Source organism: Electrona antarctica (assembly GCF_951216825.1).
Source record: "Electrona antarctica genome assembly, chromosome: 10".
NCBI classification, from domain to species: Eukaryota; Metazoa; Chordata; class Actinopteri; order Myctophiformes; family Myctophidae; genus Electrona; species Electrona antarctica.
The window spans coordinates 50066697-50176333 of NC_136791.1; the positions used below are offsets into that span (position 1 = coordinate 50066697).

Consider the following 109637-nt stretch of genomic DNA (forward strand, 5'->3'; position numbering starts at 1 on the left):
CGGCAGTCAGCATTCAGAGCACAGTCATCGCAGAATTCCATTTCAGCAAATGCCATGACAAAACGGTTGTGTTGTGGAGGCCCTATTTGATGTGAAATGGAAACACAGTGGCAAGTAAAAGAGGGCAGAAGTTAATCTGTAGCAGTGAGGGGGGAAGTGTACAGGGACTACAGGCTACTGTTGTGTTGGTGACCTCACTTAAATGTTCTCTGCTGACCTTTTGGCCCAGTCTTGATTTCATTACAGGGGGAATTGATTACTGTACATGCTGACAGAATCACAGCACACCCCGGAGGGAAAGCAACCCACTGCAACTGAACAATTTACTTTGGTGAGATTGAAATATTGTCTGAAACAAGGGTTATAGTAGGCACTGGCAGGTAGGACAACGCAAAAATATGATTTAGAATCATACTTTAGTTTGAGAATTTGTCCTCTTGTATGCAGAATATTCTGTGTCCTGGTGTGTCTGTATGCAGAATATTCTGTGTCCTGGTGTGTCTCTATTAAGAGTCAATTAATTCTGTAAAATTGTACATGACATTAACATTTGCCTGTGGTAGTTTGACATTATGAATAGTACATGATAAAACCGTATACTAAAGCAGAAAACATATGGTCAATAGCAACATCTTCAGCTTATGGTATAGGCTAGGATGTAGTCACTTACCTAGCCTTAGATGAACATTCCATGGCATGTGCATCATTCTAGTGAATAATATTGGTAATATAAAGTATAAACCTATACGGTAGTGAGGTCAAACAAGACAAAAATGGGCTGTATACATTTATTTACTTTGTACTGTAATAGAATTTCAATGTTTGAACAAACAACATTTTTTTTGCCCATTTCACAATTACACCAAAAAATAAAATCCTCCCAATGAATATATCTGCACTACAAATACAGTTAGAATAACAGTTGCATCAACATATGACACAGTGGAAAAGAGCAATGGCCAGAAATGCAACGTTTACTCTTGAATTCTGTGGAACCTTGTGCAGAACTGTACCTTTCCCCCCTCACACAAACAGTTGCATGAGACGAAAAGTCGTATAGGCATTACATTAGTTCCTTAGTGGTTTACATTCATCGTAAATGTACCATTTGGTCTAATGCAGTACAAAGTAGACCCTTACAAATAAATCCCTTTGGGAACAACAACTGTGTGACTAACACACAACAAAATATAGACATAATTTCCATTCAATCAAGGGCATAGACTAGATAAGCGGTAAAACGCTTCTGACTACAAAACAAGTCCCTTCATTAATCTGCAATAACATGCATCAATTATTCTCTTATTATTTGTTCCGTTTTGTTTTAAACAACATTCACTTGATAAGACTAGAACCTATTATTGCCCTGTGAGCAAAAACACATCCAAACAAGGTGACACTTGGCCCGGACGAAAACAAATGTCTGCTAGGCAGGAACACGAGTCATGACACTGAGAGAAACAGTGTTCCAACATTTTCACTTGTAGTACCATGATGAGTGTGGGGTGGGGGGGCGACTAAGCGCTGGGTCTCCTCTCAAGATAAAGAACCCCTTTCTACATTAGCTACTTGCCCCTCCATCTTTCTCTAAACCGAAAAAAAGGAAAAAAAATAAAATAAAAACAAATTCCTGGTTAGCAATAGCAACCATGTCACAATATTATTTAGCATAATGTTATTTTCTTGACAACCACATTGAGAATGGCTCAAATCGGACGAGAGGTTAGCATGAGAAGTGGTTATTATGCGATGAGTGATAATAAACAAAAAGTCAATCTGAAACAGGGAATTGATGCTAGCACTGATGAGTGACCGACCGCCCTCTGCTGGTGTAACGGTTCATGGTGTTACTGCAATCGCTTAGAACCGTTACAGATTTAATTACTGTGCTCGTATACATTTCTCAGAAATGTATTCCACTTACTCAACTACACAAAATACTCTCATTTACCAAAAACGATAAGTTAATGTCTACGGTCCTAATTAGTCTTTGTTCCTACTGTACTACATTCAATTAGTTTCGTCAAAATCTAATATTCCACGATGATGCTTGGACCAGTTCACTTTAAGTGCAGTTGATCCTTTAAGAACACTCAAGATTCTTTGGGATTTGGGGGGTTAACGGTTCAGCTTCAAAGCCAAATCCTCAAGATGAATTTTACATTCTGTAATCATCCAAAGTTAATGAACCCTCAGGAAGGATGTCTCCTAACTAAAACATAAAACAAAAAGCCCAGAACAGGCACACGCTTCGACGCTACGAACACTGCTGCTGCTGCTTACTTCATCAAGCACACAGCTGATTCAGATTTCCTTCCATTGTGTTTAGATTGCACAAATGACTAGAACGTCCTAGACTTCTATTTATCATTTGAAATAGCATGGTCTGTTGGTTTTGATTAAGTGGACCAAGCAATAAATGAAACGTATTCAAGACGCTATCACATGAATCTATAACATGGCTAAGAGTATACTGTGGATGGTACCTCCAAGCTGGGAAGTAATGTCAGTCAAGTTTACAACAAAATGTTATTCTTCCTATGAAAATGAACTACTCCCTGCTGAAGTACTATAGTAATGCATGTTGGCATTTTCACTAACAAAACACGATGGCTGGACTTGATGAACACTTCTAAATGGATGTTTTCCCCCGCTCTCAGTGAGACCGTGAGAGGTAAGGAAGACAAAAGGCGTACAGTTCTAGCATAGATTGTGTTTCAAACACACAGATTCCATGCACACAGAGGGGGCCCACAGAGAGGCCAACACTGACAAAATACCATGAACAAAGACAAAAGGCCACGTACTCTCAACAAACAGAAAGGGAACAGAACCACAGAGAGATGCCTATTGACACAATCAGAGAGAGAGAGGCCTGTAGCGCTCGGACTAATTGCCTCGTCACTCTGCTGCGGTCCAATGGCGCAGCCATATAACGGCTCCACAGATTATGGGGCAGAAGAAAAAAAAAAAGGAAAAAAAAGGGCTATCAAAGTCACTAATAACAATCTAATTACAAATCATAGAAACTCATTCATAAACATATATATAAAAAAAAAGGAAACCATACAAAATATATATGTAAACTGATTACCATTAAACACTCCTCCCCTTCCCCTAAAATGATAATAAAAAATAAAAAATCGTAACACGAGTACAAAATATTAGATTTTGTTTTTGTTTTAACTGCAAGACAGCTGCAGGAGCCTGTTGCTGGACACAGAATACATCAGAGGAAGGTCCACCAATCACAAAACACTGAGGCCAGCCAAAGGTCAAAATGTCAATGATGATATCTTTTTTTTGGTGTGTGTCAAGGTTCGACGATGTCACTGCTTTGGCACGATGACCTGGTTTCCGCTTGGTTTCACAACGCCCTAATCTCACTGGTTAAGTGCTTACATTTGGCTAGGTACAAAATACATCTGTGCTTTGAGTTAATAAAACAAATGCATAGGAAATCAGGCTTTCACAGGCAAAAGTCTAGTATTGTTAAAGTGCATGTCATTGACACAACAGAATACAACTAATGTAGATTGTATCAATGTGGAAAATGATTGTACTAATCATTCTGCCTGTTCCCTTCGACCAAAAAAAAGTGGACAAAATACTGGACAGTACCCTTATTTCCAGAACAACCTTCATATAAAAAAAATCCCTTCTTCCTTAAATGGCACTTCATTCATGTTAAAACTATGGCTTTTTTCATTTGGCAACAAGTAGAACTACAGTAGACCACTACTAGCCTGGACAGGTTGAATCCTGGGCTACTGAGGTCTAGAGAAAGGCACTGGAGGCTTGGTCTCCATCACGGACAGTTCTGGGGCAGCATGGAGGGGTCTGGGGGGTTCCTACCACCGGCCGCTGATGCTGGCCATGTCTGCGTGAAACTGGCGAGAGAGACGACCGCTGGCACCTCCCTCCAGGAAAGAAGACCTGATGGGATTGGGTGGCTCAAACAGCTTCCTCCGGTTCTTGTTTAACTCTGCAGGAAACAAATAAAGAAAAGCAAACCGCAAAACGCTCAGTCACAGGATGCATGATGAAAAAGATTCCACACAAACACGGTATGTTTTCCATTGAGAGAACTCTTGACAGTTCTGATGTGACTGACTGTACTCATGTTATGTAAACTATAGTGCACCATGACGTGATTGGATTAAATACAACCGGGGGACATATTCATTTTGTTTTCCTTGTGGTATGACTCGATTGACACGGACAAGAAAATTGCCATCAAATTGCCAAACAGGATGGCTCACGTCAACCAAGAGTTTCTTTTTCGTAGCCACCTGGTTTTGCGTGTCAGATCGATCCCCGCAGGCCGGTCAAAATACCTTCATGAAAATAAGTCAACACAACAACCCCGCATCTGTGAATTATTCACATGATGGCCGTGTCTCTGTCCCTGCCAGCAAAAACCTTCAGTCTGATTATCTGACAGGTGGTACAGTAGATCATTCCAACTTCTCTTTTCATTGGCATACAATACTGGAAGTGCAAACCTGGACCAGATTGACTGGCACTCTCTCTTTTTGAAAGGAGAGATTGATTGAGTTTTTTCAGCAGTGATCAGCACTGACCTGTTCTTGGCTGTGCAGCACAGACATGGAACCAAACCGTGGCCCTGGGGCACCCTCTCTTCTTCCACAATAATCACCATATTGACCATGCATGAACATTTCTCCAGCAGTCCTTGCTGTCAAACCCTGGCTCTGATTAATTCTTTAACCTTTTTTTTCCACCCAGTGTCAATTATCTCATGTAATCCTGGGCGCTACACTCCCTCTGCCAACCTGGGGAGAACAATGGACTGACCTCATGCTTCAATGCATGAGCATCCAAGCCGCTTCTTTTCACCTGACGGGGGGGAGTTTCCAGGGACAGCGTCCCCAGCGGAAATCGAACCCATCTTTAATCATTTTTAACAGAATGTTAACAGCAGATCAATGTCTTAAAGCTCCTGATCGCAACAATAACACGATAAAACAAATATTATGCAAACTCTAAACTCACCGCACAGCAATATCCAAAATAATGACATTTGTAATGAACTGTGAAAACCATTACATGCATTTTAAATTTAAGGTCAATATAAGGTGGCAGCTGCTGCAAGGGGAGCAATATCAACATCATCTGATAAGAATTTGTCCAACTCCCATGTTATGTAATTTCTACAAGATAGATTATTCACAACAGTAATCGTAGTGAGAAAACGGTTTGATCGGCTCTACTATGGTTCGCCGATAGAAAAAAAGTGCCTCTTCTTTCAAATCCACATGGCAGAATAAATTCTCTGCTTCAGTTTTGACAAGTCTTGGACCAGATTCTGTATGTGTAACTGGGGTGCCACACGGGCATGTGGCAGATATAATAATCTACAAGTAATTAATGAAAACCATATAAGCTAATTTCACACTGCATCTCAGAGTTGGCAGGGCCTACGGTCTAGTTGGCAGCAGTGACTGACTATCAAGACAGAACAGTGCGCTCATGCCATGACATCCCACACCAAAGGGGGGAGGTTGAGCTCAGAGTGCTCTAGTGCTCTAGTGTGACAACAATAATTGTATGTGGATATGGGTGTGTGTGCAATTCTTACACATTTTTCTGAATTTCTGCTTTCATTATACATACAGTATGTAGAACAGTACAGAGATGCGGCTCTAGCTTTTATGGGACACTGGGCGAACAAAAATGGTATGTCTTTACGCACTTATTGATCAAAGAGAGAATAGAGACCAAAGTATAACAACCTCTTTAACTAATTCTAGGGACAAGACACCCCCAAAAATAATCAATATCAGCATAATATAGAACGTTAATTTTAAGGAAATTAACTTAACGGAAATACTTTTGTTGCAGGCTACGCGCATCATCATGCTGATGAAACTATGTGAAATTATATCCAATGTTGATTCCTTATTCATACATGTTGATGCTTTTATTCGTGCAATTACGGTTGGCACTCATTTTTATTCATTACAGACGACACTAACGGGAGCACCATAGAATTGAACACTAATATTGTACCTGAGATGGCAAGTAGCATTTTCCTCCGGGCTCCAAATGTGGTGATGCCCAGTTCCTTCAGGTCCTGGTCTGTCAGAGTTAGGAACGTCTGGAGGTCAATCTGGAATCCACATCCAACCACAGTCAACACTACCATCAAACTATATGTCAATACGTACTGCCAATGTTCTAGTAAAGATGAAGGTGTAGAATCCACCGCAAATATTGCAATAAGGCAGCTATCCAATACAACCCGACTGATGTGGAGTCCTAGTCCACCGATTACCAATGTTTTTTTTTTTTTTACCAATATTGTGTTTATAAAAGGAAAAGAAGAAAAGAAAAGAAAAATCTAATCAATTTGTTTTTCAAAAATAGAAAATTCAAAAATAGCTGATCAAGCTCACAAGGCATCACAATACAGTGCGAGAATGGAGGTTGGCTATTTTAAACTTTTGAAAATCTTCGCCTATAATGACAGGAACAAATTAGGGAGACGTCAGCTGCATAATTGCCAAAACCCTACAGGGTTTTTAAGCATTCTCCTTCACATTCTTATTGACTTTGTGTATCATGTTTAAATATTCTTGTAAGTGAAAACAAACAAACAAAACCGATGTCATCAAAAACTGGGTACGCCTAATAAGGCACTGAGATGGGCTCTCAGTGACGGTGATACGTACCTCTTGCTGCTGGAACACGTCGGTGTACTTCCCCAGGCCCAGCTTGCTGAAGAGCTCAGGCAGGTCAGAGCCTTTGAGAGATGAATTCAGGTTCAGGCTGCATCCATTGCTGCCGGTCACAGAAGAGATGCAGTCCATGTAGTTACTGCTGCTGAGGTAGTGCTCTGCAGCTGTAAAAACACACAACATTTGTTATTATATTATACATTACAGTATGTGATTTTTTTTTATGATTCAAATTTGTATTGCTTTTTCAGTTTAGTCACAAGGGAATAACTGAGAATGTTCAAATTGATCTCTCAACACATGCAGCTATATTATAAGTATAACATTGATAACCTTTACCACAAAACACAGAATATCTGTTAATAACATTTTGAGGAGGGCAATAACATTTGTTTCATGCCAGTAGCCTCACTGATGCGGTAGCTTATTTCTCCTTTGTGACTAAATAGGCTTGCGCGCGCGCACACACACACACACACACACACACACACACACACACACACACACACACACACACACACACACACACACACACACACACACACACACACACACACACACACACACACACACACACACACACACACACACACACACACACACACACACACACACACACACACACACACACACACACACACAGAATGATCTTCCCACTTTCATGCTCAGAATGAAACATTGGAAAGTGAGTGGGTGGTGTTTTTCTCAGAGGTAAACATAATCGATGAGAACTCTCTGCTATCAGTTTATCAACACAGACAGCAGCATTAGCAAGCTGCACTTTTAAATGCCAGCTTTCTCAAATACTGCTGAGGACAATGCAGCAAACAAATCGTCTCGATCGTGTGTTCTTTTTTTTTTTTTTTTGCCCCTCAGAATTCAAGCGATACAAAGGTTTGTTGTAATTAACAAATTTCAGCTTGGCAGCCCTATTTTGGGCACATAATTATGGGCAGAAAGAAACAATCCTCCATAATACAGTAAGTGGTTAATTTCGTTTTAACCGATTACTCCGTCACAAACAATTCTGCTATAATGTTGATGTTTCCAGGTTAATCGACGGTACTTGGAAGACTAAAATGAACTAATACACATTCATAATAGTGGTCCTCAAAGCTCTTCGGGTACTTGCCAATACTCGCAGTCGCTACAGTAGATATACAGTTACTGCAAAAAGATGCTAAGCTGACCAGATTTGTTCTGCTTCCTCTTGGGGCTGCCAACAGTGGTGGGGAATTCAGCATGGCCGACCAGGATGCCACCGTTCCTGTCTCGCCAGTTGTCTGAGTCGCTCCTGGTCCCAAGGCATTCTCGGCTGCCAGAGTTGGACATGGAAAGGGGGCAGCCCTGAGGGAGACCAGTCGGATTAGCGGGTGACTCCGTGTTAACCCATTTTGACCTGAGATCAGATTCAAAAAATGTCTTCTACATCCTGACAGTTTTCTGAAAAAGCTATGTGTCTATGTCAGTCGTTCTTCGATTTTTCTAAAATAGCAGACCTACAAGCTCGTAGCTTGTAGATCTGCTATTATTTTTCAATAGCTAAAGCATAACATAATGCTAACACCAAAATGGGTTAATTTATCCATTTGTAACTCCATGAGTGTACAAATGGACCCTTATGTAAGCAGTCACTAGGATCACTATCTGGGACTGCCACTTTATAATTAGAATTCAAAATAGTTAGTTAACTCAAGTTACTGTTGAGTACAGTAAAATGTACATACATGTACACAAAAAAATCTGTTCTAGTGTTCTCCCAACTTAACAACTTAACTGCCGCCGTGTAGGGATGTTACTCCGGTCCTCCCTCTATCGTTTATAACTCTATGAGGTAACCTACACAAATCTTGTGTCTTATTGCTTCATTACGACACCATCAAGGCCTGCCAAAATAGTTTCGTCGACAAAATGAACTGTAAAATCGTACGATATTTAGTCGACTAAAACTCGACTAACACTAAAACATTTCAGTTGACTTTATTCAAAATCAACACTATCTTACACTCCAAATGGCATATAACTCTTATGGTAAAGATTCTAGAATGAGAGTCAGGGCTTGGGTTCCACTACCTCGTAGGTGGTGCTCATGCTGGGTTTGTAGGGGACATGGTTGGCCCTGCGGAGCTCCTTAATGGTTTCTGCTGGCATGGATTTGGAGAAGCCCAGGCCGCTCCATGTGTTGGTGGGGGTTCGAACCTCAGTCACCACTGGCTTCTTCAGCATGGCTAGAGGACACGCACGCACACACACACACACACACACACACACACACACACACACACACACACACACACACACACACACACACACACACACACACACACACACACACACACACACACACACACACACACACACACACACACACACACACACACACACACACACACACACACACACACACACACACACACACACACACACACACACACACACACACACACACACACACACACACAATGCTTTGTCATAACATTTCTATGCATTATTTTATGCAGCCTTTCTCAAGGGCAGTTTGACAGAACACACTCTTAACCCATTCAGGCCTGACGTCAAAATTAAAAAAAAAAGGTTTTCTAAATCATGACAATTTTCTGAAAAATTGTAGTCACATTTTAACGATTTTTCAAAAATAGCAGACCTACAAGTTCATAGCGCGCCACTCAGAGCTTGTAGATCTGCTATTTTTCAATAGCTAAATTATAACATAATGTTTAAAACACCAAAAGGGGTTCCCGCCCAAAATGGGTTAAAGACCCTCTAAAGCATGTATTTTAAGTTTGTCACGCAACAGAATAATGTGTTTTAACCATTTAACCATTTTAACCATGTGTTTTTATTCTATAAAGATTTGAGCTATAAAACTATAGGCACTCAGGAATTGAAAATGTGTCCAGCTGTGTGTGTGTGTGTGTGTGTGTGTGTGTGTGTGTGTGTGTGTGTGTGTGTGAGAGTGAGTGTGAGAGTGAGTGAGAGAGAGAGAGGGCTGTACTCCTCCAGCGGAACTAACTAATGACAGTCAATGGCACACTGGAATATGCCTACAGTGTGTCATCAAGCTATGATTTCAGCCCCGCCCCACAATAATGAACACAAAAACAGTGAAAAACTGTTTAAATGGTCTAACTCCACAACTCTGCACGGTTCAGTATTTGTTTTACACGTTTTCAGCCATCACTTTTTGCATGATGTGTTCAGAAACAAAATCTTAGAGATGTTGGCTGTGTTGAGGATTCAATCTTCTGTGATCTTTGGTTTATCTCACTTCATTTACCAAGATGCCCAACATCTACAACGGACTTACACAGAAGGTAAATAAGTAATGAGATAGCGGAGACGGATCAGCACTTACCTTTGGTTGCCAACAGCTTTTTCTGTTCATAGTCGAAAGCCTGAAAAGACATTAGGCGACATTAGTTCGTCACCATTGACTTCCAATAAAATGTATAACCAGTGTATCCATGTAAATAATAAATAACACGCGTGTTTACATACATCTGTGTGTACCTGCATGTTGGCAAAGGCTGACTGGATCCTCTCTCTCTCATTCATTTGCGCTGCCCTCTCTGCCGCCCGCTCGCTCCCTGGCGCCCTCTTATCTGCCACAGGACTGTCTGACGGACTGGACTCAGCGTCTGACTCAAAACAGTCGGAACTGTTTGGAGTGTGAGGACATTTGTAAGATAACGCCAGGATTAAACATTTGAGTAATGAATGGTTCACGTGTGGCAAGTAGTACGGGCAAAGAATAGCACTGTGTAACATGCCGCACATTTTTTTATTAGGGGTGTAACGATACATTTTAACAGGGACACGATACGTATATCACGATACATGGTTGACGATACGATACATGGACGATATTGGTTCATTATGGCGATACATACAATACGATTCAATGATTTAAAATCGATACAGTAACTATTTAGCAAAGAGACTAAGCCCTATATCTTGTGCCACCCCTTACCCCGTATCCCTAAACTTTGCCATTTTTTACTATTTTAAAACATTTTAAAATAGTACAAATAGCCGATCTACAAGCTAACAATGTGTCGATGTAGATTGGCTGGTTGAACTATTTTTACCGTAAATGTTTTAAAATAGTAAAAAAATAGCAAATACGTTTAGGGATAATGGGTAAGGGGTGGCGCAAGATGGAGCCCAAAATCTGTGTGAAACATGTGGATAGTGCAGGTTTTTCAAGGGACAATGTATGAATATGGATATAAATAAGTAAACAGTGATCATCTGGCAAATACATCGACATTAGAATTGATCACATATAGACCAACTCCACCTTGACATGAACACAGAATACACACATGTATCAATAGATCAAGCATAGCGATATTGAATGGGAAAGTAATTAAACCCCTCTTTCTTTTTTCTTCTTAACCCATTTCGACCTGAGATCAGATTCTAAAAATGTCTTCTACATCCTGACAGTTTTCTGAAAAAGCTATGTTTCTATGTCAGTCGTTCTTCAATTTTTCAAAAATAGCAGACCTACAAGCTCGTAACGCGCCACTCGGTGGCGCGCTGAGCTTGTAGATCTGCTATTTTTCAATAGCTAAAGCATAACATAATGCTAACACCAAAAGGGGTTCCCGCCCAAAATGGGTTAAAATTAAAGTACTTGATAGTATTGATACAATCGATTATTTGCATTGCAAAACGATTCGATATAGATTATTTGTATTGCAAAACGATACGATACAAACGTCAATGTTGCCGTTTACATTTCGATATACTTCGATTCTTGAGATTAAAAACGACTATTCGATGCAGTTCCTATATCGTTACACCCCTAGATCACCCTCCCCTGTGCCAATGTTGGCCCCCGTGCCTAAGGTGTCCTACCCCTGCTGTACATGTCCTAGTACAGACCTGTTCATTCCGACATACTGTAGATATTCAGAGTTCTTGGTGCCTTGCAGGAGCTCCACAGCCTGTCGTTTCCCGGACGACGTCTTACAGGAAGCCAGCATCTGTTTCAGCTCGTTGCCATTGGCCGAGTGTGAGGGGCTTCTGGGCATGCCTACCTCCACAAACGTGTCGGAGCCTGGGGAAAAGAGAGAACGAAAGCAAAACATTAACATAATGTTAAAATTATATTGTGTTTTGTTCCACTTTGTTTCGTTGTTCATCTCCTAACACTCTTCGGCAATGGGAAAGCGGAGACCCAAAGGTTACAACTGTCTTTAAAGAAACACTCAGAAGTGACAGTGTTATGACAACCAAGGTCAAAATATTTCTCATGTTTCTTCTCATTTTCCGTTCTATGCCATGCATGTAGTTGAGCACGGTCGATTCTCAGCACCTGTGACTGACTCACTCACTATAAAGTGGTGTGTGTGTGTGTGTGTGTGTGTGTGTGTGTGTGTGTGTGTGTGTGTGTGTGTGTGTGTGTACGCACGCACATCTAACATAATTTAAGCAATGTCCGAATGTCTGTCTGGCTACACCAATCGCTCTGAATATTCACACAGGCATTAACCATTACATTATGGAGGTCTTAACGGAGCCCTTTTTTCAATTTAACAAAAATGTAACGCTGTTAATTACATTTATTAGTTAATTACATTTTCCAATCAACCTATATGGGAAAATGTGAAAACTCACATTCAAGTATTTTTCTCTCAGAAACCGTAAGGGCTACAGTTACAACACTTGGAGGGGAGGTTCATAATAATGATTAAAATAAATGTAATAAATAATTACATCAGTCGGCCTCATGGTGGCGCTATAACAGCCCACTTTACAATTCGCCTTATAACTCTTGAACCGTAGGTTGTAAAATCACGCATCTCCCCCAGGATCGATTTTGCGCCATTTTGAATTTTCTTCAAAACACTCTTCCACCTACAGATTTTGTCCAAATCTCACAAAAATCGGCACACATTTTCTCTGGACCTATCCGAATAAAACGCCACAGCCAGCCAGAATTCTTATTGTTCGGCTCTAATCGGCTTCCAAAGTTAGTGGGAGGGGCCAATTTTACCAAAAATGCCACAAATCACGAATGGAATGTCCAATCCACTCCAAATGTTAATCACAGAGATCCAAAGGCAATTCCATTTTCATCCATAGGGGGCGTCGCAAATGCAAAAATGTTAAACGTTGGTTGCAAAAACATGCTTTTTGGGGGATAAATCTGTCTCTGTCTTACTCTGCCCACACTGTACATAATTTGCTGTTCATATATTCGAACGGATAAGGACTAGGACTAGAAATCTAAGTGTTGTACAGTATGTGGTGGTGTGTGTGCATGTAAGTGAAAAGTCTCAGTTGGCACCTGGATTAATTAAGGACCGAGAAGTTGCAATTTCAGAGGATTTTCCCTTACTGCTCTGCTTTCAGCCAGCCAGTAACATGCTGGTAGTATGTCTGGTACGGTAGGGTAGTATACTATGTATGCATTTGTGTATGCGTTTTTGCGTGTGTGCGCATTGGCATTCCCGAATGGGACGAGTGGGGCAACGAGTGCAACTCAAACCCATACACAAGCTTCTCTGTGTGCATATGGGTTTGAACAAGTGTGCATTTGCAAGCGTAGCTTGTGCCCCCCTCTGTTAGCGTAAAATAATATGATGTCAGTCAACCTAATGATGCTCTCTTGGGCTTTGTGCTGGACTGCTATGCCGGCCTCCCTCGCCCCGACAGAGCTGGGGAGGGGAGGGGAGAGTCGTGGCGGGCTGCGCCCAGCAAGTTCAAACACATTCAGTAAAGAAGTACATTTACACAAGTACTGTACTTAAGTACAATTTTGAGGTATTTGTACTTTACTGGAGTATTTACAATTTTCTATACTTTTACTTCTACTCCACTACATCTTAGAGGCAGATATTGTACCTTTACTCCACTACAATTATTTGAAAACTAGTTACTAGTTACTTTGTAGATTTTTATTATTATTACAAAACATACATTAACCATACATTCAGCCCTATTAGAAAATAGCCTAAAAATGCGTCACATTGTAGATTTGCCATTTTCAAACGATTTGTATTTTGTATACCTTACTTGAAAACTTGAAATGGGACATTCTGCATGAGCACTTTCTACTTTTGGATCTACATTTTGATGTGATGAATACCTTTGCATACTTTTTGAATTCCGGGACTTTTACTTTCTAGTATTTCTACATTGCAGTATTGATGCTTTTACCTAAATAAAACATGCAAGTACTTTTTCCACCACTGGTCCAAACACATTCAGGGACACAGGAGGCGGTCAGGGGGAGGAGGCAGCAGAGGAAACCTTACTGGGACACGCCGCACCAGAGGAGACATGGCTCAGGAAAACACCACGGTAAAGTGAGACGCGTGAGAGAGGAATGGTTGGAGGGGAAACCGCACGTGTTAAGAACCAGGGGGAAATTGAGGGCCTTTCTGAACCACTGGTCGACCAGCAGTTAATCTGTCTCCGTTCCAGCCCCATAAACACCGTCAGAGAAGGGGTAGCAATGCCACTACCGACCTGTGTGAGCCACGCGCGGAGCATTGCAAAGAAATATGAATATGTTCATTCAGGGCATTTTTTTCCACTTAAAAGTACTGTAGGGTTACATAAATGCTGGTTGCAGTGGGTTGAGGTAAATTATGCATAGACTGCAGGTCCTGTCCAGGACTCGTCCAGAGTCAAAATACCCACACCGTTCATGATGTTATTTCACTCGGGTAAGAATTAGGAATTATTTGCAATATGTGCTACACAGTTTTGACAATACTCAATGTCAAACATCCAGGAAGAATAAACCCAACAGTGCTGAAATGGACCTGAATCTGTGTGGTACTATCAAAGTCAAAGTCAAAGTCGTACGATTTGTCACACACGTTACCGCAGTGAAATTTGTTCTCCGCATTTGACCCATCTCTTGGAGCAGTGAGCCGCAGCCAAGGAGCGGTGAGCTGCAGCCGTGCCGCGCTCGGGAATCATTTGATTAGTAGATTTGACACCCCAATCCAACCCTTTGATGCTGAGTGCCAAGCAGGGAGGCATTGGGTCCCATTTTTACAGTCTTTGGTATGACCCGGCCGGGGATCGAACCCCGACCTCCCAGTTTCAGGGCGGACACTCTAACCACAAGGCCACTGTCTGGTCACTGTCTACTATACCTTCGTCTTGGTTGGACTTGCTGGAGAGAGGTTCTGATGGGTTGTGTCCACTGGCCTCCTGGACGGAGTCACACTGGGTTGGGCTCATAACGGTTTCTGCCAGAGATGCAGTGGATATTCGTCCATAGACCGAGCTAGGATGCTATTAGACACAAATTCATACAATGAGACACAGTCATGAGACAACAGTCATATGAAATAAACATGAAAGCATTGAGTTTCACATGCATTTCCTTGATTTAGATTAGCTAGGTGTACACAGACATTTTCAGCAATGACACAAACATATCGATCGATGCTTGTCTGGACACAACCCGTCTGCTGACAACAGCCATGATTTAAGGGATAAAGCATTAGTGCACAAAAAAAATCCAGAGTGATACGGCTGACAAAAAACAAGGTATTTTTCATTCAAGCTTCAAGCTTCAAGATTTAAGGCACACGAAAGCCTGCTCAAAACAAATGCAATAACAACATGTCATTATCAGCATCAGAAAAGTACATTTAAAAACATAGAGATTAGTCAATGTAGTGTTTAAAAGTGTCATTACCAACACTAGCATCCCTATTCTCTGGTTAACATTTTGGTGTTGAGTAGAGGAGGGGGCATAGAGCCCCCTCAACTATGTATAGGGAAGTGGTTAGCCACTTACAGTAAGCTCTATTTCTTTTTCCGTTTCAAATATTTTGCCTATAATGACATTGCCCAATATAGGGATGCCAGGTTGGAAGAGGGTAATGTACACAATTCCACAACCTAATAAGTTATATCCATTATCCCGTGACCCAAGTGTGGGTCCCCTGTGTGTGTGCGCACAGTGGAGGATTTTATATGATGATGGTGTGTGTCTACCTGTACCTTCACATGCCCGTTGAGTGCGCCATGGCCCTTGGCGCAGTCCGGGACCCCGTTGGACTGCTTGTCTATGGGTGCCAGACCGGGTGGAGGAGAGGGGGTGTTCTGGGTGTATCCCTGCAGTCCCTGTACGCCTGACAGAAGGATGCTGCTCAGGGTGGCCTGGGCGGCAGGGTGCAGCATCAGCTGAGATGAGAAGCCTGACGACGCAGAGGGGATCAACGGTTAGACAATCTGAACTTATCCCATTTTGACCTGAGATCAGATTCTAAAAAATGTCTTCTACGTCCCGACAGTTTTCTGAAAAAGCTATGTTTCTATATGTCAGTGGTTCTTCGATTTTTCAAAAAATAGCAGACCTACAAGCTCGTAGCGCGCCACTCGGTGGCGCGCTATGAGCTTGTAGATCTGCTATTTTTCAAAAGCTAAAGCATAACATAATGCTAACACCAAAAGGGGTTCCCGCCCAAAAATGGGTTATTGTCTTAGATATAAGTTTTCTTTTTCCCCCCCCAATTAGTTTTATATTATCAGTCACCCCCTTTTTCTCTCAATGTAGTTGTTCTGTCAATTTGCTAAGTCTCCTTGTCACTGCTGACCCCTACTGGTTGTTTTTAGGGAGAGTGTAGACAAGCATGCGTCTCCTCTCCTCCTCCGACACATGCAATGCCGTCAATCTGATTCTTTTCACCTGACAGTGAGGAGTTTCACCGTGTGGGCATAATGCAGGTGGAGAGACATACAATTCCTTCCAGTTCAGCTCCCCACTGAATATGTGCCCTGAACAACTACTACAACGTCCCCACTCGGATCCCCACACACAGACCCCTTTTTCACCGGTTGGTTCCCGGTTCAGTTCTTTTTGGTTTTTAGTCCATGAGCCAGAGCTCCAAAATTGGTGGGCAAACTATACCCTATATTAAATTGTTTATAGGATCAATACAAGTAAATGAATACATGATAACCCTTCCACAGTAGTAGCTCTTTCATATTTCCGATTATTTTGCATATTTTCCTACATAATGCCTCATTTGCATATTTAAAAATGTAAAATTTGTAATACAATAAATCATTGTCTTCGTGTAAGTACTCAATTGGGGAAGTGTAATGGTGATAACAATCTAAAATAGGTATGGTTTTTCCCACTCAATTCATAATTAACGTTTCAATGTTGGAGCTCTGGCTCATGGACTAAAAACCAAAAAGAACTGAACCGGTTCCCATTGGGAACCAACCGGTGGAAAAGGGGCCACAGTGACAGCGCTCCATACGCACTGACAGACAGACAGAATATTCTATACACTGCAGTGTTTTGATGCGTTTCATAAGCAATTGATTAATGCGCTCGTCCGGACCATACCGCTGTGTAAAATATGCCCTCTCTCCGTCTCCAACTGTGTTGGTGAGATTGCATTCACACCTGCAGTGAATCGAAGTCAGCGTGCTCTTGGAATCGAAGCGAAACCCCCGTTTTTTTTTGGCGAACTAGAATGCGATTCTAGTTTGATCTGCATCGGAGTTCGAATGAGCCTTCACACCTGCCAAACGAAGCGCACTTTCCGACAATACGCAGCAGCATTCGTAGTGCTGGTGTGAATGCCACCTTATATACTGTACATTTGCAACAAGAAATCCACAGGCATCATGAATCATGACCGGTTAAAATGGTGTGTTCACAACTTTATATTTATGATACCGAACATGTTTCATCATGCAAGCAAATGTTTTTTGGGGGGAATAATAACATCTATCTAATAATTTAGCGATCGCTCGCCCGCTGTATATTTTGCTCGTTCGCTGTCTGTCCGTCCACTTCCGGGTCACCAGTGAAATGCATGTTGGGACGGCTTCCGAGTGAACACAGATTAATACTGGGACACATTTTTCCGTGTAACAGACCCACACGGGGGGGGGGGGGGGGGGGGGGGGGGGGGAGCGATCGCTAAATTATTAGATAGATTACCCACACTGAACATCATTTGCTGTTCATATATTCAGAACGGGTAAGGACTAGTAAAAATGCTAGTGTGTCATTTTAGGTAGGCTGGTGGAGTTTTCCAGCACCTCGAGACACTGAATGTGTCCTCACAATAGAATCTCTTTTTGACTGACCTAAGATGGCAATAAGCACCCAGACAACACCTCATAGATGTGCCTAGTTATACAACATCGGCACTGGGTGTGGAACGATCAACTGTAGCAAATCACACATTGCATGTGTTGTCGTGCCGTATTGCAGTGGGTGTAATATAGGGCCCACAGAGTTCAGTTACAGTAACACTGGGGTTTTTTAGGGCCGGGATTCCCCAAACCCATCTTAGTGCCAAGATGTTCTTAGAGAAACCCAGTCGGGCCAACGCAAGCGGTAGACACTAGTGGTGACAGACAGTCAGACAGACAGACCTTGGGTGCTGGTGAGGGAACTGGGCCAGAGGGAAGGGGGAGGCGTCTGGGTGTTGGGACTGGCCGTCTGCATGGGGTTCATGGAGGAGTTCAAGCCGTTGAGAAGGACCGAGTTTGGGGCAGGGGAGTTGCTCAGGACGTGGGCTGCCGTCGCACCCAGGAGACCTGGAGGGGAGGAGAGAGGGAGAGCATAGGAGGCGGCAAAGAGAGAGAGAGAGAGAACGAGATCAACGGTGGTCCTGTCAAAAGAGCGGGGCCATTTCTCAAGCTAAACACATGTTACATTTACACACTCTGGCTCTCAAGCTATTTTACTGGAATGTCATCATATTGCCATCGACCAGACAGCAAATGAGAGGAAGAAATTCCTGAAATCTACGAGGCCACGGACATGTAAAGTACATATCCTGTATCTACTCGTACTCGATGACACCATGTTATTGAGTAAACCGACTATGTGGCTGCTCGGTGTCTCAGCCCCAAACACTGTGTATGAAAACAGAAAGAAGCAGGTCTTGTGGGTTTAACAAGGGGCTAGTTTGGCTCCAGGAATAAGGCTAGAGATTCTTCTGGCACACTGGGCTGTAATCTGATGGAGGGAGGCATGTAGCAATTACTATAGACCAGGATGTGGCCGTCCAGAACTTTGCCCATGGGCCCCAGTGTTCAAACAAGAAGAGGAAGAATCAGGTTCTGCTGTACGAGGATGCAAAGTCAATGTTTGCCTGTGCACAGATTAGCAGATTTTTTCCAAAGATAAGCCTACAGGCTGTACGACGTACTGCTGGACAGTATTAATGCTTATTATTCTTATGTTGGTCAGATAAATTGTGATAGTGGCTACTGGCAAAGAACGCTGCAGCCTTGAGTTCACGTTCTGTCCGTAAATCCCACTATTTTATGTTCTGGCAATGAATCACTTAACACATGTCAAATGCCAAGACATCTCCCCTGCACGTGAATGTGGAACAATTGTTTTGACAGCCAATATGAAAATCACTGCACATACAGTAGTACCATGGATGACGGCCGCTAATTGTTTACTCCAGTGTTCGACCGCGCGTAATACGACATTCCCGCTATTTGTTTAATGAGTTTAATTCGCTGTTTTAAAATAATTAAAAAGAAACGGCGCATTTATCCGGGACCTGATGACGAGGCCGTCGCGTTATGACGACGAAACCGGAAATCAAGTCATCATCTGCGCTGCTAGGGCTTCTGGGAAATTGAGGCCAATGCAAGTGAACGGGGGTTTTGTCTCTACTACAACACCTCTTGGAGGCGGATCTTTTGGCGTACCAACATGGCCGCTGGTGTGGATCATCAAAACATGCCGACGGACCATTTTAAGTCGGATTTTCGCGGATCAAAAGCCCAAATACTTCAGCGTATCTAAAGGTAATACAACAATCTCGGCAGCGTAGAATATTTGATTAAAATGCGGGTAACGCGCAGTATGCCGTCAAACTGTTAAGGTCCGATTCTATGCCGTTGCCATAGGGGGGATCGTGAGTCTAGTGCCAGTGAAATGCGTGACATAAGCAAAGAAGAAGAGCCACATCCGACCGACCAAGGACTGTCTATAGAGGACGAGACGCGAAGACCGTACAGGCGACGCCATGTTGCTCCATGGAAGGAAAGAAACATGCGCATGTTTCTTTCCTTCCATGGAGCACCACTCTTTAGACAGTCCTTGCGACCGACCCGGAAGTGATAGCCCTCCATATCTGTAGTCTAGCCTCACCAAAGATACGAAGATGCACGAACTTCATTGGAGCCACTAAGAGGAATTATATTATTAAGCACTGGAACACACATTTTATTTCACTTTTAATATGTCCATTAATTTCACGTTATAATATTCACATTCACATATTCTCATCTTAAATATGGGGCCAGTGCCCCCTATGGGTCGTCTGTCACATTGCAGATGGACAGAGAGACTCTTCCGGAATCTACTTTATTATCCCAGCAACAAAGTAGATTTTCTCCTGATTTGTCTCGCTAAAAGAAGCCATTTTAGTATGAATATCTTGGAAATATTGTGTGCCTTGTGATGATTAGGTCCAGTATTTAGTTCAGACCATGGAGTTAAGGAATGGTTCATAAGCTGTGTTCATCTCCCGCATTGGAAATGAATAGACTCCAACCTGCTTCCCGTCTCGTAAAAAGGCGCGTGCACACGTCACACAGATACGCGAAGTTAAAGGACCACTTCACCACTTTTCAATATCTCTTCATATAATTGGTCCTCACTAATGTTCATGATAAAACACCACCATTTTTTCCTACTCAGTCTGTGTCTCATAGGAGGGCTTTGGGCAGTTTGGACACCCGTCCACCAGTGACATCATCATTAGGCAGATTTTTTTTTAAACAAGATTTGTTTTAAAATATATTTAGATTTTTATTATCATGAGAACGATGGCTTCAACTTTTGCATTGCAGCTTTTCAGGAAAAGAAAGCCTGCCGTTTCTATTAGCTTGGATTCACCATCGATGATGTCACTGGTGGACGGGTTTCTGAACTGCCCACAGCCTTCCTATTAGACACAGACTGAGTAGGAAAAAATGGTGGCATTTTATCATGAACATTAGTTAGGACCAATTATAGGAAGAGAAGTTGAAAAGTGGTGAAGTGGTCCTTTAAGCAAAGTTGGGACCTCTTGCTATTGGCCTCTTGGGCCTCACTCTAGGCTGTGTACCAACGCATGGACGATTCATTTCTTTAGCACGAGCTTGGATGAATGTTTTATCAGCTCCCAAACATGGTACTTTATCCCATTCCGAGCAGAAAAAACACTAATAACCCTGTGCGCGGGGAAGCGAAAACAAGAAATGATCACATAGTGATATTTGTCAGGTGAAAGAAGGGCTGTCTCCGTTGTGTTCCCCCCCCCCATATTAGTATGATTGATTGATGATTGATTCTTTATTTAAGTGTCATGCTTCCGAAGAAGCCCAGCCCATATGGACTTACAGGACACTTTTTACAGTTTACAATAAACAATGACAATAAACCGACGGTTTGCAAACAATGATCAAGTCAATACAAAACTGACTAATATATATATATACTGTATATAGTATGATTATTACTTTATTAAAACCCCTTTATGGCCACTGACGTAATTGACGTAATGAAATCAATAAATCCCTTATGGCCAGTGACGTAATGGACGTAATCGATTGATTCCCAATAATCGGGAGCTTATTGTCGCAAAATGTAGCATTTTTTTTGCTCATTTGGCTAACGGCCGATGTAATCTTCCTAAAACCGGCCGAAAATCCGCGCGTGCACGGTCGATCACACACGCGCGTGATCGCGCATGCATCGCTGCGTAAAATGCGATGTTTTGGGCTTGATTAGAGCTTAATTTGACTTAGTTATGAAAAATACGATGATAGCTTAGCATTCCGGACATCTGAGAGTGTAACACAGTAGCAAAGCTACTGCCGGATATTTTGATCCAAACCGGAAGTGGTTATTGTTCACTCGCTCTCTTTGGTCAGAATCGGCAAAATGGTGACGTTACCGCCACCATCAGGACTGATTGTCCCAATACTATAGTCTTGCCCCGTCAAAATGAGATATAGTGTGTATATCGCGGATTTTTCTATTGGCATTAAAATGACAAATTAAACATTTGAAAAATGCTGGCCGAAGGCACATTAATTAGTTAATTAGGTATAGCAATAAGAGGGTTAACGTGTATGTTTGTGTGTCACAACCTCACGCATCACATCACGGACGTTGTTTGCGGCGCTGACTCCGTTGTGTTTTGTCTCCGTTGTGTTCTCCGTCCCCCCCATATTAGTACGATTATTATTTTAGTAACGTGTATGTTTGTGTGTCACAACCTCTCGCCTCGCGGCTGTTTGCGTTCGTTTCCGACGTTCTGTGCGTGGTTCAATGGCTGAGCTCACACGGTCGCAACACTGATTTTTGTTGTGAGTGTAATGGCCGCCCCCAATGCATTTCCAATGGAGGTCACATGGTCTGTTGTATGGCTTTCAGCTGTGTTTCGACTGCGCCCCTCCCCCTCATACAACACAATGTTGTGTCAAACCATGTGACCTCCATTGGAAATACATTGGGGCGGCCATGACACTACACAACATTCATCCAACAAGCGCATTACAGGTGTGAGCTCTGCCAATGACTGTGTTTTGTTGTGGCTTCCCTGCTGTCCAGCTCATAACAGCTGACTGTTGTCGCTTCGAGGCTGCTGGTGGTAAAGCTTGCTCACAGCAGTGCGGCCTTTCGCGGAGCGTCGTGTGGCATAGCTTAGGAGGCAGGCAATCATACTACACTCCCATTGGCTTAGGCAGAGGAGGCAGACGTAGCAGACGAGGCGGCCAATCAGATCAGTATGACTAGGTCGCGCCAAGTCGTGCAATGGTCGCTTACATTTCATGAGCGTTCATTAGTCAGGTTTCACCTGACAAAAAGGTACCAATAATATTTTTTTATTTTTTTATCAAATCTCGTGTTTCTCGTGGACAGCCAATAGTAATAATAGCTTTCCTTGAGATATCTCATGGATGGCTTGGATTGGGTTAAAAGAACATTTCGCAAGAGCTGATCTTGGCTGGACCGGGCGAACTCCTTAATTCACATTGAGGTCATTTCTACAGACAGGTAAACTCCTCCACAAACACAGCCGTTTATTGCAGTAATTCATATGCGCGTGATGAGTTCCCTCGTGATTCAAATCAAGACTGTAGTGCGAATTAAATTTGCACCAAGGTTATATTGTGATGGTTGGCTGATCAAAAGACGTGCACAACATGCGAGGAAGGCTTCTGGGCATGAAATCCATACTGTCACAATGACCTACGTTTTCCCAGAGAAAACAACTCTTGGACTTGTACTGTACAACGTTTGAAGTCGTCGGTGCCATGAGTCATAGCTCGGTATACGAGATCTGCGTCAGAACAGTAAAAAAGGATTAGTGCATTGTAGAGCAAACAAGCCACAAGAACAGTCTGTCACATTCGCAGGGAGACGATCATCGATACATTTCCCACCACTGGCGGAAGATTCTGTCTCGAGTGTGTAAGCAAAGTAAGCAAAGGTCTTTGTTTACCCAGGGTGAATGGACTAAGCTCGAGACTTGTTTACAGCCAGACCCTGCTCATAGAACATTTCATGGTTGAGGTTCAATGCCTTGCTCAAGGGCACTTCAGCGGTGGTAATTTTAACGTGCCGGTCCGGGGATACGAACTGGCGACCTTCCGGTATCAAGACCGCTCTGCAAACCGTTCGGCCACCGCTAGACTAGTGACTGCTAGAGAGGTGGAGATGGCATTGATGCATGGGGACATTAGTTCCCCCCCCCCCGCAAAAACATTACATTTTTTTGATTAGGAAGGACGGAACTAAAAAACAACAACAAAAGAAACGACTTTGTCCTCTTTTCTTGAACAATGTAGCAGCGAGGTCAAATAAATGTGACAGGGTGACCAATGTGAAAGAACTGCAGTCTGAACTGCATTGAGTTGAGACATAACGAGTTTACCCAGAGTGCTGAGCCCCAGGGCAGCTGCAGTGAGTTTAGACATAACGAGTTTACCCAGAGTGCTGAGCCCCAGGCCAGCTGAGGCCAGGATGTCCAGGCCAACGGGGCAGAAAGGGGATGGGGACGGGCCGTTGGTGGTGGCGGTGGCGCTCACTGATGACGACGGGGAGGAGGAGAGTAACACCCCGTTGTTCTCCAGGCCCAGGAGGAACTTGCGAGCTTCGTACATGTTCACCGCGTTCCTCTCCACACTCTTGACTATCACAGACTAGAGAGAGAGAGAGGGAGAGAGACGGACAGAGAGAGAGAGAGGCAGAGTAAGACAAGGTGCTGCCACACTATCGAAAGAGCCGAGCACGTTCTCGGCTGTAAGCAGCTTCTTTTTCCGGGTTTTTAGACAGCTGGTGGATGGAAATTAAGCTCCACCTCCGCGGAAGACTTGCGCGACGGCCAGATTCCCGGAAACGCTCTCCTCCGCGCAAGTCGTCGGCGGAGGTGGAGCTTAATTTCCATCCACCAGCTGTCTAAAAACTTGGAAAATAAGCTGCGCACAGCTTAAGACGTGCTCGGCTGTCGACCGTTTTGCGCTTAGGTGTGGAAACGCTGATAGAGAGTCGTATTTGGCAAGTTAGGGAATTGATCCAGGGATGTGAAAATATTATAGAAAACAAGGGAGGTTGTTAAGGGATTGATAAAGGGAGCAATAGTTGCAGAGAAACAGAAAAAAAGGAGGGCGGGAAGATTAGAGGTGAAGGTAGGAGTTGGAGAGAGATATAGATAGGGTAGGGAAGGAAGGATAGCGCCAGACAGGGAGTGAAAGTGGGGAAAAGGAGCAGAAAAGGGGTGGGAGGAATGAAGGAAGAGGGAATTATGTGCAGATTAGGAGGATAAACAGAACCATGACAGGAGACGAGAGAGAGACGTGGGGGGCGGGGGGCAAAGTAAAAGTATTTCTTAATCAAAGCATAAAAAATCCATCTCACTCAGCGAGTGTGAGATGTGTGGAGAATATTAGGCAATATTTACAGTTACACAAGGTCAGAGGGAGAAAAATGATGCTTAAAAAAAAAAAGGTCCACTCCTGACTCATCGAGACAGAAACATTGCATGTTCCAGTGGTGGCCCGATTGCGATTAATATCCACTTCCAATTCTGTTATGGCAAAAGGGGTTCCCGCCCAAAATGGGTTAATCAAAGCATAAAAAATCCATCTCACTCAGCGAGTGTGAGATGTGTGGAGAATATTAGGCAATATTTACAGTTACACAAGGTCAGAGGGAGAAAAATGATGCTTAAAAAAAAAAAGGTCCACTCCTGACTCATCGAGACAGAAACATTGCATGTTCCAGTGGTGGCCCGATTGCGATTAATATCCACTTCCAATTCTGTTATGGCGAGAGAAACTGAGGGAAAAACTCGGACTCAACCTTCTACAGTTTCAGGGCCGGCATTACCATAAACTGTGCCATTTCCTAAATAACATCAAATAAAAATAAAAATCGAACGCAAATGCACAAATCATGTCTCGGTTCCTTTGCATCTTGCCAGGGTCCAGAGTAGACCCTAGCCAAATGAATTCCAGTCACGATCCGTCTCTCTGCGTCTGCCTCCACGCCCTGCTTTACTGGTCTGCCAAAGCACCAGGAGCCCCGGCGGCAAAACTGCGTGCATTTGGGAAAAAGTTCTGTTGGATTACCGCTGTCACCTCGTTAAAATGTTAAAGTGAAGGGTTCTAGCCCATTTTGGGCGGGAACCCCTTTTGGTGTTACGCTTTAGCTATTGAAAAATAGCAGATCTACAAGCTCATAGCGCGCCACTCGGTGGCGCGCTATGAGCTTGTAGATCTGCTATTTTTGACGACTGACATAGAAAAACATAGCTTTTTCAGAAAACTGTCAGGATGTAGAAGACATTTTTAGAATCTGATCTCAGGTCAAAATGGGCTAGAGGAGCTCTGGGATGGGTCACTGTTTATCCTGGCACCTAAACACCAGCTTTTGGCGAGGCTGGTAAAAGGTAGTCAGGATTAGATTACGTTGATGGTGGGTGTTGAATATTGCGGTGCACCTACCGTGAATTCAAAAAAGGTAGAAAGTCGTAATATCTTCCAAACTACGGGACATTAACCACTTAAGACATTGTCTCATGACGAATAGCGAAAAAGAATTCTATTGAAAAATGTCTTTGAACATCTCAGAAGAATACCGCCTATAATGACATAAAAATAGGGACTCCAGGGTTGTGTTTTGGTTAACGATACCAAACTACAAGCACATCATGGCTGCCTGATTTTATAAATCAGAAAATTCATGCGCTCGTACAGTACAGTGATTTTCCAATGTCGTCTCCGAGGACCCACAACTTACAATACCATTTGGCTGCTCTTGCACACAATCATACAAAACTAGCCATTTTGGGCGGGAACCCCTTTTGGTGTTAGCATTATGTTATGCTTTAGCTATTGAAAAATAGCAGATCTACAAGCTCGTAGCGCGCCACGCAGTGGGCGCGCTACGAGCTTGTAGGTCTGCTATTTTGAAAAATCGAAGAACGACTGACATAGAAACATAGCTTTTTCAGAAAACTATCAGGATGTAGAAGACATTTTTAGAATCTGATCTCAGGTCGAAATGGTCTAGTCTACGGGCCTGCAGTGTTTTCACATTGCTGAGAGCTGGGAACACTTAAGTGCCGTATGAATGTGGGGCTCGGTGCCATACCTTGCTGGGCTGTTTTGGCTTGGGCTTGATACTGATGAAGACGTCCAGCTGCTCCATCAGGGCTGTGATGCACTGGGGCTCCACCTCTATGTCCTCTTTAATGTCAAACATCAGCACCAGGGGGAGGCAGCCCTGTGGAAGCGCGAACGCATGCACAGACACAGACAGAGAGACAAACAGACAGACACACACACACACACACACACACACACACACACACACACAAACACCTACATCAGCAAGATGCAGGATGCAGTCTTCATCTAAAAGCTGTTGCATTTGCAGACCTCCATGTTGATTGTACAAATAAAAATCACACCCGTGTGAACTGAGTGGTGCAAGGTCTTATATAGCCTGATCAGCTGTGGTCTGACGTAATGTCAGTGACCATAGTAACCATGCTCATTATTTTGGGCACAAACACACACGGGTACAAACAAAGCCAGTTGTTGTAGTGGTTTGCACCACTCAAAAATAAGATTCTTATGATGCGGATTCGCCCCCACACACGCAGCTTGGGAAATTCCTCCGAGAGCAATCTGTTTTAGATGATCGCCACCGCACGGACCACAGACATCTGTATTTTTGGGCAGAGAGCTGCTGGACAGCGTTGTGATTGTCAGTTGTGTGTAATTAGCAGAGAGCAGGGCCAGGCTGGTACTGACAGGGATACAGATTGGAACCATGATCTAGTAGTACCAGTCTGGCACCGCCTCCTCTTCTACTGCTTTCTTTCACTCTTTCCTGGAAAGCCGCTCTCTCCCCCTTCTTCTATGTTCGTGTACACACCTGTCTGCTCCCCTCCGTCTCCCCCTATATCAGCGGTTCTCAACGTTTTTGGCCGGAAATGCTTTGGCAATGTCTCGCGACCCCCGCCCTGCCCCCTCCCGACCCCCAATATAAATTGACTGCTACAATAACCTTAATAATAGAGGCAAAACACCATAAATACATACTGAAACCAGATATAATCATTAGGGAGGTGTATGCATGTACTATGTGTACCATGTAAACTCTTCATTTCCATTTTTCAGTAAAAAAAAAAAAAAAAGCTTTTTTCTTTTTCTTTTTGGGGACACCCAAAATAATTTGGCGACCCCCCGAGGGGTCGCGACCCACGGGTTGAGAACCCCTGCTCTACATGTATGCCCTCCTCTCTCTGCTCCTAAGCTATCCTCTCTCTCCTCCTCTCACACACACACTCCACTAATCTAACATGATCTCCTCCGTTGTTCCTTCCTGTGCTCCTCTTCTCTCCGCGCCTGTCTTCTGCGACTCCTTCCCCCCCATTTTCCACTCTCTCCTGTCCCTTCCTACTATTCATGCACATCACATCACCTCATTTTTTTCTCCTCGGCCAGGCAGGAAAGCGAGAGGCCCCCTTCTTGTGTGTCCCACTTCCAGACCAAAACGGGAGAAAGTCATGTTTACTGATACGACTTTGGCATTTGCCAAATGTCTTTCGGGGCCAAGAAAGGGAGACCGCAGACAAAGAGAAGACAGTCCTAGTAGAATTACTGCCCCACATTATTGCTCTCCAGCCACTGGGCCAAAGATGTTTATAGCCGTGATGTTTTAAATGCACCAGCTCAGCAGAAGCTTCTGGCCAATGATAATTAAGCGGCCGTCCTTTTTACACATTTTTGAAAGCCACATGGTTGATTATTCTTGTGAGTTATTCAGATAAGAACAGTCTCTGTGGTCAGGGGCAACAATGCGGAGAATGACCGCAACAGCAATTTGAAGAAACAGAAATGTATATGCGAGAAAGAAGCCTAACCCCCGTCCAACCCTTGGCCCGATGCGTCAGTGTTAATGGGCTGACCCATAAATCACTGACAGGGACAAACCGCGCAGAAATTACCATTCAAGAAAAATTTGTATACGGACAGTATTCATTTGGCTCTCGTCAAGCTTGACACAAATATGCACACACTTGCACGAGACGTCTATACCGTGCATCTAGGCAGGGCAACCTTGAGTTACATAGAGATCGTTATTCATCTAAATTATAATATGGACATTTCAGCAGCATGATTATGGCCAAGCAAATCGTGCCCCAAGGCCATTCGAAACCCTTAAAGACCAATCATGGTTCACTTTTGAAATCCCAATGGTTAGCTTTTTCAGAACCCACGCATCATTCACACACACCATGTTGATGTTACACAGACAATAGGGGCCATTATGGTCACCACAAACCCCGAGGAATCTAAAGCTATACGCGACCCCGTATAGATTACTGTTGATACAAGTTAGCCCTTCTTGTGGACTGGGTTTCGTACCCTCAACCACAAGACCAAATGACGCTGGGCAGTGAAAGCTAATGCTCCCTAACCAAGTGGCTAACGATAAATAAACACACTAATGGCCACACACACACACACACACACACAGAATAAATCATACAGCATCAATTTCAATGTCCCAAGGAGGTATATGCAGTAGGCTATATTATACATTTGGTAATTGTTTGTGTTTTATTCTCTGTTTATGTCATGTTTCTTTTTTCTTTTTATTCATTTATTTTTCTCTTTTTTGTTCATCTTACTTACTCTACTATTTATTTTTCCTTATTGTGCTGTATTTAAATTTATTTAAATTCTTATGTTTTGCCTCCCCTAGGACCCATGGGAGGGTGGGAGGGTGAACGGGAGGGTAGGCTGGGCAAGCGTGACCACTCTTGGTCATTCTGCCCAACCTAAGGGGAAGGGTTGCACAAAAATGTTGTTTTTACGATGTAAAACTAACCTTGTACCTCTCCCTGAATAAAGAAATATATTTAAAAAAAAAAAAAAAATCATACCATGAGGTACTGGCGTGCCAGGCAGACGGACTCGATGGTTCCTTGGATGTAGACGGTGGATTTCTTCTGGGGGCTGTTGGGGTCCGGGAAGTGGATCTGCGCCCCCGTCCGCTGGGTGATGTGCTTGATGTTGCTGCCGTTGCGCCCCATCATGAAGAGGTGGTGCTGGGGCGCTATGTCCAGGTGGGTGCTGACCGAGATGGCGCTGGCCAGGCTGCCGGCCAGGTGCTCCAGCAGCATAGCTGTGCCTCTCTGGAGATAAGAAAGACGGGACAGTCGTGAAATTAGGTGACACGACATACAAGTGTAATGAATCGCATTGAACTGTTTGGTGCGAGGCTTTCGGATTGGCAAAGACTTTTTTAACCCATTTTGGGCGGGAACCTATTTTGGTGTTAGCATTATGTTATGCTTTAGCTATTGAAAAATAGCAGATCTACAAGCTCATAGCACGCCACCGAGTGGCGCGCTACGAGCTTGTAGGTCTGCTATTTTTGAAAAATCGTGAAAATGCGGCACAAATCTTTGAAAATTGAACATATATTCTTTCAGAAGACTTTTCTTGTTATTTCGACGTCGGCCCTAAATGGGTTAAATCAACTTTGGATGTGCTCTACAAAGTAGTCCAAACAACGTCCCGTCTGCCCCTCATAACTCGAAAGATGAACGCTACAACCAACCGTTATATTGAGACATGCTGAGAGGCACATTGTACTAATAATGCCATAGATAGAAAGCAGAAACAGAACAGCAGGTCTGGCATTCCCTGTGAATTATGAGACTGGTGGATAGAGAGACCTTATGTAATGTGTTCTACACCAGAGTAGGTTACATACGGTACAGAGAATAGATACACACAAATAAAAAAGAAATAGAATAAAAAAGAAATAGAATAATTATGCTTAACCCATTTTGGACTGAGGTCGATAAAAAAAGGCTTCTAAATCAAAACGTTTTTCTGAAAAACCTATGTTTCTATGTCAGTGGTGCTCAACCTTTTTCATGTCAAGGACCCCCAGAATTATCTCTATTGGGCCACGGACCCCCATCTCTACCAATATGTAGTTCCAGGGACCCCCCAGAAGCAAATATTTTAGTTAAAAATGTTCGCTCTGAAATATATATTCAATGATTTGCGCCACATTTTAACGACTTTTCAAAAATAGCAGACCTACAAGCTCGTAGCGCGCCACTCGGTGGCGCGCTATGAGCTTGTTATAATTTAGCTATTGAAAAATAGCAGATCTACATGTTTAAAACACCAAAAGGGGTTCCCGCCCAAAATGGGTTAACATATCTGTGTTGCCCTGACATGATTACAAACATACAACAGTCCCACTACAGCGGCAGTAGTTCAGGGGGTACAGTAGCCGCTTGGGACCTGAAAGCTCTCGGGTTCGATCCTGGGCTCCTTGCTTGGTTGCCATATTGTCGTCGATGTGTGATACACTTTGTAAACTCGCATGTTGGATGAATGTGCTATAGAAATGCAGACCATTTCCATGGCTGGCTGTACTGCTCAATGTCAGAACAAAAAAAATCACACCTGTGTGAACTGAGTGGTGCAACTCCCCTCTCTCCCCCCCTCCTCTCTCTCTCTCTCTCATTAGCAGGCAACAGTGCAGCACTCTCTCTCTCTCTCTGTTTCTGGCACAACAGCGCCACTTTTGCCCCTACTGGTACTCATAGTCAGTCACATAGTCACATAGGTTAAAGTCACATAAGTTAACACGGACATTGCTGTTCCTTGGAGTGGTTGCACCACTCAAAAAAGAAAAAGAAAAAAAAATGCACAATGATACACAAAATACCAACATTTCAACTTTAGGGGAGTAAATTATGGGGGGAAATGGGGGCAGATGTCTCCCGAACAAACACCAGTGATTCTTATAAAAACCAGTGGAAACTATTGGTTTTTCCGCCTGCCACGGCCTGGCCGGCTGAATGGCTTCCATTCCTCAACTGTCTCTGTTGTGCCTCTGCAAGCAATCCCATGGCCTATAGAAGAGCCACTTCTACTGTACTGTACGAGGAGCGAGGAGTCCACAACAGACAGAGGCCAGCATAGCGCAGCAATCCACAGTGGTTTTGGCTCTCCTCAAAGGGTCTCCCATCACCACATAGCATAGCACACATACTCTCCTAATCCCTTGGGCCCGGATCTGGCCAGTGTCCTAATGCTGACTGAACCCTTAGACCTACCACAAACTCACACACACACAAGCAAGAAACCGTGCAGCGCGCGCGCACACACACACACACACACACACACGCGCGCACACCACACACTTCATGAATGTATATGCGTGCGTGCGCACGCACACACACAGACAGCGTTGCAAAGGTCAAGGGAGGTCCATGTAGTCTGGGAGTGTCAGTAGTTAAACAGGAAGGTTTGACTTTGAGGGGGGTCTGAGTTTTGTTGGCACCCAGAGAAGGCTCTAGGGCAGGCTTTAAAATATACACAATTATGATGCCAGAGTGAAGTGTGTGTGTGTGTGTGTGTGTGTGTGCGTGCGTGCGTGCGTGCACATGACACACAGAAGCAGCAGAAGAGTTGAGCACAGTACATACACTGTAGTACAATTTTACTCTGAAGAGTTCATTTAACTCAAATGTAACCAAATGGATCCGTAAGGGTCCATTGACAGTAGTTACATTTGTTAGGCCTGTCACAATTATTACATAATGGCCCAATTATTTGAGATAATCGCGATTATTTTTGCATAATCTTCAAACGTTTCCATGTTGAAAATTATCCATACATTTTTTTTTAATAGCAGATATAGCAGATCTACAAGCTTCACGTCACTGTAAGCTTGTAGATCAACTACTTATGCTATTTTGGAAATGTGTTTGGAAAGAAAACAATATAAAACTGCTATATTTAAGACAGTTATGTGTCATATCTGCCCTGTGCAATTTGAAATTACAAAGCCTAAAAGGCAAAACAGAAATACTGTACAAATTGTAACATTCCAATGTTCAATTTACAAAACACAATTAAATTGTTAACCCATTTTGGGCGGGAACCCCTTTTGGCGTTAGCATTATGTTATGCTTTAGCTATTGAAAAATAGCAGATCTACAAGCTCATAGCACGCCACGGAGTGGCGCGCTATGAGCTTGTAGGTCTGCTATTTTTGAAAAATCGAAGAACCACTGACATAGAAACATCGTTTTTTCAGAAAACTGTCATTTTCAAACAGACATTTTTAGAATCTGATCTCAGGTCAGAATGGGTTAAAAATGGATAAATAAACACAGAGGTGTTACTGTGTGAGCAGCTCCAGCATGTATCAAGACATGGAACTGAACCTCGGGGCATGCAGCCACAGTAACAGGGATCAGTTCAAATGTGCCGCTCAAGGTAGCACCTCCCAGTGGGGCGCGCTGAACTCACGGCCCATCTGTTATAAGCCACCTCGCATTTCTCGGCCATCTCCTGGAGGTGCTGGAGGTAATGAGGTGGGCTATTGCAAAGAAGCGAGGAGCGCCCGGTGTTGGTGGGCCTTGAAACGCTGCTGTTTAGCCCATTTTTACCTGAGATCAGATTCTAAAAATGTCTTCTAAATCCTGACAGTTTTCTGAAAAAGCTATGTTTCTATGTCAGTCGTTCTTCGATTTTTCAAAAATAGAAGACCTACAAGCTCGTAGCGCGCCACTCGGTGGCGCGCTACGAGCTTGTAGATCTGCTATTTTTCAATAGCTAAAGCATAACATAATGCACCAAAAGGGGTTCCCGCCCAAAATGGGTTAGAGAAGCCTCCCTTGTATGCGGCTAGCCACACTAAAGGGTGGAGGAAAAGGAGAGAGAGGAATGGAATCCCGACTTGGAAGTCAGGAACCCTGTCTTCTCATTCAATCGATTAAATTGGTTGCGACTGCACATGAATCATGCTTTAATAAAAATGCTTAAAACTTCACTAAAAACAAAAGCCAAGCGTCTGGTTCATCTTAGGATTCATACCGTCCACGCCCCAAACAGCACAAAACATCGGTCACGCCCTGGCGTTTAATAAATCAGGCCACAAAACAATGTTGAACCAGATGACTGCCATTTTAATTTCCTGTACATTACAAGACCCTGCTCACCTTGACGGCTGTGGTGTTGTTCTGTGAGCCACGGACCACCCCGGTGGTCCCGTAGAGGCGCGTCGGGGGCTTGAAGGACACGGTGAGGTTGTAGGTCTGGGAGATGTGCTGCACGGTGGGGGAACCGGGGTCGGGCTGCACGATGGCCGGGAGCTCGAAGGACAGCACCAGGGGAAGCAGCTCCTGGGAACAATAAGGGGAGGAGGGAGAGAGGCAGTCAGTTTGAGTGGACGATGAAGAGGAAAACATCTTTAATGCACTAATGTACAGAGCTACGGTAGAAATGTGTCCACAGAGCTACAGTAGAAATGTGTCCACTCCTGCCTGCAATTTTTTACCTTTACTTACTTAATAACTCACTTTTTTTGTTGTTGTCCAGTATTATCTCTATTGTAATCTTGTGCATATTTGAGTGCTTTTGTTAGACAGTCTTGCAGAACATGCTACAGCCAACACTAAAGGTGCGTTCCCACTGAATGATAAAATGCTTGTTCGAGCGGCACAGTTACATACAAAGTCAACGCAAAGACCCAGCTTTGCTGAACGAGCGAACGGCAATGCAACTAGAAAATATATTTTAACTTTCGGTGGGGAACACATCTTAATATTTCGCTGCTTGTACCTGCATGAGTGAGTGGAAAATAAACCCTCTTGATTCTTGAATCAAGGTAGATAGTCATGTGCAGAGAGACATAGGTGTGTGGCAGAGAAAATAAATAGACAAAGAGATGGAGAGAGTAGAGAGAGACAACGCGATATGTAGAGAGTGCTGTGGAATATCCTCAGTACCTTGCCTACCACTGCGCTGTTAGTGCTGCTGATAAGATTTGAATAGTGCATAAATATGGGCACCTCACATACTGTATTAATGTCCCAACCAGACACCGTACAGACAGACTCAGATAAGACAGCACAGTCAGCTACACACCCAGTAGCCTGTACCACCTTGTCCTATAAGCAAGCTTGTGATTAACACCATTCGGAGAACAGAGTAGAAACACATGTGGGGAAGCGGTGATGGGTGGTTTCTTGACACATCATGCATGTATTCCACGTGCAGACATAACACGGCTCCCTTCGGCGGCGAGCAGCGGAACGTGTCTTTAAAACATGTCGAGGCAAATAAATCCAGAGCGGTCACATCGACGGGAGGTGCCAGAAACAAAACACCAGACCCTCCGTCACACGAAACGACATGGCATCGCCACTTTGGAGACAGAAACTATTGGGGAAAAAGCTAAAACGAACTCACACAGTATACTGTGTCAGTCCCCACGGCACTGTTTTGGTGTGGGACTGAACGGCAGTACAATCAAACTGCAAAAGTTGCGTGGCTACAGACGCACAATTGCGACAGGCTTGCCGAGTTGTTAGAATGAACACAGCAGTTATTACAGTAGATCGCGCCAGTCCTTCAGAGGAGATGAAGACCAGAGGGCCTTTCTGGGACATTCATACACACACATACACATGTGGGAAGGAATGCACACACACAAATGTACAGTACACAGTACACACCCATACGCAGTTTCATTGGAAAGAGAGTACAGTATACACACACACACACACACACACACACTCTCTCTCTTTCTCTCTCTCTCCAAGACGTAAATACATGTATTCATGCACGCATACACGCACCTCTTGTGCACGCATACACACACACACAGACACAGTGTTATCCAAACACTGGCTCTCGGGCACAGCGCCACTATGGTTTTGGCTGCCAGTGAAGGGCAAGCAGCATGAATTGCTCTGACCAAAGAAATGCATTCCTGATCAGTCCCATATGTGCTCGGCCCTACATTCATATCACGTTTCAGCGCTCGCACTGTAAGAGGCTCGAGGAAATTTAGGTCAGCACGCAGGATAAACGCAGAAAGCATAAGCAGAGCAGCGGGACTCTCGGGGCGCCGAGTGAACGATGAATAGGAGGTTGGATTTACAGAGAAGCTGACCTCAGCTTTTTAAGAAGGGTCTACCTGGAAGATATAAGCCTTGCACATATTCAATGCAAAGGGTAAAAAAAAAAAAACTGTAACACACACACACACACACACACACACACACACACACACACACACACACACACACACACACACACACACACACACACACACACACACACACACACACACACACACACACACACACACACACACACACACACACACACACACACACACACACACACACGAGAGTGAGAGAGACAGGGGGGGAATGAAAACGTTTGCGAGGCAAAAGGCAATGGAACCGAACTCTCATCACCTCCCGACGAGTTCCAGCTCTGAAAGCACTCGAGGGTAGTAGTCCCGGGAGAATCCCTCGCATGAGCCGATGACTAGACGCAGACGCATACGACTCTGCACCTCCACAAGGGCCAACATACCTGGGACCCTCTGAGCGCACTATAGGCAGAACCTTAAAGGGGGGAATCCCAACATCTGTACTGTAGTGCAGCGAGCGGATAAGCCCGCCGTAAACCAACCACCCCTGGTTTTTAAGGGAGCCATGCAGGAGGATGTGGTCCGGGGGGCGGGCCACCCAGGATTAACCACACACAGTTATATACTGTTATATACTCTTAACCTAAACCAAGGAGGACAAGAACAAGATACTCACAAAACAAACACTCCCTCTGCTGACTACAAATTGCGCTCCCAATATAAAAGCACCGTTATATACACAGCAGAGTAATCTAGTAAGAGAGTGGTGACACGCTTTGATCTCGCCGCAAAGCGGTAGGGTACCTATGGGCGATAGTTCCAAACATTTGCTCCTATATGGCTGGAACTATTCCATTGAGATAGAATGAGCACTTCCGCATTCCATTGTTACAATGAGAGTCAACGGGAGTGTCATTACTCTCTTACTAGATTACTCTAGATATACAGTAAAGTCCTGTTTATTCATCCACGTGTAACTCAGATAGTGTACAATTTTAACTAAAATGGGCCCGTTTACTGTGTAATCGCAAATTACCGAAAAAAGTCAGGCCTCAATTAGCCTCGGAAACCCAGACGTTTTTATTTCCAGGGAGAAAAAAAAAGTCTGGGTCCGAGTCCACTTCAATTCGGCATAGAGTAGCGCAAACGTCGATCACTCTCTGCTGATTTCTGATCACTCCTCTCTCTCTCTGTCGCTCTAATTAATTAGTCTCATGTCCAGCAGCTGCGCACAGTTTCTGCCGGCGGATCCTGCCAGGAGCTGCCTATGCCATAGAAAGCATAGGTGAGCTCCAGGCTAGGCCTCAATTGAATTCAATGGGTGACAGGAACAGTAATTAACGGTAATTGGCATCACTTGCTACTAGGGGTTGTTAGTTAATCAAACTAAATAAAATACTGAAAATAGCAGATCTACTGTATAAGCTGACATTGTTATTTTTACATGACACCGTTGTACAATGGACAGTAAAAAATAAATGAATCAGACTAAACCGATTATAAAACCTCCATTTCAAAATGTTCATCGTTCACGAATATTTGTTGATATACTGTATAGAAAAAATAAGCACTTCTAGATTATATGATAGAATAATCACTAAGAAAATAATCGATAGGTGCAGATGTACTTGCTGACAGAATAAGCTTCAAAGAAAATCCATGTAGAAATTATAGCCTGCCTTCACACAGCATGCCTTAAGCTTGTGCTAATAACCCACTGGTTTCTATCCACTGTGATTATTATGCAGTGTTTGTACTTGTAGGGGTTTAGCAAAAGTCAAATTTAAGCATATTTTTAAACATACATTTTTCCAGAACTATGCATTTTCTGTAAAGTACCATCCAATTCAGAGGCTACCATCTTTCTTATTATGCTTCGCAGTGATACTGTAGGTTGTTTCAAGGCCGCATACCACAATGATACAGTAGCTACAAACTAATAAACACATTCAAGCATTTCTTAGCATTTTCTTAAAACGTCAAACACATTCAGCTCCTTAAATAGGCCTATAACAGTCAAATTCAACGTTTTTTTTTATAGTAGTAGTATACAGGTATAACAAAACCAATGAACGTGTTTAGTGGAACACACGTATTATCGATTTAGCATGAACGTGTAGAGATAGGACTTCTCTGGGATAGCTTATTGTGTACCAAAAGCCGGCAGGCCTGGTGGTGGAGCAGCTGCTCAGTGCCTGAGCTGGCACTGAGCAGTGCATATCTGCAGGCTCCATGTTTGTGTGGTCATGGCGACATGGGGAGAGTGCTGAGTGACCAGGCACTCAACACCGAGGTCTGGTGTGGGCGTTGGGGTTTTGGCCACAGCCTGGTCCAGTAACACAGCTGATGGTGATGAGTGATGAGTGAACGCGTGGGCCAGAACACAGTCAAACCAGGTATTTGGATAAAAGGTACGACTGGCGTAGCGGTGAGTGGCCGTAGGGTGGGGGGGTGGTATGGTCGGTTAGCGGCTCGTGCTATGGGCAGAGCAGTAGGGGGGTGCGTGGAAGAGCTGAGTGGTGAGAAGGCCTGGGCGGAGAAGGATTTATCGAGGGCGGAATAACATGGAATGGCATTCAACGCCAACCAGGTATTTGGATAAAAGGTACGACTGGCGTAGTGGTGAGTGCCGTGGGGTGGGGGGGGTGGTATGGTCGGTTAGCGGCTCGTGCATGGGCAGAGCAGTAGGGGGTGCGTGGAAGAGCTGAGTGGTGAGAAGGTCTGGGCGGAGAAGGGTTTACCGAGGGCGGAATAACAGGGAATGGCATTCAACGCATCAAATGCACGGCACAGTTCTAGCATTTAACTCATCTGCTGCCCCCTGCTGGACTGCCGAGCCGTTTGTAATGTAACACATGCTGGACTCACATCCTGTTTGGGCGGCCATCTTAGATGCTAAATAAATAGCGTCAATGCTAGCGAGCTAGTGCTGCCAACGAATATTCCATATTCTAACGAATTTTCGAATCAAAAAAAGAAATGAATAACTGAATATTTAAAATTAAGGTTCTAATTTTAAAAAAATAATAAAAATGCTGTGCGAGTTTTTGCGAGACTCTGGGCCACGTAACGTTAATCGGCGGCTTGTCTTGTGAGATCACAGAACCCTCAGTCAGAGGCAGAAGAAGTCTCCCCTACAATAGCGCTGCAGCTGGGTGCCCCTCCTCCCCTAAGCTTTTTAAATCGGTGCCGTGGGTAAACGAGAGCCGAGTTAAAAGTTAAAATGCGTCGTTGATGCAATGCGTTGTGAGCTTGTAGATTAGTTATATTTGCCACGCGACACCGGCACACAATGAAGAATAAATCAGCTGCCTCGCACCGCTCCACTCTGCCTGCCTGTTATTAACACCATGGGGAGGGTTAACACAGACCACAGTGACACGGAAGCCTTGGAGGAGTCGCTAGGCAGTTTAGACTTTAACTTGCTCCGTATAAATCACACAATGTTAACAGGTCAAGCTGAAACGGTGATTCATCTGGTCGTGAAGCACTCAAGGCAGACAGTTTACAGTGGGACGCGACGACCCAACAGACAACGCAATGTAAAAACAATGCATGGATTCTTGTCTCTCGCGGTAAAGCTCCTTCTGTGACACATTTATCTTGTAGCCTACATTAATTTGATTTAAACCAAAAACAAATGCATTGCAATTGCTTTGATTATTTCCCCTTTCATGTCGAGGTAAGAACTTCTTCTATCACAGCAGCGCACCGCACGATGGGCACATCGTTGGAGCGATGCGTCTCTGTTCTCCAAATTGTATCTAAACTAAACCATTATACAAAAATTAGGCTATTAAGATCATTATGAATCATTCAATTGATCTCACAAGAGAGTGCATTTCTCAGCACCAACTGCAGCCGATTCAGGACCGGCGAATATAGAGAACGAAAAGAGAAAGTTTTACTGCATATTAGGCTGCAATATTTTATATTAAAATTATATAAATGCGACATTTGAGCCGTTCAAATCATTCCGAACCCACATCGATTTTTTTTGGACAATTCTGGCAGCACTATAGCGAGCTAAATGGAGCCATCCTTGCTCTAGAAAGCGCCACCGGATAATCAGCAAAGACCTCCGAACATTGCACGTTATATCCAAACCATGGAGAGCTCCGTAGATTTCGAGTTATTCAACTTTTTAGTCAGCCTGTATAAAAGGGAGGTGAACGGCAGAGCGGTTGCGAAATCCGGTCTAGGATCGCTGAAGAAGGAAAGGCCAAGCAAAGAAAATAAAGAAATCAGCGATCCGGTTTGATATCAATAATAAAGCTTATCAGACGGAACGTTACGCCAGAAGCGGTTGCCGGTTGGATTCCAACTGGCAGAACCTTCCGTCAGAAGCAGTAAATGTGTTAATAAATACATTGTACCCAGCCGCCTTACGCCTTGCTGAAGTCAAGGACACCAGCTTCCTGGCCAGAGATGCAGATTATACTGTATATCAAGAGCTAGGAGCGTGTCGACTAATGGCAAGGAATGTGTAGAAAAAAACGGACAGGGGGGAACAGCATAAGGATAATCCAATGAGTAGCTCGGTAAAGTGGACTGGGGTCAGCTTCTTCCGAGTCTGGGTCCAGGCAGGGAAAGAGGCCAGGTTGAACTTTCCTTTGATCCACCCCACTTCATCCGCTGACTGTGTGTTCTTTGGACAGCAGCAACAATCTGTGCGGTTCTGAACAGCTTTACTTTTTATTAAGCTCCCTTTCTACAACAGCAGTAGTTGCTCCGTTTTTTACGTGTTTTGCAGTGAAGGACGTGAATGAATTTGGCTGTGACTTGTTGCTTTTGAAAATATGCTTTAAGCATAGGTATCCCAGTGTGCACCACAAACATGCATCTTCTTTTCACCGACAATACCACACACGCCCTCTCTCTGTCACACATACAGTACATATCCTGAATTTTCATTTAATTTCACAGGGGCTGGAGCTGCACGCACGCACTCACGCACACACACACACACACACACACACACACACGCACACGCACACACACTCTCCTCTGGGCCTTATTAGTTTTGGTCAGTGCTTATTGGAAGTTTGTGTTCACTGAGGGGAATTGTTGCGGTGGTGAAATGTGGAGTTCCGGGCTGATCGAGGAGGCTTGCGAGCGAGAGTGGAAAACTCCTCCAGCCACAGAGCTGGGGCCGAGACTCGTGGCTGGGCTGAGGTAGAGACTAGAGAATGGCTCTGGAGGAGAGTCTGCTGGGGAATGGGCAAAGAGATGCCACTGTAAACGAGGCCACGGCTGAGTCTAACTGTTGTTGTTTTAGGGGTTGATTCTAGCAAATCGCTATCTGGGGATTGGCATCCTGCTAGAAAGGTAAAGAGGCTCCAGCTCAAGCTTTGGGTTAAGGCTGGCAGGAGGACTGGAAGTCAGACCCAAACTGATCCAGCGGAACTGCGGTGGAAGGGGATGTGTCTGGCCATGAAACTGGAAATGGATCATTCTGGAGCGCTTGGCAAGGTCGGGGCATAGAATGCCGTCTGGCTTATGAAGAGCTGATAGGTCTGAGTGAGGTCAGTCCAATCTTCTCCCCGGCCAATTGAACATTGCAACCTTGAACTTCCTCTCCCTTCTCTGTTGTATGAGCCATGACCCTATTATCACCAATTCACACAAGTGACCCAGCAACTATCACTGGCAGAAATACTGTACAGTATTGGAGGATGAGTGTGGGAACCAACCCTAAAGCTACCCTACAATAGATGGAAATCTACAGTATTATAAAGACTTACAAAAAAATACTCCAACCAGCATTGATACAAATCAAGTGAAACAAGACTGCTATTTGTGAATCGACACTCACCCTTATTTTGGCTCGAGCTGCCTCCACCCCTCCTGGCTGCCCTGCGATGGACACCTGTTCACATGGAGAGATGACAATTGGCATGATATTAGCAAGTGAACGCCAACCCTGTCCACAAAAACATAATAACTGTCATCATTACATATTCAGTAGTAATCCTCTGAGCTAAAATGTTGAACACACTAAACCGAGTGAAAGTTTTTAAAACTTCCTCCCAAGCAAATCTTTAAAATACTAAACTGTAGCCAAATGTATCTTTGGGACTTGCCAAACTAATTTCCGTAGCTTATGTTTCTTGACTCAACCACAAAACCATTATGGTGAGAAATTAATGTGGAGATTTTAGCATTGACTTACACAACTAGGATGGAAAAAAAAACCCCCAGTCTCTACAATTACAGAAATTGCCTTTTCAACACATCCATCCCAGTTTGAGGGTCACAATTAAAATAATTGCAACAGAAATGAAAACGGAAAGATAATTGTTCTAATTAGACATCTTCCACATTCCTCTCTATCTCTTCTTTTCATCCATAACTGCTGTATTGTTGCTGAACGATTCACTCAATATAACTAATCTTTTGGGTGAATGAACCAAACTAATCTACTACCTAAAAAAAACTGTTAACAATTGAACTATCTACACAAATACTAGCAGACTGAGTATCGAGCTGTGGAATTGATTGGCTGAAAATATGGTTTACTCGTTGGACTGAAATACAAGCCATTATTAGCCAATTATTGAGCTCCTTGAGGAGGACTAGGACGGGCTCCGTTTGTCCTTGCGAATGGAATGTCTGGAGTGAGTGAATGTAACGGCTTTTCTCGTTCACTGGGCGGAGGAGGTGGTCTCTCACTCAGTGACTGTGTGTATCCCTGCAAACAAATTATTGGTTCACTACCTGAACGAGTTGATCTGAATGTTTGACTGCGTTTCAGTTCAGTGAGTGGGACTACACAGGTAACCTGACTCCGCCAGATGGGGCAGCAGAGAGTACACTCCTCCTGCTACCATCTGGGAACTCTCAGGCAGACTTGATGCCCGGCCACAAAACGGCCTGGCCAATCAGCAGCAGCTAGAAGCTAGAAGCTGCTGCTAGAAGCTGCTAGAAGCTAGCAGTGTACTCTCTGCTGCCCCATCTGGCGGAGTCAGGTTACTACACAGGCGCAGCTCCGGTCAAACACAGAAGGAATCATTTGAACAAATCTTTTTACTGAACTGATTCTAATTATTCAGTTCACTGAAAAGAACGACAATGCCCATCACTAGGAGCAAGCCATGCCTTGGCCCACCACAGACACAGGACTGAGGCCAACTTGAATCAGAGCTTCAACTCAAATTAAGCCCTGGTGTTTGGGACCAGCTGGTACAAAGAGACTAAACAAACGACAAGGTCCATCTGTTTCAGTCATAGACCGCCCCTTAATTTCACGCAAATTCAAGGCATTCCGTTTTGACACTTTGAATTGATGCTACTACACAATTATATGTATATCTTTTCACTTATTTGACCGGTTTCTATACTGTGATTCTTCACTGAAAAGTGAAGATATAATGCAGGTGTGAGTTACACAGAGCAGTTCAATTGACCTTATGCACACCGCTGCCATCTTGCCAGCAAGGAGCTAACTAGGTGCAACTTCCCATTGACAGTCCATTCATCCAAACAGAAAAGTCCTATCCGATTGTATTAAACAACGTCAAACTCACCAACATTGCAGCTGTACGGAAAGCTTTAATTATCCTCTTCCTATCGGCAAAGTGTTTGTTTCATAATGATCCACTGTAGACATGTTATGAACTACTGTGTCAAGAAATGACTTGCAGGTGATTTTTTTCCTAAGTGTTGGAGTTTGGAAGTGCTCGTTGAAGATCACCCAACGGCCTGTGTAGTTTGTGTACCACCTAGGGCATTAAGCAACTAGTCGACTAGTTTACTAGTCGACAAGTAAATCCACTAGTCGACCTTGTTGGTACTAGTTGACTAGTTGATAAGAGACTAGTTTTTTTTTCTCCCCGATTTTGTAGGCCTCAAGATCAGGTAGATTATAGTTATAGTCAACATGTACACAGTTTTTCAATGTACAAATATTTATTAAAAAAAAAAAAAGTTTTTTTATTTTATTTTTTTACATAATAGGTAGTTAAACAACTAGTCGACTAGTCGACTAGTAAACTAGGCAACTAGTAAAAATGACTAGAAGTGAATGCCCTAGACTAGCACCCGTTTTGAATTTGCACATAATGCAGGAGGCAGCAGGACGTTGCTTTAGTGAAAGCGAGCGCTTCCAAACTGACACTTGTGAAAATAATCATCTGCAAGGAACTTCTTTAAAATGTTTTTTTTGTGGCTTTCGCCTTTATTTTATATTTTTTACGACAGACAGTAGGCTGACAGGAAATGGGGAGAGAGATGGGGGGGATGACATGCATTAAAGGCCGTCGAGATCGGGAGTCGAACCCGCGGCACACTGCCAGACTGGATTACCAGCCAAGGTGCCTGGACCGCTGAGCCACGGCCCAGGCCTTGCAAGGAACTTCTTGACAGGAAGTAGCTCATAACATGTCTACGGTGGATTTTTATGAAACAAACACTTTGCAGATAGAAAGAGGATAATTCAAGCTTTCCGTACAGCTGCAATGTTGGTGAGCTTGACGTTGTTCAATACAATCAGACAGGACTTTTCTGTTTGGATGAATGGACTGTCAATGGGAAGTTGCACCTAGTTAGCACCTTGCTGGCAAGATGGCAGCGGTGTGCACTGTGCACACAGTAGACTACCCAGCATTCCTTGGTGTCTAATGGAGTGGTGCTCATTGAAACACTCACCTATACAGTAGGTTAATGGTAATTACTACAATCTGCACTTGCCCTCTGCAACCTGCCTGGTCCAGGTTATTGAGCCTGTGACAGCCAGCAGCATGCTGGTATATTTACTGGCCGAGGAGTGCACACATCGGACTCTCTCATTCCCCAGTGTTTTGACCAGGTGGACGTGGTTTTGAGGTTAGGTTGAGGCATTGTTTCTGTGAGGTTAGGGTTAAGGTTTGGTTTTGGCATAGTTTTTGTGAAGTTAAAGGTTAAGGGTTTAACCCATTTAGGCCTGACGTCGGAATTTATAAAATGTCTTCTAAATCCTAACAGTTTTATGTCAGGATTTGCGCCACATTTTCACTATTTTTTCAAAAATAGCAGACCTACAAGCTCGTAGCGCGCCACTCGGTGGCGTGCTATGAGCTTGTAGATCTGCTATTTTTCAATAGCTAAATTATAGCTTAAAATGTTTAAAACACCAAAAGGGGTTCCCGCCCAAAATGGTTTAAGCGCCACACCAACGGAAGAGGGAGTCTGGCGCACACATACAGTCATACACAGATCAATAATGGGGCTGGTCCACTTGACCTACATTATGAAGGGGCGTTATGCTTCAGTCAGTCAAGAAAACTCATCATGTTGAGTATGTTAGAAGGGGTTATAACAGTGAATTTCAACCTTTTGAATTGTAAGGACCGAGCGCAATGTGCTGCTAATGTGGTTCTGCTAATGTGGACCTACCGAAGTGTCATCACTTCTCAACGTACTGTACTGTATGTCTAACCTCATGTACAGTATATACTTTACCTCATGGTATCCTAGTTTCTCAGAGCCGCTACATTGCTCTCGTCACACTCTACTTGACTATTTACCTTGTCGTTTGTCGACTCTGGTTATTTCGCTCTTGTTGTAAGTCACTTTGATTATGAGCATCAGCTATAAATGCCTAAATTGTAACAGATTCCACACTGACCTGGTTGCTTTTCTCCGCCTGGTTGTTTCTGTTGGAGTCCGGGAAGTGGATGTGGCAGCCCGTCTCCTCCATCACCTTCTTGATGTTGTTTCCCCCTTTACCGATGACATGAGAGTGCTCCGTGTGGGACACATCCATCTTCAGAGTTACCCTGTTACTCTGCTGAGAGAGAGAGAGGAGATGATGATTAATAGAAGTTGTATAGCACAGTGGTTCTCAAAGTGGGGTCTGGGGGACTAATTCGTTAATATAGTGTCAAAATCAGTTTAACCCATTTTGACCTGAGATCAGATTCTAAAAATGTCTTCTATGTCAGTCGTCCTTCGATTTTTCAAAAATAGCAGACCTACAAGCTCGTAGCGCGCCACTCGGTGGCGCGCTATGAGCTTGTAGATCTGCTATTTTTCAATAGCTAAAGCATAACATAATGCTAACACCAAAAGGGGTTCCCGCCCAAAATGGGTTAACCACTTTAACCCCATATACATCAGCTATTTGAAAATAGCTGATCTACAAGTTCACAATGTGTCACGATGCAATGCGTTGTCAGCTTGTAGAACAGTTGCTTTCAAGAAATCTTGAAAGGAAGAAGAATTTTCTTTAGAATACTTTTTGAAACATCTTTTCTTCTTTTACTTTGACTTCTTTGACATGAATAGGTTGATTGTTGTGGTGGGGGACACTATAGTTTTGGGGGTTTTTTCTCTTTATTTTTGAATATAAAATTATGTACAGTAAGACATACAAACAAATAGTGCAAGAAAATAAAAATGTCATGGGACGTTTGGTACCAATAATTACAGGATTTGAAATACAATAGAGAGGATGCAACAAGAGATCTGGCCTGCTACCTAAATCTATCCATTTCCCCCATCTTTCTTTGCACAATATTGACAAATAGGCGAGTAGTAGTAGGACATTGTTAATCCGGACCTGGCTGCAAGTAGAATCTTAAACAGATAGGAATCATCTTGGCTTAGTCCATCCGGGATTTATGAAACCCAGAATGTTTGAGATAAGTGTTGCTACTTCCTCCCAGAAGGGTTGAATTATAGGACAGGACCAAAATACAGTACATGATCAACCATAGTATCTCGACATTCTCTTCAACAGTCCAGTTTGTTTGAACTACTGTTTGGGAGTATTAAATAAAGAAGCAAATCTGGGTTTTCCGTTGATTGTGTTTCCCATGTATTCAACCACACGTCATCACTTATATCATATATATATATATACACACAGAGTAAAAGTGGCCATGTCTTCCCGGCACCCCCAGAGCTCCTATTTTGAAGGAATCCTGGGGCTGATTGTGTTAATCTGGAGTTCCTTGACATGAAGAAATGTGGAAACCTTAGAGTATTTATGAATAGAGACGGCACCCGGAGGAAACCCTGAGGCGAAATGGACATAGTGGCCGAATTTGGTATTGCAGCGATGGGCCAAACTCATGAACGCGCTTTTCCATTGACTTTCATTGTGCACGATGACACGTGAACGCTGTTTCATACGTGAACGCCGCTGTTTCATACGTGAATGCGTGCAATGATAGTCAACGGCCAGCACGTTCATGAGTTTGGGGCAAATCCATCCCAGAATGCACGTGGATGGGAGGAGAAATCCGGTGCCGTCTCTATTCATATACTCTAAGGTGGAAACCACTGGTTTAAACAACATTAAGAAGCAAGCCCAAATAAGCAACTACTGTACAATTTAGAAACAAACCCTCAAAAAACCACAACCAGCAACTACCAATAACTTATTTACAAGCGACTTGACAGGAAAAACAAGCCAATAGGTTGCTTATAAAAAGCAGACATGGCAACACTGGCTGAAGGAAATGAAGCACACACAAACAAGGAGCCCCAGTACCTTTCCGCCGAGACAGGTGATACCAAGCTGTCCAGTAGTATTGCTGGCATTAAGTCAGGATCATAGGTTGGCCAGATGGAGGACACTATTGTTGCTAGTATTGTTGTGATATCAGCTCCAGAATGAGCTTTTTAACCAATTTAAACCTGGCATTCCTACTTTGGGCATGTCATTATAAGCCAAGATTCTCAAAAGAAAAAACAAACAAACAAATGCTATAAGCTCACAAATGTGCCATGTTGCAATGCATTTGTGAGCTTCTAGATCAGCTACTAGTTGTTCAACAATGAATGTTATAGGTGGGGAATTACCACTTGGTGGGCATTGTGAGTATTATGACCTCATCATTGGCAGTAGAGTCAATACTACACCATAACCATGAAATGCATCTTAAGTCATCAATCAATAAATGACAGGTGTGATGTTTTTACGAGCATACACACAAATAATGAAAAGCAGCTAGACGATACACATTTATCCAGGCAGCATCAGTCCTCTGCATGAGCCTCATAATAAACAGCACACAACCCATTTAAACTCTTTCAGATGCTTTCATTATGGACAAAAGAGAAGCAGATGAGTATCAAAAGCACAGTATTTACTATTGCTACATTTAAAAAAACAAAAAACAAAAAAGGGGGGAAAAAAGCCTTAATTAATTGCTTATATTGATTATTATTTGCCGGGAAATGAACATTAGGTCCATGACTAAAGCAACATGGAAAATCCTGTTGACAAAGCAGATCATGTGTGGCCCTCGTTTGTGGAGGAAAAGAGCGGCTATTTGAATGCATCGATGACTGACTGCCAACAGGGGGAGCAAGCATGCACTCTGCTGAGTATGTCATCTGTTGCTATGGAGACAGGCCCTGCAGCGTATCCATCTTCAGTTACTACTCTGCACCACATGCAGTGGTAGACACATTCATATTGACACACACACACACACACACATGCGCATGCACGCACGCACGCACGCACGCACGCACGCACGCACGCACGCACGCACGCACGCACGCACGCACGCACGCACGCACAGAATACAAGTGTGCATATAATATATTATCTTGGCGTTTGGCTCTGCTGCAATTTTCTCCCTGCTCGGCACAATTAAATTAAACACCATCATTAAACTTAAAGAGGAGGGAGATAGATATACAATAACAACCCCCCCATGGGGAACAGAAATATACTAACTGTATATATGTGTGTGTGTGTGTGTGTATCAGCTGACTGCCACATCAGCGAATGACATGTGGGTCTTGCAAACACTGTATATACACCCACATAGTAATGCAGCATATTAACCCCTCGAATACATTTATGTCCCTTGAGCATAGCATGAACCCGCTCGAGTATATCTGACTGGACTAAACTCCGCAAGCTAAGCTATTAATTTAATTAATTTGTGAAATTAATTAGATTAACATTTTGAACGCAACTAATCCATGCTTGGATGACTCGCCCCATACATCCCATAATCCCATCGACTCTATCGGCACCAGATTCTAGCCCTATCTGGATGGCAATAACCGTTATTGCCATAAAAGGCTGCTCAATTTACATAGGCAGAGGCTCAAATCACATACTGTAGCACGACGACGGGGTGAGATATATGTTACAAATGATTGTTTTGCTCATTCCCAATACAGAGGGACATTCTGTAACAATTCTTCTGTCTTTACATTTTCTTTGCACAAATTTTGAAAACTAGCTATTTTGGCTGTAAAAGTGTACCTTGAGATTTTGACCACGGGTCATCGCCATGCTGGCTTTTGGTGGCCATTTTTGTCAAAATAGATTTTTTTTGCCATGGACATACACATACAATACTATTTCCAGAAAAACGCATAAAAACCTAGGCCTGAATGACAATAAAAGAGTGTACAAATCTAGAGTTATGGGGGTCCCTGCAAATGAAACCACTAGTACTAGTTGGACTCCTAATATGCCATAGTGTCGTAGCAAATTAACATTCAGTAATTGGGTCTTATGACCAAAGGGCTATATCCCTTACCACTTCATCCTTAAACTTATTATTTCCCATTTTTTACTATTTTGAAAAACTTTCAAAATAGTTAAAATAGCCGATCTACAAGCTCACAAAGTGTTGATGTAGATCGGCTAGTTGAACTATTTTAAAATGTTTTTCAAAATAGTAAGGGGTGCCACAAAATATAGCTGCAAGTCTTTGCTACGGACACATTTTGTCTGTGTACGGACATATTGGTGACTCCTGATTTTGACTTGCCCAACAACTGGTAACTGGCAACGAGCATAAAGCTCAGACTGTACTTTATCTTTAGAGTGAGAATACTGTACCTTTGTGTCGAGGACAGACATGATTCTGTCTTTGGCTTCCCTCACGTTCTCCCGCTTGCCACACACCTTGATATGGGGGTCTGCAGGAGAGGAGAGGTAAAAAGGGGGACGAGGTTAAACAATGTCATATCATTTGAAGTGTGTGTGCACTGCATGAGAAAAAGTAAGATTAACCCATTTTGACCTGAGATCAGATTCTAAAAATGTCTTCTACATCCTGACAGTTTTCTGAAAAAGCTATGTTTCTATGTCAGTGGTTCTTTGATTTTTCAAAAATAGCAGACCTACAAGCTCGTAGCGCGCCACTCGGTGGCGCGCTATGAGCTTGTAGATCTGCTATTTTTCAATAGCTAAAGCATAACATGCTAACACCCAAAATGGGTTAAGTGAGAGACTGAGATTGTCAGACACAGCAGTACTCCTTGACTGAATCTGCCCGGTGAGCCACAAATTACATATTTTCAACTGAAAAAAAGATTTGATGCCACAAAGTATATGAAGTCAGGTTTACGGGAAAAGATGAAAGTCCTGTTTTGTCCGTTATACACCACTGAACACGTTGCTAAGTAGTATCACTCGCCAACAGGAATACAACACAGAACAGCTGTCTAATGTTGTCTAGTTAGTGCTGGGAAAACAGCACTGTTAATTCTTTGGCTTCTGACAAAACAAAGATGAGATCAATAGACATCACATCATCGTCACCTGTGACACTAACGGCTGGGCTGCCAATACAATATAGAAGGCTTACAATCAAGAGGCATTTTAAACTCACCCATTATCGCCACCACAATGTCTGCTTATTATAAGCAACATTGTGCTTTTTCTGTCTGTAAAGCTGCGGGTTGTGGGTTTTTTTGGGCTTGTTTGCAAAGTGTAGTTGCTTATTTGGGATTGTTTCCTACTGTCGTTTAAACCAGTGGTTCACGAACGTTTTCATGTCAAGGACCCCCCAAATATATTTGTCTACGACCCCCCCCCCCCCCCCAAAAAAAAGAAAATTCACGTTGTGAGCTGGTGGAACGGCTATTTTCAAATAGCTGATGCATTATATGAAACAAGCCTCATGCATTTAATCAAGGTTTCGTCATGTGTCCACTGTCCAGTGGTCGCCTATGAGGTTAAAGGCACAATGTCACTATATACTGGAGATTCGCTTACCGCCTGAACTTCCCTGAAGCACCCTGTCCTTCACCAAGGAGAGTCAGATCCTGACTGAGGCAGAATGAGTGAGTGTTTGTATTGCAGCATCACCTAGCTCAGGGGTTCTCAACGTTTTTGGCCGGGGACCCCCGGAAATGCTTTGGCAATGTCTCGGGACCCCCGCCCCGCCCCCTCCCGACCCCCAATATAAATTGACTGCTACAATAACCTTAAACCATTTTGGGCGGGAACCCCTTTTGGTGTTTTAAGCATTGTTATAATTTAGCTATTGAAAAATAGCAGATCTACAAGCTCATAGCGCGCCACCGAGTGGCGTGCTACGAGCTTCAAGCTTGTAGGTCTGCTATTTTTGAAGAATCGTGAAAATACATTTTGAAAATAATTTGGGGACCCCCTAAAATAATTTGGCGACCCCCCGAGGGGTCGCGACCCACGGGTTGAGAACCCCTGACCTAGCTGGTCTGCGCAGGTGTTGTCATATCACTTTGATTGAGCATGTAAATTGGTAGGGGTGTAACGATACCTTTTAGCAGTGATACAATACGTATCACGATACATGGTTGACGATACGATACATGGACGATATTGGTTCATTATGGCGATACAATACGTATCACGATACATGGTTGACGATACGATACATGGACGATATTGGTTCATTATGGCGATACAATACGATGTAATGATTTAAAATCAACATATTCATTATTAAGCAAAGAAATTAAATCTGTGTGAAACATGTGGATAGTGCATTGCAAAACGATACGAAGTCAATGATTTTGTAACCCATTTTTTCACCCAGTGTCAATTATCTAATGTAATCCTGGGCGCAACACTTCCTCTGACCAACCTGGGGGGGCAGCGGACTGACCTCATGCTTCCTTCTATGCATGAGGAGTCAACGTGACAGGGGGTAGTTTCCCTGGCCGGACGTAGCGCGTGGAAGGAACACGTTATTCCGACCAGATCCTTTCCGCTCCATCAGGCGCCCCGGCTGGCCAGGGGGAGGTAGTTCAGAGACCAGGATTACTGCATGTTTTTGTGAGGGTAACAACCCTCACAAAAATCTCTCCTATGAAACAAGCCTAGTGCTTTCTTGGGTTGTAAATCCTCTTGGCAGACCTTGCATTGAACTAGTACTTTCCAGTGCCTTTTTCTGAAAACTGTCAATAAAGTATTCAATCAAACACACCTGTAGAATAATTGATATTATTTTTGTAAATCTCTATGGGAAAAATGAATTGGAGAGTTTTCAGTGGGCCCAGACTCTATAGTCGGTTCTTTTGGGCTTGTTTTCATACTGTACATCTGGTTGCTTTATTTCTCTTGAAACATCTGGCAAAACTGCAGGGCACTGAGATGCACTTGAACACATATTGTGTGTCTTTATGGAGATGGAAGCAGATTTGACAGTTTAACATCCTGGCTGATAAGCCGATCTGACACTTTAACATCATGGCTGATAAGATTGCTGAGAGACTTGCCGTATTAAACACATCTAGGGACGACACAAGTTGTTCATCATATCAGTGTCGGCCGATATCAACCTTAACCCCTTTTGACCTGAGATCAGATTCTAAAAATGTCTTCTATATCCTGACAGTTTTCTGAAAAAGCTATGTTTCTGTCAGTGGTTCTTCGATTTTTCAAAAATAGCAGACCTACAAGCTCGTAGCGCGCCACTCGGTGGCGCGCTACGAGCTTGTAGATCTGCTATTTTTCAATAGCTAAAGCATAACATAATGCTAACACGAAAAGGGGTTCTCGCCCAAAATGGGTTAAATGCAATATCGGTAAGATCATCAGCGAAATATCCTGATTTGTAACAATTATTTTATAATAAAGTTTGAATGTGAAGCTGAAAAGGCTTTTTGTAATAATTGAAGGCTGAGAATTCAATCTTCTGGGGAAGCTTTTAACAGGGTGGAAAACAAGTTGGGAAAATGATAAGCAAAGAAAATGTTACTAATTAATACGATAAATCAGGTAATACGAATGCACCGTTTTGTGAACACAGAGTCACAGTTTCTGTGCAGAAACTTGTATTACGATATGGATTCGGTATCCATTGCTGCAGTTTCTGGCCATACTAAGTGCTGCTACTGACATACAGTATGACTTCAAACAACAGCACATGACAGTCTCAGCATCTGCTAGCATTAGCATCACATCCGACGATGTCTTCATACTACCTGCAGTATAATTCCTACACTGCCTTCTCCAGACCTTAACCCATTTTGGGCGGGAACCCCTTTTGGTGTTAGCATTATGTTATGCTTTAGCTATTGAAAAATAGCAGATCTACAAGCTCATAGCGCGCCACCGAGTGGCGCGCTACGAGCTTGTAGGTCTGCTATTTTTGAACAATCGTGAAAATATGGCACAAATCTTTGACTATATATTCTTTCAGAGCCAACGTTTTTAACTCAAATCTTTGCTTCCGAGGGGTTCCTGGCTGGAACAACATATTTTCAGATGGGGGTCGGCGGCCAATTACAGATAATCTTTGGGGGTCCTTTTGAGCACATATTGAGCACCACAGATACAGAAACATGAGGTTTTTCAGAAAAAAATGACATTTTAAAAAGACATTTTTTAAATTTCGACATCAGACCAGGGTTAAGGAACCACAAACAAAGGTCCACTGACCTCCTGGGGTCCTAGAAATGTGACGTTTTTCAACATTTCTTGTATGTGCTGCTGCACTAAGCCAGATTTCTGCACCTGTTAAAACACACGCAGCATTGGTCTCTCTCTATATACAAACAGATCAGTTCAGAATACTTTCTGTGGGTTATCATAATCATGCCCTTGGCGCCGATACTGGCCTATAGTGCAGAATTTCCACATCAATAAAATAACCGAACTGAATTATGATCTTGACCCCTTGTGACAGCAACCAATCAATGAAGTTTCAAATTGACATGTGTGCATGGGATAGCCACAGTAGTATTTACAGTGACATTTCCCAGTCCACTCCATTGCAAAGGCAGTTTACCTGCAAATGTTTGAATTAAGACAGTACTTTTGTTGTTGGTTGCTGGTACTCATGAGTCACACATGAGTCACACACAAACATAGTCACACACAAACATAGTCACACACAAACATAGTCACAGGTCACAGAGTCAAAGGTCACAGACATTGCTGTTCCTTGGAGTGGTTGCACCACTCAAAAAAAATACTATCATATACTGTCATACTATTAGTCTTTTCTTTAGATGAAATGTACTACATTTCACTAGTTCACTTTCACAGCCTAACAAGTGGCAACATCACTTGCGGAATAAGAATTGCCTGGATAGCTCTGGACCGAGACGAATTCCAGTTTGAATCAGAGAGAGAGAGGGAGAGAGAGAGAGATGGAGGTAAGGGGTGGAGGACGATTATAATTCAGTGAAAGGAGGGCATGTGAGTTAGTGTGATCGATCAGGGCCGAGCAGTATAGATTTATATTAAGGGAGCAATAGTTGCAGAGTAAAGAGGGGAGAGAGAGAGGGATAGAAAGAGAGAACAAAAACATGGCATGAGGCCGATGCTGGAATGTGAAAGTGGGACAGAACGTTAAAATAATTTCACCAAATGTGACATAAGCTATGTGCATTTGTCGACAAATTGCAGTGGATCACTGGATGCACCGCGACAGTAATTGCTGCTTTTATGTCTGGTGACTCATTAAAGTCTGCCACAAACCAATCTAGCTGCAGCAGAGTAGAAGCAGTCAGTCAGTGGGTAGAGCACATAGAAACACTGGGTTAACCCATTTAGGCCTGACGTCGAAATTAAAAAAATGTCTTCATTTCTGGAAAAAAAACTGAAAAAAACTGAAAAAGGGTTTTCTGTATAAGTGTCAAGGACCCCAAACATTACAGTATATGTAATATGCCTCCGCACCCACATCTGAAAATATGTTGTTCCAGGGACCTCCCCAGAAGCAAAGATTTGAGTTCAAATGTTCACTCTGTAATAATATATATTCAAAGATTTGAGGCACATTTTCACGACTTTTCAAAAATAGCAGACCTACAAGCTCGTAGCGCGCCACTCGGTGGCGCGCTATGAGCTTGTAGATCTGCTATTTATCAATAGCTAAAGCATAGCATAATGCTAACACCAAAAGGGGTTCCCGCCCAAAATGGGTTAAAAATGTCCCAAGATAATGGCTCTGAATTTGCCTAGATAAAAAGATAGAGAAAGTTGTCTTTCACTCCTCCGAAGAACCTCCTTGTCTGTCACATTGCATTACAGTAAAGCATGTCACAAGCTCTTGTCTATTCAACTTTCCCTTTCTTTGTCAACTGTGTGTGTATATATGAGCCTGTGTGTGCCTGGCTGTGTGTGTGTTCACTTTCTGCCGTACAATACACGTGCAACCAAATCCTCCAACGCAGGAAGTGAAAATAAATTACACCAAAATTACTAGTATCTCACTTTGCAACTGAGGCTGTGATAATAGTGATATCTCAATTTGTAAACATATCAAAAGGAGCATGCGAGTAGACTGTGCGAGAAGTACAGGTACTAATTATTTGAGTAAACTCCACTTACAGACATTACCCCTTTGGCCTCCGAAAGAACTGCAGCTAAAATAACCAAACACTGCATACCTAAACCATCCACGGCTAAACATGAGCCCTGTAGTGTGTCTGTGTAGCGGCAGATAAGTGTGCTGCATCTGGCGCCATCCCATGTCAGACCCCCTAGAGGACACATACGCACATGCAGACACAAACATAAACACACAGACACACACACGCGGCCCTCATCCGCCTTGCCATCTGTAGCAGGAAGTCAGTTAAGCCTCCTTCCAGGAATGCTCCTCCTATAACACACGCAGGTCGAGCATCTCAGATTTACTGTACGGCCCTCAAACTAAACTCACTCCAACACATTTATTGTTACAATGTAACCAGGACCTTAGAGAACCCCCGTTGTTGGCCTGTTGGGGCTTTTTGTGAGCTTGGGAGTAAGGGGAAAAGTGCCAGTTGAGGGGAAAAAAAGATAAAGTGTAGTGGAAAACAAATACCGGTAAAATAAAAGACCTGGCTAGCTAAAGTCCTCCTCGTTGTGAGAGAGAGACATCCTCAATTTATTTCAGTTTTTTGTTTTTTCACTGTATCATGCGCAATAATATCCCACATCAAAGATACACTCGCAACCTCCTCCCCCCAAAAAATAAAACAAAACAAGCTATTCTCCATAGGGCAGCAAAATGAAAGGGACAGCATTTTGATCCAAGCCCAGTCCCCCTTCGGAGAGCAGCGAGTTGGGTTGGCTCGCTTATGGAATGCCGTTGCCGGGAAGTAGTGTTTAGAAGCCCCAGTGCTCTGTATTTTATGGGCAGAGGGGACTGTTTGAGCTGCAGAGTCTCAGGGACTGTTTGAGCTGCAGCGTCTCAGAGCTAACTGGAGTGGATGCTAGTTACAGTGACACTTGGGGGCCGGGCCTCCTACGAGAGAAACCCTGAGAGAGGAACAACAGGCATTCAGCATGTACGGTAAAGAACCTAAAGAATACATTATTTTATTCTTTAGGTTCTTACCGTACATGCTCAAAAGAGCTCTGACGAATCCAAACAGTGTTACATCACAAGAGGGGGTGGGGTCTTTTACAAGCTAAGAGAGTGATAGCATTGACCTGGAAGAGGCCAGACAAACCAAGTATTACACAGTGGTTCAGGGAATTGTCTTTATGTTTACCTTTGGAAAAGATTACATACATTCTTAAGGACAAACAAGAAATGTTTCAGGAGGTGTGGGGCCGTTTTATAAGGTATATTAAAGAACAATAATTTGTCACATTTAATGGATGGAGCTGAAGAGGAGTAGTGCTGTTGTCATTTTCTTTTTTGGTCATTGTTTTGTTTTCTTTGTATGAGTAATTTGGATGAAGCTGAAGAGGAGTAGTGCTGTTGTTTTTTGTTTTGTCTTTTTTTTGGGTTATTGTTGTTTTGCTTTCTTTATATCAGTAATTGTCTTGTAATGTTCATTGTTGTTTCTTTGTATATTTGTATTGTCTGACGAATCCAAACAGTGTTACATCATCAAGAGGGGGTGGGTGTGATGGGAAAACAACAAGGAGAGAGAACAGCACGAGCGCCGACAGACAGGGACCCTTTAGGAGGCACAGCATTCGTTCCAGGAAAGTTTCCAAACATACAGCTGTTGCTGAAGACAACACAAAGTCCTACAACTTCCTCCATGCGGTGCCCGTAATGCCCATCAGGGGGCGTCTGACCCCTCCAGAGCCCCCAGTCTTTTTTAACCTGACCACCACATCTGGTAAACATTAGCCAAGCTAAACGAGTGTTGCAGAGTCGTGATGTAGAACACCCCCGCATTTTTTGAAGTGGACTGTGCCATGTGCGCTCTCATTAGATGATTGATTGTGGAATAGAAAATGAACACCTTGAGTCTTAATTTGGCACACGCATCCATGAACACAAACAATAACAAGGTGGACACGCAGCTGCCGGGAGAAAGCGTTCAGTCGCACGACTTGGTCATTTTCACTTGACAGAAAAGGAACCGTTTGACCCTCGTCTCCGTACTGGCAATGCTAAAGTATTTTTCCAGCGAAGGCTTACATCCGAAAATACCACACAAATGCAGGGAATTAAATCCATTTGGCCGGGCAATTCTCATTCAAAACATCTGCGGGAATGTTGTTAAAACGGAACTGGCTAAAATCCAGTACAAGAAAGAAGGCCATTTTGTAATTGTTCAATATTTGGTGGCTGTGTGTCAATGGTTGGGATGGAATATCATTACTGAAGAACATTACATTTACCTTAAACCATTTTGGGCGGGAACCCCTTTTGGTGTTAGCATTATGTTATGCTTTAGCTATTGAAAAATAGCAGATCTACAAGCTCATAGCGCGCCACCGAGTGTCGCGCTACGAGCTTGTAGGTCTGCTATTTTTGAAAAATCGAAGAACCACTGACATAGAAACAGCTTTTTCAGAAAACTGTCAGGATGTAGAAGACATTTTTAGAATCTGATCTCAGGTCAAAATGGGTTAAAACCTTTTGCAGGGTCTTAAAAACGCCATTATAGTACTTTTGCTTAATCTACAAAATACTGAAAATAGGTACATACAGTACATCAGATCTCATGGTGGCAATTTTGCTCTCATTTCCTATACCCTGTCAGGGTGAGTTTTCCCTCCCCTGCCGAATATGAAAGAGCAAAACGGAAGCGTGAATATGGTAAATGACTGTCAATGCTATTGCTGCATGAGAGTAACATTGTAATATGGCTATTAAAATGAGTTAAGTCATAGCAAAGGGATTATCTTTACAAATAAAAGGTATTCATTTCACAACCGAAACGTTGTCTAAATAAAACTTTCTCTTGGACCAGCAAGTGGCAGTGTGCGTGCGGGTCTGTTGTCTTCTACATGTTCTGCCTTATCGACACCTACGCACCTGCTTGAAATGGAACCGGGTAAGCGGAAGTCTCTTTTTCACTACTATTCTTCAACCTGCCATTGGAAAATAGCACCGCTACATAGTAGCCTTTACTAGCCTATGCCAAATAGTTTATTCTGAATGTGTAACATGAGCCTGGCCTGTGTACTGGCGATATGGCTCTTATATGAGAAATTGCTTGACAGAATATGGATGGATGATGGTCTACTCTGGAGGCAGAGAACTGGCCTTATCACACCCCAGCAGGTGACACCGCAGGTGATGCATGCAGCAGAGAGCCTGGCACTTAGAGATAGAGCAGGGGTGGGAAACTGGCGGCCCGGGGGCCACATGCGGCCCCCACCTTCACTTAATGTGGCCCTCAGGTTAATGTCAGGATACTGATATAATATTGGTTTCAGCTGTTTACAATTCCACAACATGCAAAACATGACCCGCTTTAATTACTTCAGTCTAAATTAGTAGCTCATTGCTCAACACAAGTATAATTAAAAGGCATTTGAAATTACATAAAAATGTTAATTTTCAGGATTCCAATTCAAAAATAGTAAAAAATAATTCAACATTTCAATTCGAATATAGCAAAAATAGCCGATCTACAAGCTCAAAACAAGTCGCAGCGCGACGAGTTTTGAGCTTGTAGATCGGCTATTTTTGCGACGACAGTAGGCTAATATATGGCCCTATAGGGAGTGAGTGTGGAAATATAGTGGCCCTCTCCATCGTTAAAGTTGCCCACCCCTGAGATAGAGTGTAGACGTGTATGGCAAGAGAGGATACAGTATACACACATATTAAGAATCCCCCTCACATCTGCACCTATCCTATGGAGTGCGGCCTGCCGCCACAGGAAAAAAACCCACAATCTAAACAAGGCAAAATAACGCCTGTAAAGATTACATAAGGTAACTCAAAATAATCCATTATCCCCCCCTCGCTGACGAAACAGCTGCTTCAAGGGTAGATCATGGCGATAGCGCAAAGCAGATGTGCCGTAGTGTTGTGATAAAGCAGTGTACGAGCGACGAGTCTGCAAAGGAACATGCATCTCTTTTCGGTGTTGTCTCTACTGACAGATTCATGTTTGTATTGACAAAAGTGCATAATACATGAATATATTATTGTCTGTCAAAAAAAAGTGCTAATATCTATTGTGGTCGTTTGAGGGCAAATGTGTGTGTAAACATAGTTCTAGATAATGTGCCTGCCTACTAGCAATTGAGATTCTGACACCAGGTGTATAGCTTGTCCAATCACTCCTTCCAAACATCAAGGTTCATTATTGGCTGTAAAAGAAGTTTGAAAACTTGTATCTACATATTCCTTTTTTGTTTTGTCACAAATTACCTGCCAGGTTTTAAGTGGTTAACCATTGAAAAGTATTGGAGCTTGTGACTGAATCTCATAACTCCATTGGATTCAATGGAACACTTTCATCTCTTATTTTTCATTTCATGAAAATTTACGATTTTGGAAATACATCAGCAACAACAATGTGCTTTCTCCTCACCTCTGTTTCCCACCCCTCCCTCTCTCTCTCTTTTCCTACTCTCATCACATGACCCCAGGTTGTTACGGACCACATGGTCACATCCACATGTGTTTCTTCTCTGGAACGCAAAAAGAATGCAGCACACACATTCGCCTGTAAGATAACTGCAAGTGATTAGCTAACATTCTTCCCCTCCGCTCCTCTCGGTTTACGCAAGACGGAGAGAGTCTTGGCGGCCAACAAATCATAGGTTTTAAATAGTCTCACTCACACACGGAACAGCATCGCCCCGTGGAGGTTTACAGGTTTTGTGAATGAACACATGGTTGGTGGGGGGGCGGGTAGCTGCTTGGTGATGCTGCTCTAGGTGGAGATGTGTGGTTGACTGCGTTTGAGACGAAAACTAGCGAACAAAATTCCAAAGTGTGCTTGTCAACTTTCCTGGTATGGATCCAGGAAGTTACATAACACAACTGGATTCCACATGTGGTTCGAGAAAGCCATATTGGCAATTCTCCTGGGGACAACAACACGGGTGCGGGCACAGCTACAACGACCCTCCCGGAAGAGCCTTAAATAGCTTCAATAGTATTTTATTGGGAGAAGAATGCTGAAACAACTTGGCTATTAAGTACACAAGTCGAGAAATTCCAACAACTCCCACAGCCCCCCCCCCCCAAAGTTAACCCCCAGAGAGAATCACAAGCGCAGATACAATCACTGAACCAGTGAGGAATGAGAAGTATGCAAGCTTTTTCATCTTCATAAACATTCAAACATTTTCGATTGAGTTTTTAGAGGTGATGTAGGACTAGCATGTCCTTGAAACACGTCATTGCTGTTGCTAATTACGTCAATGAGAACATTCTTCCGGTTAAAATAAGTAACACAGGTTCTTAATCATTAAACTGACTCAGAGAGACAGCGTACAAACAAGACTAAGTTGCTAAGAGATTCACTTTGTCTTTCTTTTCCTTTTTTTAAGGAATTATTGCCACATCTTTCCCCAGACCAAGTACTTGTCTTGTGTTCTGTGAAATGAAGCGAGACACATTGTAGTCAAATGCAGGCTATACAGAAAAGCTTATGCACAATCCCTATGCTTTTTTAGACCCGTTGTTGACCTGTCTGTCCAGCATCAAATGCACATTGCTGGTTGAAAGAGAACTTTCTCAAGCTAAATGAGGACAAGACAGAAGTTCTCATAATTGGTCCTAGTGAGCAGAATGAATCAATAGTAAGTAGACACTTGGTAAGCTGACTGTAGAAAGTAACCGTACAGTAAAGAACTTGGGGGGGGGGGGTCATTATTCCAGACCCACAGGAACGCACCCAGGGTGCCGGGCCAATTCCGCGCCCGCGCCTGGAACGGTTGAGAAATGATAGAGTTACCGTGTGGGGGTCCCTCTACTGTACTGTACTGTACTGTCACTACTGTACTGGCACACCCTAAATCACCATATATACAGTTATTATGTGCGTGTGTGTTAGGTTGCGCACAGGTGGTGAAAAACAACCATGCTGTTTTCGTGCTCATACCCAGCCAGGCAGGCCCCCACCCAGCCACCCACCCACCCACCCAGCCAGCCACACACATAGTCAATTAAGGAAGTGGTTGCACCACTTAAAAATGGCAACTAAAAAACACGGTGAAGCATGGAATAAACTCCCACTATACCTCTATAGACAGAGGCGGCCTCTATAGACCTTTTTAAAGCACAGCTCAAGACCTATTTCTACACTCTTGCTTTTAGTTGAGCTTTTAAAATCCTTGCTGTTATTCATGTCCTCACTGTATTGCCTTATTCACTGCTATTATTTTAATGTTGTTTTATGCCTTTGCCTTTTTTTACTTCATTATTGCTTTGTAAAGCAATTTAGTTTTATTATTATGCAAATTTAGAACACTGCCTATAACAATATTAGAGCAAGAAAATGTTCACCTTTTTTGGACTTGGCTCCGATCTTCAATTTGGAGGGCCATGCAATCTGCGTTTTGGTCTCATCCATGACCTGGAATAGAGAAGGGTCATTAGTCATTGGTTGCAGTTACTTGCAGTCCAAATGTGCCATTCCACTGCAAATCATTTGGTTTTAAACATAGGTTATGTGACATTTAGGCAATGTATTATTAACACATACGATTACTGAAAATGGCTTCTAATTGAACATACTTGATATCAGTAATTACAGTAACATTTTGTTAATTGGATTACCAATCCCCAAATATAAACCCAAAAATAAGATCTGCAGAAATGGCAGACTAGATTAGCTAGTGGAATGACAGATGACCGATTTTTTTGTTTAATTCCACTATTCCAGTGTCTACCTGTACTGTACAACAGTTACGTCGTAAAAAAAATCACACCTGTGTGAACTGAGTGGTGCAAATCCCCCCCCCCCTCTCTCTCTCTCTCATTAGCAGGCAACAGTGCAATACTATCTCTCTGTCTCTGTTTCTGGCACAACAGCGCCCCTACTGGTACTCATGAGTCACACATGAGTCACACACAAACATAGTCACAAAGTCACAGACATTGCTGTTCCTTGGAGTGGTTGCACCACTCAAAAATCCCAAGAGGGAAAGTTATGTTAAGTGCATTATTGGCAAGCATCACACACTGCTCAATCTGATCCAGACGTTAACGTTATCACTGGGCTGTCAACCTGTCAACCATAGTGTAGTGTAGTTGTAAATGACACGCCTACAGTTATCAAGACAGGCTTAAGGTGGTTGCACACCGGCCGCGTTTTTCGGAAAACCGATGGTGAAACGCCGCTAAAAATCCGAATTCGCATCCGATTCGCGCCCGGTGTGTGGAGACCTTTAGCGTAGTACCGATGTGGCTTATAAAACAAGTGGATATATAGTAACTATGAAGCCAAAGCTTTCATTAGATGCATTGCTCTTAATAGGTGATAATTCCAACGACTGCAGTCTAACAACATCAACCCTAGCTAGCGTTGCTATTCTGGGCAGATCACAATAGTGAAAATTTGTTGAAAATTGCAACATGTTCTGAACCTGTAGATTAGCCATTTTGGGCAGATATTTGGTAAACAGAGAAAAAGGAAGACCCTTGGGGTATGGTTTAAAGGAGAATTCCATACTAAAAGGCTTTCTTACCTTTCTTTGTAGTTGTTACATCCCCACCAAAGAGGTCCAGGTGTTATTTTGTGCAAAAGCTCCTTATTGGCTATTTCCCCTACCATAAGCCTTAAATTAATTGCATTGAATGGGAATTGAATGGGGCTATGGGGTGTTGTGCTAATTAAATTATTTCCATCGCTCAAAATTATATTTCTTTTGTATATATCCTCTCTTCATAATGTAAATAATATCCCAAGCGGCACACTTTACTACTTATTTCGATGGAAATAAGCGAATTAGCACAACACCCCATAGCCCCATTCAATTCAATGCAATTCATTGAGGGCTTATGGTAGGGGAAATAGCCAATAAGGAGTTTTTGCACAAAGAAAACACCTGGACCTCTTTGGTGGGGACGTAACGACTACAAAGAAAGGTAAGAAAGCCTTCTAGCATGGAATTATCCTTTAAGTCAATTAAACATTACACCTCACACAACTCCCAGCAATGTAAAAATACTGCATATGAATGAATTGAGTGCTTCGTGATAGTTAAGCATTGGACAGTGTTAATCATAAGCCTGTGGTGAATCTTCCATGTCTGAATGTGGCCTTGTCTTTGTCTAAACTGTGGACAATGCCTCATTGCTTCTAGCAGGACACTGAAACCCCTCACACTATGCTGTCTTTGGAGCATGGCTATGAAATACAGTCTTCAGCCATCGGTGATTTATATACAAAAGGCCTTGCACTCTGAAAACACCATACGGGCAAAAGAGGGTGCAGGTCAGCCGTGTAATGCAAGGAGACCCAGAGAAAAGTCAAAGTGTTGGAGAAAGGTTTCAATCCAGTTCAAACATGCTTTCTAACACAAGCTCATATAATGCATCCAGACATTGTTTTATTTCTCCTAGACACCCCCAACCCCATCCTGTTCCCCGCAAAAAAAAGGGAAACCTGAAAAATCCACTGAGTCCACTTGGCTTTGGCACACGTGAAAAGTGTCAGCAGCGATCAACGAGAGAACCCTTTGACAAGTCTACTCGTCGTAACCAGGAGCATATGCGCAAAGGTTAAAAATACAAGGGGCAGCAGTGTGCGCCGTGCACACACACACTCAAGACCGTTTGATCAAAAGCCCTTGTCCAACAGGACGAGGGCATTCTTTTCAGTGGTTCGACTATAGACGCCCCCTCCTATCGTTTTCTCCATCACCAGACTCGCCCAGGTCCGGCCGTACCGAACGCTGAGCAGGAATCAACCAGACTGAGCCCCTAGGGAACATCAGCTGTCTGTTCTGCCTTACCAACCTGTAAAAACTGACAAGCTCAAGTGATTACTATTACTATTACTTGCATTGAGACGTGTTGGAACTTGGGCTTGTTGTTGGTCTCTAGTCACATCATCTTACTGCATTAGCAGAACATTTAGCTGATTTGAAGACGCATCTTTTTCATGATGAACAGTTGTTTGAGTAATGTATTACAACTAATCATTCTTGAAACCAGCTAAATAGTTAGCCAACGCAGACTATTTAACCCATTTAGGCCTGACCTCGAAATTTAAAAAAAAAATTCACGATGTTTCAAAAATAGCAGACCTACTAGCTCGTAGCGCGCCACTCGGTGGCGCGCTATGAGCTTGTAGATCTGCTATTTTTCAATAGCTAAATTATAACATAATGTTTAAAACACCAAAAGGGGTTCCCGCCCAAAATGGGTTAACACAACAATATCTTTCAAGTCCGAATGCAAAATTATAATATAATCAAGCTGTTATTCAAATCCCCTCTAATTCAAGAACGAAGTCAGGCCTCCCAGAAAACAAGTCCAGATGGATCTGTCCTTGTCCTTCACTTTCCTTGTTTTCACAGAGGTCCTATCGCGCTCGTTTATTTTAACGCATACCAGGGGTTCGTGTTTTCAGGGTGGAGGAGAAACGAGAGGTCTGGCCATCTCAGCCACGTGAGCTGGGGGGACCCTAGGTCCACTTTAGCCCCAATATACGAGCTGTGGCCCGCTGCTTAAGTAACCCCAGGAGTCCAAAGTGTTATGCAAGGAATCACATAAAACTCACATGGGCGAATATGACCGAGAGAGACACTGTGCTAAGTGCTAACAGCAGCAGTGAGCTTTCTCTACCAAAAAGGCTTGCCTATTGTAGTTGAAACGCATGGCTGTGTAAGTCCAAGTTTGTTTTTGAAATGTCAGTACTCTCTGGTGGACAAATATGTGTACATTCATACTGTACACACAACACACATATTTGCACTCCAATCTAAAAAAGCATAGACATAGACAGTGTTACAGAAATCCACAATTGCCACAGACACTGTATTGGCACTATTACAAAAAGCAAAAGTGTTTCACATTAATATTAGTCTTGGCTTGTGGATATGAAATGAAGGCAAAAGCAACCAGATCAGTCAAGACAACACCCTGTATTCCGTGTGGAATCGATGCGTGAATCACCAAGGGAAATGCCTAAATTCCTCCACATGTGCCTCGATCTGGAAGTGCCCTGATGTGTTTGGTATCCCCTGCAACTCATTCTGACAGGTGGAGCTCCTGTGGGGCTGAAAGCTGGTCTGGACTACCTATGACATCTGTGCCTACAGTATAGCTAAACTTCTCTCTCTCCTTCTGCTGCTACAGACTCTTTGAAACCATGATGGTTGAGTGGAAGGCCCTTCACGCCTCACTGAGTTTCTAAAAACGTACTATGTATATAATCCACAGGTTTTCAAAGTGAAGGCCATGGCCAAGCTCACAATCCATCGTGATGCAAGCCATTTCGCGAAAGGGAGGCTGCTGTAGCTATTTGAGGGTGCTTGGCATGCAAAAGCAATGGGAAACCCCTGATATAATCAACCGTAAATGCTGACCACAAAATAATATCTTAACACTGGAATGCAGCATTAGGTAACTTATTAAAGCCACCTGTAAGTGCAGTTTTGTTTTTGATTTGCTTATGTAGAACTACAACATTTACAGCCAAAACAATGAGTGATGTCTTCTGTCCTTTTAATCCATTTTGGGCAGGAACCCCTTTTAAAAAATAGCAGATCTACAAGCTCATAGCGCGCCACCGAGTGGCGCGCTACGAGCTTGTAGGTCTGCTATTTTTGAAAAATCGTGAAAATGTAGCACAAATCTTCGAATATATATTTCAGAGCGAACATTTTAAACTAAAATATTGGCTTCTGGGGGGGTCCGTGGCCCAATAGAGATAATTCTAGGGGGCCTTGACATGAAAAAGGTTGAGCACCACTGACATAGAAACATGGGTTTTTCAGAAAAATGTTAGGATTTAGAAGCCTTTCTTTTATCGACCTCAGTCCAAAATGGGTTAAACAAAACAAAAAAAGAAATTCATATTGTTGTTTGCATTCCTCGCTGGAAAAGAGTGCGGTCAGCCAAATATGCATTGCAAAACACATTTGTATAATAAATGTGTCTTGTTGACATTCTGTAGAGTTAGTATTTATCCAAAGCACTTCACATTCACCTAGAGGTGCGCCGATAGATCGGCCACCGATCGCTGATCGGTGGCCACTCGGTGGCGCGCTATGAGCTTGTAGATCTGCTATTTTTCAATAGCTAAAGCATAACATAATGCTAACACCAAAAGGGGTTCCCGCCCAAAATGGGTTAAGAGGTATAAAAGCCAATCATATACTGTATATAATATTGTTTTGCATCTTTGTGACAGGCATAAACATTGCCCCCTTCCTCACCACACACACACACACACACACACACACACACACACACACACACACACACACACACACACACACACACACACACACACACACACACACACACACACACACACACACACACACACACACACACACACACACACACACACACACACACACACACACACACACACACACACACACACGTTTTGACGTGGGTTTTGACATATAATAATTTTGTAAATATAAAATTTTTCCCCCTACGCACAAGATTGGTAACAGTATCGGCTGATCGTCAATTCACCCATTCACACACACATTCGTACACCGATGGCGGCAGAAACCATGCAAGGCACTAGCCAGCACATCGGGAGCAATTTGGGGTTCAGTGTCTTGCCCAAGGACACTTCGACACTGGCTCTGGGGGGAGCCCGGGTTCGAATAGGCAACCTTGCGGTTACCATCCCGCCACTCTACCCCTGAGCCACCGCCGCCCTCTATACACCTATACACATTGACGGCAGTGGAAACCATGCAAGGCACCAACCCACTCATCTAGAACAGTTAGGGGTTCAGTGTCTTGCTCAAGAATACTTTGACACTAACACAGGGGAAGCCATGGATCAAACCAGGGTCCTTATAAATGAAGCGTTTTGTATGAATGTGGTCACTAGTAGTATCATCACTAGCATTTTCAGTTCAAGTCTAATTTATGCTTCGGGTAAGAAGTGTTGGGATATGTTGCAATATCGTCACATTTTTTGCAGATAGATTTGTACAATTTAGGCTTTAACCACTTTCATTTAAAAAAAAACCTTTCATCATTTTCCCCTGAAACTAACAACAAACACTGACAATAGCAGCACTAATGTGAGGCGTTCTGATCGGCTATTTTCACATATCTTCGTACAAGGAAGCGGTTAGCATCCACATCCATCCATTTAGTACTATTCCTAGAAAGGAGATTGTAATCTACATCATGTCATCCCCTCCCACTGTCTTCAGCATTGAGGAATCTATGAGAGCGTCATACAGAATATATAAAAATGACCCCCTGTAGCTAAATCAGATCCCCCCCCCCCCCCCCCCCCCCACCACCATCAAAAGTCATATGTCGACTGTCAGCTGTATGATCCAAAAACACCACATTTCTGGAACATTATGTTCCTGGTGATGTCGAGGAATTCCTTTACACCCCCTCCCACAATTTTCTCCCTCACCTCCCTGATTTTTTTTTTTTTTTTTTAATAAGTCTCATGGGCCCAAAGCAGAGCTTTCTGTTTTATGTCACAATGGCGTTTTAGCTCAATTCCCTAAAACGATGTTATTCGGGGCAAACGAAATTCAACACCGTCTCAAACTCTCAGGAGTTTATTTAAAAGTATTGTATCAATTGATTCAATTTATTTTAAAAGTATTGCACAGGTTGCATTACTCTGAATCTAAACATAGTAAAATGTACCCAATAGTCTCCCCTACTGTATGTGTGATAGATGTGGAATTGCAGAGGGTTCTCTCTCTGTCATATCATTTCTGGCAGTGTCCAGTAATAACCCATTTCTGGGGAAATATATTTAATTGGTTCTCCAGACAACTGGGAAAGGATATTCAACCAGATTGCTGTTTAACAATATTTGGTTGCTCTGATGAGACAAGATGTGATGTAATCAATGAATCATTGCGTTCACACGGGCAGATTGCAGTCTACCATTCATTGTCAAAGGAAGCCGCTAGTGGATGATCATCAGCAACGGAAAACACGGTTTGTTGGTCGCGTCTGTAAACGGTCAAATTGTCACCAAATGGAAGCATAGGATTAGGAGACACACACACACTCTCTCTGATGTAATTCCAGCTGAGTTCTCGTCTGAAAAGCAGGGCTGGACTGGGTCAAAGGGCTAACATTTGGCCCAAAAACATATTAAAGCAATGGGGGCGGCCCATTAATTGGGCGGCCCACTGTCCACTGGACATAAGGTCAGTCGAGTTTGCAAAGCAGTGCTTCGAACGCTGATGTCATGTTGTCCTGTTTAACTTCCAATGTGATATATCCATGCCGATCGTGTTTACGTTTACAACTCAATGTGCCGGCGGAAGTGTCGTCCTCTTTCAAGAGCGGTCGAGCAGAGGAGGAAAAGCCTTCTTGCTCTCTGCTGCCTCCAGGTGGGCAGGGTGTCCTCGACGCAAGGTACGCAACGCAAGCAATATGGTTAGGTTGGCTCAGGATCAGATCTCAACCCGACGGAACGAGACGGATCACGTAACTGACGTGACGCAAGGGAGAAAATGATCTCACCCTCCGTTGCGTATGTATTCTTGCGTCGATTACGTTCCGACTCTGCATGGCACTAGTCTGCGTGGCTGCCAGGGATACTGTATATGAGAGGCCGCTTTGCCGCCCCATTGGCAAAAGCAGCCAATCACGAGGTTGTTGCCAGTGTTGCCAGAAATAAGCTAACCAACCTCCAAAAACCAGGCAAGCAACTGTGGGGAAAAAAAACAATCCAAGTTTTGCTGGAAATAAGCGGACTTGGCGACCCTGAAGTCGACTAGGTCGTGACTGGTCGCGTACATTTCACATAGGTTTCACCTGACAAAAATGTGGATGCCATTTCTTGCAGTACTCGACAATAATTGAGTATATGTTCTGTATATCAGGCTGCTATGGTGCAACCGTGCATCTTTCACTATTGGAACTGTCGAGTTATTTATGGGTATGCAAGATTAATTCTCAGAAGTTGGGGAGAAAATGTATTGGATTATGGGGTCTAAATATATTTCCAAAGAAGAGAGAATTACTGCACGCTCGTGAGGTAAAAAGTGCCTGCGGGGTCATAAATACCAAGCCACTTCTTACTGTGGATCTTGTCACTTTCCTGCTGTGAGAGAAGCCATTTATGGCTCACAGGAGAAGTCAACTCAGGGCACATGCAAATGGGATGAAGTAACTTTAATCTTTAATTCCTTTTCAATTGTTTAATGTGTTCAAATAACCTATCATATATTGGGTTGGTAAAAAGCCTAAATAATAAATATGTAATAGTCTAACAGCTAAGGTCAGCGGTGCAGGCAGGAAGCTGAATGCATCACAAACTGCCTCTCAGAGAGAAAGGCAGGAAGTTCAGTGGCTTCTGATTGGCTGAAAGTGTTAGCATGGAGGTGTAACATCGGTCAGAGAGCTTGCTTTAATATACTGACAAAAGCAATGATAGACCAGATTCACAAAATACCATCCAACGTGACACATGAAGCAGGCAGATGGCAGCGGGGCGTATAAATGCTATATATTAATTGTGCATTATTCATAATTGATGTAATATGATGTTTAGATTGTAACCAAGTGTTATCTGTGTTTCTTGTCTCCCGATCATTGATTAATGATAATGTAGATTTAAAACCACATAGTGTCACTTAGTGACACATAATTAGTGATACACTTATCATTGAACTAAGTCTGAAACCCATCAAGGAAGCTAAGCTTTACCAGATCTGATAGTTACCGAGACGGGGCTGATTCTGGGACGGTTTAGAGTGTTTAAATGATAGCTAGAATTCCTAACCAGCAGAGCAGGGTAGAACCACAGACCAATAGGACAGAGCTCCAGGGTACTGAATTCATCTTGCGTTGGGGGAAGTGTGAACAGAACGTGTGAATGTATGTTGTATGTGTTTATGATTAATAATGAATTAATAGCCCAGGCGGTGGCGTAACCGTCTGGGCACCCGACTGGTAATCCAGTCGCAGTGTGCCGCGGGTTCGACTCCCGAGCCCGACACGGCCTTTACTGCATGTCTTCCCCCATCTCTCTCCCGTTTCCTGTCAGCCTACTGTCTGTCCCTTCAAAAACCAATAAAAGGCTTTTGTCTGCGTGTGTAATGTATATAATACCCTCAAATAATTTCAATCATTAGACAAAACAGTTTGAGCCAGAAGGCAAAGCTCTCTGTCTACCGAGGAATCTTCGTTCCTACTCTCACCTATGGTCATGAAGTGTGGGTCATGACCGAAAGAATAAGGTCGCGAATACAAGCGGCCGAAATGAGTTTTCTTCAACGGGTGGCTGGCATCTCCCTTAGAGATAGGGTGAGAAGTTCAGTCACCCGAGAGAGACTCGGAGTAGAACCGCTGCTCCTTCGCCTGGAAAGGAGTCAGCTGAGGTGGTTCGGGCATCTGGTTAGGATGCCTCTCGGCGCCTCCCTAGGGAGGTCCTCGACGCACGTCCCACTGGGAGGAGACCCCGGGGCAGACCAAGGCACAGTTGGAGGAAATACATCGACTCACTGGCCGTGGAACGTCTCGGAATCCCCCAGGAGGAAGTCACTAATGTTGCTCTGGAGAGGGAAGTCTGGAGCACTCTGGTGGAGCTGTTGCCCCCGCGACCCGACTACGGATAAGCGGTTGAAGATGGATGGATGGATAGACAAAACAACAAAAGCTGAGGGTAAGCCACAATACTTTACAAAACATATTGTGAGATGAAATTAGGCAACAGCCATAAAGCAAAAGGAAGAATTATATCAAAAGCGGGCCAGCATACATTACTAGATCCAATCATTTCCAATCCTGTCCAAGAAGGAATATGGAAATGCAGTTAATACAAAGCAGAACGTAAGCGTACAGTAGGTGGAATAATGGTGCTTATGCTGAAAATGACAGCCGTGTGTTGATACAGGTAAACGCAATTATATTTTCTTTAAAGAGCCTTAACTTATTCCTGCCGCCCTCTTGACTTTTTCTATAGGGTTTTGTTCAGTGGAACTTGTTTCCTGTCCAGCGATGCTGTTCTTGGCACGAGCCCGCAGATGGGAGTGATTTCTGGCAGACCACACACCATTTTAAAAGGGTGGATGGCGTTTATTTTTATGAAGAGGCCATCAAATACCTTTCGAATAGGTCAAGATAATTGCACGAATTAGGTTAACTATACATTTAACGTTCCATTCTGCCTTTTCTCTTCCACTCTGCCGTGTTTTGAAAGGAATAAAATGCATATAAATATATATGAAGGTCTATGACTGTGATCCGTTCCATGGCCAGACCTTGGGTTGGGGGGAGGAGATGTTTGGTTCATAGTGAGGTGCTAGGTGCAGGTAGACATGTGCAAGGCTGTAACTCAAATCAAACAGGATGTCATTAAGACTGTGCCATGAAATATGGCACATATGTTGCACACACGTGACTGTGAGTGCATGTGTGTGTGCATGCGTGTGTGCAGAGAGGGGGGCACAACAGCAAACAACATGGCAGGAGTAAGACCTGCTTCCTGTCCTGTCCTGCCCTGCGATGGTGCAGCTGTTGATTCAGCTGGGATATGCGTGTGTGTGTGTGTGTGTGTGTGTAGTGTTCTGCACTGAGTTGAGAGATGGCCTGTGAAGAAGAGGCAGAAATGGGAGCTGCACAATAAGCCCATGTCCATCCCCATGGGATTTCAACACGTTCTTCTTCTCCGCCATCAGACTCATGAACAGACACTGAACACTACAATGCCCGGACTATATGGCCATATGTCTAAGGCCTTCTGCATTTTTGCACCTGAGATCTTGCACTTTCAGTAGTTGTGTTTAGAGATGTTAGTTTTAACCTGCACTTAGTTCTTTATACAGATTATGTAACACTAGACTGTAGCTGTTGTATGGTCTTTTAACGCACAATGAATTTCACGTGCCTTTTACCCTGTAACTGGTATTGTTGACAATAAAGTTGAACCTTGAACCCCCACCATGAGCCCTGTGGTTGTGGGGTGTTGTAGACCTCTCTACCTTAAAGGCAGAGCTGACCGTATGCACAGTGCTGAGAGGGAGTAACCTGCATCACGAGGTCACCTGCACAAAAACATCCTACTGTTTAAACACATCAGGAAGAGGATACTCTGCATGGACATGAGGAACTGATTTACGGTACATGCAGCCAATAAACTTTAAAACCGACATATCTGTTTGAGTTCTGCTGTGATAGCACTATATATTTATCCAATCTTTTACGGAATTTGCTACTTTCTCCTCCCTCTCACTGTCTTTAACCCGTTTAGGCCTGACCTCAAAATGTAAAACAATTCTTCTAAATCCTCCAGTTTTCTGAAATAAATATTTTCACGATTTTTCAAAAATAGCAGACCTACAAGCTCGTAGCGCGCCACTCGGTGGCGCGCTATGAGCTTGTAGGTCTGCTATTTTTCCAATGGCTAAATTATAACATAATGTTTTAAAACACCAAAAGGGGTTTCCGTCCAGAATGGGCTAATTTTCTGGTAAACCAAACAAACGACCATGGCAGTTTTAAGGTTCCATCTCCGCTCCATCACTGGGACAAATTGTACATGATAATTCAGGGTGAAGGAACTAAATGAAGCAGTTTTTTTGTCTGGGCTGAGATCTGAGCACATTGGCACGTGTATATCACGCCTGGCATTATTTACAGAACCACAACCCTGGGGAAGGAGTAATGGATGGCTTTGGGGCTATTGAAGAGTCCTGGGCTCTGGACCCAAAAGCATCCGTCACCTCAAAGTCTTTCCAAGGCTTCTCTGTGATCTGCTCTACAATGTCTCTTCTTTTCAGATCATCACAGGCTCACGGCACAATGGTGCACGCCATGCTATGGTAAATGGTGCATTTATATAGCGCCTTTATCCAAGGCGCTTTACATAGATTGTGCATTACATTCACCCATTAACACACATTCATACACCGATTGCAGCGGAAGCCATGCAAGGTACCAACCAGCACATCGGGAGCAATTTGGGGTTCAGTGTCTTGCCCAAGGACACTTCGACATGTAGCCAGGAGGAGCCGGGATTCGAACCACCGACCCATGGATCATTGGACGACCTGCTCTACCTCTTGAGCCACATTCGCCCCATGCCATGCTATGACACTCCCAACAGTTACACCTGAATTATACTTAGTTGCGCGTGGGTGCGTCACGTACAGAACATAGCTGATTTAGTGTACAAGCTCACAACGCGTTTTGAGCATATGGAATGGCTTTTTCCAGTTTATGTCTGCATGACACCCATGGCGTGCACGACAACATGTAACTCAGGTTAAATACATGTTGTTGTTTTTTTGTGGCTTTCGCCTTTATTTTATATTTTTTATGAAGGGACAGACAGTAGGCTGACAGGAAATGGGGAGAGAGATGGGGGGGGGGTGACATGCAGTAAAGGCCGTCGGGATCGGGAGTCGAACCCGCGGCACACTGCCAGACTGGATTGCCAGCCAAGGTGCCTGGACCGCTGAGCCACGGCCCAGGCCAACTCAGGCTAAACTAGAAAAAGTGCCCTTCTGGGCACAGGTCTCCACCAGGAGGATAGGACTGTGTGAGATGTTTGGCAAAATGATTAATATAAACATGTTTTTGAGGCATTTTGTTCCAAAAATGTGTTTTGCAAAAATCAAGCTGTTGGTGGGCTATAACAGGCCAATGTGAAAAGGGTGGGATATATTCCTCAGCCTAGTAAGAAAATGTGTGAAAGATTTCATGTAAATTGCATGCTGCGTTCATGATTTGAGGCTTTTGTTCAAAACGGGGCAATCTTGCAAACTGTGAAAGCTAATTATAGCCAATTAGGATGGAATATGAAATATCGGACAGATCCGACTTGAGCACATGACCATAGAGATAGTGTGTAACGATTTGTGAGATTGTGAGACAGAATCTTGAGGAGTAATATCAAAAAAAGTGTTTTACAAAAGTCGGCCTCCTGGTGGCGCTATAAAAGGCAGATGCGGAAAATGCAGGTCAACGGTTTGTCCTTGGCCTCTAGGGAGTGTGCATGCAACGTTTCACGCAGATCGGTGCAGTTTTAGGTAAAAAATGTGAAAAGCTGCCTCATGGTGGCGCTATAACAGGCCGTTCTGGAAAATGTGGGGCAGAGGTTCATCGTTGGCATCCAGGGAGTGTGTGTGCAAAGTTTGGCATCGACCGGGTTAACGGTGCCGGAGATTAGCTGGTAACAGACGGACGGAAGGACGGACGGACACACACACACACACGGACGGAGTGCAAAACATACTCTCTCCCCATGCCTTCGGCCTGGTGGAGACAATAAACTAGATAAACTACATTAGCCTGGCATGGCCAGACTAATATCACTAATCGGTGTTGAAGAGGGCCGGTTACAAACAGATTCCAACGTCACAGCAAAAAAAAGCCTCACTTTGGAGGAGAGGTCACCCACAAATCTGGGGTGAGTGATATGAAATTCAACTGTAGTTGAATTTCTCCACTCTACACTCCACTCCACTCTACAAACTGAGCTATCAAAGGGTTGCGAAATGAAATTTAAACTGAGGACTGCCAGACCAATCTCTCCAGGGATGTTTTTTTTGTTTTTTCTTTTAACTCTGTTCCGTACATTATCTGCTCAATAGACAGAGAGAAGACAATAAGAAAACAGTGTGTGTGTTGGGGTGGGGGGGGGAGGAGGGAGCATGAAAGAGACAGACAGAGGAAGGAGAGGAACATGTACGGGAAAGAGAGAGATTCTTTGGGCCACAGGGATTGACGTTTGGTTCATTTCTCAGCTGCGGCGTTTTCAGTATTGTGTGATCCCACTTTTGCCTGCTGCTTTTTCAGTGACTAAAGAAAGTGTTTGACGAGGAGGGCGGACTGCCTGCTCTCCATTATAAAAACGTTGCTCTGGACTCAAAGGAAGTCAAACAGACAGTGAGTAAGAGGGTTGATTGACCACAGAGACCAGGCCAGGGAGAGAGAGCGTAGCGGTGGATTCTGTTTTGTTTTCACTCTCAATAGTCGACTGCTGAACTCCACATCTTTGTCTCGAAGCAATAGGTGGGCCTACAGTCAAATCTCACTCGTAAAGTCTGAAAGCGTTACGCATGCTTGTGTACAGCTTCACAGATGATCATATGTTTGCTTATATCAGTATGTGGGGGTAGGGAAGGATTTGATGTGTGTGTGCGTGCGTGCGTGCGTGCGTGCGTGCGTGCGGTTTGTGTGCATGCGAGTGTTGGCGGGTTTGAAAGTATAGGAAGGGGACCAACTAAAAGTTTCCACTTTCATCGACTTCAAGGCACTCACTCTGCACACCTCATCCATTAACGTTTGAAACGATCCTTCCTCTCAGATCCTGATGTCAGGGTTCTGGGTGTATTTTCCCCGTCTTGAACTGGGTGTGTATGGCGATCATGCTATCAGAGGGCAGCTATAGTTAACCAGACGGAAATTCTACAATAAAAACATGACTTCAGCGCAACGCTTCCCAGGCTGCCAAGCATAACAGCTGCACTCTAATGTATAATTATTGCCAATTTAACCTCTAATAAGCACCATCCTTACAAAAGAGCTGTGAACGTATCCAATTCGGAGGCTTTAAAAACATCACTAGCTGAGGGCAAAGCACCAGTGCTGACTACACTCGTATACACTGTCAGCTGACTTTGTTGAGTGAGCTCGATACTTGTCAGTGGATATCTTAAGCTTTAAACACCACTGTTTCCCCCAAACCAAAGCAAGAGGCCGAGACCAAACACATCCAGAGTTCATGTTTGAAATCCCGTCGAGTGGAATTTGATGGCGCCTGGTTTGCATTTCTGGGTTTTTTGAGCACGACTTCGGGGAGACGGGGACAGTTAAATTGCCTCTCTCTTTGACATTTTAACTCAGCTTCCTGACCTCCAAACAGAAAATGGAGACGGAAAATAGACAAAGGGAGAAGGCTAAAACAAACCACTGTCCATCATTCATTTCATTACAGTCCATTAACAGACTATACAGTAGAGGGAGTTCAAGCTTATTCAGGAAACCAGATTTTAAACAGGAGCCAGTGAGCTCAGACACAAGGGCGTTTACCTTCACGTAATTATCAGGACACCTACGTAATAAACTGGCATCAAAGTTCAATTATGTCTCACGGAAAAAATTATCTCTATCACATGACACAAAAGAAAAAAGATAACCACATCTACGTTGTACATACAGTATGCATGAGTCTACACTACATTCGTGCCAACACTAAAAATGCAGATTATGGTACGATTTTGCACGCACGCACGCACGCACGCACGCACGCACGCACGCACGCACGCACGCACGCACGCACGCGCACACACACACACACACACACACACACACACACACACACACACACACACACACACACACACACACACACACACACACACACACACACACACACACACACACACACACACACACACACACACACACACACACACACACACACACACACACACACACACACACACACACACACACACACACACACACACACACACACACACACACACACACACACACACACACACACACACACACACACCTAGCTGTGATGTCTTGAAGTTGAATTCAAGGAGAATTTGTTTGTAGAACATTCCTTTACGGTGAATCGGTGATCCAAAAACAAAGAAAATGACTTGCCAGATTAACAGCAGCAAAACTATAACAAAAATATGATTATAAACTACAAAACAATGCTCACAGTGTCTTCTATTCAGTTAGAATAATCACTACTTTCAAAAGCGTTATCTTGTATTAATGTTACTTTTTAATGAAGATGAATTCACTTCTTCATTCACCGTAAACGGCGTAAAGGAACGTTATACAAACTAAAATTGTCCTTGTATTCAAGACAAGACATCACAGAGTGAGTAGTCAACAATAGAAATAAAGTAATTTTTGGGGTGAACTTCTACTTTAAAGGTACATAACCTCCAATATATGAACTATTTGGCTGTATAAATAGACTCACACATGTTGTCTTTGCTTGCATCAATCACACAAGATGGTTTAGGAAAGACAAAAAAACAAGATGAGGGGAAAATGCACCACAATGGTCATCAGTTACTGAGCAGCCACACGAGATGTCAACCCTACTGCTTGATCTTTTTGTGGGCATAAAATCAGTATAATGTACAATTCCTTGATAAATTACGAATATTATATGCTGCTCTGTCTGCCTTAACCCATTCTGGGCGGGAACCCCTTTATGGTGTTAGCATTATGTTATGCTTTAGCTATTGAAAAATAGCAGATCTACAAGCTCATAGCTCGCCACCGAGTGGCGCGCTACGAGCTTGTAGGTCTGCTATTTTTGAAAAATCATTCAAATGTGACGCAAATCATTGAATATATATTTCAGAGCGAAGTTTTTGAACTAAAATATTGGCTTCTGGGGGGGGTCCCTGGAACTACATATTTTGAGATGGGGGTCCGTGGCCCAATAGAGATAATTCTGGGGGTCCTTGACATGAAAAAGGTTGAGCACCACTGACATAGAAACATAGGTTTTTCAGCAAAAAAAATAGGATTTTGAAACCTTTTTTTTAATCGACCTCAGTCCAAAATGGGTTAAAGAAAAAATATTCTGGGGAAGAAAAAAAACAACCTCAAAAGGCCATATCAGAACCAAGGGGCTTCTTACCGCAAAACCAACCTCTTTCTTTTCTCTACAGTAGTTTTTGAGTGTATCGACCAGCCAATCCTCATTATGTGTGCAACAATGACTATTTGGTGAGACAGCGCTTGGCAGATAAAGCCTTCCTGTTCTTTCCCTGGGAAATAAAATACTAAACTTTAATTGTACAGAAGATCTTATTCTATACAATGACTAGCTCAAAACAGGCACGGAGGTCAAAACTCAAAAATGCTTGTCAGCTGCATTGCATGTTCGTTCAGGACACGAGAGGTTTTTACATCGGTACCATTCCAATACATTTCTCTTACGTTTTGACCCAGCAATTATGACCAACTGGAGACGCAGCTGACATCTGCTCCCTCACCACTGTCGGGGAGCCAAATTCTCTCCTCGGACACTGGGTTATAGAACACCGTTTTCCAAACGGTGGGTCACGGTCCCATTTTTTATGGATCACGAGTTAATATTCAGAAATAAAATAGAAAGTTTAATAAACAATTCCAGAGAATTTCAGAAACAAAAATTAGCAGATGCACAAGCTCACAACACGTTGCATTGCGACGCGTTGTGAGCTTGTAGATCTGCTATGTTGGGTTTGGGTCACGGCCGGGAAGACTTCAAATTTATCTTCCGAGTCTCCAGCAAAAACGTTTGGGAACCTGCTGGGATAGAACATTACGGCAAAATTGAATGCAAGGCCAGTCAGACAGCAGACTACGCACTCACCTTCTGAAAGAAATCCTCGCCGCCATTAACTCGACCCTCAGAAGCAGCTGTAAGAGAGACAGAAAGAAAATGAAAAACAATGTAGAGAATAACCACTTTGAGCCGTTCAATGTTAAACATACAGTGTAACAGTAACAAAGCCAAAAATCATGCTGAGGTCCAGGAAGTGTCAGGCCGTATCTTCACATTATTATGATCTGCTCTTTGTGGATCGCCATTCCTTTAGGGTGTTGTGGTTGGCTCAGGCTTTTGATATCACTCATTTTTTTCAGACTTCAACAAGACCGTATCGAGTGATTTTCTATAATCCCTTTGCTTGGGTTACAGCTTCTATGCAATAAATTGACGGATCCAGTAAAAATATTTGAACAGTTTATGGTAGCCGTTAATGGCCGATGGTCAGACCACATTTGGACGTAATTTTCACCTTATTTGAATGCTATTGCACTACTGCAAAAAAGAAGCATCCGTATAATGCCTAATTAAACTTGTTACGTGATGGCATCGCTTGCCAACAAGAACAGATCTGTTCTTTTCAGCAAGCAACACCATCATGAAATGGATTATATAAATTGAGCTTTGGCTAATGGTAGGGCCCACATGAACTCAGCACCAGGCACCAGGCACTTGACATTGAGCAGACTAGTAGGAGGCCTCTGTGTCGTTTTAAACTAACTTTCCAGGGAAAGAGAGAAAAACATGGAGCTCCCTCATCTGGTATAGCGAGCCAACCATCACAGCGAGTCAAGCCTTTGTCTCACCGTCACATCTGCAAGTCCTTTGGACTGCGGCAGGCAGCTCTCATGATGTTAAGCCATTTTGGGCGGGAACCTCTTTTGGTGTTTCAAGCATTCTGTTATACTTTAGCTATTGAAAAATAGCAGCGCAACGAGCTTGTAGGTCTGCTATTTTTTTTAAATCGTGAAAATGTGGCACAAATCTTTGAATATATATTCTTTCAGAGTGAACGTTTTTAACTCAAATCTTTTCTTCTTCTGAGGTTCCCTGGGACAACATATTTTCAGATTGGGGTCGGCGGCCAATTACATATCATTTTTGGGGTCCTTGATATGAAATATTGAGAACCACTGATATAGAAACATGAGGTTTTTCAGAAAAAAAGACATTTTAAAAAGACATTTTTGAAATTTCGACGTCAGGCCTAAATGGGTTAAATACATAACTGTGAGTGTGATCCGATTCCGAGGAGAATTCTAGTGTTCGTTTGGGAGAGCTAGTGTGCTGGGATGGTAATGATGCATTTCAGCCAGTGTACTCAAGATGGATTTAATGCTCTCTGAGAAAATCTGTGTCAGCAGTGGAGCTGGTATGGCTCGTACTGTCATGAATACTGGTCTCTGTGTAATGACAAGAATGTGATGTTATGATTAGGTGGACCAAAAGCCTCGCTATGTTTCAACTGCAGAGAACAATGCTTTTAATTCAGAATATGTCCAAGACATATCAGCTTTTAAGAGTGATTAATGGCCTAGATGAGTTGGGTGGAAACATATTAATGTTGATTGAAATCTATACAAGCATACAGTAGAATGATACTTTGCGCTACCACTGTAATGAAGGACCCCAGATCATTCCTTAATGAGGTCACAACTCACAAGTGAGCTTGTAGTAGACGTCCCAATAGAGCACCGAAGTCTGACGTCAATATCGGTAGAGGGCTGACTGAGAGAAAATTGTTACTGCTACTGAATTAGTTACATTTTCGCTAGAAACAGACTGTATCATATATGAGTGACTGACTGTCGCAAACGATACAGAGACACCTCCCTGACAAGAACGCGGAGACAGCTTGTTTATTTTTGGACCACAATGCTTATATGAAACGATTTTAAGATGACCCCATGTTATTCTCCATAGAGAAATGACTTCCGTGAACCAGGGGATGTGGCGTCAGGACTTCGGCGCTCTATTTGTGGTTTTAACCCATTAAGTCCTGAGGCTGATTCTACACTTATAAATCAGTAGTTCCCAAGATTTTCTACGCCAAGGACCCCCAAAATGATATGTATTTGACCGCAGACACCCATCTTAAAATGTTTTGTACCAGGGACGATTTGTGCTAAAAAGGTTCCTGGTTTTAATGGACAAGTAAGACGCGTGAGCGCGGGAAGCGAACGCAGCTGTTGTGGCAGTCTGACACACACACACACACAGCTTTTTTAAGTTATTTTTTAAAGTTTTTATTTTTATTTTTTAAAATGTTTTACTTTATTTTTTGCGTGTGTGTGTGCGTGCGTGCGATGCACGTGCGTGCGTGTGTTTGTGTGTGTGATACAGCTGCACCCTCTGGTGGCAGGCGGGTGGTGTTACAGCGTGACACCAGACCGACACAGACAGACATGATCTGCTGGGTCTCATAGTAAAGGCTCACTGGCGTTCGCAATTAAATGCAGCAAAATAACTGTACAACACTAGAATTTAGCGGGCCTTCGGCCCGCTCATCCTAACGCGATGCGTCGCAAATGGGAAGAAGGCAATGGCAACCCATGATGTTTTCATTTATGCATTTGCTTGGAAAGCGCAAAGTTGCCAAGCTGGCTGAGTGGCCCTGTTTGGTTTTGTGTATGTGCGTATGAAAGCGAGCATGGCAAGGCGCAGGAACAGTATACTGTACTGTACTGTACTGTAAGTCTTTGTACTGTACTGTAGTCATGTGTACTGTACTGTACTGTTCTCTGTACTGTTGTATTAGTGTTTTTTTATTATTATTATTATTACATGGATTAATATTCTGATGTACTGTACTGTACTGTTCTCTGTACTGTTGATATTATAGTTAGTAGTGTTGTGTTATTATTTATTATTATTATTATTATTATTACATGGATTAATATTCTGATGTGAGCTTTCTTTCTGTACTGTACTGTACTCATGTGTACTGTAGTGTTCGCTGTATTGTTGATATTATTGTTGTTATTAGTGTAGTGTTGTTATTTATTATTATTATTATGATTGAAAGAGCATGGCAAGGCGCAGGAACAGTATACTGTACTGTACTGTACTCATGTGTACTGTACTGTTCTCTGTACTGTTATTAGTGTTGTGTGCTTATTTATTGTTATTATTATTATTACATGGATTAATATTCTGATGTACTGTACTGTTCTCTGTACTGTTGATATTATAGTTATTAGTGTTGTGTTATTATGTTTTATTATTATTATTATTATTACATGGATTAATATTCTGATGTGAGCTTTCTTTCTGTACTGTACTCATGTGTACTGTACTGTTCTGTACTGTTGTTATGATTAGTGTAGTGTTGTAATTGTGTATTATTATTATTATTATTAGCGTTTTGTGGCGTGTGTGTGTGCCATTTCAGCTGCATCGCGAGGCGATCCAAAATCCCCCCCCCCCCCCCGCGCACGCACGCACGCACACACCACACACACACACGTGTCTGCAGTGACACTGCGTTGTACACAGCTGTTCTATTTCATCCTTACTGACTGCCAGAGGCAGTGCTTAACACTGGACGGCAATCATCCAGTGTTAAGCAGTCATCCAGGATTCATAGAACCATAGTTACATACGTGACTTACGTGTTGTGTTGCAGCGCGTTGTTGCAGCGTGTGCGTGTAGTGTTGTTGTTGTTATCCATATATGCGCCTCGGTTCGTCCCGATTGTACCACGCCAGGTGTCGACGCGGTCGTGTTTGCATGATTGTAACTGTGTATGTAATCGCGGCGCTCTCCATCCAAGTTAGAATCAGTGTAGAACCTGTGTTGTTGTTCTTCGTCTTCTTCTACTTTTGGTTTCCGGCAGGCTGTACACTGTGTGTGTGTGTGTGTGTGTGTGTGTGTGTGTGTGTGTGTGTGTGTGCGCGTGCGTGTGTGTGTGTGTGTGTGTGTGTGTGTGTGTGTGTGTGCGTGTGTGTGTACCGTGTAACTTCCGGTAGTGTTTCCGGAAGTGTGAAAGGTAACACGAAACACACGTGGGTCACGTGGTGGGGTTTTGAGCCATTGGGAAGGGGTGATGTAGTGTTGCCAGGTCCACGTATTGTAAGCGAGTGGTAGTGTGTGAAAGTATAGGCTGTAGGCTGTAGGAAGTCAGGGTTTGCGGCCTTGTTTACATAGACGTGGCAACAATGTTTGACAATGTTGGCGGCGCAGCCAATGAAAAGAGTGGAATCACGGGATGCAGTGTTGCCAGGTCCGCGAATTGTAAGCGAGTTGTAAGTAGCGTGTTGAATGGCATTTTTTCTGGGCTTGTTTTCATAGACCTGGCAACAAATTAGGCGGGGGTGTCGGTGCTTGTGGCGTGTTTGTGTTTATTATTGATATTGATATTGTTTGTGAGTCTGGACGGGAGGCGGCTGTAGTGTCAGTGCAATGACAGTTTTTACGCGGGTGTTGTTGAGTGTGGGCGTGCGGCGCGACATGAGGAGATAGCCGTGGATCGACGCGGAGGGTAAGGCTGTGTCGTGTTAGTGTGTTGTTGCAGTGTGTGTTGCAGCGTGTTGCAGCGTGTCAGTGACGTAGTAGCTGGTGACTTTATGTTCCTTTCTGGGCTTGGGCACATGTTTTCAAATGTATAATAGATACTAGAGATTTTAAAAGACATTGTTGGGATATACAGTACAAAAGCAAGCTTTACAGTTGCATTTACAGTTATTTTCTCTTTACGGTAACTGACAGCTGATCATGGTGTCAGACAGTCTGAGAATGTTCTGTACACATCTGAGGTTGAATAAATAAAGCCCCCCCCCCCCCGCCCCATAACCCTTGCTAAATAAAAATGAGTATCATTAAAAAGGCTATAAATGTATGTGTCTGTATAGGAAGAGCATTATGTTGGCGGTCTTAGGGAACACATGTTCTGTATGGTATGTGACCCCTGGGTGTGAGATGCATTGTTATGACTTTCCCCATCAACACCACATTTTAAAAGGTTCAAACATAGCAAATTAATGACCACCGCTAAACATGGTTTTCTTTTGCAAAAACAGACCAGACAGCATGGCCCCTAGTGATGTTGTAATGCCTAGATTGTGCACGTTCAACACATGCTCATGTACAGAGGCTCCCACGACAAACCAGCCCCTTCCTACTCCACAGCTGTTTCACATGAGGGCCTGCCTTACCCACGGTAAAGGCCAGTACATTTCACATCATAACACTACAGTCTACGCCAAATAGCCCCCCCTCCCTTCCCCCATATCGACAATGGAAATAAGTTATTATCTCCATGTGGATCATTGTTTAGAATGGGAGTAGCTGGGGTTGAGCCTTGATGAGAACGCTGTGTATCTGAACAATGTTTCAACATTTTCCAAGTGTAATACTAGCGTAAACGGCCTCACACTTTGCTTTGGACAGCAGAGGAATGACGAATGAAGAATTCCAGCCTGCTTACAGTGCTGTCAGCCTTCCATCATGCTTGTGCTTCTCAATGCGTTGAGCACATCCTCATTTCGGACAACAGAGCGCTGAAATCAACACGTCACCACATACTTTAAACACAAACACTCTAAAGTCGTGGGTGGTATTCTGTTGTGCTGCTGCTAAACTCACTTTATGTCAAATCCAGTTTTCACAAGCGTATTGCTTTGTAGAGGACCGACGTATGAAAGGAAACAATTTATAACGTCGTGTTCACATGAGAGCTATGCACATTGAGTGAAGTGAACTGTTGTTTTCTTCCTATGTGTGACACCAAATTACTAACAGAATACTGGACGTGACGGTCGTGACCCACAATGAAGTGGCTCCAATTTGTGTTCAGGCACACATACAGTGTAAAAACCATTTGGGGAAATCAAATGGAACTGATAAATATAAATAAATTAAAAGCAAAGATGAGAGTGGACACTGGCCAGTCCAAGGTCAGTTTTCCCTGCACCCGGAGCGAGGTCTGAACATTGTGGAATGTGGAGTAACTTACAGTAACAACAATGGAGGTAGCACATCTCAGACACTGAACTGAGACGTAAGTTATGCAAGTGTTTTCACCACACCTAATCAGCGGGGGTCAGAAAATCGTCGCACAAAGGAAAAGTTGTGATCAAGAGTAAGAAATGAGAAGGAGCAGGTGATAGGAAGTGGGAGTATTAATATCTCAGGTAGGGTTTCAGACAAGGGGCTAGTGAGGCTTTCCAACGTTGAAGCACTGGGCCCTAGTGGTAAGAGGAGGGACTGCAGGCGGACCCGTGGAAGTATGATTGGGAAACCCTGTGCAGCTGGGCTTTAACGTTGAGCGCGTTTGCACTTCCGCATTTTGGGCATCAAATTTTGGTGCCCAAATTGAAAAAAGGCGGAAGTAGTCAAAACGCCACTGAGCAACTTCCACTGACATGAATAGCGGTCTCTATCCTTTTATATACTCTATGGTTTCAGATCATATCATCCGTCCAGCAGCATTGAAGTGGGAGGACGGCGGACGGAGAAGGACGGAGAGAACAGTCCTGATTTAAGTGTCTGGTTCCTGGGTGGCCAGGAGTAATAAGGGATTAGGAAAGCACTTGTTACAACTGTTTCCTGTTAAGAACTAAAACAATCACAAATGATGAACGCAGCGATATCCCTCTGTCTCGGCTCGCGAAACCTCTTTCTCTTCTCCTCCTCCTCTGTCTTTTCTCATGAATACAGCTGGTTTTTCATTAGAAGCTTTAAGTGTGAGTCTGTGAGATACCCAAACGAACACAAATGAATCTGGGAACATCCAATGTTATATTAGAATGAATATTGCTCCACTAAAACACACAGACATACAATCTCTTTCTGTCCAACCTCTGTGTTTGTATAAAAACTCAAAACAAAACTACATCCCTCAAAGAATGTCCCTCTGCTGCCAGACCTAAATTAGAAACAGACATGAAAATAAAGTGCAAAAGAAGTTTGTAAAATTAAAATGCTAATGTCAAACATCCCACTGAATGCATGAACACAATGGGGCCAAAATATGCCCAGAAAACGGTGTGCCTTTGAAATCTACTCGGCGTATAATTCATCAATCTATTATTTGAGCTGTCGTCGGCTTGTAAAGCTCCTGGCTGGCTCTATGACGGGGACCTCTCATTATGCACGGAGGGAAAGAAAAACAGTTACTGGACTGACTGAGGCATGAAATGATGCAAGACACACAAAATAGAAAACACTCCGCTGTACTTGTAGGATGATGTGTGCCTGCGGAGAGACAGATGAATAGCTACTTACATTCGTGACATTTGAGATGGTTTTAAACAGAGCACAAAAACGGAGCAAACACCACCAAGTACACCAAGTACAACTTTGGCCATAAAAGAAAGGAATAACAATTTGGCAGACTTTTACATCTTTTCTCAGCTTTTGTCACTACACTGTAATTCTTGTGTTAATTTACCACTCCGTAAAGTCAATATACTTCGTTGACAGAGGTCCCCTAGAAGTCTATACATGGTTCCCTCTATAGTGGTTCCCTAAACATGGTTCCCTCTTTCACCCCCCCCACACTCAATATACAAGCTCACGTGCTACACTGTGAGCTTGTAGATCTGCTGTTTTTGCTGAATGTTCGCCTTATAATAGGGACACTAGGGTTCATGTTGCTAAATAAGTATAGATCCATTTAAAACAAATGATACACTCCAACTTAAATGCTCATTTTGCTGTGTATTTTTGCACTTGAACTTCACTTGCCCTTGTTCTAAGTAAGCCTCTATAATTCAGCTAAATGCCAAAATTGTTTTATAAGAAACATATAGTTAAGTAGTCTTAAAGTGATATTTGTGCAAACTGTAAAGGTTAAAACTCTATATTTAGATAGTAATCATTACTATAGAGTAGACTATAGAGCGTTCCAGCTCTAATAAACAGAAAATATTTTTCAGCTGGGTCATTAATTTCACCCAATCAGAAGAGAGTACCCATTACAATTTGTCACCTTCAAATATAGTGTTCCAGTTAAAAATGTGCCTCCTCATTTTTTTCTCTGTGTTCTTCTCTTCTCTCTCCTGACTGGATACATTTGGGGCACGTTCGGAAATAGCGCACTGAGTGCACTGTGCAATGCAAACTAATAGGCGAGTGCGCTCCGTTGCGGTATTTCCGAACGTGCCCATAGTATCCCGACCTGAAAATGCATTTCCGTTTACTAATGAGCTGGAGAGACAGGGAGACCCCCTGTTACTGAACAAACCTTCTCTATAATATATCACTTACTGCACCTTTACATACAAATCAACAATACAAGTAAACCATCACACCTGTAAAAAATCACACCTGTGTGAACTGAGTGGTGCAACTCCTCCCCCCCCCCCCTCTCTCTCTCTCTCATTAGCAGGCAACAGTGCAGCACTATCTCTCTCTCTCTGTATCTGGCACAACAGCGCCACTTTTGCCCCTACTGCTACTCATAGTCACACACATAGGTTAACACATGTCACATAGGTTAACACGGACATTGCTGTTCCTTGGAGTGGTTGCACCACTCAAAAAAGAACACACAAAAATCACAAATCATGTATGCGAGCATCTGGGGCTGAGAGGAATCTGTCGCACGGTGCGAGTGAAAACACGAGGATCATGCACTGAGAGAGCAAAACATCCTGTTGGCAAATGCCGTGGCGTGCTGTGCAGACCGGGCCGTGGGAGAACACATTAGGGCATCCAGTGAGCTCTGGGGTACATAAGTTACGGGGAGGACACCAGAGCGCCACTCCTACAAAGTTAAACGCTGCACTAGGTCCAGTTCTCCATGGTTGCAACATTCATCAGCCAACCATGACGATATACTACTAAGACCTCACAGCTTCACAATGACTTCCATCTGAATCAAAACAATTGGAATGACGTTAGAATTTGTTGCACTCTTATTGCAGGGTAATTTCGCTGTTGGTCTCTGATGCTAAAAGGTCTTTACACAACAGAAGCATGACGGAAAAACAAATCCAAACCTTCATCTGCAAAATATTTCACATTAAATTGTTCATATAGTTGATGTCGCAGTCATACAAGTTAATGCTTTAATATATTCGCAGTGACCACTCGACCTTGTTTCGGGAAAAAGAATGATGTTGCTTACTCTTAAATACTAACACTAACACTCATGTTTAAGAACATTTCAAGTAAACTGCATTCAAAATTATTTATTTATTCATTTAGTTTGAATCTATTCTGAAAAATATCAGGAAGGTGGATGATGTGAAAAATCTCTTGATAGTGTTAAGCCTACGTATTTTATACTTTGTCATATGGCCGTGTGTCACTCGCTGACAAGAAGAGAGTTTCAAGTGACAAAAATGTAAGGCTTTGGAATGGCGGTGGAAAATATGTTAGCAAATGAGTGAGTGCATGCAGGTTATATGAGGACAGCATAGCGCTCCTTACTTCCTTCCAGCATAGCAGATTGTTAACCCATTTTGACATGAGATCAGATTCTAAAAATGTCTTCTACATCCTGACAGTTTTCTGAAAAAGCTATGTTTCTATGTCAGTCGTTCTTCGATTTTTCAAAAATAGCAGACCTACAAGCTTGTAGCGCGCCACTCGGTGGCGCGCTATGAGCTTGTAGATCTGCTATTTTTCAATAGCTAAAGCATAACATAATGCTAACACCAAAAGGGGTTCCCGCCCAACATGGGTTAAAGGATCACAGAGGAATTACAACACGGAGACCTCTTAGCGCATATTGGATGTCGCAATCAATACTGTCCGGCGTCCGCAGACATTTCTCGCCGAGATAATGGAGCGTATAACTTGATGTTGACTTGCGAGTGGTGATCTCTGACGTCTCCATTAATGATATAAAACAAACACGAGGGACGCAGTTAATCAGATCCACACCCATTAGCATAGCGCTGGATATGCGCTAAAGGCAATAATTCAGCTGGCCAAAACTCCACCACGGCATGCACTGGAATGACAGCACAGTTAAGTTGGAGCTGGAGAGGATGTCTAACACTGGTGGTGGATTAATTGGGCTCTGGTATCCATTATGTTGTGGATAGAGTCAATCTGAGTGGGAGATTCAGTATTGTTGGGGGGGGGGGGGGGGGGGTGTAAACAGCACTAGGATGATGGCTTCGTTCCATATTTAACCACATTCAGAGAAAAGGAGATACTGGGCCTGATGTGAAACAACAAGACATACAATGGTAACAGTAATGGTTTTAACTTCCTGCGAAAATCCAACTTGAATGGACCGTAAAAAAGCAAATGACATCTATCTATAAATGCACCAAGTCTATGTGTGTGTACTGTACTGTACGTGTGTACGTCTGTAATCAAATTCGATACAAACGTTCCACAATCCACACCCCCGCAGGGAGTGCAGTGCCCGGTGTCGAGTCCGTCGCATAGCCGGTCCAGAACCAGCACACGCTCTGGACCTGATCACCCCTATATCTCCATATATGGAGCTGGCCACATCACAATTGTTCTGACATCTGCATAGACTCCATATTTGGGCATGCCTGACAAAGAACTCCATATATGGGCATAAAAGGGACACAGACATAATAACTGGGTGTGGCATGCATTTCCAACTTGCATCGTTCCAAGTAGGCCCAGTGCCCAACGGGCACCGCTCTAGTAGAAATCTAATAATAATGATTGTGTCCTTCCTGCCCACTCTTTAGCTATCGAAATTAGTTAGTTACTACCGTATGTGATCAGATCTGTTTGTGAACAAATCCATACAAATCATAATTCAGTTCAGTGGCAAAGCTGCATTATACCAATTTGTGGGCATGCTAGTGTGGTGGTCCACAGTATGCATTGGACAAATGGAAAATAGCGATATTTATTATTTACTTCACCAATCACGACATAAGTGCTTCACATTAACAATGTTAGTGTGACTAAGAGATTCACTGAAAGACATGATGGCTTTATGTGGATAGATTATCAGCAACAATCAAATTGTCATTCACTTTTGTTTTACCAGAATTTCCTGGTGCAGAGTAGACTGTTCTGGAGCCAGTTCTGTTTCGCAACATTGTGTAGCATGAGCTGTGATCAGTCTACTTTTTAATGGGGACAGTCACATACAGTACAATCTGGGGAGTGGGAACCCATTGGCAAAACAAAGGAAAAACTGCACCCTCTTTTCGTGAGTAAACAGTCTGTCTCGAGAGACTACATACAGTATAGATAATATACAGACAAACTATATTCTATATGACTTGGCCTTCTGCCACATGGTGATCATAAAAAAGGATTAATTTTAGAAAGGCTGGCAAATCACAGTGACCTTTCTGATGTGTGACAGCCTTGGTTATGATTCATGGGACACGACACACATGTGCCAATATCTGTCAATCCCTTCAAACACAGCAACAATCCATCCGCACCACAACCACCCAAGGATATGGGCAGAGGGGTGTCTATATATATGCACATCTGGTACTACCAAAAACAAAACAATTCATACCAAAAGGATTCGGATGAATACAGAGGCTTTTTTAGAGCATGAAGAACACAGGGAAACCCCAAAGGCACCAGTTAAATCTCTAAATCACAGAGCCTGCTTTGACAAATCCCTGTGGACTAGCAGTAATGACAAGGGGACTAAGAGCATGGTGGAGCGCAAAGAAGGTGAGGACTGTGAGCGAAACAAGCATTAAAATGAGCCAATATTCAAACTCTTTTTACTCTCTTGCCAGCGATCAGGATAGGATTCTTGTCTGTTTTCTTAACCCATTCTGGACTGAGTTCGATAAAAAAAGGCTTCTAAATCCTAACATTTTTCTGAAAAAAACATGTTTCTATGTCAGTGGGGCTCAACCTTTTTCATGTCAAGGACCCCCAGAATTATCTCTATTGGGCCACGGACCCCCATCTCAAAATATGTAGTTCCAGGGACCCCCCCCCAGGAGCCAATATTTTAGTTAAAAATGTTCGCTCTGAAATATATATTCAAAGATTTCCACCACATTTTCACGACTTTTCAAAAATAGCAGACCTACAAGCTCGTAGCGCGCCACTCGGTGGCACGCTATGAGCTTGTAGATCTGCTATTTTTCAATAGCTAAAGTATAACATAATGCTTAGTTAAAACACCAAAAGGGGTTCCCGCCCAAAATGGGTTAAAGAGAAATAAAGGAGCCATTGTGAATTAATACGAAGACAAATGAGTACTTATGACAGATAAATTGCCAAGAAGCAATATATCACCCGGAAAAGGAAATCACTGTCGGCATATTTCAACTCTGCCTGGACTGGCAAATGGTGTGGCATCTTTTTTCAATCAATCAAAGCCTCTTGTATGCATTTCCAAGTTTCCAAAATCGCAACCCAACCTGCATGCAATTACTTAACTGTACGACAGCAAGTTGCCTTAATGTTGGAGCCAAATTTGAGATATACTGTCCGTTTTGGAAGGACTACAACTAGTTTGGAGGAACTACACTTCCTATTAAGTGGAGGGAAAGCAGGATGTTGTGTTGTCCTCACACCAGCCTCTTTCCCCCATGGTGCTTTGCAGAGCTCTGTGGTGCAGCTCTCAGCTGATTCAACACGGAGCTAATGACTCAGCCTCAGGAGTCACATAAAAACACTATTACCCCCCCCCCAGCACGCACGCACGCACGCACGCACGCACGCACAAAAATGTTGATACTTACCACAGGATTCTATTTGTAAAAAAAGAAAGTGGTGCAGACAAAAATAGTCAAAAGTGTTAAATTAAATAGCTCACTATTCTGAGCAATCATTGTGTACTTGTTAAGGCTTCCTATCTCTACAGCTCTTTAGTAAACAGAACATGTATTTCAGGACAGGTCGGGATACCAATTTTATCCAATCAGGAGAGAAAATTCATACAGGACGGTGCAGGGTAGGAAAAAAGTGAAATTAGCCCTTCGCTAAATCCCACCCCAAAAAGTGATTGTCCAATGCCAATCCAAATAGTTTAGTTGCTATGCAGGTCAAGCTTTCACCACCTCATAGCTGTCAATGTTATTTTTGCATGGCTGTGTTGTTGAACATATACACGGCTTAATGTCGGGAAAGTTACACGACTGACCCACCCAGGTGATGGCAATAATACTAATGACTGTCTTACCGTGCATCATGAAAACTCCGGTCGGGTGGTCGTTAAAAGTTAATTTCTCCCCCTGTAATGTCCTCGTATTTTTAGCTATTTAAATAATGTCATGCAAATGTGTCACATCAAAAGACATTTTGATGCTCTTGCTACTGAAATGATCGATTATTTATATGGAGAAATCCTGTCATTTAACATGCATCTCTATGGGGGAGAAGGACAGCTTGCCCTGTCTCCTCACTGCTAACGTGCCTATTGGACAAGGATGGGTGGGGGAGGGACTTAGCGAAGGGCTAATTGGAAGTAATGATACAAAGAAAAGAAATCTAATTTAACACTGTAAAATGTAAGCTAATTAAATGGGTATTCTTGTTTATCAGAGCTGGAGAGACCCCTATTGTTGAACAAACACGATAACAAATAACAATGATTACCATCAGAATATAGAGCTTTAACTGTTTACACAAATAAACAACTTTTAATGTGGTTAGCAAACATTTTAATGCATTTGTTTTTTTTTGCCTCAGTGCCTCTCTTACAAGTGTACAATACTCTGACTGTGACCCATGATGTGACCTGTGTTTTTACTTTTATTTACTTTTGTCCTGTTTGTTCCCGTTTCGTTGGGGGGGGGGGGGGGGGGGGGGTGCACGTTGTTTGTTGATGTTTGTGATGATTAAAAATAAATAAAAAAATGGGTGACTATGTGCAAAGATTTTCTTGTCAGATGTGCTGCTTAACTGTCCCCAATAAAAAAAAATATATATATATATATATAAAATGCATTTAGTGTAATTGTGATATTATCAAACATATCAGAGATTCTACATTTCCCACAAAGGATCTGCACAATCACATATTTCAGTCTGACAAGAAGCAGGGATAAAACTTAAAACGTATCTCCTATTCCTCCCTCCCCCCAGAAAATCAAACTCTGCTCCCCAAATACATGCACACATCCATCACACACACACACACACATACAGTACCTACACATACACCAAATATACGTAGCCCATGTATTAGTATAGCTGCTCATTTCTGTCTGACATTAAAATGAATGAATAACCGAATGGGCTGCCAGATATGCTATCAAAGAAAGTATATCAAGGAAACTCAATATACAAGTAGTAATATCAAGAAACGATGTGATAGACTAGTACTATGACTCAGAATATGACCATGACATATGCTACTATATTAAGTGTGACTGGGTTAAGTGATAGACTACTATGACTCATTCGTAGAATATGGCCATGATAATAATGCTCTTGGGACTGAGACAGTAACGCATTCCGTCTGAATGACAACAAACTTCAATCTACAATCACCAATATATGTGGATACAAGCCAATGTTCAAAGTCAAACTATTCTATGATCCAGGGATGTGCAGTGGACTGGACACCCAAACTATCTGCAGACTTATTTTTTACCTATTTTATCACCCGATTTTGCAACCCATTTTTCACCCGGTGCCAGTTGCCTAAACTGTGCTGTGCCAACCTGGGGAGAGCCCCGAAGTGGGCTCATGCTTCCTTCAATGCATGAGGAGTGAGCAGGCCTTATCTTATCACCCGACAGTGGGGAGTTTCCCCCGGTAGGACTAGGACGCATCGTGTGGAAGCAACACGTTATCCCAACATAGCCTGAGGCAAACAATGCAATTAAACCTTTAAAACCGGGAAAGCAGTTTGAGCACCACCACTGATATAACAACATAATTTTTTGAGTTGTGGTATACCGAATAGCTTTGTGTGTCCCTTTGTCTGTATGCGAGTTTGGCGTAGGACCTTTGACCCTGCTTTTTAAAGTGGGTCCCCTTGTCGGGGTGCATACGTTGGTTAGACATAGCCGCTACTAACAGTCCGACAGGCATTAGTCCGACAACACCGTCACTCCCAACATGCGTGGCCGGTTACAACTAACCCGTGGCCGGTTACAACTAACCCGTGGCCGGTTACAACTAACCCGTGGCCGGTTACAACTCACCCACCCGTGGCTCCCAACATGTGTGGCAGGTTAAAACGAACGTGTGGCAGGTTAAAACTTCAAGGAATCAAATCACAGAGGATAAAATGCCACGCACATACAGTGACTGTATATTACAGTAACTGCATATGGTCATGTCACTATGTCAATCTGAGTGTGACTGGATTGTTGTAAACTCTCTCTGCGTGTGTGTGTGTGCACACATATGTGTGTGCGCGTAGTCGCACCTACACAATCCGAAACACCTGCCAATCAATTAACGTGATTGGACTCACCAGATTGCACTACTCCTGATCCCACTGAGGAGAAAAATGAATGACAGACAGAGAAGGGAGTGCAGAGGTATCTTCCTGATACAGTATATGTTTCTTAACTTTCTTTAATAAGGAACTTTTTGACCAAACATTTGGTCAAAATGAATACAGCTCTTGAACTCATTGATTTCTGTATTGAGTTTGTTAAATTGGGATGAAGTAACTGGTGACTGGTGAGGCTTGAGACATTTCCTCATGCGATGAGACTGCAATACGAGCAAACATCTCTGAATTCCAGTCTTTTGTTTCTAATATTCGTTGCCATACAATACAACTACAACACTAAGTCAAATTCCTTGCAATGTACAACTATAGCATAGATTAGTTGAAATATTACACAGTGCTCTAAACATTCAATAAATAGATGGACACAAATAGATATAGATAGACATTGCATTGCAAATCCAGGCAAATGCATGCATACACACCCATACAATAATGACAAATTGTAGGCCAAATATCTAACACAGATGTTTGGATAGCAAAGCAGTCCAAAAGATTGGCACGCTCAACTCACAAGACTTAGATTAATTACGGATGCATATTCTTAAATGCATCATAAAAAAAGGGAACATCCGCTCTCACGATATAAATTTACATTCTTTTAATGCAGCAGTCAAAAAAAAGAAAAAACATGTTTGTTTCACTGCTGCTATGTATTAAAAGAAGGATGTACATTTATTTCTTCACTGACAGATGTTCCCTTTTTTATCATGGATAGCAAACAACAAACTGGGCCTCAAAGGTCATACACACTATCAATACCATCCTAAACTGTTCTTCTCACCCCCCAAAACACCTGATGCACACAGAAGGGATGTGTCTGATGAGTGCAGTGTTGTTTTTGGCAGCAAATTTTGATTTTAGTTTTAGTCATAGTCTTTTGAATAGTTTTCATTTAGTTTTAGTCACATTTTAGTCACCGGGAATGTGTTAGTGTTAGTCTAGTTTTAGTCAACTAAATGCCATGAGATTTTAGTCGACTAAATCTACAGTTGATTTAGTCGATTTTGGTGGGCATTGATGCCGTCGTAAGGACTGTTTTTACACTTGCTGAAAATAGCCGATTTACAAGCTCACAACGCGTCGCAGCGCGACGCGTTGTGAGCTTGTAAATCTGCTATTTTCAGCATGCAACCAAGTGTAAAATGACTTATACTGGATCTCTTGTCCACTAGTCCCTTCCTAACATTTTAGTCTAGTTTTTATTTGTTGACGAAATTGTTTTAGTCATCATAGCACAGTTTTCATTTAGTTTCCATTTAGTTTTCTTCAGTGGAAAAAGGTAGTCGACGAACATTTTTCGTCTTAGTTTTAGTCGACGAGGCAGAGTGCCTGGCAGAGGTTACATTTGAGATCAAAATGAAAACACAAGCTTCAGTCTGCCATTGTACACTGTCATGGCAATAATATGGCATCATGGCAAAAGGCTTCAGTCACCAAAGAGTAACACTTACTGTAACTGCGAGTCTACAATGATATCTAATCACTACGGAAGGAATGGGGAAGTTGGAGAGACAGTGGTTGTCCACTTAAGTGTATCAGAACTTCCAGATTGTTGGCCTACTGACCTGTAATACATATCACACCTGTCTCTCTGCTAACTGCTTCTGCGAGTCTACAATGATATCTAATCACTACGGAAGGAATGGGGAAGTTGGAGAGACAGTGGTTGTCCACTTAGTGTATCAGAACTTCCAGATTTTTGGCCTACTGACCTGTAATATCATACCTGTATCTCTGTTAACCCATTTTGACCGATTCTAAAAATGTCTTCTACATCCTGACAGTTTTCTGAAAAAGCTATGTTTCTATGTCAGTCGTTTTTCAAAAATAGCAGACCTACAAGCTCATAGCGCGCCACTCGGTGGCGCGCTATGAGCTTGTAGATCTGCTATTTTTCAATAGCTAAAGCATAACATAATGCTAACACCAAAAGGAGTTCCCGCCCAAAATGGGTTAAGACACATATAAATGTCTTTCATGTACCTCTGCTAATCTTTGCAATGTGTTTAAGATCTTGATATTCTATTTCCATTTGTGGATCACCCCATCTCATAGAGCTGTTGCTTGTGTAACTACCCCCATGTCCCCCTCGCCATATTTCAATGTCCAGTCTACATGGACAACAATAACATTCTATATTTAACCAAAGTGAAAATAAGTAGCAATATAAATCTTACGTTGATTTCAAGGGGGACTTTCCATTAACACTTGATTAAACTCGACTCGAGGGTTACACAAAATCAACACCTGTCTCCATGTTTCTCTCCACGGCATAATTTGTCCTCCAAAATGGCTTCTCATCTCGACGCCTGCAGGGTTTCCAGGCAACTCTGATATCAAGTAAATAAACAGCATCCCAGATGTTGCTGTCCAGCAGACAAAGACAAAAGCACGGCAGAGACGAGTCACTAGACTCACTCACCATGAGTTCAAAAGGACGAGGCAGCCCCTTAGACTAGAGAATGAACTCATCCCCAAGTGAAGCAATCATGTTCTTGTTGGGTTTTTTTGTTTTGTTCTTGTTTTATATACTGCAATTATGTCTTCTGTATGTTCTATATCTCTTGTACAATGTTTAATTTACATAGGTAGAGGCCTCGTATAAGCCCCTTGGGCTTTTTTGCCTCAGCCTAGCACTTTACCCTTCTTATATTTATATGTTCACTGTGTTGTTTTTTTATACTGTGCTGAATAAATAAATACAAATACAAAAGCAAAGTAAAATTCTTAACTCAAAGTAATTAACCACTTTCTACATGGCATCCTTGTTTTGAGCATGTCATTATAGGCGAAGATTTTCACAAATGTTCAGAAATGTACACAAATAGAGAAATAGCTCATCTCCAAGCTTTCAACGCCACATTGCCTTGTGAGCTTGTAGATTGACTATTTCAGCTGAGTGACACCATGTATGACAAAGCATGAAATGGGTCTTACGGTAAGTAGTTAACTATAACTGTTTGAATGTGTCCATATACGCCACCACTGTACAGTTCTTAACCCATTCAGGCCTGACGTCGAAATTAAAAAAAAAAAAAAGTTTTCTAAATCATGACAATTTTCGGAAAGATTTGAGGCACATTTTAACGATTTTTCAAAAATAGCAGACCTACAAGTTCATAGCGCGCCACTCGGTGGCACGCTATGAGCTTGTAGATCTGCTATTTTTCAATAGCTAAATTATAACATAATGTTTAAAACACCAAAAGGGGTTCCCGCCCAAAATGGGTTAATGGTTAATGTGGTTAAACGCTAACGTGACATGGATGCGTTACAGGTCTCAATGGGTTAAAAGACATAGGTTTTACACATTGCTATCCAGAATTGGGATTCTTAGGTAGTGTGTATTTTCTGTCAAATTACAAACTGTGGAAATCATAGCAGGAATAATTATTACATAGAAAAAAGGCTTAAAGGTATATTCAGTGATTTCACTTAATTCAAATATCACTTATTTTTTCTTATTTTTTGGATAATCCTCCCTACTATAAAGTGTGATGACCATATAAGGAGTACCTCCCTGTCCCCAGTGAGCCCCTGGGGTCAAAAAACCCTAGTTTCGGTTTGGGCTTTGGGTGGCAAAGCCTTCATCCAATCAGGATGAGAGGGGCCTTCCTCTAATCATGATCAAGTGGGGCGGGCATTGGTGCACGTGCTGTTGGTCTATTGTACTTCCCCCACTGTAGAGCGTGTGCATGTGCACATCTTGTTACCGGGTGGACCGTTTTTTTTCCCCAAATCACTGAATGCTCCTTTAAGTATCAGAAAAGGCATTACACAATGGCAGTACATTCTTGGTACCTGGTAGTGGTATCTACTGTGTGAGAGAGATGCCAGAGTTTAGGGCAGGGGTGCCCAAAAGATAGATCACAAAGGCTGTGCAGGCCCAGGCGGTGGCGTAACCGTCTGGGCACCCGACTGGTAATCCAGTCGCAGTGTGCCGCGGGTTCGACTCCCGAGCCCGACACGGCCTTTACTGCATGTCTTCCCCCATCTCTCTCCCGTTTCCTGTCAGCCTACTGTCTGTCCCTTCAAAAACCAATAAAAGGCGTGAGCCGCAAAAAAAATATCTTTAAAAAAAAAACAAAGGCTGTGCAGGTAGACCACATCACATGCTCCTAAAATTTTTATAATTTAACTATAAAAAAAAGTGTGTTGGGCACAAACGTTCGTTTGTTTGTCATGTTTATTTCGAATAATGCCAATAAAACAGAAACAATTCCTTGCATTTCGCATCACAAAGAAAAACAATTAAAATAAATAGTTAAAATATAGCAAGAAGAAATAAAAGGAAAAATAAAAAGACAAAGAAAGAAAGAAATCTAAGCATATGCGAAAAGGAGTGAGAAAAAGTAAGTAGCATTACAAATTTAAATACACAAATACAGGGCCGGCACCCTGGGTGTGTTCCTGTGGGTCTGGAAGTTTCGGGGGACCCCCTGGGGACGCCCACACGGAGTTGCACCACTTACTTCACATGGGTGTGATTTTTAACTATTTTCAGCAATGGGAAAATATTTTGGGGGGGTAGATCTTGTTGAACTGATCATTTTGAAAGTAGCTCTCAAGCCAAAAAAGTGTGGGCACCCCTGGTTTAGGGAGTCACTCTTACTGCACATGCGCTGTAAGCACCAATCGGCGCTATTATTCATTTTGTGTATTCATCAGCGATTCAGTCCTGGTACTTTATATCTTAATTATAAACCTTTCCCCCAGGAGAATTCATTCCACTGACACGTCTAATAGTCTAATAGTCTTTTTTTAAGATGAAGAAAAAAAGATTACACACAAGCACTCATGGGAAATGCACATAATTCAATTAGGGCCTTTTTTTTTTACCGCCGTCCGGCCCTCTCAGCCCAAATTAAATAAGATGAGGTTTTCTTTTTCTTTTTTCTGTTCTCCTTCTACTGTATCTAAGTGGAGAATATTCAAGCAATGGCCGGGCCGCGATCCAAGGGGGGTACTCTAATAAAAAAGCATTTTTCCCAATCAGGACAAGTGGAGAAAAGGCAGATTGTACTGGATGTTGAATGAAAAGAGAGAACAACAAACCGAAAACCGAGGCCCTCCAAAGATAAACACTCAAAGCTCTTGAGGGAGCGGGAAGGGCTGGTAAGTGTGTGTGTGAGCACATGCACATGCGACTGAACAGTATGTGTATGCACGTATGAGTGGTGAGTGTGCCCATGTGCGGGAGAGAAGGGGGGGGGGGGGGTGCCCCCCTAAAAAAAAATCTAAAATAGCAACCGCAAACCAGACAGAATGTAAATCTGCACTTTGAAAAGGACCGAAGAAAAGAGCTTTGAGGGGAAATAGAAAAACAGGTATTAATTTCAGCCCATTTACAGTTCCAGAAGCAGAGAAATTGGTCAGAGAGCATTGCAGCTCATTGAAATATGACTCCAGGTTTTATTTTCTTGAGTAATGAATCACAGGTTTTTCCAACGACCAGAGCTCAATTATATTAGAGCTCCTGAAAGCTTCATCATGCCCAGGATGAAGGAATTCAACGTGTAAGCAAAAGTCAAATAGAGCTGTTTAATTGTATCAGCATGTTTCAGTAGAACCTGGACGAAAGGGGAGGGGCTAATCTACGAGTGTAAGTCCAGCGAATGCAGCTGAATTCGACATGGAAATTGACCAAAGATTAGAGTGGCACACGACTGAGAAAAAGCCCACATAACGTTTATTTTCTGCATGTTACAGTATACTGAAATAGATATGGGTACAGTATAAATTAAAAGAAAGCTTTTCCCCACAAAGCAACTGGATTTGTAGGCCAGAGCAGAGACTCTTCCAGCACAAGAATATCTTGTTGGAACAGATCTCCTCTATAAAAATAAGCACAGAATCTGTAGACCCACGGCTAAATTTGTAATCAAAATTCCACTGCTTGCAGTGGCTCCATAGCCTACTGTGCTGGACTTTGTCTTGATCGTTTCAACAGGCAGGTGTTTGCTAAACTAAATTATGTAATAAATGAACAGAGAAGATCCAACCAAATACATTTAGCTCACACATTTCACAGCAGCTTGCCGTACATCTTAACTCCATTTATAACTCAACACAATAAATGCTGGTTCCATTAACTGGCAACTATCACAAGGTAGCTAATGGTTCTTACATTTAGCTCACAACTTAAGGAGCATTCAGTGATTTGAGTGATTTGGAAAACCACCCAGTCCGCCCCGGTAACAAAATGTGCACATGCACGCTCTACAGTGGGGTGAAGTGCAACAGGCCAACAGCATGTGCATCAAGGCCCGCCCCCACTCGATCATGATTGGAGGAAGGCCCCTCTCATCCTGATTGGATGAAGGCTTTGCCACCCGCCACCAAAACTGTTTTTTTTTTTACCCCAGGGGCTCACTGGGGACAGGGAGGAACTCCTTATATGGTCAGCACTCTATAGTAGGGAGGATTATCCAGAAAAAAAGGAAAAATAAGTGATATTTAGATTAAGTCAAATCACTGAATATACCTTTAAGGCACCGAAAGATGTATGACAGGTAGGCAGTAGTCTAATGAATAACCCACCCACCCCATAAAATAGCAATTACCAAAGTATGGTCAAATTTAGGGTAGCTAAATAACATTGAAAGAAAATATTTAGTGTTGCATGAATTCCATCACCATAATGTTGACAAAAGCATTAATGTAACAACTTTTGAAAATGTCTAATAATGCAAACAAAAACGTTAAACATTAACAATGGAGGCAAGGCCTCCTCTGGTGGTGGTTCTATGCACTAAAGGCATAGGTCAAAGCCAGAAGAGTTAAATTGGCATGTTGCGTGTGCTGCACTTAGCAGCCTAATACACCCCATTGAAATACCATTGTACACATCTGCTCCACTCATTTTTACAATCGCTAGAAGATGCATATCATAGTGACTGCCTGCATGACTGCTTGACCTAAATTTACCGTTTGATGACCCCAGTTAGTGGTGGGTACTAGGGTGGGGAAAACAGCCTGTTGCAATTCAGGAAATTGTAGTTGGTAATAATTTTCCTTTAGTATGTTACTATGTTTGCAATGTAATTGTGCTGCCCTGGTCCTAAATTCACAGACACTGTTGTTATGTGCGATTTCTTGCCACGTTGCCATTGTTAGGGGAATCAAGCATTCCTCACAGTTAATGTTTAGAAGGTATTCTCGACCATTTTCCGTCTGCTAATAACAAGTCTTGTTGGGTTAGTGATGGAGATAGGCTCTTGATAACAACAAACAAATTGTGCAGTGAGATACTTTAGAAAAACCCTCTTGGAGCACGCTATCTCTGCGTGTCCTTTAATTGGTGAAGTTTAAGAACGGACAAAGGTATTAAGGATTTAACATGTATTTAATCAAATTGCATAAAGTTAAAAGTATTACAGATTGAATAATAGAATGAATATGAAATTTACTACATGAGATCTCATGGGCGTCAGAATCTATCCCTTGCAGATTTAAGTACAATCACCAAGTGACAGTTTGTGAAGTCTGGTCAAATGCTTTCCCTGCCCATTTTATGCATTAACATAAAGCCAAATAGGTGGATTCCAGATGACGATTTCCGTATGTTCCCCTGCGATGGTCAGTTTAATAACAAGTCTTGTTGGGTCTAGTGGTACTAGTAGACTCTCGGGTCAGGATAGGCCAAGGATGAAGGGGAAACTCCAACTGCTACAGTGGATCTGCTGGACGTCTGAACAACAGAGCAGTGTTCTACCACAGCATAGGGAGTGAGGAGAGGGGGAGAAGAAGGAGAAGGAGAGCGAGAAAGCCTGCAGCACATTCCCCACAAGACACTCACTTCCTGTCTGAGAGGGTCTTACTCAGCACCCAAGAGGAAGAGGAGGAAAAAGGAGGTCGGGGCCCTCACAAATGCTCTTACACTCCCTTTCATCATATGGGTTATTATGGGCATGCAGCAGATACTAAGGTATCTGCAGGTATGCTGTATCTGAGGGTTGCACGCACAGGTGTCATTTGGGGTCCCATCTCCATGGGATGGCAACTGCCACCCGCTAGTGTTGCCATTTAACCTCAAATTAAAATGATTTAACCCATTTTGACCTGATATCAGATTCTAAAAATGTCTTCTACATCCTGACAGTTTTCTGAAAAAGCTGTTTCTATGTCAGTCGTTCTTCGATTTTTAAAAAATAGCAGACCTACAAGCTCATAGCGCGCCACTCGGTGGCGCGCTATGAGCTTGTAGATCTGCTATTTTTCAATAGCTAAAGCATAACATAATGCTAACACCAAAAGGGGTTCCCGCATGACTTAACTGAATGCTTTTTTGCAGATTTATCGGATTTTAGATCAACACTGCCACTAAGTGCATCTCAATCCACGCCCATCCTACATTTGACATTGATGTGACGCGCAAATTACAGACGTGTGTACCTATTTTGGACATGTTATTGTATTATCGAACAACGAACATTTAAAAAAGGAAAAAAACTCCCACACACTTGTCTTCAAATGCAGTTAAAAGGCTTTAATGGTAAATCACAATGTTTCGGTCTATGAGACCGGTCTTCTCCTACACAACTGTCACCTTTAGGTGTGCAAGAGACTTGCTTCTTATTGAACAATGAACCTTAAAACAAATCTTTTGTTACTTTTCAAACTTAGCAAAAATAGCAGATATAAGCTCCAAACACGTTACGACGCATTGTGAGCTTGTAGATCGTCTATTTTTTAATTTGATTATGAAATAGGGATTAAGTGGTCACGTTTTTCTTTTCCCTTTCTGAAATGAGTGCATGATTAATTTGAAACATTGTCATTTTTACATTTTGCATTGTTTTTTCTGATTTCAGTTTTTCTCAGTCGCATTTCGGACTGCCTCACAAATAAGGTAATCTGAAGTTCAAATTGTTGGCCTCCAAATCAAATTGTGGATGTGAAAATGTCTTGCAGCACAAATCCTAGGGTACATGTGTTTGGTCCGACGATTCATTGATCCGATACCCCTAACCCCTAACCTAACCATAACCGCAAGCACGGGAGCAGGCGCTAGTCCGAGGTGCGGACGCATATCGAACCAATGCTCCGTCGGACCATAGTATGCCTCCCCAAATCCTAAGCAAAAGAAGCTCCCTACCAACTTGCGCACATTTCTACACTGAAATATTATGGTGCCACCATGTCTCGTTTGTTACAAATTTTTCTCACCAGTGGGTATGTTTTATCTCTGCTTATGCTCAGACTTATGGTCCAACATTTATGAATGCCTCAATACCTGGGGCAAGTGAAAAAAATGACACAGGAATACAACCAGTAGCAACTAGCAAGCTATCATGCGAGGAGAGGACACTGCTTCAACATCACTATAATCATTTCCAATTAAAGTGTGCACCTGTATGTCTGTATGCGCAGCACACTACAGAGCTTAATTGGTTTGACCTAGTTTACGGGACCATCAATTTAGTCCAAAGTGTGCTGCACTGCACAAAGCAAAACATATTTGAGGAAAACGTATTGCATGCAGGCAGATAGGTACAGATAGTTTGTTTAGGATAAAATACTTGACTTAATGACATGTTTCCTGCTTTCAGACTTCTGAATTACCAGCCAGTGTTTTATTAAACACATCCATCCGTTTTGGTTTAGCTTGTGAGGGCTTCTACATTACTACATAAATGTCAATCCGCTGATAATATCAGGGGCCACATGCACAAATCTGCATTGTTATGCCCAAACCGCACCAATGCAACTCGTTGCAACTCCTTTCAACAAAACAGTTTTAAGGACATGTCACACCAATGCAACTCCTTCCATTGGGGATAATGTTTTAATGCAACTACACCAAGGAGTTGCATGGCGAATCATATGGTGCGGTTTGGGTTTGGGCCTTAGGCAAAATAAATTCCGTTGACATCAGTACATGTTATGTTTGTGACGTCCAGTCTCCACTCTCCATATATGGGCATGTTGACTTGTTTGTGATGTCTACAGCCTTGCACAGTTACGGATATTGAGTGGTCTAGCATCGTCTATTTGACTGAAAACACTGGCACTCTATATTGAAAATGCTTAAGCCTAAATAACACCTCTGTGAAAGTTGCTTTTTGCCAGCTGCCTTGGGGAACTAGTTTTTTCTGGTACAGTACAAAGCTAGCCAACAATAGTCTGTGGTATTGAAACAGGAAAATAAATCACTTAAATGAAAAAAAGAAGGAAAAAAAAGAAAAAAGATTCACTTAACCTAATTGTAGGTTATTGCAGCAGTTAGTCAGCAAACATGTTGTTGGGAAATACTGTATACTCACACAGGCCCACCAGGAGGCTACACAAATTGTCAAAATGTATTCTGTGAACAGGGACACCTTTGACCAAAGGTTTAGCCACTCCAAATCAACCCTTATAAAATACGTAATGTGTGCTTAAAATCCATGGAAACGGCACGCACGCACACGGCCACGGCCACACGGCCGCACACACACACACACGGCCGCACACACGGCCACACACGGCCACACACACACACACACACACACACACACACACACACACACACACACACACACACACACACACACACACACACACACACACACACACACACACACACACACACACACACACACACACACACACACACACACACACACACACACACACACACACACACACTTTTTCCCACATCAGCCTCAATCTCAAGTTCTTTTACTGTGCAGTGTACACATAAAGCTCTTTCAGGCTTGCTTGCATGAGCCAAGGTCTCCAAGCCGTAGAATTAAGAATTCTATTCTACTGTGCCAACAGTACAACAGTAAACTTAGCACAATGTCAGGGCTGCACAATTTTGTTGTCACCTTATAAACATTGATCTAAGCTTAGAAGCCTTGATTTCACTTGTAGTGAAGAATACTAGTGATTGTAAAGGCATCTAATCACCTAATCAAATAATTTAATAATTTCCATTCGCCTCTGATGCAAACAATGCCAGAGAACTGGGAGGGAAATCATGTCTGATCCAAACAAGATTTTGAGTGGAACTTCCTTCTGATGCGGTGTAAGTACTAAAGAGTCACACATGACATCTATTATAGTCACCATTTGCTTTTGTAAACTTTACAGCTCATGTTCTCTCCGATCTCTATAATCCCAACAAGTTAAAAAAAAAAAAACAGTTCAAACTTTTGCAGGAAAGAGCAAAGGTTTTCGCCAATAGCAGACCAATATCTCACAAGCTGTACAAGCAGATATATTCACTTGCAGGATTACATTTCTTTAGTCCAGACATTTTCCATCTTTCACATGGAATCCTTTGATCTGTGATTCATATTATGAGAAAGTGTGCACAGCAAAACAGACAAGAACTAATCTGTCACCTTGCCTTGAATGCCTCATCACAGTTTCCTGGATAATTTGCTTAAATAATGGGTCTTAAAAAAGGTAGCTATGAAACATATTTCAACAAAGCCAGGGCTTTTATGACTTTCCAATTACATTATTCATAATGTTTATGTCTGCCTTTGCAAAAAAAAAGAAAAAAAGAAATACTTTACACAGTTTATTCTGGAGGTTCACCTTAAAGATGGAGTGCCACATTTTTTGTATTTTTCCAGTTTTTCATGTGTCTATGAGGTGACAGTACTTCATTAGACACTTTTTATGTGCAATGGTGTATTAACTTTGTATTTAGGGTTTCTTCCTGGAGGCTGAACCCTTGACAGTCAAACGTGCCAATAAAAAAAACAGTAATATAGTGACATCACATTATCAGCCCCTCCCCTAACCCCTCCCCCTTTATCATACAACTACAGCTGTGGGTGCGGCTTCAGTTCAGGTGGATCACCACCCATCAGGCAAACCAGGCATACTTAATGAACTGGTGGGGGTGCCCACATAAAAAACACATTTTAACAAATACCGCACAATTAAATTCGTCCTCCTTATACAATGAATACAAGACCTGATGATCATGTTTTAGGGTGTAAAAAAAACATGGCACTCCATCTTTAAAGTGTGCTCTACTGCATGCATGATTACATAGCATCTGAAAACAGGGGAAAGGGAGGGCAGCCATTGTTGTTTTTGAAGCGATTTCACCATCACCACCCCTTGGCCTTTTACCGGAGGTCAAGGTTACTCAATTTTCCAAGGCAGAGGGCCAGCGATACCGTCACAGACAATAAAATATAAAATACAAATATACTGTAGTTCCCACACAATGATTTCACTATGGACTTAACACACATTGGCTTTCAGGACATGACGTCCCACATCCAAATCCATGTCTTATCCAGTAAAAACACAGCCAGATGTTGCAGCAATGACTTGACAGCAGCCAATAAGAACATTGTGCATGAATCATAGCCACCAATGAAATGTGTGTGTGTGTGTGTGTGTGTGTGTGTGTGTGTGTGTGTGTGTGTGTGTGTGTGTGTGTGTGTGTGTACTGCAGCCCAACAGTTAATCAAACTAATCGATTTAATCAATTATGAAAAATAATGAATTTAAATAAAATAACGTAATTGCCAAACATTAAAAAAAATATATATAAGAAAATATATAAAATTGCTAAAATGTAAGCTCAATCACATCCCAATGCAATGTGTCGAGGTTGTTATCACTAATTTTATGCAACAAATGCAAGTATAAAATAGGGTTTAAGACAAGTGCATACTCTGAAATAAATTATAATAAAATGTATTTAAAAAATATTCAAAATGGTCCATGTCAAATTATTGATGTATAAAAATTAAAAAATAATCTGTAGAGAATAATCGATAATTGCAACCCGGCAAGAGAACAGCTATAAGTGAGGAGAAGAACACATCCAGTCGACACCAGGGTCAAACTGGACTCAATATTCAAGGTTGAATAGAATTTAAATGGTGGCTATATGGCTAGGTTTGGGTAATCGTGAATTCAAAGTGAGAAAAAGGTACACATGCTAGGACCACACCGAGTTGCTGTTTCTAGGAACTTATAAAAGCTGAAAGGGATGCAATCAGACACATTCTGGAACCTTCCAGAAGACTAGGGGTCAAGGGTGGAAGCAGTTTCACGGTTGAGATTGTGTGTTCTCTCACCCTGAACCTAGGACTGACCAGAAAGGCCAGGTGTCAGGAGAACACGGCAGCAACTTCTGCTCCACGCTCCAGTTGAAATGTCAACATGAAAACAACGTCAGCCATGAGCTCATAAAGCCACCATCAGGAAACAAGATGTTTAAGAGATGGAAGACCAAACTAAACAAACTGTTGCTCAAACCAACCCCAAAAAGTGCATTTTGGATAGGAAATATAAATGAGCATGCCTGCCCCCCCCCCACACCGTGCGCGCGCACACACACACACACACACACACACACACACACACACGCACAGTGACGTGGCGCATGGTATGTCCGGGAGACTTGGTTTTAGGGCCGGTCTCTGGTTAAGTTGTTTTCCTGGAAGAGGCAGAGATGACATGGAGCTTTGAGGAATGTACTGAGAAACGAGGCAGCACCGGGCCCACAACCAGGACATGCTCAAGGGGAACTCTATATTGGTGTGTGTGTGTGTGTGTGTGTGTGTGTGTGTGTGTGTGTGTGTGTGTGTGTGTGTGTGTGTGTGTGTGTGTGTGAGTGAGAGAGAGAGAGGGGGGGGGGGGGGTTAACGTACAATCCAGCTGCAAGCTGAAGAGAATCTGAAAGGAAAACTTTCTAGTAGCTCGGACACCGTTTCTGTAGTCATCAATGAGTAAATCGCCCATATACGTTGGCCTACATCTGGGGGCTATCATGCGCTTTACACATAAACGTGGTCATAGGACCTCGAGCAAGATACCGTAGTTGAGCCAATCTAATCAACACGGTTTTGTAATAGTGTTGACAATGATGGAAAATTTGAGCGAGAACTGGGCCCTATTCTCTCTTTAATGGACAGGAAACAGCCTATCTACAAAGAAGTGATGTGGCAACTTGTTTTCTTTGTAGACTCATTTAAAGATTTGATATCCTGCTTGTTTCATCATATCTTCATAAGTTACAGATAGTTCATGTTCCAGCCAGGGCCGGTTTAGCTGCCCCTACAGCTGATGGAGACTCACTGTTTTCCTGTGGGATTGATAAAGAATTCACCCTTACGTAACATTAAAATATCCTCTTTGCGCTCTGATGTTTTGTGGTATCTGATAAATGACCTCAATGTCTTACAAGGGACCCTTCCTTGGAGACTTCCTGGTCTCTCTTTTCAAGTCTGACATCATTTTTGTTTAACTGTTCACCGTAACATGCGTGTGAGGGAAGAGATATGTGTGAGGAAAAGAAACACAGCTTTATCTCCACCTCAAAATGTGGAACAAAACAAAAGATAGACTCAACAAGTAGAGTTGCACATACAGTACATTGAGTAATAACTGGGTTATTAACAGATTGACCCATCTTTTGGACAAAGAACCCCGACACGCTTAGTATTGGCTCAAACTGGGTGTTTGCAGCAATTATATACATTATCTAAATAAACAAACAAACAAACAAATAAATAAATAAATAAAACTATCTAGCCATATCAGTGCTGTGACCTTGTTGGGTCACAGCAAATATAAATGAGGTAACCTCATAGGGGTAACCTGGCAGGTTTTGTTACTCTCACTCACAGTTTAAGTAGCTCCCCCTTTCGGACAACTCAAGTTACTACCTCGCCACCTCAGATGATGCATGCTGGTTCAAACTACTATGGCTTTGATTGACCCCGTCAGTCCATCCAACATTCAATCTCAATTCAGCGGAGCCTATAATATTATATGGATCACAAACTCTACAATGCACTCTAATAGCCATAAACGTCTCAATAAACTCGCTGTGACAGGGCATTTTAGGCGCCTAAACTAATTAGAGAGCTTAATTGAATACTCAATTGACCTAATTGGATTAGCCTACTTTTATCTCAGGCTAGTTGATTTATCATGAAACTAAACACTAAGGATAACAAGGTTGCTGCAATGCACAGCCTCAGTAAACAACTAGTACAAAATGACATGTCGACATGCATGTCGATCACGAAGTTAACTTTTTTCTTTTACTTTAAAAAAGATTATAACAGCTTCAATCGTGAAATGCTCAAATATTTACCAAGTAACATGACTTCCAGTTTCTTACGGTCCACGCGAAACCTCTCCTCGGTCCATTCGGGGTCTGGTAACGGGTGAGGTCCACTCAAGTCATCCTCGGATCCCGGGAGGGGAGAGTCAGTGCTGCGTCCGCTGTTGGAACCCTGGTCCGACTGCTGCAAGTATCCGCTCAGAGGGTCGCATTGGGCAGCCATTGCGCTGCACAGCAACCTTTCCAGTGGCCACTGCGTTTTAAAGCTTGAGTTGAGCTAAGTAAGTGTTAAACTTTTGCTAAACTTTTTAGGGTAACTTTTGTTCCGTCACTTTCCAGTGTTGGTCGTGCTCATTTCGGCGCAGTAAGACCTTCCCCAACCGTTTCTTCAAGCCCCTCTGTTTTCCCCATCGAGCAGAGCTCTAAAAATAGGCAGCCTCGCTGTCTAAGTTCTTTGCTGAGTCTTCAGAGCAGTGCACAAAGCAACTCGACTTGAGGCATACCAACCAACTCCTCGGGAAAGTTTCACGTGTCATCGTGCAAAAAAGGGGCTCCTCCCAAATCTCATTTTTTCCCCCTTAGCATCTACCTCCCCCTGGGTTCTGTCTGTGAAGGCTACAAACAATAGACCAGTGCTGGACCAGTAGCCTACTTGAGTAAAAATATTGAATAATCTATTCTATACTATAGCCTACTCCTGTCCTGGAGTCCTGCCTCCCTTTGACTCAAGTCAAAGCAAACAACTTGTACTTGAGAACTTAAGTGAAGTATATACTTGCTTTAAAAAAAAGACTTATTAATAAGTAGGCTTATGTACAAATTACAAGTAAATTAATGCATTTCTGTAGTCCTACATATATGATTTTCCATACATTTAAAATATAAATTGTGAAAAATAGCAGATCTACAAGCTCAACGCTTCACAACGAGGTTGTATTAGCCTATTGTAGTTGAGCTATTTTCACTACATTTGAAATAGATCTTAAGTGGTTAATTCATAATGTACCTTTTACCTTTCTAAAAATGTATAGTGATTACTAGTGAAGTCAAAAGTTAAAAAGTACAATAGTCTTTGAAAGTGAAGTGAAAGTCATAACTCAGAAGTATCAAAAAATACAAATAAAGTAGGCCTACAGATACAAAAAAAATGAACTTACAGTAGCTACTCCTGTAGGCCTAAATGTACTTTGTTACTGCCCACAGATGCAATAGATTACTTAGAACATTCATTGTGTTTGAGTAGAACTACATAAAGAGGTTATTGAAGTAACTTATCACAATGTTATTGGACATATTTTGTAAGTGTGGACTTATTCTTCTAATCTTTGCGACAAA

At 42.8% G+C, this 109637-nt stretch overlaps 1 protein-coding gene across 2 annotated transcripts; it reads right to left on the reverse strand.

Moving 5' to 3' along the window:
• Positions 1-774: 774 nt before the first annotated feature.
• bicc1a (BicC family RNA binding protein 1a) lies at positions 775-108670 on the reverse strand. Of its 2 annotated transcripts, none has more exons than XM_079511701.1 (21): positions 108333-108670; positions 77971-78017; positions 60996-61065; positions 48965-49044; positions 44774-44932; positions 40985-41038; positions 33224-33406; positions 29129-29380; positions 26323-26454; positions 23657-23870; positions 18081-18245; positions 15681-15877; positions 14822-14963; positions 11592-11766; positions 10212-10359; positions 10057-10096; positions 8775-8929; positions 7892-8048; positions 6696-6865; positions 6034-6133; positions 775-3985 (listed from the first exon to the last, which is right to left on the reverse strand). In XM_079511701.1, exons 1-21 carry the CDS (start codon positions 108523-108525, stop codon positions 3852-3854), a joined length of 2967 nt encoding a protein of 988 aa, XP_079367827.1. In that variant the 5' UTR covers positions 108526-108670; the 3' UTR covers positions 775-3851. The 2 variants fall into 2 exon arrangements, with proteins under 2 accessions (XP_079367827.1, XP_079367826.1); XM_079511700.1 differs by having other exon boundaries at positions 10200-10359.
• Positions 108671-109637: the final 967 nt, after the last annotated feature.

Excerpts from the sequence above, each read along its gene's own strand:
- bicc1a (XM_079511700.1), bottom strand. The coding sequence starts at position 108,525 with ATGGCTGCCCAATGCGACCCTCTGAGCGGATACTTGCAGCAGTCGGAC. Across the intron at positions 78,018-108,332 it reads ACTGGAAGTCATGTTACTTG|CTGCTTCTGAGGGTCGAGTT; the intron begins GTAAATATTTGA and ends TCTCTCTTACAG. Across the intron at positions 44,933-48,964 it reads TGTCTGTCCTCGACACAAAG|AGTAACAGGGTAACTCTGAA; the intron begins GTACAGTATTCT and ends CTCTCTCAGCAG.